Source organism: Anthonomus grandis, chromosome 12 (assembly GCF_022605725.1).
Source record: "Anthonomus grandis grandis chromosome 12, icAntGran1.3, whole genome shotgun sequence".
Lineage (NCBI taxonomy): Eukaryota > Metazoa > Arthropoda > Insecta > Coleoptera > Curculionidae > Anthonomus > Anthonomus grandis.
Window position 1 is genome coordinate 21,007,580 of NC_065557.1, and position 128,771 is coordinate 21,136,350.

At 30.6% G+C, this 128,771-nt stretch overlaps 3 protein-coding genes and 1 long non-coding RNA gene across 8 annotated transcripts; 2 read left to right on the forward strand and 2 right to left on the reverse strand.

Annotated features, from left to right (window-relative positions):
• The first annotated feature begins 2,525 nt into the window (after positions 1-2,525).
• On the forward strand, positions 2,526-87,034 carry LOC126742875 (protein phosphatase 1 regulatory subunit 3B). Of its 5 annotated transcripts, XM_050449722.1 has the most exons (5): positions 2,527-2,878; positions 28,670-28,755; positions 43,691-43,743; positions 80,985-82,041; positions 84,762-87,034. In XM_050449722.1, the coding sequence occupies exon 4, from the start codon at positions 80,996-80,998 to the stop codon at positions 81,995-81,997; it is 1,002 nt and encodes a 333-aa protein (XP_050305679.1). In that variant the 5' UTR covers positions 2,527-2,878; positions 28,670-28,755; positions 43,691-43,743; positions 80,985-80,995; the 3' UTR covers positions 81,998-82,041; positions 84,762-87,034. The 5 variants fall into 5 exon arrangements, with proteins under 5 accessions (XP_050305682.1, XP_050305679.1, XP_050305678.1 ...); XM_050449721.1 differs by lacking the exon at positions 28,670-28,755 and having other exon boundaries at positions 2,528-2,878; XM_050449725.1 differs by lacking the exons at positions 28,670-28,755; positions 43,691-43,743 and having other exon boundaries at positions 2,526-2,878.
• On the reverse strand, positions 56,271-80,050 carry LOC126742825 (jerky protein homolog-like). The gene is made up of 5 exons (XM_050449629.1): positions 79,704-80,050; positions 79,435-79,652; positions 79,202-79,371; positions 78,464-79,120; positions 56,271-56,768 (listed from the first exon to the last, which is right to left on the reverse strand). Exons 1-5 carry the CDS (start codon positions 80,048-80,050, stop codon positions 56,271-56,273), a joined length of 1,890 nt encoding a protein of 629 aa, XP_050305586.1.
• A 10,486-nt stretch (positions 87,035-97,520) lies between the features above and the next one.
• LOC126742881 (GTP-binding protein SAR1b) lies at positions 97,521-116,111 on the reverse strand. The gene is made up of 6 exons (XM_050449733.1): positions 115,946-116,111; positions 115,690-115,738; positions 109,705-109,824; positions 108,439-108,504; positions 105,460-105,695; positions 97,521-97,910 (listed from the first exon to the last, which is right to left on the reverse strand). The coding sequence occupies exons 2-6, from the start codon at positions 115,730-115,732 to the stop codon at positions 97,794-97,796; spliced, it is 582 nt and encodes a 193-aa protein (XP_050305690.1). The 5' UTR covers positions 115,733-115,738; positions 115,946-116,111; the 3' UTR covers positions 97,521-97,793.
• Positions 116,112-123,993: 7,882 nt separating this feature from the next.
• On the forward strand, positions 123,994-125,042 carry LOC126742884 (uncharacterized). The gene is made up of 3 exons (XR_007662731.1): positions 123,994-124,103; positions 124,576-124,722; positions 124,993-125,042. It is a non-coding gene; the product is annotated as an uncharacterized LOC126742884 (long non-coding RNA).
• The last annotated feature ends 3,729 nt before the right edge of the window (positions 125,043-128,771 follow it).

Genomic DNA, 128,771 nt, shown 5'->3' on the forward strand with positions numbered 1-128,771 from the left:
TTATTTTGTTTTTTTGCTTTTTGTTCTTTCTCTAAACTGGAGGTAGAAGTGGAGATATATATACACCATCCAACGCCATTAAATACACACCTGGGGATTAAAAGAGGCATTCATTCAAAACTTCTATAATTACATTCAATTTGTATCATACAGGAAATAAAATAAAAACAACAGTTGAAGTTGGTTTATGTCATACAAATATTTAAATGTAGACTTAACCTTATATTGAAAGAAGTTGTCCATAGTCTCAAAGAGACCTTGATATAAATAATTTAAAAGAGATCAACACAAAGTCTTGGTCTCAAAAAAATTCTTTTATTTGTTAAAGTGGTGACACATGTTTTGCTCCTAAGAGCATCATCAGACCTTAAGAAGGTTAAAAACCCTCCTGACTGGGTCAGATATACAAACACAGTCAGGAGACCAAGACTAACATAAACATTTCTGCAATCATCCCTGTAACCTAAATCAGATATCACTCTTACTGCCCTTCTCTGCAAGCCAAAAATCCTGCTTACCTCTGCTGCATGGCCTCAGGCAAGAATTGCATATGATGGATGGAAATGAAAAATGGCAAACTATGCTGTTCTTAACATATCAGCCGAGATACAATTGCAGAGGTTTCTGAGCACATACAGGCCCCTGTTGAGTTTCCCCACAAGACCATCAATATGCTTACCCCATTGCAGCTTTGGGTCCAAAATGACATCCAGAAAACTCACCTCTGATGCATTCTCTATATTTGACAGATTTTTCATAGAGAATATAACTCGATGTGTCTTATCACTATTTAAAAGCAGTCTGTTTGTGCAAAACCAATTTCCAACCCTTGCTTGTGCCGCCATAGATCCAAGTAGTAATTCCTCATATGAATCTGCAGCAAAAGAAGCAGTTGTATCATCAGCAAAGAGAGTGAATTTTGCCTGCAGTGTGTTTTTGATTTGACCGAGTTGGGCATCTTATTAATCTTCTTAAGGTCTGATGATGCTCTTAGGAGCGGAACACATGTCACCACTTTAACAAATAAAAGAATTTTTTTCAGACTGAGACTTTGTGTTGTTCCGTTTTGATTTATTTAACCTTATATATTAAAATATGTTTACACTCAAAAATAATTTATTTTTTTAAAACACACTTCTTCAGGTACCAATTCATTTTGGATGTTAGCAGTCATGTTGGCAATTATAATTTGTTTTGTAACAGCTCAAAATAGTTCTACTGAGATTTTCCCAAACCAAGTCTGTAGGTTCCACAACCATGATGTACTTCTGGGCCACCTTTTGCCCATGTTTCTATGCTTCTATGTTTGAAATGTGAGCTATCCATGGTATTTTAAGCATTCTTCTATAAGGCAACATCTTAAATGCTTCCAGATTTTTAATGGTGGCTTTGGTGAGTGTCCAGGATTCTATGCCATACAATAAAACAGAAAACACATAGCATCTTAGGTCCCTTAATTTCATTTTAAGAGATATTTTGTGACTCTTAAAGATGGCACTTATTTTGTGAAATACTGTACTTGCTTGTCCTATTTTTTTTTGTTCTTCCTATCATTGATTTATGATAGTTCTAAGATAGCAATTTGGTGAACACATTCAATTCAAGTTCTGTTGACATTTATTCAATTAAGTTGTAGAAAAGGTGTGCTTATATAGTTTTGGTTTTCTAGATGAATTGTTATTAATTTTTACATGTGATTAGATATTTATAGAAAATATTTTTATAGCAACATCAGTTCAGGCACTTCCTATAAATCATCGTATCTCTCAGAAACTAAGAGGATTTTGGTGATAATGAAAATATAATTTTAACAGGTATCAAGCTAATTAGAAGGCTATGATAATAAATTGACACTTTTTGGTTTCTAAATATTTGCTCAATTTAAAATATTATTAATGCAAAAGCAAAAGTTATTTAAATTTTTTTATATGCATCAAACAATTTTAAAAGGGATCACACCATTCATTAGGGTGAATGGAGCCATTCAAGTCTAAATCTGCATAGGCTTTTCGGACTACACTATTTTTATACTAAATATGCTGCGGTAAAGTTGCATGAAAAGTTAATGTAGACACTGCTTTTTATTAGGTATCTGAATAAAATTCTTTTCTGGCAATGCCAAAATTTGGTTCACATATTACTAGTAATTTTCAATACTTTTTTTTAGGTGCTTTCGAACTTTGTGAAGAAGCACGTGAAGTTTTCAAAGTGAGAAGGAAAGTCCTTTTATTAAACAAATGGGTGTTATTTCAGAGGTCTTCCTGGCATGAAGTTTTCAATTCTAATAATTTTATATTTAAATTGTGAAAGTTTTTTGATCGCATCACGTTATACAATCGTGACGATTTTAAACAATGCTTCCAGCACTACAATGATGTTCTGTTATCATGACACCACCTTAGGCAGTGATCAATGCTATTTCTATCAGACGGCGACAAAATGATTATTTTGACTCAAGGAAGATAAGCCGACTTGTGTGAAAGTGGGAGAGCCGGCTACGAGTCTGTCGACTGCATGCCGGTGCCAACTTTACGGTCAGTTTTAAGTTTCTTATTGACGTTTACGCACGTTTCAATAGGACATTACTTTGGAATGTTAATTTAATAACATGAATTTAATAAAATCGAAGTAAAATATTTATTAGTACAGAATAGGTACTTAATTGGTCAGGAATAAACGGCTATTAAAGGCAAGTGCGGGTGTGATCAATATGTCATCTTTTTTAAATATTCTATTTGTTCAATTATTTACGGCTAAAGAAATATACTAAACCAATTCGTGATCTTAATCAAGCCAACAAAACCTCAGAATTTTATCAACTGAACCTCCACGGACTTTCTTTTGGAATTTTTAAATTACTTAAAAATAAAACAAATTGGTAAGTATTGTTATAACATATTAACTAATTAGAGATTACCATATTGGTTAATAATATCAAAATTAATAATAAGTGATAATAACATTTGGTCAAAATTACAAGAGGCAGTCAAATATATTCTCAGAATATCTGATATCCTACTTTTCATAGCTAGATATTTTGTTAAATTGGTAAAATTATATGTTTATAGGCTTCTTACAACGGTAAAAAATAAACACAAATAAGTTAGGGTATACAACAGTTACGTTCTCGAAATTCATAGAAAAGGAATTTTTTCTTAGAAACCACTGTGTATCCAAGGTCCGAAACGTGAATGGATATTTAAATGCTAAGTAAAAAAATGACCATAATGCGGAATTTAATATTTTATTGATAATTTTGTTTGCCTTAATATTTCTAGAATACCACTATTCATCTAGTTTTATTTTGAACTGTATATGCAGTTTTATATGCAGGGTTTCCCACAATCAACGGCCCAGGCAAACCTTATATTTTTAAGAAAATGTATTTTTTTAAAGTACTACCCAAAATTACTTAAAAAAAACTATCCCCGACAAATTCATCCCTTAAAAACCACCCAACTTTTTTTTCAAATGACACCATTATTTCTTTTAATGTTTGGAATGCTTGTATAAGACTATTAATGTGCTAACATCAACGTAAGGCTAAGGCACATACCTAATATCTTTTATTGATTTTCTTATTAGTTTACTCATGCCTTTGTTAAAAACCTTATCAAATCTTCAAGTTATTAGTATCTTATTTAAGTAATTCAGACAAGTTAAAAAGAACAAGAGTATTTGCCAATAACGCTCCAAACACTATTGATACTAGTTGAAATTTATTAGGGGCATAGCGTATTTTTGTCTGTAAACAAATAATATAACTTGGTCTTTAGTATAAAATATTTAGGTATGAGGTATTTTTAAATGCTTTTAAAAAAATGATGGTCCAATACATGCATTCTTTAAATTGGCAATCTCCGTTTTGATATTCTGTTATTTTTAAGAATCAGTTTTGTTGCCTTTTTGTATAGCTCATACACATTTTAGTTGCATAGTTTCCGCTATTTGGTTTTGCTATTGTTATGCATGACAATGCCACAACTGTTTACTCCAAATGAATATGTCGATATGCTTCTTATTTACGGAGAGTGTAGGAAAAAATGTGGTGAAGCAGAAATGGTTTATCGAAAAAGTTTTCCTAATCGTCCTACACCCTCATATAAGACGTTTTCAAGAACGAAGGAGAAAATGTGCACCCGATTATTTCTAAATTTAAAATATTCCCATCATCAAATGGCAGCAAGAAATGAGGAAAATATTAAATCTATGTTGGCTTATCTTGCCGTAAATCCACATGTTTTCCTTCGCACAATCGCAAGAAAGTGTAATATTGCAAGATGTACCATTTAGCGAATTCTTCGATAATACTAACTAGTAAAAAGAACTCCGCCCTACTGATTACCAACGAAGGTAAGAGTTTATTGCATCTCTTCCGGTTTAGATTCATGACAATCTCAAAGTTTTGTCACAAATCTGTTGGACTGATGAAAGTAGATTCCATAATAATGGATAGATTACAGAATATTTAGACAATAGATTTCCTCAAAGTTGGATTGGAATAGAGGTCCTATTAGGTGGACAGCCCGCTCTACAGATATGCCCATAATGGATTTTTTTCTGGGGTTATTTAAAGGATATTGTTTATCAACGACCATCTAATAATCTTGAGCTTAAAAACCGAATTTGTGAAACCTGTCAAACAATTACTGCTTCCATGATTAATGAAGAATCTACAAGAGAAATCTTTCTGCGATATGAAGCCTGCGTGGAAGCTGATGGAGCTCAATTTGGGCATTTAATTAAATAATAGTTTTAAATTTGTTAAAACAGATTAATATGATTTTAAAATGTTGTATAATAAATAAATTGAATTTAAAGAGAAACTTGCTATTTTAATTTTTGCAACAGAAAAATTTTAATCCTAAAATTTAAAAATTTCTTACATTGATGTTAACACATGATTTTTTTTAATGGAATTAAATTAGTAATTTTACAAGCATTCTAAACATTAGAAGAAATGATGGTGGTGCCATTTGAAAAAAAAAGTTGGGGTGGTTTTTAGGGGATGATGTGTTTTTTTAAGTAATTTTGGGTAGTGGTCCTATGACTATTAAAAATACATTTTCTTAAAAAAATTTATATTTAAAAAATAAAGAATTTATAGCTTGTGGCATTGATTGTGGGGCACCCTGTATAGTATATTCCTGTTATGAATGGATACTTGTTAAGTATTGTTGTTTAACGGTAGCCATAATATAAATATGTTATGGAGATAAATTAAAAGATCATATATCATGTTTTTCAGCGATTAATATCATAAATAAACAAGAGTTGAGTAAGAGTTGAACATTTTAAATTTATCGCTCGTTTTTCCTTTTTGCTAACCACGTGAAACTAATAAGCATTTACATAGCATTTAAATAAATTTTAATTAAGATAACAATTTATAGGCATGTTTTTAAAAAAATAGTAGTTTTTTGACAAATATTCTAAATAAAAATAAAAAATGCTATTTGTAATTGAACCAACATTATGAATAAAAAATTAAGAATATAAATAAAATAAAAAAGAATATTACAAATATTTAAATAGACATTACAGAAAGCATATAATGGATTCATGATTAACTTTTGATAAGTACACTTTCTTAAACTAGACTTATTAATAGAAAAACTTGTCGAAACTCTATGAACAGTTAGATTATATTTCTCCATCTGTCTTAAATAAGATAGCAATAGCTTTACTAAACTAGCTGTCTGCTTAACTTGAAGCTAAAAAACATTGTAACCTCCTTGGTGGTGGCTCAGTGTATCTTTAGGACCTTCATCACTGATTTATGACAAAGTTTATTTATGATGCGAATGATAATGGTTCACTGCAAGAGATTTGAAATTCTTGCATTCGCCTTATATTTGACCTATCCACTTTCAAAAGATTTGTAAACTTGGATGGACATAAATAACATAATCAGAAAACTTTGAATATTTATATATACATCGCAGGCATGGAACACAATTTTTAAATTCTTTTATAAAATATTGAACTGTAAACTCTAAAACTATTTGGTATTATTTTTTCCTAGTAATAGTTTTCGTAAAAAGATTATGTAATTTTTTCTGAGCTCTAGGGTGTATAAGTATTCCAATATTTGTAAAAATCAATTAACACATCGGTTAACGGATAATATAATTACAGGTTATCTATTTATAACCTTAATAGGAAGCTCTAGTATATGGTAACCTCTCAACTAGTATGTTAGTAATTTTAATCTAAATATACATTCTATTATTGTTTCTATACTCAGCAGTTTTTATTATTCACTCTTATATGTTTGTCATTTTCTCAACTTCTTATTTTGAGACGAGTAATACGGCCCAACGATCACCTTAGAGGGTATGTAAAGGAGTTGACAAAGGAGTCATGTCTGATAGCAATTCTTTACTCGAAAACGGTAAAGAATCAGCACTCATGCTATATGAACTTTTTTAGGTATTACTTCATTTATAATTCACACATTTTGTAACCGTCAATGGAAGAACTATGTTATTTTCTTAACTACATTTTAAGCTCCAATCTATTAGGTACAATAAAGTAAGGTAGTGGCTAAACAGAGTTAAGTGGCAATTCTTGAAAAAAATAATAATATTTACTCAGTTTTTTATTATGTTCATTAAAGCTAATTGAATTCAGCCCACTAAAAACTCTCACCTGCAACTGTTCGCTTAACATCTATATTCTATTATATTTTAATTCCCCTAGAATAAACATAGGCTTCATCTTAGTTAGATTTAATTTGAGATCATAAATTTTAAATTACTCGACAGTTCTTCCTAAAAAAGATTTTAAAAAATATATAAATTTATTAACGTGGTTAATGTTGATTATAAATATATTATCCTTATCTTATGGTACTAGACAATTATTAACAAGCGTTGTAGAATTAGTTCTCTTTAAGGAAAGAAACTGCAGACTATTTTTAATGCACTAAGGAGCATTTCCTGAAATACCATCTGGAATATTTTGGTCGGTCGAGTTTAAAATGATCTATTAAGGCACAAAAAAGTGCTAACAAATATTCCGCCGCCGAAGTTGATTACTTTTCCCTTCTTATTGGTGTTAATTGGTGGTTGTTTTGTTTTGCATACAGGCTAAGACCAAAATAATTTTTTCTCACCTTAGGTTATTTGTTATTAAAAAAAATAACTTTAGGCCTTAATACTTCCTAATAAAGTCAACTTAATAACCAATTTTAATCGTGAAATACCAAGGCCTACGAATATGAGCTTTATGTATACATTTATTTAACACAAATAGCAGGCCAATAAATCTTGCATCTTGTAAAATAAAACTAGTCCGTGATTTATTAATTAGAATTTCACATGATTCGAAATGTATATATAAATTGTTGCTCTGTAATTTATCAATTTTTGTTGGAAATTATTCTAGTTCTACATAAGGTTGACGCAAAATATAAAATGTCACATAGTTTAGATAAAGATGATGCAACAAGGTTTACAGCTTTAATACTTTTTATTTTTAGGAGACATATTTACACATGAATTTCCTCACTATAATCCATCCATTAATTTTTCAAATAAGAAGAAATATGTTCTTCATCTTTCAAATGGCGCTTCGTTTTTTAGGTTCTATCCCGCCCTTGCCAAAATGTTAAAATTATAGTGATAGAGATTAAGCGTGTTCTGTTAAATTCTAGTACCTTACTATATATGTAAAACTTACTGTATATATTTCCTGGTAAAATATTGAGTATACCTGAAACTTCGATATATAACAACTTTTCTAAGTAAGAAACCTTGTACTGTTTTAACTTATATCTAACTGATAAGTCGGTAGCCGTTACTATCATTGAAACCAGAAAAACTTACTGGGTTATTTCTTATCTAGTTATATTATTAAGTACAAGGCTTTATTCTCCTATATAATAAATCCTTTACTTTGATATTCAGATTCATATTTTCCTTTAAAAAGTTTAATTCAAATAAATCTAGTTCTATGAATTTACATAAGCTCTAAAAAAAGTATTATCATTCACATAGAATCTAATTAGACATGTTCTTCTTATCTCTATATCAATTATTATAATATAACTGCACTTATTCGTCAATTTCATTATTGTTTGAATAAAATGAAGTTAGAGAAAACGACCCGAAAACGTTTAACCATACATTAATGAAATCCGATTAGTCTTGCGGTTGTTAACACCACTATTTGCATAATTAATTTATTGTTCGTTTAACCTGACAAGAAATGACAAGATAATCATGTGTACCAATGAAACCTTATGCTAAGATATTTATTTATAATCAGTCGTTAAATGTTCCCTGAGTTGACTTCTGCTTTTTATATGCGTATTAAGATAATTGTGCCAGTTAAATAAACATAATGCATTTATTAATCCGATAACTGCATGGTAATATTTTTTTTCAAATAATTAAATAGTGTTTCTTGATTTAGTTCATTTTATAAATCATTGTATGTATTTTTAGATATAAGAAATGAATTTAAATCAATTTTTGACAGAACCTTATGAACATTTGACAAATACACAAAAAAATTAAAATTAGGGATTTTGTTTTGGATCTATTGAAGTTTAGTAACTTATTTAATAGTTCTCAAAAGAACGTCAAATATATTAACGCAGATATTTAGGTGACAAATGTAACTTGTCGGCACACCACCTTGAGGAACTATTGTGGTTCCAAAACTGTTTATTTTGTATCTAATGGAATATGTATTTCGGAGAGCCGTCAAAAAAACGATGATAGCCTTGATGATTACCAACATCCAGATAGAAAAAGAAGGAGAAGATTTGATCGACATTTAACTCGGTGGAAATAGATTTTTTCAATATCTTTCAATGATTTAATATTAATCTTTTAATGGTTCATTTTAATAAAACTTTTTGATGTCTTATGGATATTATTCTGACTATCTTCCAAGTCCACCAGTCCGAATAAAGTCCAAAGAAAAAAAAGTTTTAGTAATAAATACTTACTTTGCTTATTGATATAGTTCTGATTTAAAGTGCAATAAACGTATTAATTAAGTACCTATATGGTTAATGAGCTAAAAAGTTTAATGCATACTTTTAAAGGACTGACGAGGTACTTGAACCAACTCTGCTCTATATGGCGCCTGTAGAATTTTACTAACCTAGTAAATAGTGGTGTAGTGGTGGAGCATTGGATATACACTTAAAGCTCTTAGAAAGATTTTAAAACTAGATACTTAAATTAATATACCTAAAATATATTCAACATATCAAACATTTTGTGATTAAGCAAAACTTACAGGCTCAAATATCCAACTGTATAACCAGAAACACAAATGAAAAAAAACATGGAAATGCCACTGACAAGAGTTCATTCTTTGGTGTGTAATTCAATTGTACTCGTATTCTTTAATTCGAAAATTACGACCACTGATAATTTATTAAAAAATGTGGGTCCCATATACTCAGTGCTACTGTGGTATTTCTGCGTTCAACAAAAGGAAGTAATAAAATCATTCATCTTCTTTACTCTGTACTAGTGAATGGTGCATGGTAAATTAACGTTTGTTTGTTTTATATTAACAATATATTTTTAAAATCATACACATAATAGAAAGTTATAATATTAAGATAGGCAAAAGTTTGTCTATACATTATTTTCCATACCCCCGTGCCTGCAAAATTTGTCTATTGAAAAAAGTTAAGGTTTCTTTAATCGAAAATGATAAAGTTGACAATCTACTTATTAACAAGGGATAGAGAGGATAAGGGGATAGCAAAGATAAGATGAGAGATATTTCGAAAATTAAAAAACTTATAACATATATAAGTTTTTATTTGAATCGCCGGTATAGGAATTCATCTGCTTTGATATTTATTTAACGTTTTGATGTCTTTGAGACATTTAGGAGGAAACGGTAATGTTTAATCGACGTAGCAGAGTTTGAACGTATTTTTGATCTTTTAAGTCATAGGAACACTGCTTGGGAGTAATTTAATTTTTAATCATTTATAATTTAAAGTTTTTTCCAAATATTTGACGTTATTGTTATAACTTCCAGAAATCGGAAGTAATTTTTCATATCTTTGAGGCATTTGAAGTTCAATTTAAACTCTTAAAGATATTTCTTTGGAAGTTATTGATCAAATGATGTAATGGAGAAGCCGCCACTGATAATTATAATTATTAATTAATATAGTCATAGCTATGTATATATTTGAATACAAACACACTTATACAGTGTTTTCAAACAAAACAAAAAAAACAAAAAAAAAAAAAAGGAGGGGACGTTTAATTATACATTTACTGAAGTTCTGTCAATCACTTCCTCACCTCCAGCTACCTCACTTTAATATGTCAAATGGGAACCCCCATCATGTTGAAATTCTCTATTCAACGGTACCAAAAAAAATGAAATCGGTATATGTGTAAGCAAATAGAGCGAAAATATCTAGAAATAATGAATATTTTATTTACGCCAAACTTTGGCATGTCAAATGGCTACCCCATGGTGTGATACATTATTTTAAAGGGCATTCATTATGCTATCAATGGTTGTAAAAAAAATAAAATTGATTGACCAAGAAGCAATTAAAGTGTAAATCGGTAGGGTAGAAACACAAATTTAATTAGTTTAACAAATTTATTTTATTAAATATTTAAAATGCGCGCCGTTATTAGCAAGACAATAAAAAAACCTATTTTCAAACTCCTTACGAACATTGGCAAATGTCTGCCCGCTAATTTCTCTGCATTCTTGAAATATTCTATTTTTTAAATTCTCAATACTCTCAGGTGGGGTTTGTCCTAGTACTCCTAAATTGTCCTAGTACTTCAACTTGGCATGCTTCATTGACAACTCTATTTTCATATTTTTTCTTATTGCAAATCGATCCCGTCTCTTCAAATTTTCGTATCAATTCTAATACGTATTTATGGCTCACGTTTTTATCTTGATACCTTTCATTAAATGCTCTCGCGGTTCTGCGAGCACACCGATCTTGAGCTCCATAAAGAAAAATTATTTCTATTCTTTCGGCTAGCGTATACACCATTTTATTAACTCACTGTTTTAACTAAAATTGAAAAATTGCACGCGTCAAACTGACAGTTTTAACAATAATAAATCGCCTGCTTTTTAAACGCCTTAAAAATGTAAGGTATTGCAGTGTTTTTTTCTACCTATTAGGTAGGTTTTGCAAAAAATATAAGTGAAATAAATGCACATACAAAGTTATAAGACTGCAAAGATTTTTGCAAAAAATTTGAAGACACTTCAAAAAAAAGTTGAACTAAATGTACTATTTAGTACCACACATTTTAATTTCTAAATTGCTTGTATTTTTTTTATGATCTATTATAAAAAATGTAAGAATTTTAAAATGATGTAGATACCACACTAAAAGTATTCATTTAAAATATCAAAGTTTGACGTAAATAAAATATTCATTATTTCTAGACATTTTTTTTAAGAAAGTTATTAAGGGTGGATCGTTTTGAAATGAAAGCACTGTATAATATTTGTTTATAAGACCTTTGACGCGAAAAAATGTTAAAAAATATTAATTTAAACCACATTACAACACAAAACATTATGTGCACTGAAAAGTATAAGTTCTACCAATATATATAAGGTATACTCATCAGTACACATAAATTGCAGGTAAACATTGATATCCAATTTTTATTATTTATTTTTAACGGTTTTGATTTTATAATTTTTTGTTTCAAAAAAAGCTCTCTTAAAAAAAATAATGTGTTTTCTATTTCATTGGAAATTCTGTGAATGAGATTTAACTTTAATATTTAACTTTAATGAATATAAAGGAAAGAATATCTGATATAAATCTATCTGATATAAATATGTCATCATTTCAAATTCCTTGAGTTTCATAGCTCATATACGATTTAAAAAAAAGGCACATCGTATTTTCTTTGTCAAATAAATCCTAATAAATTATTTCTAAAATATACTTATTTCTTATCATTCTATTTTAACTATAAAAAGTATTTGGTTATAAAGGTGAGTTGTAAGCAGCAAAACTATTTACAACTACGATTCATTTCAACCACCCCATCAAAAGGTTAAATAATATTAATACTGTCTTAAGATATATTTAACTTAATGATTGAGGAACTTAATTATCTTTCTATGCAGGTTTTAAAATATAAGATCTTTAAGATAGTGTTAATGGAATTTTAATGGCTGATTGGTTACATTTCCCATATATTAAACCCATTTACCTTTTGAATTTAAATTCTATATATTCTTCAGTTTTACTGTATGATACCTTACTTTTATTTATTAGGATGAATTAATCTGTTAAAAGAATAAATAACATTATAAAGTTATTATATATTATAGTAAAATTAAATTAATAATTAATATTTAATTTAAGAAAGGATTTTACACTTGCTACTCATTCAAATTCTAAATCTACCTATTTCATTTTGGATATTGTTATTTTCACATACATTACGTGACTCACAAAAGAGATCTTGATTTATGGTTGTTAAGGGATGCCTCAGGTATATAAAATCCAAGAGGATTTCTAGTTGGATAACATGGGATATTTTTTATTAAAAAAGTATATTTGGCTGAAGAATGATGTCGTCGAAAATCTATTGAAAATATTATATAAAAAAGATCAATCAAAAACCTGTTTGAAGTTTTTACTACAAACCATACTTACCTTAAATTGTGAGCGATCTGAGAATGTAAACACATTATATTTTATTTACATAACCACAGGCTCAGTTAAAATGATTGCCAAACGGAAATAAGGCCGACATTCCAAAATGTAGAATGGTGATTCTATTTGGCAAGTAGGCCAAATTATGCTTACATAGTTTAGTATATAGCTAACGCACAAAATGTTGTTGATTAATACAAAAAAGGCTTTTAAAATCTTTAGTCTTTCTTCTTATAAACTCATACATTATCTTACCTTAAAAATTAATTATAAATCTTTAATCTATACTACTTAAGATAATATTGTGGTTTGACTTTGTTTTCTGCTTGAGATTAGGATAGAACATTTGCTTACTTTGCACTAAAATCCTTTTAAGACCATTTGATAATGTTGCCACACCAGTTTGAAAATGTATACAGTAATTTATAAAACCAGGCTCATAAATTTATATGCTATAATATAAAGACGTGTAAATATATTTGCAGATTATTTCTTGAAAGGCATTGACTAATAATGACAAAACTGCTATTGGATGATATTAATCAACATCATAACTTTATTAGTTTTAATTTTATTGTTAGGCTTCTGAATTATAATAGCATTAATTATTCACATATTTATCTTCGGAAAAATATATTTTCTCACACCACCAAACAAAAATATTGCCTAAATAATGTAATGGACCTTATTGAGTTATCTTAGTAATGATTAGATGTGCTATAATAAGTTTATTTTATGAAGAAGTTTTGATGCTCTAAAATTCTCCTATATACTCCGCTCTATACACACTTTTTTAATTAATGTCTCTCATTGGAGTATTTTATACAGAGGTGATAATCATCGCAATATAACCCAGAATTTTAAAACGATCTGCTTCAATTCAAATAGTTTCCTCAAGCTCCAAAGCTTTAAATACGATGTCTTTTAAAAAAATTACAGCACAAGCATTTTAACATATTAAAGTAAGTCAGTATAGTATGTATAGTAGTAAAATTAAGAAATAATACAGAATCGACTATATTATAGGTAAACATGTTTTTTTTCTGAGAAAAATGCCCAAACTCCTATAGGGTTTACCCGAACCCAAGTTTTTGTTATTCAATTCAACCTATTCCAGAGAATTTTAAGAGTAGGCAGGTCATAACAGATGGTGCGGATTACTGAGGCCGAGGGCGTAAAGTGTGCGTTTTTAATTTTTATCAGTGCCTTATAAGTAATATAATAAGATCTATCATATCCCGAATATTGTATTTAGTCAATATATTATTAAATACTTAATATTCTGAAAGGCACTATAGAAATACGTACTATTTTTATTCTATAAGGCATTCAATACACTATTAGCTCTTGTTTTTAATTAATTTAGTCATTTTGACACCAATTTTTTTTTAATCTTAAGAATAATGTTTTTTATCACAATGTGTCAAACGTTTTACTTAAATCCATCAATATCGCGAAATTTATAAATTAAACAATTAATAACTTTCATTTTATAAAAAAAAATTTCAAACTTAAATAAAAACTGTCAATGTTTATCATAGAATAAACTTTTTGTATCTAAAAATTGATAAGTTTTTTAAATATTTTCATTTGTTGTTTTTTGTATTAATATGTAATTTATCATAAAGAATTATTTATTAAAGAAATTTTTTAGTCCTTTTAGCTTATGTGATACATTTATGTACATGCATATTGTCCATTACTATACAGCTTTTACTTTGGTAAAATATTTTTTCGTATTAATAAAAAAGCTATCATGAGAATTATATGTAATGTAACTACGAGTATATAACCAGTTAATGTTTGATAAACCAATTTATTTAGAATAATAAATTTGACATTGGAATTACAAATCTGAATGCAAAAGGTGCAATTGCAATAACCTTAATGGCATCGTTTTTATCGATTTTGGCCAAGGTAATAAAAATAATAATATATAAGTACTTACATTACCCAAACATATACGTAACTTTGTTTAAAGTTTATTTATGACCAATGTGCATTAATATATTGGAAAATGTTTATGTTGTATGTATATAAGATTTTTTTCTTAATTTTATTTAGTAAAACAAGTTTATAAATAATAGTTATATAATTTTAATAATCAATTCTAATATTGCAAGTATATTAAAGCGCCTAATTAAACAAATAACAAAAAATTAAAAACATCTTTTAAATTATACAGTAAAATACATATTTTTTAGGCATAACTTGTAGTATATAATCTGATGTGCACAAATGAATTACAAAAGATAAAATTAGTAAGAAATAAAAATAAAAATGTAAAACTGCTAATTGAGTGAATACAAGATTAAACTTTTTCGGCAATTAAACTCACATTTTTAAAATTAAAATTATTATTACTAATTCTAAATCTTAGGTACTAATAAAAACTTTAAAAAAATTATTACTAAATAAAAAGATTAATTAGGATTTAATTGTCATGTCGCATTCTTGTGTTGAGGCCACACTGATTTTTAAATAGTTGGTTTTGAGAATATAAATATAAAAATGATGTAAACTAGTGTCTTATAAAGTTTAGTAAGAGTTTTCTTACCCAGAAACAGGTAAACTTGCAATTTAAGATATTGAATGATCAGAGTTCACAAGTATTTTGTATGCCATGTTTTTCATTTTCAATAACAATAAAGTTATATACACTACCGGCCAAAAGTGAAGAAACATTTACAAATTTAACAATAACATCTTATCATACAAGATATTATTTTACATTTTTAGTAGAAAATATTTAGCTCTATTATTGCAGCATAAAAACACATCCTTCTTGTTTGTATTTACCTTATCAGTTGATCAAAAAATTATTTATGCTATTTTATGCGGACAAAAGTGAATTAACATTCCAAACAAATCTTATTTGGTATTTAAAGCGATTATTTATCATTAGTTTGATCTTAACGTTGAGAACTGTTATACAGGGTGCCTCCGTTTAAGTCGTCACTATTGGTATCTTTGTTAATATTTAAGATACAGGGTCGGTTAAATAAGCAAACTAGTAGAATTTTTTCTGTTGATTAAAATGGTGAAAACAGAAAAAAAATTGAACATCGCGTTTTCGAGAAAATGTGAAAAATGTACTTTTGTTAAATGGAATCCCCTGTATATTTTTACATAAATCAAAAGATAGTAATTTTTTTAATAAAAAAGTTTATTTACACTATAAGCCTAAGCCTAAAAATAACAAAGTTATAGCGATATTAATAATTTTGTCAAATTTAGGCAAGTTAGCCTTGAACTTTTTGAGAGCAAAACAAATAAATCATTGTTTGAATAATAAAATGACAGTAGCCGTAGAGATTTTATTAAATAAAGAATACTGACAGTTACACGTTAGCAAAGTTTGTGATTTTTGTAAAATCTAAATTAGTAAAATGCCCTTACGCATATTGAAAAATGTGATATATTAGAATGTTGTATGTCGAAAAAATAGTGACAGAGCGCTAGAAGAGTACCGCCAGAGATTCCAGACTCGTAACTTGCCAAACCGTAGATACTTTTTAATTCTCTACAGAAAATTTAGAAGTAACGAAAACGTGTTTAAAGGAACTAGAAGAAGGAACCAATTTATAGTAAGCGAGGATGTTGAAATTTCTATTTTGGCATATTTTGAAGCTCATATGGAAAACTCAACTAGAGATTTAGCAAGAGCTTACGGTGTGAGCTTAGTAACAGTTTGGCGGGTCTTAAAGAAACACAAATTTGTGCCATATAAGTATCATATTTCAAACCATATTTCAAACAAAGGTATGTTTAACCGTAAAAATGTACACTATTGGCCCTAAGAAAATCTTTTCCTTACTGATCCCAGAAATCCTCAAAATCAATTTAGTATAAACGTTTGGTGCGGCTTAATAGAAAAGCCAAGTAATAGGACCTGTGTTTTTTGATGGCACTTTGACTGGAAGGAGATATGTTGATCTCATATTATCTGGAGCGCTGGAAGTTTATTTGGATAATGTAAACCTGGAGAGACGGCAACAAATTTATTTTCAACAGGATGGAGCACCTCCCCATCAACTAAATGATGTAAGAATATTACTTAATAGACTGTTTGACGATAAATGGATTGCGACACGTGGGCCGATTCGTTGGCCACCTAGGTCACCAGACCTAACCCCTCTAGATTTTTATTTTTGGGGTTACATAAAAAATGAAGTGTATAAAAAAATACAGAACCGTTGATGAACTTCAAACACATATTAGGCAAATAATTGGATCAATAGATAGAAGATCAATTTTAAAAGCTACAAGACGTGTGCTTAAGTGTGCTCAAAAATGTATTAAACAAGATGGCGATGTGTTTGCTCATTTATTGTAAATTAGAAGTTTTACTTAATGTTATTTATTTCAAAGCCAACTTGCCTAAATTTGACAAAATTATTAATATCGCTATAACTTTGTTATTTATAGGTTTAGCATGTTAGTGTAAATAAAATTTTTTATTAAGAAAATTATTATCTTTTGATTTATGTAAAAATATACAGGGGATTCCATTTAACAAAAGTACATTTTTCACATTTTCTCGAAAACGCGATGTTCAATTTTTTTTCTTTTTCACCATTTTAATCAACAGAAAAAATCCTACTAATTTGCTAATTTAACCGACCCTGTATCTTAAGTATTAACAAATATACCAATAGTGCCGACTTAATCGGAGGCACCCTGTATACGATTTGTGCAAAATGCCTCGCGGAATAGATCTGAGTATTGATCTCCGAAAATTAATTGTTTCAAAATTTCAAGCTGGTGTAAAACAAAGTGAAATTGCTAGGAAAATTAATCGTAATAGATCCGTAGTTTCAAAAACTATTGCTGCTTTTAAAAAATATAATAGTGTGACTACCCGTCCAAGGTATGGACGGCCAAGGAAAACGAATAAAGTTATTGAGAGAAAAATAAAAATGTTGGCAACAGAACATCCCTTTATGCCCGCCACAGAAATTTATAATGAAATACCTGGGGTTTCGGTATCTGTGCGTACTATTCGTCGTCGTTTGACTGAATTTGGACTTTATAGCCGTCGTCCAGCCAAAAAACCATTCATTTCTAAAAAGAATAGATTGGCTAGACTCCAATTTGCACAGGAACCTCTTGATTGGACAACCCAAAAGTGAAAAATGGTTCTATTTTCTGATGAAAGTAAGTTCTGCCTATTCGGATCTGATGGAATGATGGGTTCGTCGTCCTGCCAATACTAGACCTAATCCAAAGTACACCAGGACAACTGTGAAACATGGAGGAGGCAATATCATGGTTTGGGGTTGCTTTTCCGGATCAGGAGTAGGACCATTAAGAAAAGTTGAAGGAAAAAAATGGACAGATTTCAATTTTTAAGAATTTCAGGATCATATGCTTCCATACGCAGAAGAAAATATGCCGCTTAGATGGTCGTTTCAGCAGGATAACGATCCGAAGCATACCGCAAAAGTAGTAAAGAAATGGTTTGAAGACAACAATGTGATGTGGATCTAAACCCGATAGAAAACCTAAGGGACCATTTAGATAGGAAAATTAGACAAAAAAATAAAGATAAATTTAGAAACCAGGATGATTTGTTCACAGCTCTTCAAGAGGAGTGGAATTCCATTTCAGCAGATTATATTGACAGCCTAATGAACTCTATGCGAAGTCGGTGTGCTGAAGTTATAAAAAATAGGGGTTTTGCTACACATTATTAGTCTTTGTATGTACAACTAACTAATACATTGTGTATAAAAAATAAATAAAAATAGTGTATTGACCCCTGTAAAAACAAGAATAAAATATATTAGTTGTCACTTGTTTCTTTTTAATTTTTTATTGAGGTACTGAAGACTAGAAACAAAATTGTATTTAAAAAAAATAAATGATCAAATACACTAATATAAAAATAAATACAAAAGACACTTTGTTTCTCCACTTTTGTCCGGTAGTGTATATTTCTTTTTGTTTCCAGACATGGTTTTAAAGATAATTTATGTCTAAAGCGTGTTTTATGTAATTTTGAATTCTCATATATTATATCTTATATATTGATTTTTACAAAAAATTTGTAATTTTGTTTTTAAAAATTTACCAATGTAGCCGTTATATATGTCTCCAAGATCATATAAATATTAAAACTAAATTTAAACTTACTTTGTTTATGTTAAATTCCGCTTATCTCATCGGCATCAAAACATTTTTTGAGACTTGCAGTAATGTTTTTTTTCGAATGTACTTATATGTAACCAGATCAAGACCGTTTTTAGAAGGCCAAACAAAATTAATTCCGAACCGGTGCTGTCTGCTGTCTCTCTCAATTGTACTACCTGACCTTGCCAAGTATTCCCGATGTTTTAAATATAGTAAGCGTAAAAATAGAATAAGTTACGGTAGGTTCTGGTCGGTACAAGGATATAACATTATATTATGAGATTACGGGACAGATTGAGGTGTAGTAAATAAATATACCGATATATTTAATTATTAGTATATCAAAGGTTTCACTTGCGGTTTTATGATGATGTATGTAGTAGAGTGGCCCATTATGTTTAATTATATTATTATCGCGTTTATTTAAAGAAATGGCGTTTTAGAGAAGATGGATGAGATAATATTCTAAGTATCGTTTTATACATAATATTTTACTTTCGTTTGGTAATAGATCATGTAGCTCAGCACCTAAATAATATGAAAAGCGATCAAGTAAAACTAGATAAATTCATTATATAAAATTTCGAGATGTTTACAAAAAAATGTACTAATATGGCAACCGTCAATGTATCCAAATAAATTATATATAGTGTAGTAAAAGTTTTGATAATATAGAACTGAAAGACAATATTAGTAATATTGTATTTACTTACTTATAAACAAATAAAATAGAAATATATGCTCACAGGTTTGTTTTTTACTACAAAAAAATAGGGTTTTTTTAATTGTTACATGTTTATTCCTTATTTTCTTTACACTACAAACATAAAAACATAAATCGCTTTCTTTATTTTATGGATTTATCTGGTTTCGCTTGATCTACTTACCTTCGAGGTCAATTTTAAAAGAGACTTAGGGGGCTTTTGCTTCAATTTGAGTTCAACATTGGATTTATATGGTAAAATGAAATAGAAATAAATGAAAAACTAATTTTTGTTAAAAAGTGGATTTATATGGATTTGCTTGATCGCTCCTCATATATGGAATATATTTTTGCTTTTGCGATTAAATTTTCTACTGCAGGCAACTAATTTTATATTTATATTTACGTGTTATAATATTAAGTATGTATACATACAGTACAGTAACTATTTAAAGTATTCTCGAACGTTGTTAAAGATGTCGTTAAGTCCTAGATTCAGGCTGGATGGCTTACAAAGTAAAATCAAGGGAAAATAAATCGAGTAATCTCAACGGCAATACGATAGCAATTCAGTTCAGCAATCAGGAAACGTTTCATGTACCCTTACAAATACTTCTTGCCTTTAAAACTGCTGAAGATGGATACATAACCCAAGCAGCACATGAAGTCTACTACTAAAGAAAATTTTTGTATATTAGTTAAAATAATAGTTTATATGTATTAAATATATAAGTTTATATACACACATCGGAAAAGTCTAGGGATATTTTTATAAATTGACCTTATTTTTTTTAATTGTTCTGAATAAATAATAGCCGAATTATAGTAATTAAGACTCTTTTACTATACTAAAAAAATAACTAAAATTACAAAAATAAAGAACTGTCTATAACTAAAATTAAAAAAAAAATCTACAATTTCTTTAAAAATTTATTGTTTTTTATAATGAAAAAAAATGTTTTTTAAATTAGATACAAAAAAAATCTTTATAAAAAACGCAAATTAGTACAAAGTATGACCTCCACGCTGGTTTATGACGGCTATCTATTGTTCATAGACAAAATAACGTTGTCGATGTTTTGTTGGGGTAAGTTTGCCTATTCCGCTATCAGTCGCTCCCGGAAACGAAAGGCAGTGTAAATGTCACCCATCTGTGGAGTCATTCTTCGTTGGAGCATATCCCATACATGCTCAATTGGATTAAGGTCAGGAGATGGCATGGCAATACATCAATCCTCTCGTTCTCCAACCAGTCTCTCACTACGCGTGCGACATGTGGACGCGCATTATCATGCATTAGGTGGAAGTTTCGGCCAACAGCGCCAGCAAACGGATGAACAACAGGTTGAAGAATGGTATCGATGTACTGTTGAGCTGTAAGGAAGCGATCTGGAAAAACGAGGTCGGTTCTACCGCCCATCATTATTCCAGCTCATACCATAATTGTACCCCCTCTGTATGTATACACTTGCTGGACATGTCTTAACCGTTCTGCATTTCCAGATCGTCTCCATACCCTCACTTGACGTGAATCTGGATGAAATCCAAATCTGGATTCGTCGGTGAATAAAACTGTAGCCCAATCATGTTCATTCCAGTTTTGATATTCTTGGCACCATTCTAATCTCGCAGCGCGATTGCCTCTGGGAAGAGGTGGACATCTAAGTGGCCTTCGATTGTGAAGGTTGGCTTCATGGAGACGATTTCTTATAGTATCACGGCCTACGGTAATATTGTGTACTCTCTGCAAGTTGATAACCAATTCAGGAGCTGTAATGTTAGGTTGCCTTCTAGCAGTTAAAACTAAAAATCTATCTTGAGCAGCTGTCGTAGCGCGGTCACGTCCTGGATGTTGTTCAGCTGGATTTCCAGTTTCACGAAAACGCCGCCATAATCGACTTATAACGCTCTGAGAGACTTCTAGACGCTCAGCTACATCAATTTGCCGCATGCCTCCTTGAAGAAGTCCTACAGCTCTATTCATCTCGTCCAAAGTTAAATGACGTCGTTCCATAATAAAACACAATTTTTTTATTCACTCTGCAAAGCAGTAACTCTGTACCATGAACGAAAATGGTTTTTTCTGTTTTGTGAAAAAATTCCTAAAATATTTGTTATCAGTGTTAAGATTCTGTTTGTCTTACAGAAATCTACAGGATGAGCCAATCTTCAAATTTGATTTAAATTGATCACCAAAAAAATTTTTTTTATAATTTTATTATTTTATAAAAATATCCTTAGACTTTTCCAATGTGTGTATTTATACATATGTTCAATACGTACTGAAAAATAAAAATAAAATTATTAAATATATAGTTTATTTAAAATAATTCTATCATATAAAAAACCATATTTTATAAAAAATTTTATGATAAAATAAGTGCTTTGAGATACAGGTTTTATAAAACAATCTTATCTATCTATATATTTCTGCTGCTTGGAAGGGAGCTGAAATATTATATTTTCTTTTACATTAATATTAATAGTTTTTCATATTATGGAATATTATTTAAAGAAATCTCTTAATCACTCAATGAAATCGTTATAGCTTTCGCGATTTATTTAAAAGTAAGTAATCTTCCTTAGTTATCTAAAAAAAACTAGAGATTTAATTTAATTAAAAAACATCTTTTCCTCGGCCTCGGGAATCACCTCTACCCTGCCATATCTCTTTACAGAAATTGTTTGAAAACTATTTATATATATAAACTATATATATATAAACTATAACTAAACTATGCCTTTTGTGAGCTGCGTGCTGTGAGATGGATCCTAGAAATGACCTTAATAAATCGAATAGTTTCTTACAAATTATTATGCTGCGAGATCGTACTTAAAACTACATAGAACTATCAATTAAAATGTGATCAAATAAAAAAACTGAAAATAGTATTAGTAGGTAATATGAGTTAGGAGGCACACATATTTTATTAATAATGTACGCAGCATCATTTAAGGTATTTTTTTATCTTGAATATTTTACGAGGTTTTCCCTACACAATTTTAGGCTAAACAAATTCCAAATACCTTTAAACTCTTGTAATCGAAATATAAATATACCCAAACCGTATACATAAGAATATCCAACCGTTATAATACCTAGTATACCCAAACCGTTATCAAGCATCGACTCGTCTGACATCTCTGAGGATCTTTTTAATTTTTAAGTGTTTTTCTTCAAATACTCCCATTCAAGTGTCTTTTTTTCATCGTCATCTCATTAGATTAACAATGTAAATCTTTTACTAATGTTTATAAAAACTGCTAATTAAATAATTATGGAAAAAATATATCAAATAAATATATTTTTTTGCGAATCGGTCATCTGAGAAAACTTAAATAAAAAAAGTATAGTCGGTAGCTAGTAAGTACAGTGTGCTTACAAATGGGATCAAAGCTTAGTTATCCGTTTACGCTCAGACGTCGCGGGAATTCTGCCGGAGTAGGGCATCAAACTCTACGGCGAGTAAAGGAATTTTACTTGCAAAGGAATCGTTTACCAGGGAGCAATACGCTTTGTACCTTTGAAGCATATTATCGAAACATTAATATCGGTAACCGCCTATAGAGTTAATATCAGGCGGCAAATTTGATATGGTACCGTATTAAAATTAATACATTTTTTATTAATTGAGTATTACAAGTTTTACAAGAAATAGATGACACATTTTTATGACAGATGCTTTAAAAATAGAGTATGGCAGATAATAAACTACATCTAAGTTTACCGTTTACATGAAGTGAAAGTAGATCAACATAACTTGTAGTTAATTCTTCTTTTTAACTTAAGCTATATGGGCTATGATACCATTATCTTTTAACTTATTCTTCGGTTAAAGATAATAATTATGTGGGAACATTCAATCTAAAGAATGTATAGAACTCTTTTGACGCCCTTTTAACTACTACAGTCCACGCACCCAGTCACAATAGAAATACGCATTAACAATCATTCAAAGCAAAGACAATACCTCTTCTTTTAAATTAATTATCAGTTTTACCAAGCAATCTTCACGATTGGCACGAAGAAATACCAATAATATTCAAATAGGGAACGTCGTTTAAAAATTCGAGAGAAATTTTAAACTTTTATGAATAGAAAGCAAGATAATGGACACATATCTTGATGTTGGACTTTCATAATATCACCAGTTCTGCCAAGAAATGTTCACTGCCTTGCTTTAGTACAAAGTGTATGATTAGAGAGGGAAGTGTGTAATAAATTCTTAAAAATCTCAACGAATAGACCAGCCATTAAAGCACCCTTAAGCTCTCCTCATCAATATGTTTAACGCAGGACCTGATTAAGCTTCATTGAGTACAGGAAGAATATTTAAAATTAAATAATTATGTATCACTCGGAATGAAACCTAAGCCCTTGTGTATTCAAGACGTTACGCGCACAGTAAGAAAAGTAAAATCTTTTGACAGGTAGGTCAATCACAGCAAATATATGTTGGGCAACTGAGAAGGCTCTACTGGTTTTTGAAGCAACTTTTTTAAACTTTGAAACTGTAAAAGAAGATACATTAAAACTAAAATTTTAATTTAAATAGGATCAATCTGGTCTCTAGTTTTAATAAGACTCAATTTAGTTTGCATGTATTGTCGAAAACAATAACCTTTAATTATTATATCTATTTTTGATAGATAACCTTGATAAGAATGTGTGAATGAGTGGTGAATCAGTCATCTTCACTACTAATTTTAATTAATTCACTACTAATTTCTACTAAGTGTATACGTTACAGTGTCTCCATTACATAGATAATATTACTTTTATGATTAACTTTCTGTATCCTTTTTATTCTATTATCTTTTAATTTTATTTTTCCTAAATATACAGGTTAAGTTAAATTTGCCTGCTACGAAACTTAAAACTTTGGCCGCAAATTTAGCATTTAATATTCGTTTTTAAGAAGGTGTTAAAATTAATCTTTTTTAAATCTATGTCTTAGAGAGCGCCACCAGCACATTTGGATTTTTTTTTTAAACTCCGTAACTTTCTTAAGCTTGGCATAGTTTTTTTTTTAAATATGCATTGTGCATAATATTTGTTAGGGAGATAAAAAAAGTGTTGCTGGTCGCGCTCCCTATGACATAATTTTAGAAAGGGTTAATTTTAACATTTGCCATATAAAAAAACCAAATCTTGTCATAATTTTGTTAAAAACGAATCATTAGTTTATTTAATCTGAGTACCTTTGGTTGTTTTATTAATTGATTCACCAAAAAATTCATAAAGAAGCCATTGGGTGAATCAACTAATAGATATTTTTTCAGATAATCCTAAGCTATATCTTAAATTATTAAGTGTGAAACCTAACACTACATTATAAAATATGCATATATTTATTGTGTATGAACAACTTACCTATATTATCAGATTCCAAGTAAAAAATATATAATTGATAAAACTGCTGTGAACAGAGATAGCAAGGCAATGAGGTGGAGGTATATACATAATACGGAATCAATAAAATATCAATAAATATTATATTGTCTTCTTTGTCCCGTAAATTATCGCCAAATAAATAATAGTGGTTTGGTATAATCTCGGAATGCGATATGAATGCGCATACGTATACAAATACACTGGTTTAACACTTTCTTAATCAACGGTTATAAAAATCAAAAGACGTATAATTCAGAAAAAAACCTCTGGTTCCCAAAATGGAGAGTGGAATTTGTGACTTAAGGGAAATTGGAACCCTTAAATTATTAAGACATGATTTAAATCTTTAGAATTTAAATCAAGTACGTCTTTCTCATCTGATTTTTAGTTTTACATTTTAGAGAATAATAAAAAGAAAATGTTGGATATTGTTGAAAATAATTCTTTCAGGTGTTAAAACTTGATAGTTTTTCCAATATACACTATTGGACAAAAGTAGAGAAACTTTTTAAAATTCCTTATATTCAAAAACCTTCTGGATTTACATTATTATTTCCTAAAAATATTGTCGCTCTTAACAACGGAGTTTTTTTCCATCACATTCCATATTCCTTTTATTAGTTGTTTATTAATAGCATGAAATATTTTATAACGAAACGAACGGAATTTAGTATTTATTTCGCTTTACGTGATATCTGTTAATAGTTTTTTCAGTGAATATGCCTCGCGGAAAATATATGTCGGAAGATCTTCGTACAAAAAATAGTTGATGCACACAAGAGTGGTGCAACAATTTCTAATTTTAAAACATGAAATTCGTTCAAGAGGATTAAAAAAATGGCCCCCGAGAAAAACAACCAAAAAACATTGAAATTTAATTAGTTCTAAGACCATACAAAAACTAAGTCTAAGGGAAGCAGGATTATTTATAAGAAGAGCCGCTAAAAAACCGCTAATCAGCAGGAAGACCAAGAAGCCCCGACTCTAAAAGAGTTAAAGTAAAAATATTTGCATTGGACAAGGACAGGAAAAAAGTTCTTTTTACTGATAAAAGTAGATTTAATTTATTTGGGTCTGATGAAATATCGTGGATACATCGCCCAGAAAGCAAAAGATTTGATCCAAAGTATACGAAGTGTACTGTAAAGCATGGTGTTGGATCCTGTATGATATGGGGTTGCTTTTCTAGGTATGATAGGGGACCATCACATATTGTTGAGGGTATTATGGATCGATTTGGGTATTTAGATGTTCTAAAGAATGTAATGCTACCATTTTCTGAGGATAATTTACCAATGACTTGGATATATCAGCAGAATAACGACCCTAAACGTCAATCAAAGGTAATTCAAGAATGGTTTTTCTCGGAAAGGCTATGGACTTTCCTGGATAAAGTCCCGATCTTAACCCTATTCAAAACCTCTCGGAGCAACTAGACCGGCATATAAGACAACACCAGATTAGCAGAATTTTTGGTATATTAGAAGTTTTGCAAGAATTCTGGAATTCTATTGGAGAAGGAACCATTATGAAACTTTTGAAATCCATGCCAAACCGATGTCCGAATAAGAGAGACTACTATTAATTTAAATACTTTAGAAATAAGTACTATGTTGAAATATTTAGTAAAAAAAATTTGTTTCTCTGGTTTTGTCCTTAGGGTATTTTGTTTATTTAAATCAAATCTTTGGTTTTCGTTATATATAGTTTATTATTGTACCGAAATAAAATCTTCAAAAATATTATTGACTGCATTACGCTCGGCGTATTCAAATAATACCTAATTTTTAAAAGTTTCTTTATTTTTGCCCGATAGTGTATAATCAGTAATGGTTAAATAATTTTAAATAACCCTGAAATAATATTTTCTTAATTAAGAATATTTATGGAATTTAAAACAGAAATCTGCAATTTCTCATGCCTTAGTTTTAATTTTGATTGAGATATTAATAGATATTCCGAGAAAACTTTAATAATTTGCTTTCTTTTTTAATCGTATTTAAGATAAATTGTAAAACATCAACTTACCGTTTCTCATGGGCGCCATATCGAATATTTTTAATTTTAAGTAGTTAATGGAATTACTCTTTCAATAGTGTATTACACATGCATTTTGGGTTTTGCTCACTACCGACGGTAGGCACTAATTAAATGTTTGATGTACATCATTGCAAAATGTGAATTAATAGAATATTTAATATATGGTGCATATAAACTATTAAAATGTTGGCACGGAAACAGTATAATAGTATCTACCTCTACTTTCCATTATTAATCTAAGCCTACAAACTTTACCCTATATGTCAGATTGGCTTTAAAGTAATGTAATTAATTTTTTTAAAGAAGTATATGAAATAATCAACCTGTTTGCTGTCTTTTCTGTACTGGATATCTTTAGATAACCTTATTTAATAGTTGGCACTATTATATGTTTATATTAGCTCTATTATTTTAAATTATCATTAATAGCAATTATTATAAAGCCGATAATTCTGAAAATGGACATTTTGCTCATGATTTCAATATATACATGGATATTAAATGTTATTGGAAAACTTTGAGAGTAACATTGTATAGTAGGGCTATTTGAATAAGGAAAATTTCAATAGCCAAAAGATATTAGGCTGGACCTCCGCTCATGAATAAAATTATAGTAAAATGTGCTTCTATTATTAACTCGCAGTTTGAAAACTCCCGCATTGATAAGAACGTGGGTGTTATGTAATTTATTGGATTCGTCTGACAGAGATCTATATCTAGCTTTAAGAATTTAGGAGTGTAAAAAATACTATTAATAATAAGCTTTATGCTTCTCAAACTCAAGCTTAATTATTTTATCGTTAAGTTTCTTATATTTTTAATCTCATTTAACAATTTTTTTTAATTATAATTATAAATCATATTATTAATATATTGTATAGTACCGTAATTTAATTTTTTTACTGTCAATAAATGAATGTTAAAATACCATCATGGGATGTATAGCAAATCAACAATTATAACTAAAAAACCATTGCGTATCTATTGTTAGTAATAAGAAAAGTAACTCAAATGTGCCATTTATTTTAAAATTGGGTTACACAAAAAAATCTAGAAAAACCATTTCCTAGATTTTAATTTCGTTCAATTATCTTAGAAACGCACAAAATGTTAAAATAAATATAAAAAAGCATTTGAAGTGTTTAAAAAGCGTAATTTTAACTTGGGTGAATAGAGAAGCTGGATAAAAATAAAAAGAAAAATCTAATTCCGTTATTTGTTTTAGATATATTTTAATATGATCTAATATGATAAATAATAAACTTAACCGATTATAAAATTAGTACTGTTAAAAGCTTCTCGAGAGAAATCAGAGGCATCTTTAAAAGTCACCAATTTCTTTTATATTTATTTTAAAAGAATAAGCGGTGGAAATCTATGTATATGTAGATATAACATTACTGAGGTTAATAAGGAGGTTAAACTGAGGAAATAACACCTGACAGTGATACATTTAGTCATTTAATTTGAAAATTAATAAAATATTTTGAAATTGCAGTTTTTAAGATAATAAAAAATATTTTTGAAGTTTTAGCTTCTTAACAATTTTCTTTCTATATACGAATTTGCAGATAGTTTAAATCTGGTTCAAATATGCCTTATTTGCAAAGGATGAAATAATTACATACAACCCAAACCAAACGCAGTACAGTTAATTTATTTTACTTGAGGTAATAATTTTCACTATATATTACCATATACCTGTCTAAATTATTTTTGAATAAAAGCCTTATTTCTACTCTACATTTAGCCACCCACCACTTGACAAATGGTACGTTTGTTGACCCGAGAATAAATCTGCTGTCACCCCATGTCGGAAACAGATATTAGATTCTGGTAGGCATAAATGCATGTCTGTTTATTATAATATTTTAGCTAGACGTATTATAAGTGTTCTACCTACTATTGGGTTTGACTGGGTGGGTGCAGTGACCAGATTAAGTTACTTTTTATCACGTACTAGTCCGTCTGGGATACGTGGGAGACCCTATTGAAACCGTAAACATTCCAAGCATTTAGCCTATGGTTATCGTTCGGCTTCAAAAGGAAATTTACAAAACGTGATGACTTCTGCTTTAATGACCTACCAAGAGTTTTGATGCAGAAGAAAGTTTTTAAGCAACAATAAGATTGATGTTTTTAATTGAGTTAATGATATATATCTTATTAGAATGACCTTTTCGCCGGTTGACTGTATAAAATTATATCTACAAATATGGTACTTTAACATTAAACAAACTTATTCCGAAATAATCAATTTGTAGAGGACTATGAAATGAAAACAAATATATACAGAAAAAAAATTATGAATGTGTCCTTGACATAAAACAATTGGACAACTAAAATTATAACATTAATAAAATTTTTAAAAAATCGTTTATTTATCAGAAGATATGCTTGACAATTCTTACACAAAAAAAAGATAAATATTCCAAATAAATATATATAAATATATATATATAACTTTGTTAAAAGTTTCGTCCTAAATTTCCTCACAGGTTGACATTTGAATGGCGGATTGTTTACTTTAGCATCAACATAAGCAAAACTACTTTGGATAAATGCAGAGGATAGTATTATTAAACTGACTACCTTTCCTTCTAGCTTATATTCTAAACAACATATTTCTGTGAAAAATAAGTATGATAATGTTCATAATGATTCTTGAATAAAAACCTCTTAGGAATCGTGTTAGTGCATTGCAAATATATACCGTAAACATTTTATTGTCTTTTTCTCAAGGGTAAAGAATCTCTTCCATTGGAGGGATTAAGCAGCCAAAGACACTTGATCAATTTGACATTTAAAGTAAGTCTTTATAAGGTGTAATTTATATTGATATATATTGATATTGATCTTTCAGATAACTCTACAATAAAACATATTGTATAAAATTTCACAATAGCATTTTGTTAAGCATCAAATTATACCTTGCTGGAATTTTATACATGAGGATGGTAAAACCCCTAGGACAAATCCAAATATCATTTGCGTGCTTGTATTACATATTACTGTACAAGTAATTGCATGTACGCACGTATGTACAGGGCGGGCATTTTATAAAGGAATTTTTTTCATTTTTTATAGGGTCTATAATTTTTCTCAGCAACTACCAGCTATTTTAATAAATTTAAGTTCAAAGTCTTTTAGCCTTTAACAAAGTTTGATTTTATTAAGTTTTTTGTATATTTTGGTTTTTTGTTTGTTGAAGGTAGATATCAAATCTGTTATTTTAAATGGGATACCCTAAATATTATATCAGCTTTTCATTCTTTTATTCAATAAAAGTTTTTTTTAATAATAGAGAGGTATATACAAGTTTTTACCCTTTTTTTCAATTTTTATTAAAACCGGTTTTGTATTGAACAATATGTGGTACTAAAGCAAAGTAGCTTTCATAACTAATAATAATGCTGATTCAATTTTCACAAGATTTAACTAAACTTTGTTTTATTTTTTAATGGGACACCTTATACCTACCTATTTATCTTTCTAGGCCTTATTTCTAGGCGTTTTTAGGGAATTAGATAGAAAACTTGTTATATTCAATAGTATAACAAATTTTCTATCTAATTCCCAACAAAAAAATAACTGTATATACAAAATATTATAAAATAAAACTTCGCTTTCACGTAAAATGCTTTACACTAAGCCATTTAATGGTGTGTCATGGCATATATTGGCAATCAACAAATGCTATTTTGTAATTTGTTAATAAAAGCCTCTTTTTAAGGGAATTCTCTTTTTAAATTCATCTTTTTAAGGGAAGAGATTCGCGAATTCTCTTATTACTATAAATATACCTAATGCCAAATTTATGTAAATCACTCCATAAGATATCTTTTATTTCTATAATATAACTAAATATTTATTCAAACATGTGGTAATGCATTTAAAGTGCGAATACCTTCGTATAAGTCTTTTGCAATGCGGTTAGTATGTAGGTATGTACTTTGCAGAAGTTAGAATATTGATTAGATCTAACATTTAACTGTGAAAGTTTAACATTCGCTCTAAGTAACATTCTAAATATGCTGGTTGCAAATTATGTTCAATTTCAAATTTAAAAACTATAGATTTGCCTTCTACTACCAGTATATTTCATATGTTCTTATTCTATTAAATTACAAGCTGATATCTTTAATGGCAATAACGTAAGAGATTTAAGGAAATGTTTGAGCTTTCCTTTTTATTTTGTCGAAAAAAATAATTCATCTTGGATAAAAGCCAAAAAAAACTTTTTATGAAAAAATAATTTAAAAATTTATGTTTTTAACCAAAAAACAATCTAAGTCGCCATTAATATCATTTTAAGTCCAAAATAATTTGAGTGCATACTTCTCGTAAGGCTACAATTTTTGCGTTATTTCAAGACAATCAATTCAAGGCGGATTACCTATAAACTAAATGCATACCTAGACGAATTACTTTTTAATTTGTAAAAAAAAAACATTATTTTGTCCAAGGAAAAAATGAATATTTAGAAATGTAATATTTTTTAAAATTGAAATGTATATTATTGATTTATTTGGGACACAAATAGATAAATTCACTACAGTATCCACTCTTTGACAATCCAACTTCCCGTATTTTACATGACGAAAATAAAGACATTATTCTATTAAGTACAAATACACCTGCAATTAACCAAAAAGAAACTAGACTTATAAAAGACATCTCTTCAATATACCCTTCAAGGGTTTCAAATCATTTTGAGAATAAAAAAATAAATAACTCTATTGAATAAACAGCTCTCGCTATGTATTTATTCAATATATATTTTTTATGATTATATACTTTGTTAACCAGACTGCAACAACTCTTAACTTTTTGTTTAGAAGGTAAAATTTGCTTTTTAATGCATGTTCCTATTTCCCTTACAGTTATGTTGATATTTTTTTTGGCTTAATAAACGTTTTTATTATTTTATTCTGTATTGTAACATTTTGCAAATTGGTGAAAATTGTGAACTGTTTATTTCCCAGTATGGTATATAAAAAAAGGAAAAGATATTTGTGCCTAAGCTGTCTAGGTAAAAATTAAAGTATACATGTTGGACAAACTCATGAGAGTCAACCCTATTATTTATTATTTTATGCAAAATATATAATATCGGCTAGTTTCCTTCTGTTTTCAAGAATCCATATTTTAAAATAAACTATAATTTAAAAAAAATATTTTACTTCATATAATTAAAGCAAAATTCAATCTATAATAGACAAATGCGTAATAGAGGGAAAGATATGATAAAGCATTTTTCATATACCTGTTATCTATTAATAAATCCGTGTATTTGTAATCATCCCGGAACCAAGTAATTAGCACGTTTATCAGATTATTATTTATTGTCAAAGATATCTCTTATTTTCAGACCACTTACTCTCTGTATCCTCTTTACAACTGAGTTAATCATGAAGTAATTTTAATCAATTTTGTTTTTATTTCTTTTAAAAGAAATACAATAGCATTTACATTTATTTAAGTTTCTTAGATTTTTTTTTGTTAGTCAGAAATTATTGAATCCAACCAATGTAAATATTTTCAGATCACTTGCATAGAGAGCCATTTTACAATAATAAAAATATTGGGAAATATCATTGATACAGATTATAAGCCCCAATAACCTTGAGGTACTCCAGATATTATAGAAATTGTGTTAAACATAGTTCGATTTATGTAAACATTATCATTAGATAAATACGAGGCAATTTTTTTTAAATCAGATTTCTTTTGTTTACATATAATATGGGTAGTAGTAGTAGTAGTATAGTAAGGGTGAGGGAGCTAGAGCTCGGCAATTAGGCCTAAAAGACCCTTTTCGCAAACCCCAGAATCGCTCACCCCTACACCCCCATTCCCAATGCATGGTCTTCACTGAGTCAGCCCGTTCTCTTAATAGAGGCTTGCAGTCTGTATCAGTGCAGACATTTAAGATTTTTCCGTTGCAGTATCGCGTAGCTCTAAAAATGTTCCTTCTCAGGCGACCCCACCAATCACAAATTCCTAACATGTGGTATGAAGTTTCCTCTTCTAGACCGCAATTTGGACAGAGTTGACTTTCTTTCATACCAAAACGATGTACATGCCTGTTTAGGCAGTTATGCTCAGTTAGACTTCCCACCAAGTTTTTGAACCATTGTCGGCTCTTTGATAGGAGTCGCCTTACTGTAGAGACGCCATGATCTGGTATCATCTCCTTGGTCTGTCTATATCCTTTTGTTCTTCTCCAATTTTTCCTTGTTTTTCCAGTCCCAATTATTAAGTTCCTGGGAAAAGTTTTTAGTAAAAACAGTTAAAGACAAGGCTCGAGACTTACGAAGGGGCTAACGGAATCTTGTCTTGCTAGTTCGTCAGCCCTATTATTGCCCTCGACATCCTGGTTTCCTTGAACCCACCTCAATATTCTTTGTGTGCTGCCAGTCTTTCCAATAGTTCTCTGCACTCCTAGACTAGCGCGGAGTTGTCCCTGGGCTTTTAGATCGCCTTGACTATCAGAGTAGATATAAACACTCACTATCTTCCAATACTTTCCATTTGTTTGCAATTTCAAGTAAAGCAAACACCTCTTAAAAAACTTTATTGTTTCCCTAGCGGAAAGGATTCTCCTATGTTCGTTGCCATTCTGTCCACTCCTGCCCCGGCTTGGTGTACAATTCACTGACTTAGTGCCTTCCACCCATGATCAATCTGTTTACCAGGCTTGAAAGCCGTTTAGCTCTTTGACTTGGTTCGTTGTCCATTTTTCCCTTGTCAGGATTTCTACCCGAAACCCTTTCTTTAACCAAAGTTTGCCACTCGCTGCAGTACATCTGGATGTCAGAATTGTTATGTTCATACACATCCTGCGTGCGATCTACATATGCCTTATCCTAAGGGAACAATACGCCATTCTCCGTCATCCTTCATCTTCTTATGCGCCACCATAGCTTCCCTTTCAATCTAGCCTGGAAGTTCTGGTAGCACAAGGAGAATGTTTAGAAGTGCCGCAGTTGTTATTCTCATGGCTCCAGTAATTCCCAAATAAACCAGCCTTTGCAGGTTAGCCAGTTTTTGGGCGTTGGTGACCTTTAATGGCGCTGGCCGCCATACCACGAATGCGTATGAGACCCTTGGTCGTATTATTGTAGTATAAAGCCACTGGAGAACATAGGGTTTTAGGTCCAATTTTTACCTACTTTTCGCCGTAATTGCAATATTACGGCTAATGCCTTATTTACTACCTACCTGCTCTACGTGAGTTTGTTGTAACTCCCAAGTAATTAACAAGCTGCCTCAATACTAGGTGAGTCTGATACATAGTGGGCTTAAAGCCTGTCAAATTCCGCCCTTTAGTAAAGAGAATGAGCTTGGTCTTCTCTGGGTTGACCGACAGCCCTGTCTCCCGACACCACTGTTCCACCATCCTACACGTGGCTTGCATGCGCTTACGGACTGTGTTTAGGAATTTGCCGGTGATCATCACTAGTCCATCGTCTGCGTATGCTTGTACATAGAATCCTTCAAGTTCTAGCTTCCTGAGGACTGGTTGTCACCAGACACCAGAGGTGTGGCGAAAGACAACTGCCTTTTGCCCAGCCACCCCTTATTAGTCTTGACAGAACAATCTCCTAATGTAGCTTAACTGATCTTCCGATGTTTCAGTGCCGTTTTGACCCACTTGACCAGGTGAACTGAAGTACCCCTAGTCAGACACGCCCTTTTGACTAGGGATACAGATGGTATCTATTTTTGCCTTATTAAATGCTCCTTCCACGTCGAATACTGTCATTTCCTTGGTCTCTACAGCTTTTCAGCCTTGGTCACTACCATTTCCGTGGAATTCCTTTTCATGTAGGCATACGGATTTCTCTGTTATATACTTATATACCATATTATATAGTCTATAAGCCCATAGTCTTCATTAGAAATGAAGTCAGGCTTCTTGCCCTAAAGGACTTTGGTTGGCGTTGGTCTTTCTTGCCCCGTTTTTGGATAAAGAGCACATCACCCGCCGTCCATGCTAATGGAATATACTGCATGGTAATGCTGGTCTCTAGAACTCTCCTTCAGAAGGGGAAAATAGTATCGAGACCTACCTGCAGCGTCATGGGTATGAGTCTATCAGACTTATGTGGACTAAACTTACCCGCTGCCCAAGCTATGAGTTGGTTTGTAACTATTTTTTTGGCGAGGTTCCAGTCCGGCTCCGGTTCTGGTTCCTCGCCACAAGAAGCAACATTTCCATCTCCAGGAAACTAAGTTTTGAGAAGAAGCTCGATGGTCATTTTCTTTGTTTGAGGTCGTTAGTTCACCTTTCTTAGTTTTCCTGTAAGAGCCTAATAGTTTGGCGAGCTTTGTCTGAAAGAGATTCCATCTCTCCACAGAACTTGGCCCAGCAGTCTTTTGCAGCATCGGATTTCTCTTTTGAATTTCCTTCGAGCTGTCAAGTATACATCCCAATTCTTTTGAGTTCCTCCTTGAGAGCGTGATGGGGCGATCTTGCATTTTTTTTTAACGGTTCAGAGTGTCATTCTACCAGGGCAATCTCTTGCCGCTAACTCTCCTGAGAGAATATGCTGTGTCGTAAGAATTGATAAATTTACTGTTTAGTCTCACGACCTCTGTATCTAGTTTCTCTTTGAATTTTTTTCTCGTAAATTGTCTTATTAGGCAAATAGATTAGAGGTTTTATTAATTTCATTTTCTTTAAAGGTCTCTTCGTTTTCGGAATTTTTTTTTTAATATTTAAAACTATATTTGCAAAAAATACAAATAAATAATATTGACTAATTGAATATTAATAAATTATTAATATACTTAACATAAATGAAGAAGACTGAATAAACAATAATAATTAAATTATCAATTAATCAAAAAATATGAAAAAAGTAATATGGAAAAAAAATTTTTAACGAGTTTTTAATTAAAAAGTAAATACAATTTAATATTATATAGTAATTATACGAAGAGGGGAAAAATTTCATCGTATATTTTATTAGTAAGAATATTGCCTGTTTTAAAGCAATTTAATTTTTTTTAAGGAATGCGGATTTCTTATTAAACTAATACCAAGTTTTAACAATAAATTGACCGATTTTTTTTGATAGGTTTTATAAGCTTTTTAAGAGAAATCACATTTTATTTTATGGAGAGCTAAAGAAGAAATTGTTGACTTGTGATAAATTAAATATGTTTCAATAGCTTAAATATCTTGTTTTAAATCTATCAATTTTAAGCCTCCATTATTTTCTAGTTAATTTTTTCCGAATAGCTCATACATACTGAATATTGCAATACTGATAAATGCTTATTCACAAAAAAGCTTGTGTATAAATTCTTATTATTATACAAAAATTATTATTTCCAAGGAATTTGTAATCGTTTTCAAAACGACTTGAGACGATAATGAGCACCCAAGCTTAAATCAATCATTCACAATCAATGAAAAACAATCATCATTCACAAATTATATTTGTATATTTTTTAAACACTTACTGCAACTTGTCATATTATTATGACATAGATATCTTGATATCTTTACCACACCATATTACCGTGTACGAACTGTATCGTATTACTTATATTTGCGACTCAAGCAAAGTGAATGAGTGACCGCTGCACCCATAGACCTGCCGTGCAACTATAATATTCCGTTTAAATGGAAAACACATACTTGTCAAGTAAAAAAGTATTGATGCTGACACCTTGCTGTTTAAACTAAATAACATTGCTGGGGTATGTTTTAAATATATTATATTGCCTTAGGTCTAAGATTCTTAAACGAACCATTCGAAAATCTAGAAGAACGGGCAAATAGATAATTGATACAATGCACGATACTTCCTGTAATAAAAATTGAGAAATTTAGGTTATTACTACTTTAAAAACATATACAGGATGTTTTCTTATATTGCAACCAAATTCAGGAACATGATCCTTGAAAGAAATCAACTAAAAATATATAAGACCTTTTCATAGTATTATCGTATTAATATTACTACAAACCTGAAAAGCCTTAAACTGTAAGGCTCGTAAACAACCAACCCATCGAAAAAGGTTCCTTTTGCCAAATTATACTTTACTAAAAGTACAGTTTACACTTTCACCTACCTGTAATTTTGAAACTCAGATGATTAACTAGAATATTGGTGGTCATTTATCCCGAGTTAAAGCAAAGTGGTTCTATAGAAAAATATGCAGTGTATTTGCATTTAGTTGTGTATGCTTCTTGAACACCCACTTTGAATTTCTTTCCGCCTAGTAAGGACAATTTTGCCGGTTATTTACCTAAAAAGAAAAGCTATGTGATAGAGATTTGCAAAGACCACATAGTAAAATTTTGCCTTAAACTTTAAAACAGTATCAGCATCTACTAACATACCTTCTAGTTAAAAGTAAATATTGCTTTGTCTGAAAATCACATCCAGTCTAAAAGTATTATTAACCAAATTCAGCATAGTTTCGCAAAATTCTAATCTATGATCAGGACCGTCCTCTAGCAGCTCCTGGACTGATTTAATTTAAAAGGCTCTTTCCTCTACTGACTTTGAAATTTTTAAAACAAAACATCCAGTTTCGTATCTTCGCTTATGGTTGTTTTGGTCTAGGGATACTTCATACAGGTCCACGAGTTTTGAATTGCTTCTTAATTTTACTCACAATACTTTGACTGTGGAAATGAGTTTCTCGAAATAGCGCCACAGCTTCATTTTAATTTTTCATACGAGTTCCAAACCCAATCATTATTAGGATTTCGATTTTTAAACCTTCTGTTAAATACAGCATTTTGATGTAAATAAATACTTATAATTAAATAGTGGGTACTTACTTTACTAAGGAACACTTTTCTAACAATACCTACCCTTCTTTAATTAGATTCATTTCACAAAAACCTCTTTCCCTGTGCGTTTCTTATTATAGCAAAATTTGAATTATCTTATGCACTTAAAGATAATCATGCACGGTGGCATGTACATAATTTTCGGGCAATTAGGTCATTTTATAGGTCATTAATCACTTTTTTAAGATAAGCAAAAGATGTATTTATCGTCCGGATATTTATTGTTTTTAATACCTCTTAAACAATTTTTTTAAGAGTTTGTAGACTTTTTTTTTGCATGAGGCAATAGATATAGTAAATTTACTATTTTCTATTTATACTTATTTTATATGTCTAAATATATTCCTGCATTTAAAATAATGATAGGGCTTATGTTTTAGAATGATACTTTTTTTAAATATTTATTTTTTTGCTTCAATCTATAAGGTGTATGTCTCTTTTATAACTTAAATATAACGTGCATTAAATTTATATTAATTTTTGTTTTGTTTTCTATACTAAACATAGCATAGGACAGGGTCACTCTTTTCACGCCACTGCGGTCTATTAGGGCGACCTTCAAATTAATAAAAATACGTTGGTTGATACTAGGTTCCATTTTGGTCAAGTAGAAAGTCAATTAGAGCCGTATATACTCTGATATTTTCGAGCAGTAGTAAGTGCATAAGATTAAGGGGACATTCAACTTTACATTATGTTCTAGTTTTAATAGTAATGCCTAAATATATTTTTTACACTCTAGAAATATGTGGTTTAAGTGACCTATAGCGTTGCAGACAATACTATTATCAGATGGTAAGACTTGAATTTATTGAGGTGGGCTGGGAACCTAGCATGTCCAAATGTCATTCTGATAATTGTTGTTACAATTATCAGGTTGTTACATGCCTGGACTCTTTTAAGACTTGTAGACTTGTATTTCTGAAACATTTTTTTTTAAGTAGCGCTAGCGAATATACATATACCTATTATATCCTCTTCAACTATCCGTTGAGTTTGGGTTAAATTGTAGAATCCAGTGTCTAGCAAAGATTGTCGCAATATAAAAAAAATTAGAATATTTTGTAAAAGTTTTCGCACATACTGCTTTTGAATAATGCGAAATTACTAAAATTTATTATGATCTGAGTTGACTGTTATAAGGGTATTAATAAGAGAATGAAAATAAACTGATTTTACTGGAAATACCTTCGTGCTTAAATTACTCAGCCTATAATTAAAATGCAATGTTTTTTGATAATTTAATCTTGACTTGTAGTATATTCCATTTGATGAATTTTTTAGACTTCCCACAAAATAATTATTTTTCTCCAAAATTTCAATAGAAAATTCGTCTTGTATTTTCTACTTATGATATATTATTATTTATGATTTTCTCTGGATTGATGATTACCGTTAATAAATGAAAAAATAAAGTAGTGTTGGGAGGTTTGGGTCTATATTCGTTCTATTTCTCTATTGCTTTCTAACAAAACTTAATTTTAAGCTATATTTGAATTGCGTAGCAGACATGAGCTCTTGCATACATATAGCTTGATAGACCGTCTTTATCCATTGAGGGCTACCAGAGACTAATTGCATTGGAAAAGCCAATGAGCTTTGTTTAAGAAGACTAATATTACTGAATAAACTGTCAGGCTTGCTTAGATATTAGATATTTGAACCTAGCGCGCATGAGTCACGATCACTCTCCCATGATGTGGCTACGGTTTCTTTCTCCTCCCAATACTATCGACAGTTTCGCGGATCAACAACCTACTTTTAACAGGATGTTTATACACTCTAGTGACTCTAGTGGAACTCACCTTATTAGCCGCGACTGTCAGATAATTCAGCTTGGAAAACCTTCCACAGAAACCTCTACTAACTTCCTTCATTTTAGACATATGTCTCTTAAATGTGGGTTTCAAAACCCTACCTCACAAAACAGCATTAAAAATGAAACAAATTTTCTACATTAGGGACACCCTAACACTTTATTACATTTTATAAGTCTGAAATTTAGAGTTGCAAATATTTCGAGTTTTAAAACTTTCAAAATACCTATGGAACTACGCAAGAAGAAAATTTATTCCCATATGAGTAAATGTGTAATCCTTATAATAATAATTGTTTAATCTGTTTAAAAGCAAAAATCAATAATAATGACAAGAGCATATCCCTGGTTATTAAAAAGAAGACTATCATAATTACAAGAAATGTTAATAAATATGTTTTTCCATTCAATTAACTTTCGTTATTTTTTATGCGTTTTTGTTCGAAAAATCTAGTTATTTGCATTACATTTTTATGCTAAATGAATACTTCATCTCTCTAAGAGGCTATGGGCTATATCTTAAACTCCTTAAGTAAAATTATTACGAGAATTAATTTTTAGGCTTTTTTTTCTAACAATTAATAATAACTAATACCATTGTCGCTTTTGTTAATCAAAATTAACCGTATTTTGTAATATTTTTGGGTTAATAAAGGCCAATTAAAAATCACATGACTTTTCTCATAAGTATATATTTTAGAAAGATATGTTATAAAGTTAATATTGCGAGTATATTGCATATCTAAATATTCTCTGTAATTGCTGTTTTAAAAGAGTTTAGTTTAATTCTTAGTTTTATGTTTTATAATATTTTTTCAACAAGTACAATAAAGCAAGTATTTTTGTTTTATATATAAAACTGTATCTTTAAATTGAATAAAATGAATGATTTTTTGACAAACGAGTCAAGGAATTTAGGTACTTTATATGAAAATATTTTTTAACAATTTTTAGTTTTTTACTTAGTTGAAATTTATTTTTTTATTATATTATCTAAATACTACAACTACAACTTATTGGCATTTACACTTTTAAACGTAATTTTTAGCTAATATACAATATATAAATATAGTCATGTTATAAATACCTCTAAAGACTGAGTTTTAAAGCTTTCATACTAGATAAACAACAGAAATAAACTAAGAACCTTTCCAAGAGCACTAAAGATAGAAAGTTTGTTCACCTTTACTACGCTACGGAAGAAGAAAAGATTTACAGACAAGACAATACATATGCGTATGTAAATACTAAATATTTCAAAAAACGAATTTAGTTATTTTTATTAGAAAAGCCCATTGTGAACCTATGAATTTAATTATAAGATCTTAATGTTTTAGAAATTTCAGTCCAATTATTTTTAGAACTTTGAAACTTTATTTTTAAAGATTAACATGCTATTTATACATTTATGTTTAAAACTAGTAGTGGGCAATGAGATATTTACGTAATATTAGGAATCTGCTGGCTTCTTGTCAAAAAAATATGTGAAAAGATCAAAATAGCAATCCGAATAAAGTCTTAGATTTGTCAGTTTTTAATGAATCATATTTACTTGATATATCTCTAATATAGTTTAATTTTCTGTATAGTAGTTTGTGAAGGCAATATTATTAGTGTCTTTTAGAATTTGAACTAAAATACTGCTCTAATATGAAATAAAATAATTCCGATATAAATAAAAAAATATCAAATTGTTTATATAATTGTCTATTAAGTAAGATTTTTGTTCGCTTCGTGATAAGAAAGAGAAAACTAACATCTCTACCAGCACCTAAACTATATCGTACCTCATTAAGTTTTGCTTCGGCAAGTACCTTGGTATCACCCTCTACAGCAAAGTAAATTAGAACTCTTATATCACAAAGAAAATACAGAAAGCATACATCTCATATTAACAGTATAGGCGCCTAAAGCTTCTTTACCAGGGCGGTTATGTGGATCTGCAGCTATCATAAGATCTATATTTGCAACGTCTTATGATATTAGTCTTATGTGCGTACAGCACCGTACGGGCCGTAAAGTAGATAACAATTTGTAGCAAACTTGAACATATTTAAAGAATGGCAAGCCTCGACAGGAGCGATGAGACATAACTGGAGCTATGAAAACTATACCAACTAGATCTTTGGAGTCTTGGTGAATTATGTCAATGAAGTCTTCTTGCTCACAATGAATCGTTTCTGTTCTACTGAAATCAATATGAATATGAAAATTTGCCTGAAAAGAGATCGCTTCTGGCGTGAAGCAACAAACAAGTTTCCGCTACTAGAGGCTAGAATTTACTACGCTGGGCCAATATCTATATTGGTACCAATTGAATAGCAGGTTATACTACATCTACTCAGATGGTTTTAAAATTAAGGCAGGCTCGGACTTTGGAAAACATTCCAGAGACTTCCAATTTATTCTAATGCAAGTATTAAGGACTATGTCTGGTTTTCTTTAAAAATAAAGATATTGCATGACCCTGTCGGCAGAATAAATAACCAGGAGCAACGTAACCAATAAAAAATGTAAATTCAAACAGACTGTAGATAGGCAGTTCTTATTCACTGTCAATACCACGCTTCACATCAGAACTAGTGTAGGAATCCGGCAGCATCCTTATGTAACCTTCCATCAGAAAATGGTATTAGTTTGCTGCATTAGTGCACGCAACTACAGCAAGAGTAATAGAGCTGGAAATTCTGGAGGACCTCTGCTCTTAAACCACTAGGACGGAAGCCTTTCGTGGGCCTGACTATGACGAACCAAGACCTAATCAAAACACAAAGCGGTGAAATGATATCAATGGAATTAATCTACGGAACTTCTTAGATACCTGGAAAAATCAGTGGGTATTAACAAAAAAAGAAGGTATCCTCACAATTAAATGGATATTTTTTCTACGCACCAGGCTTTATAGCAAAATGGTTATTCGATAGTATGTTAATTTAATAGCTTTTAATAAATTATGCGTATATCTCGTGATCAAAAGGTTGCTAAGCAAAACTCTATAAAAATATTACTGGAACATGGATTTGTGCAGCTTTTTAGTCTAATTGTTACTTCAGTTTTCACTGTCAGTTTATTCATTTTAAAATACAAATATATATATGTTATTATAAATGTTTTTCATAGAATTTTCTTGTAGATCTTTACAGATCTCAGAAAGATAAAATCACTTCATATACATTTAATTAAATACACAAAAAATATATTAACTCTATAGCAAAATGAAATAAATTGAATGTCAGGGTTAATTCCAGATATTCCTCGAAAAGTGTAAAAAGTCCTCGACTTACCAGAATGATCAGTCACAACTTTATGATTGAAAGTTCCTTTCCAATCAACTTTCTTTCTAAATAATTTTGAGGCCAAGAGCCGTGTTTCTAAGAATTTGCTAAAAAAGTATATAACCATCTGAGGTCATCTCCAAATCCGGTTTGAACTAAACCATTATTTTACCAGCAGCAGTAAGTTCCAATGCATTAGTTAACAAGATATTTATCAGAGCTTAACTTTCCGATACGAGAACCTGATTGAGAGCCAAACTGCTTATGCCTCACCTCTCATCAGATTATTGACTGAGTGCTGGATGTCAGAATAATATTTGAGACACAATAATGTCAATATCAATTGGAATAATATCAGGTCGCAGAACATAAAAAGTAGCTACCTTTCTCAAAAACAGTCTAGATAATAAGAGTTTCACAAACATTTTGGAAAAATAGATAGCAATGGAAAACTTACTTAAATATCATATGCTATATTTACTTATCACATGTCTCTCCTAGTTGCTTCTTTGCGCGCTGTTTGTCAGTTTGCTTTACATAAACTCCTTAGAGATATTTAACTTTTTAAATTTTAGTTAATGTAGCCTTTGCATAATATTAAATGTATAAAATATCATGCTATGCATGAATCTTTAATAATATACTCTGTGGATCCATACTAAGAATTATTAGCGGGCCTTTAATATTACATAAGACTCGATGACGAGACTGCGCATGTTGATAATTATGATCTGTTGAAATTCTATACCCCTCTGTGTTTTGCTTAAATGCTGAACTCAGAGGCATTTAAGCAAATTTTGTATATTTAAATTAGAATATAGATGTAAATATACAAATATGAAATTATTATAATAATTGCAGGTTGTTGCTTAACCCGTCCCAACAATCAAGGACCATTTGGATCAATATCTCATGTAAGTATTCTTTTTTCGAAAACTTTAAAAACTAGTAAAGTGTTTAATCCAAACTTGCAAATATTTTCTGCTATTAATAATTTAAAATTTAAGACATTTTTTAACATAATTCTTTGTGAGACCTTAACGAAAAATTTACTCAGAAGTATTGTGGAGACGTTTATCAGTAAGTAGAATTTCATCAAAAATTAAGATTTTTTTATAGCGATTTTATTTTACATAATTTTTTATTAAATACTTATTTCTAAATGTTCGTTATTATAGTTTAAATTTAAATATAGTAACCTTATGATGGATGTTAGTCCTATTGATTTCTTTCGCCTGTTGCTAATTCTTTCCTTATCTTTGATAGGTCGGTTTATAAAATTTTATAGATTTATGATTCATTTATTTCAATTTATAGGTATTGTAAAATAAAAATTCCTATTGATTGAATTTATGACGCAAAAATCATCATACTCAGAACGGTGCACATGACACCACCTCCAGGTAACGGATTATTACTGAATTTTATTTTTTTATTATGATTTTGCACTTATATTTTTTTGTTTTGGTAAAAAGAAACTACTTAAGACGATCGATTTATATATTTTGGTGGACGTTTTGATCTCTATGAGATCATTGTTAAGACTTTATATCATATATCGTCTGCGATAATAATACTAATAATTACTGTAAAACCATAGTAAATTCAAAAACTTGTTTTTTTTTAATTTTTTTATCTACCTTGGGAAATGGACCAAATTACAATTATTACAATATATAAAAAGTCGTATTATATAAAAAGACAATTAGTTAAAATAAATAATTAATTAAATAGTAAATTTAATTTGAGGCGCTCAATTCAGTTTTTTCTTATTCTACAATATTTTCTTCATTTTATGTTTTTAGAAAAAACATATTTAACAACAATTTTAGTATATTTTTTTAAATTGAAAATTTACTGTCATGCAAAAATCACTGCGGATTCAGTTTAATATTTAGTAACAAAGCAATGAACTAAATAATATTAAATTGAATTCTTAATACTCTTCAGTTTATTTCGTAGTCTAATTTCATTAAAATAAACATCAATTGGTAAGATATTAGTTGCTATATAAAATCTAATTATTATAATTTGATCCTTGGTCTATTACATCTTTTGTGAGATAATATTAATATGTTAAATTTAATACAGTTTAACATATATTTAGCAGACCGCTCAATAAAATTATAAAAAATTATTTATATTTTAAGAAAAATCAAATAGATAATTTAAAAAAACCTTACAAGGAGTATAAGATTTTAGTTTGAAAAAAATTATTACATTGTCAAAATTAACCTTAAACCTTATTTTAAGGAATTAAAATTTAAATGATTTGTTATAGATAATAAGGTTAAGCTCTTGCTTAAAGTAATAAGATTAAAAACTGCATAAGAATAATACATCCTCTCGAGATAACCCAATCTTTACAACTTACGATAGCGATAATTATAGCCATATTTATAGACAGTATGCTACATTTTTGTGATAAACTTGGGTTATCCTTATTTTTGCAGTAATATATTGACATTTTGCATTCAATACATAAAAATAATGAGTGTCAATTTGATAACTTTAACAAATGTTATTGAATAATAAGGCAGTCGTTTATTTTGTTACATTTACGAAACCAGTTTAAGTGCATCTCATATTCACTTACCTTTTAAGTAAAGTCAAAAATAAAATATTATCATTAAAAATAATAATATTGATATGTTTATTTGTAAAAAGAAATGCATTTAATATTTTAACATAGATAGAAATGTTTTAGTAGATCAATAAGCAGAATTAGGTTTGTTAAGGGCATTTCACTTATACTCTCACATTTATAATAGGGTAGGAGTTTATTCTAAATTTGTCTGATTTTTAGTTAAAGGTTTAAAGGTTAATTTTAGACCTACTCAACTAAGACATTATCGAGGTGCTTGATTTACGTGGGTATCTTTACTTCTCATATATGAAATTATTTGTTTAAGTGTCTAAATTATTAACACGATTTACTTGTACTACTATTTTGTTTTTAAAATATCCTTTAAACTCAACAGAAGCAAAGGTAGTTTTACAATACTTCAAGTTGGCTTTTATGGAATTAAAAAAAGGTTATCCCAAATACTTTACTATTTTGGATTACTCCAAAAGTTATGTTGTAATAAAAGTGCTGTAGTTATATTGATTTATTGGTAATTGAGGTTTAAGGAATAAGAGGGGTGAAAATAATAGTATATAAGGAGGTACTGGTAGATACTTAAAGGTCTTACTTAAAAGCAGAGTTGTTTCTGACCTTAAACGTAATGATGAGGATTACCGGGGATGAAGAACAGGGACTTTTAGGCCTACTCGTCGGACTCTGGTCCCATCATTGCTAGTGCAAGGTGCTCTATACCTTGTCAAAGATTTTCGTACCAGTGATGGTTCTAGACTTTAAAATATCTAATATATTAAATGCATATCTTTGGTGATTAATTAATATAACATCGAGTAAAAATTGAATTATTATCAGATTATTTTACTAAACTAGTTGATCCTGTTAGTCTCTATAGACTAGTAGATTCTGTAAAAGATTGATCATCATTTTTGATCTTTAAAGACTTGTTATAAAATATATTAAATTCCATCTCTTTTAAAATTATCTATGTTGTCACTTTTTTCAAATGTGCTCAAACATTTCCGACAAGACTACTGTTGTTAATGGGATCATTTTCATTAAGTTCATTAAAGTTTTTTGAGTGCTTATGTAGCACGTGTAAATTATTTTAATTTTAAAAACACCTCTGTCTCGAGCCAGCTACAAATGAAAATATCTTTTATGCCAAATCCGGAAAAAGATCTTTGTATAGTGGAAGAATTTATCATGATCAACTACTATACAAACTGTTGATAAGACCAGTTTGTTGACCAAAAACTAATAAGGAAACTATTGGAAAAAAATATTAACGAAAAAAATATAAAAGTCTTTAATTAGAATCAATTCGGGAAGAGATACAATAAGCTTCAGTGCTAAGGTCAGAGAAGCTCTTGCTTCATTATTGTTTTATTAAAATGTTTAGGGTTAGAAATGGAATAAGAAATTTTCAAGTTTGTGTTTATTAGTTAAATAACTTAACTTTATAATTTAAATTATAAACCATATCTAGCTTAAGCGATAATATTCGCCTCTATAGATTAGTAAAGAGTAAAAACAATAAACCTATTAGTGATAAAGCAGTCGTTATTATTTTAATGTTTTGAAAATATATATTTATCTAGTATGTGAAACTTTCCATTGCATATTAGCTATTATTAATTGACTTAATTAGATTTAAGTCAAATAAGTATTATTTATGCAATTCAGTCGAGACAATATTTTTTCATACAAATAACTTAATTTTAAGGAGGTCATTTGAAGTTTATTCAATTTTGAAGCATTGTTTTTAATAATTTAACTTGAACACACACGTAATGGCAATTGTTGTAAGGCTTTCTGAATATTAAGTAAATATGAATATTACAATAAACAATTTTTATATTAGGAAGAATGAAGTAAAATAATGTATAAGCTAACGTTTTAACTGTTGAATGGCAATCCCCTACTAATTATACCTGATCTGAAACCTCTTAAAAAATCATTTTCAATAGTATTAAACTATGAAGCTTATTAAATAAAATATGACTTAATTACATTAAAATTGTATTTTTATTATTAATTTAAGGAATATTCAAAATGATTTCCATTGTTTTCAAGACAATAATAGAGTCTATTTTTAAAAAATAATTTAAAAATATTCGCAAATGCAAATCGAAATATCGAATTGTCAATCTCATCAATCTCAATCAATATCGAAAATGCAGGACCTTGCATTTGCGAATATTTTTCTGCAAATAGGACGGTACTCTTAAAATTATTCTTTCCGATAGTTGTGATAGTAGTGAGGTTGTGTTTTACCAGCAATATTTCAGAGGGCTGCTGAGTAAGAAATCAGGTACAGTAATGGCCAAAAGTAGATAGACAAATGGTTTTTTAAAAAAATCAAAGGAAATAAAAATTCTATAACAAAGATATTTAAGTATATTATGAGCAATGTGTATAAAAATAATAAAACATTCTTTAGAAACAATTACCTAATTTGGTAAATAATAAGAAATAACTAAATATATGCTGGACAAAAGTAGATACAAACATTTTACAAAGACAAAGAGAGACAAATTTAAAAAATAACCAATACTTTTTTTTTTCGAAGTATTTTTTTTTAATTACAAACTAAACCATCTATAATATTAGTATACGTAGTATACGTGGCATTGATTCAATAAGATTGTCTATGAGTTTAAAATCAATATTTTTCCATTTCTGTTGCAACTATTCGAATAGTTCACGTTTATTTGAATAGTTTGTATCCCTAATATCACGATCTACAATTTCCCATAAATTTTCGATGGGATTAAGATCGGGTGACTGGGATGGCGATTTTAAAACTGGTATTTTTTCTTCTTTGAAAAATTGCTTCATAATTTTTTCAGAGGAATGCTACGGGTCATTATCTTGCTGGAATTGGAATCTAATCTGAATGGTAAATTGTCTTCGACATAGGGCAACATAATATCTCTAAGAATATCCCTGTACATAAACCTGTCCATTATGCCCTCTATGCGATGTAACGGGCCCATTCCATAACCTGAGAAGCAACCCCAAACCATCACTGATCCACCTCCATGCTTAACTGTGGGTTTTGTGTACTTGGGGTTCAAACGCTGGCCAGAAGGACGTCTAACATATTGAATTCCATCGGAATTAAACAAATTAAACTTCGATTCGTCGCTCCAGCAAACACGTTTTCATTCATGCTTTATCCAGTGTATATGCTGACGGGCAAATTCCAATCGGGCTAAGCGATTCTTTTTTGAAGGCAATGGTTTTTTTGCTGGCCCACGTGCAAATAGATTCTCTTCTACCAACTTTCGTCTTACAGTCCTTGAGGACACATTACAAATCCCTAGAGCCTGTAATTCTATCTGAATTTGACGAGAAGTCATGAAAGGGTTATTCTGGCTAATTTGTTTTAATTTGCGTACAGCTCTGTCTTTTTTTTTGGTCGACCAGATTTATTTTTTGGCTCTAATGATCCTCTCCTTTTATATCTTTTGATAATTGCCCAAACAGCTTTTCTTTTAACATCAAATCTACGAGCAATATCAATTTGACGAGCACCCGCGCGATATGCATTAATAATGCTTTATCTTAAATCAAGAGAGAATCTAATTCCGCGTGGCATGTTGCACCTTGAATTAAAGAGAAGCAATACGATATTTATTTTATTTTATAAATATCTAGACAAAAAAATTATTCCAAAATTGTTTTTGTCTATCTTCTTTTGACCAGCTATATTTATATTATTGCTTTATCTGATAGCAAGCAAAATATTTAACTGAAATTTATTGGTATCTTTTTATAGACCGCCTTACAAATAACAATAATTTAATCTTTAAACAATTATATGAAAATAATACTTTGTCTATCTACTTTTGGCCACTACTGTAGATATAGACTCACGAATTTAGGAGGCCATTCAACAGGACCTCTTCTTCAAATACATTAATTAAGCTAATTATATTCTAACAAATGCTTAACTGAAACTTTATATTAAGAAGGTGTCCCATCCTTTTGAAAATGTAATCCATTTTAGTCGAAAGATAAATTGCCATGTACGTTGTTCTGATTTTATAATTTATCAACTATCGGGTTCAATAGATTTTTAATTATATATTCGTCATCAGAAACATGATTTAAATAATACTCCATTTAAATTTTTTTAACATAAATAATGGGTCAATAATTGCATTTCCCAATATACCAGCCCCAACATTTTTACTTTGTGAGGGAATTACGTATGCCTTCTCTAAAAACTCATTAGTACTCGTCGTTCCAGTAACGACAGTTTTGTTTATTTACGGGCCCTTTTAAATAGAAAATACTCCAATCACTAAAACAAATATGTCTGATGAGCCGAGACTTTGTAGTATTTCTAGCTATCGCAATTTCACAAAATTGAACGCTTCTGTCAGAGTCAACGTCACCAAGTTCTTAAAGGATTTACATTTAGGGATGAAATTTATTAAAGTACTTGAAATTAATTAAAGTATGTCCTTTTCTTATAGATTCACGGGATAATCCGGTTGCTGTAACCTGTAACTGTAAGCCAGCTTTGTCCAGTAGTCTTGGTTTATACTTTTTTATGTTTGAGACAGTACCAGTTTCTTGAAGTTTCGCCACTAGCTGGCAAATAAGTACATTTCTCTCCGGATGCCTTTGGTTAAATACCTGAACTGTTCTTAACAAACATTGATCTTCTTTATAATGAATAAAAAGTAAATAAAGAGTAATCGGACATGCAAGTGCGATACCTCATTTAAAAGGCAATTAAAAATACTTTTTAAAAATTAGAAAATCCAATATGGACTATTTTTTTTAAATTCATTTTGTAGAGCATAAAAAGTGGCAATAAAAACTGTTTTTAATTTTCCGATATCTCTTTAAATAAAGTCGGTAGAAGGTAAAAATGATTTTAACAAATTTCGTTTTTTTTTTTGATATTTCCGGAAATATCCGGAATTTTAAAAATTTTTAAACGTCATTTCATTAAGCTCTAAATTGCGCAACTTTGCCTCCATTTAACCGACCCTGTAACCAATCAAAATGCTTTATTGTCAGAAAATTTACATTTTATCGACAAAGCTAAAGAAAAAAAATACAAATATAAACATAAAAAAAATACTCAGACAAAATACACACAAAGTAAATAGGTACATAACAAAACAAAAATATTTTACAAATTATCAAATTGTACAATTTGGTCGAAATACATAAATAAAATAATTTTTATATACAAATATACACACAATTATATGTATGTACAATAAAAAGCAGGCAAACATTTTGCAAATAATTGGTAGCTAATAACGCCAGTGTGTGTGCTTTAAAAGGAAATATTTAAAAAGTCTTCTACTGCATATAGGGCTTTTTGCAGTAGTAAAGATTTTAGGGCATTGCGAAAACAACTAAAAGTAGTCATCGATTTTATTACGGAAGGCAGATGGTTGTGCATTTTTATTGCTGCATAAAGTATAGAGTTCTTTACTAATTCCGACCGTGGAATTGGCAGATGAAGATTATGATCAACGTTCCTTAGTGAATAGCCGTGGGATGGTCTTTCTGGAATCTGCGACACATGTTTGCGGATAAGGCAATATAAATAACGAGGGAAGAGTAAGGATCTTATATTTTATAAAATTTACTTGGCAGTGAGCTCTACTATCAAGTCCTAATAAGTAGCGAAGCGCTCTCTTTTAAAGTTTAAATATACGCACAAATTGGGTCTTGCAGCATGTACCCCAGAATGGAAGGACGTAACGAAGATGTGACTCAAAAAGAGCATAATAAACTGTTTTGGCCGTGAAAAAGCCTAATTCTCTTGAGATTAATCTTATGGCAAAACATGCCGAGCTTAGTTTTTTAGATAACGTATCTATGTGCAAATCCCATTTCAAAGAGCCGTCCACAACAAGACCCAAGAACTTGACAGACTCAACAACTTCCAAACTGGTATTGTTTAGAACAAATGGAGGAATGGTCGTTTTATATGATAAGACTTTAGTTTTCGACAGATTTAGGCATATTATATGGCAATTGGAATCGCACCACGATTTAATGAAGACCAAGTCGTTGGAAATTGTTGTATGTAGTGCCATTGCATTCGGATTGCTCCAAGTGAAGCGAGTATCATCAGCAAAAAGACAGATTTTTCCGCTTATGTTCAGGCTGGCCAGGTTATTTATAAACAGCAGAAAGAGCATAGGACCCAAAACGGAACCTTGAGGTACCCCACATTCAATTGGTTTACAAGAAGATCTTGACGTATCGACCTTTACAAGTTGACTCCTGTTGGATAAATATGACTTAAACCATTGAAGGGATATACCTCTGAATCTGAGTTGGAAGAAGTGCAATTGGACGATAGTTTGAGGTTGATTATTGCAGTTTTAAGGCAGTTTGGAAAGACCCCATTTTGAAATGACATGTTGATTAGGTCTACTAACTGGATTAGAGTACAATTAGGCATATTTGAAAACATTTTAAGAGTAAGCCCATCTGTACCAGCTGAGGATTTGTTTTTTATTTCGTTAATTGTACTTTGAAGGTCTGTAAATGATACTGGCGTAAAAAAGAAATTGTGCAAATTTTCATTAGAGAGATATGACAGAGGATCATCAGAAGGTGTTATGGTGGCCAATAGACTTTTTGCCACGTTTACAAAGTAATTGTTTAAGTCCTCGGGTGATGTAGAGATAGTGCTAGTTGAGGTAGACTTATTTCTTAGTTCGTTAACAATAGACCATGTTTCTTTAGCTACATTGCCAGATTTTGCCAGCCTCCCACTGTAATAGATTTCTTTTGCAGCTTTAATTGTTTTAAGATAAGTTTTCCTATATTGCTTGACGTAATTATGAAAAGCAATAGATTCTGATAACTTTTTTAGGTAGGAAAGTGAGCGCATGTTTTTTGCCGATACACGAAGACCTTTGGAGGACCAGGGCTTTTGTTTTTTAGTTTTAATTGGCCTTAGAGAAAAAGATATATTTGCAATATTTGATAGCGAATTTAAGAATCTGGAGAACTCATTATCGACATCATTTGAAAGAAAGTTCCAGTTTTCCGTTAGACAATGATTCTTAAAATTTCATTTTTTTTTTGTTATAAACACGGCCTAATTTACGCAAAGTGCTATTGTTAATTGAATCCAAAGAGAAGCTGGTTAATATATCTTCATGATCGGAAAAGCCCGAACTGAAAACAGTACAATTTAAGAGTTCTGGAGCAAAGGATGATACTACGTAATCGATGGTGGTGGAGCTATTTTTAGTTATTCTGGTGGGTGAATCTATGTGCATTATCAAGCCCATTGACTCGAATATAGACTGGAGTGATTCTTGGGCAGCACACACACTGGAATAGTCAATATTAAGGTCGCCACATTAAATTCGTTTGCTTTTTAAGGGCATGGATTCTAGCAAGCTTAGTAGTTTCTGGCTAAAACTTTGTATATTAGAGTCAGGTGTTCTATATAGACAAACAATGTAGAGATCATGTGAATTATTAATAAACAATGGAAAATTCAAACAATTTTTCAGATAATAAGTTATCAAACTTTGTCACTACTGAGAAGTCGCTATTAGTGGACATTATCAATGTGCCTCCATGCGTTATGTTTGTTCTATTGTATCTAGCTATGATGCTGTAATTTTCAACATATATGGGCTCATCAGTATTTAACCAATGTTCAGCAATAGCAACTATTTCAGGGAAATTTAGTTCTTCTAGCAATAAAAACAGATCGTTAGTTTTGTATCTTAAGGACTGAATATTTAAAAGAAAATTACTAAGCTTACTATCAACCAATTTTAAAGAGGGTGCTTGATCCTCTGGTCACGTCAGGTATTCTAAAAATTTTTTCTAGATGGCGAACCACTAGAAAAATAATTATTTTGGCTTTCCCTAATTTTTTGGAGCCGCAAAAGCTTCTCCGACGAAAAATAGGTCCTAAAGGCAGAAAGGTCCTCTTCAACTTCCGTGGATCCAATACCATAGGCCTCGTGGAACCGGATGTACAGGGTGGCCAAATAAGAATGCGAGGTACTGTATCTGGGAAACTACTGATCGTAGAAGCTTGCGATAAAAAAATTTATTACTAAAATGGCCAAGAGAATGACCTGGAAAATATTTTCAAGTTTCTAAAATGGCCGCTAGGGGGCGCAACTGCAATCTTGAATCTAGAAAACTGATGTTTCTGTAAATTTTGCTGAATTAACCTAACAAAAAAATAGCTGATTATTAAAGCAGAGACTAATCCGAACCTTTTTATTTGAATAGTTTTGCTGTATCTTTAAAAATAAAGTGGTGGGGGGTGTTCAAAAGTTGGCTTAAAACACACCCTGTATACTAAAAACGCCTTAGCCCATTTTATCAAACTTGGGCTAGTTGAAAAGAGCTATTATTAAGCTACGAATATTATTATATTTCATGTTTTTTTAGTTTTACATCTCGCCGCTAGAGGGCTTTTTTCGGCTTTCTGACACAAATGACTAATTTTATCAAAAAACTTAAATGCAATGGTATAAATTTTTTTATACAAAAAAATAGCTTAATGACGCCTAAATATGCTTGCGAAAACCGCATTTTAATATCTTCATCCTAACCTAAAATTTAGGCCAAAGAAAATTTTATATGGAAATCCCTTAATATTTATAAAAACTACAAAATAATTTATTTCGAATTTCTTTTATAATGTAAGTTGTGGCCCTATAAAGGACCGATTTTAAAAAGAAAGGGTTTTAATGCCCCCGTAAATGCTCGAAATGCTGACCATCACGCTCTATGCATTGCTGAAGCCTCTCATGGGTAGATAGAACTGCAGCTTCAATTTCGGCTCTCGGTATGGTATGTATTGCATTACGAATGCGGTTTTTCATATCTTCTCTAGTCGTAGGCTGAGTCTGAAATACAATGTCCTTTAACCGCCCCCATAAATAGAAATCAAGACAGGTTAAGTCTGGGGATCGCGGAGGCCATGGAAACAGGCTTCCTCTTCCACCGCTGTTGAAAGATGTTATTAATATGCTCTCGCACATTCCTAGCAAAATGTGCTGGACAACCATCCAACTGCAAAAACAAATTTTGCCGGACTTCCAGTGGCACATCTTCCAGCAACAACGGTAATTGATTTACCAAAAAGTCGGAAAAAACGAGCTATGAAAATCATCATCAAAAAATATGGTCCAATAATGTTGCCTCCAAGTATACCACACCACACATTTAAACTCCAGCGCCCTTGGTGCTGAACTTCACGCAACCAATGCGGATTTTCTGCAGACCAATAATGCCTGTTATGCAGGTTGACTCTACCGTCACTATTAAATGTGGCTTCATCGGTCCAAAGAATTTTAAATAAAAAATCTCTGTCCTCGCGTATCATGCCTAATATCCAATGGCAATAGTCCAACCTACGGTCAAAGTCTGCTTCTTCCAATGCCTGATGTAAATTAACATGATATGGGTGCATTCTATAAATATATTAAAAAAAAAGCTGAACTTAAATAAATCCATATATGGCGATGGCTATTAGAATTTACCTATTGTCCTTCAAAATATTTTGAATCGTTGTTCTTGATATGCCTAATTCAAGGGATAATGCTCTTGTGCTAACATGACGATTTCCTTCAATATATCCCAGTACGCTGTTAATATTGTCCACATTTCTTCTAATTCTTGGCCGTTGAAACCTAGGCCGAAAACTACCATTGGCTCGTAAGTTCGCCACTAATCGGGGAAAAAATCTAACATCGCAAGGACTTCGATTTGGATATCGAGCAGCATAAACTCTTTTTGCTACTGCAGCATTTTGAAGACATTCAAAATAAACCGCAAGCATATCAACGGCTTCATCGTTCGTAAAACGCATTTTGCAAAAACAAAAAATGCTCAAGTAACGTAAAACTTTTGACAACTTACTATTGACAATTTGAGGAATGTTTATAATTTGAGTAGACATTTGTTTTGTTGCATTCCATAACCTGCTTTCTAATAATTATTTTTTTCGTATTATATCCATAGTGAATATATAACATAAAATAGGTCTGATTTTTTATATAAGCATTATTAATACTTACCTTTTAGTGATATTAGATAATATTTTCAAAAATGGTAAATTTTGTTTTCAAAAGTAGTAAATTTTAAAGAATTCCAAAATAATTAGTATAAAAAAATTAAAATTTAAGGGTATAAAATATTCTTTGGCCTATATTTTAGGTTAGGAACAAGATATCGAGTTGCGGTTTTCGCAAGATTATTAAGACATCATTTAGCTATTTTTGTATGGAAAAAAATCATATCAACGCATTTCAGTTTTTTAAGAAAATTAGTCATTTGTGTCAGAAAGCCGAAAAAAGCCCTCTAGCGGCGAGATGTAAAACTAAAAAAATATGAAATATAATAATATTCGTAGCTTAATAATAGCTCTTTTCAACTAGCCCAAGTTTGATAAAATCGGCTAAGGCGTTTTTAGTATACAGGGTGTGTTTTAAGCCAACTTTTGAACACCCCTCACCACTTTATTTTTAGAGATACAGCAAAACTATTCAAATAAAAAAGGTTCGGAATAGTCTCTGCTTTAATAATCAGCTATTTTTTTGTTAGGTTAATTCAGCAAAATTTACAGAAACATCAGTTTTCTAGATTCAAGATTGCAGTTGCGCCTCCTAGCGGCTATTTTAGAAACTTGAAAATATTTTCCAGGTTATTCTCTTGGCCATTTTAGTAATAAATTTTTTTATCGCAAGCTTCTACGATGAATAGTTTCCTAGATACAGTACCTCGCATTCTTATTTGGCCACCCTGTACAGCTTTCGTAGCGAGACCAGATCGGTCGGTAGTCCCTCAGCAACAAGCATTAGTTTAATGCTGGTGTTGGTTTGTCCATCAAAACATGTACTCGTCGGTATCATGTAGATGTGCCAGGTAAAGTCTGAGAGATTTAAGGAGTAAAGGATCTCTCAGTCTAGCCAACAGGTAACGATCATTTTCCATGCCAGATTTACGAGAGAGCCGTACTATTGGTGGGATCATTGGGTCGAGATGGAGCCCACCACTATCGTTATTGGCTTTCTCCACAATCTTGATGTTGACGGCTTCACCGTTTAAGGACTTACCAGCAGCTATGGCTTCCCTATCTGAGTTGATCTTAATCAGCTTTTCTTGCTTTGAAATGTTATCGGAGGCTGCTCGGGCAGCAATGGACATTGGAGTTGGCGGTAAGGCTATTTGCTGGGAGGGATGTGCTTTATGGCCATCTATTACAGTACCAGCAGGCCACAGATCAACGCACGTAACAACGTAACTCTTACGGTTTTCGAGATTTGGGACCGAAATTGGGACACCCTGTACAGTTTTCAGTAAAATAAATTCAATTATAGCCACCTTGGAAAATAAAGAATTAAACGCTTAAATGCTAAAGGCATGGTATGCTAGAAATATATTTTTAAATATTTTAATTTTATTTTTTTTATTTTAATTTAATTAAGTGACAAAAAATAACTGAGTATATTTGTTGGTCTACTAGTGTATACTAATTTACTAGGTTCGCCTCTGGTAGCTTTTTATCATTTATTTACCTCATGCCTGTTGAAAATAAACCGGCTTTCGAGCTTAAAATAACTTTATTTAAATCTTATCATGCGGTCAGCACATGGGAAATATATGAATATATGAATAATGTCGTACACATTAATCTTATGACGTTTTATTACCTGTATGCACGATCTTGCATTTGATCTATGAATGTAGTATAGTGATTTAATCATATCATTTAGTTCAGAGCACCAATTTAATGAGATTATTAGTTAATAAAATTAATATTATTAGATAATTAATAACTTATATAAATATGTATATACTAAAGAAACTTGTCATACGAAACAAAAATTTTATTAAGTAAGATTGAGTATTTAAGCTTTGACAGCTATTTCAATTTATATCTTAGACATATAGTTGCGTAAAAACTGAGATATGCTTTATGTCATTTAAGAGGACATATTAACCATTAGAAATGTGATTAATTCTCACACAATACCATCTAAGCATAATTAACACTTTTAATTAGTCGAACAACATTTTTTGTTCATTTTGTTTTATTACTTTTGTTTTTTAAATCTTTTATTATCATATTATATAAGATCTTGTATTTCATCTTGTCTTCTATTTTCCATTTCATATGATTTCTTTATCTAAATGCAAATTTGTAAAGCAGAAAAAAAATGTGTATAGATTTAGACATTACAATGCTGCAATTTACAATTCTGCTGCATTATGCTTAATTTCTACGTTAACTTCTTAAAATGTTTTATCTATTCACGCGTCACACGTACTTACTATCTGCGCGAATCTTTATACCTCTTGGCTGTATGGTTCATTCATCTTCCACTTTCGTTTCATGAATCGGTTGAAACCTCAATGGCCTAAACGCAAAATTGATAAAGGGGATGAAGAACTGACTAAGCTAAATCATTCAAAATTTACAAAAACTCACGTAAATGCGTCATTCCATATAATAATTAATGTTATAACGCTAAAGCTGTAGACTGCTGCCTTTTTTAAATGGTGTTAAATAATAGTTCTTAAAAAATGTAATTAAGGTCAGTTAATTAAGTTCTACTTGCTATAGACAGATACAAATATTTTACTTCATAAGTCGATGTACGTAGTAACGTTTTATCTTCAAGAATGTTGAATGTGCAAATACTTTGATAATATGTTAAAGAAACACACAAAACAATGAAAAGAAAGTGAATACCGTTCGGTCATTATTGTCAGGTGCTTATTATATTTTATTTACATGGCATGCAAGGTGTAATATGTCACACTTTTTCTTAAAGAAATCGTAATTTTTATATTATGATCAGTAATAACAAGATCCCTATATAAGAAAAAAGTATGATTAATTTAAATATCTTGCTTTATTTTATATCGTTTACGAGACAAACTTTTATTACATAAAGAAATAATTATAAAATTAAAATGACCACCGTCAAAAACATATGAATTTTAATAAAAAATATGTATAAAAATATACACACATATATGGTAGAGGTCTTTGCAGTTCTACTTCTACAAAACAAGTTTCAACATACGTCCAAGAATGATGAGTATTTTATACAATATCCATTATTAAATAACCGTTTTATATAATATATATTATATTTATATAGTATATCTCAAAAAAACAGTAGAAGATTTCTATAAAAAAGAGTATTTTGGGATGATAGGTACCTGAAAGGTCGTAGAAGAGTAGCACCTTACAGATTGTGCTAATAGTGCGACTTTTGTTTTATGTTATATGTAATAACATGTAACGTAATAATGAAATTTTGTGAATTACTTTAGTTGTGGAAAAGCATGATTGATCCCTAATTATATTTTTTAAGTTTTGGTAAGGTTCGTGTTTGTTCTTTCTTAGCATATCTGAGGAGATTTCCATAGTGAGTAGTGCAGCTGTACATTTTATCCATCAGCTCTGTGCGTTCTATTCTAATGTCATTTGTAGCCATATACAGCCTATTTGTCGTACTCAAAGCCTCTCTGTAAATAAGAATACAAGGGGTTAAACCAAATAGTGACACCTGTTGGTGACATTCTAAAGATAGACAAGCTAGTTTTGAAGGGCTATTCAGCTTTCTGAAGAAGTCTTGCCCCACCACACGATAGAGCTATAAGATGTTATAGGTCTTGTAACCTGTGTACCGAGCAGACCGAGCTAGAGCATCTGTTTTGGGACAATTCTAAGATGATTCCAGAATACCAATTATAATTTGTCGTTTCAAAGCAAATCTATAGAGTTTTAGCTGTGAATAAAGTCTATCTGAGTTCTATCCTTCTTAATATGTTAATTGAATAGATTTGATTGTTCATCAGTTAACATTCTTCAAAAGCTTAGATCTTGCAATTTTCTTGCCTGCATACATTTTCTTTATTTTTTTTTGTAATTAATCAGGTATTATCTCTAATCAAGAAAAAAAATACATTTTGAAATTTTCTTTTAAATAGCGTCATATGCAGTAAATACCTGCATACTTTGACGGTTTTGTTATTTTTATTCTGGTGTCGGTGTTTTGTTGAAGTGTGCAATAAAAACACGAAGTCGTAATATAATCCTGGTGATATTGATCGTATTGATAACAATGGTTTATACGCTGCAAGAAAGAGTTGTTGGGTCTGTATTATCCACAAAATAAGTCTACTAGAGCAGCAGCACGTGCTTTTAATGGTAATCATCCGGATAAAAGGGTAAATTAATTAATAATTAAAGATTTTACCGCATCTGGCGTGTCTCAAAGTATGGTTCGTCCTACAATGTCAAACTAGTATATGAGCTATATGAAGATGATTTTGATCGTCGTGTAACAAGTTTTGTGTCTAACTGGTGTGACACTAATCCTCATTTCTTTCGAGAAAAATATAAGCAGCGACCTCAAAAACTTAATATATGGCGTGGTAGCCTGAGAGATCAGCTTGTTCGTCATTTCTTGAACGACGTACTTCCTGGACGATATATTTGCCGGAGAAGTGATGAAAATCTTCGAAATAAACTTGTTAACGAATGTCAATTAATAATTCCTGAAATGTTCGCTAATGTGCGCAGATGTTTTGAACAACAATTGTATTTTTCTAAAGAGGTCGACGCAGATCATTTTCAATATTTAATAAAATAGATGTTAGATACTTTTTTCTTCATTTAAAATAAGGCGAATTGATAAAATAAAAAAGGGCTATGTCGAAAACAAAATTGCTGAGTCACACGACTCCTATTCCAATTTAAAAAAAAAAAATTACATAGGGGCTCTGTGGAGATGACGTCAAAGAAACGCAATTTCTGTCAATAAATATCCCCCTTAATATCAAATTTAACGTGTTCGGCCGTTTTTGGCTAAACAATTCATTTTTCAGGGTGGACTGTTTTGTCGCGGACACCTTGTATAATAATAAATTAAGCAATGATAATGCATAACTTAATTGAATTTCCTTCTAAGGTTCTTTAAAAAATACATTTCAACTGCTTGAACAAGGTTTTAAATTAAATCAACCTGTAATATTAATTAGAAATATATGAATATAATAACAACTACAGCATAAAGTTAATATTAAATTAATTTTAAAAATACGAGTTATTTTTATAAGCATAAAATCATAAAATATTTATTTTTGCTTAGCGGATAAAATATTGTAGCTTTCCAAATTATTAGACACGGGCGCCGCCGCCGTATGAGATCTAAAACGGAGTGACCTCTTTTAACCTTATTTTTATGTTTTTGGCAAATTCGAAAATACCTGTCTCTATAAATAACTGGGTTTTTTTAATCCATTGAAAAATAGATGGATTAAAAAAAGTCCCTTTAGATTAAAATTATGGCTACGTGCATCAGCAAGTTAAGATAACTTAAACACCTATTGTATTATTAATTAAATTAACTTTTACATCATGTTATTTTACGCATATTTTATCTTAATACTACTTTATGACAACAGTTCAGATAATTGAAAATAAAATATATTAGTCTCGATTATAACAAATTGAAAAGATGCGGCATAGCTTATTAGACGAAATTATATTGGACAAGTTATCAAAAAGATACTAAATCCATATTGCATGCTTCAGTATCGTGTTAAGTCTTTATCTTTGTCACTTTTTAGGTCGATATTATAATATATTTTTACTTTTTACTAAGAACATTTTAATAATGCTATTTATAAACTGCTACATTGCTTTATTTAGCAGATATTATAGAACACTTATAGCATATTATATCAACATATACTTATGATTATATAGTTGGTAAAAGAATAGTTGTTTATAGAAAACTAGATCACCGAGTTTTATTTTTGATGATTTAATATTCAAAACAAAGTATTAGTTCTTTATTTTTTTCCATTATTTAAGAGACTTGCCTCTAAAAGATTATAAAAATATAATTCATTAACTTATCTAATTAATAATACTATCATTTGATATTTCAGTCCTCGTGCGTGCTGTTCATTTAATACTGATAAGATAATGCGTGGTAAATTTTTGTCGACAAAACCGTCTAGAACCTGTCTAGTACATTTTTAAATAATCTCATTACCGATAACATAAGGTTTTTTAGTCTATAAAAAATACTCTATACTACAATAATATTATTAGATATTAAGATTACAAGTAGCAAATATTTTTAAATTTTATACTTGGTAGTTGATTAAAATAATTTGTTTAAGAATTGGCCAAGAATTATTGGTGTTAGATAAGACTCCTTCATGAATTTATTAAAAATCAAATACAATTAGTAGCGAATCTTAGCTGTTAATACGTAAATCTTCGAAATTATTTTTACATAATCACATGTTTTGATTATTTTACTATTGTATTTACTTAATAAATACAAAAACTGTTCAGTTAATGTTTGGATTTGTTGCTGAGTTCATTCAGTGTTTTATATAATTATTGAATCTGTACATTTAGACTATATTTCGTAACATAAGTGTAATAGCGAGAAAATTCAAAGTTTACACCAATTTCTTAATTTTTCTTTTATAAAAAATACAGTTCAGATTTTACAAATACACCACAGATCCCACAAAGTTTCTAAAATATGTCGTATAGCTTTAATTGGGCAAGTTACATTGACTATGTAAATTGGAATTAGATTGTTAGAATAAGAAGTATTTCTATAAGGACCGTGAACTTCTCTTAGGAATAGCACTGGAGAGTGTCAGTTTATTTTGGTATTTTTTATAGAGGGTGTTAATTTGAAAACTTCCCACCACGGATTTATCGAAAACCACTGTTTAAAAAAAAACTCCGAAATACGTCAAAAGGTTTGTCAAGGGGGACAACTTTCTAACCTAAAATTACTTCACCCCCTTTCACCCTCTGCCCCCAGGGTCATCCCCTTAAAAATTTTAAATGGCAAGGGGTATCGAGTAATAGCTTGTTTAAAAGGTCTTTCGACGTCTTTTATTTTGATGTTTAATTTTTTTAAATCGGAAGATTCGTTTTCGAGAAAACTAGAAAAAACTTTGTTTATCTTAATTTGTTCAGATAGAAAACAAAAACATGAAAATATCAGTTTTTATTTCAATAAGTGTTCAAAATGTTGCCCGTTTTTGGCCAAACAATGATATAGGCGATGTTCAAATTTCTGACGGACATTTTCAAAAACATGTTGTGGGATATCATGGCAGCTGTCGATGATGCGTTGACGAAGTTCATCCAAACTTTCAGGTTGGGGAGTAAACACAATAGATTTCAAATGACCCCATAGAAAAAAGTCTAACGGCGTTATATCAGGAGATCTAGCAGGCCATTTTATAGGCTCCCTTCGCCCTATCCATTTCTCTGGAAACTCGTCATCTAGCCATTGCCGAACGGGAAGAACACAGTGAGGAGGAGCGCCGTCTTGCTTCAACAAATCTGAAATATATTTCAGATTTGTTGATTGTTAGCAAAGTTAAGAAATTTTAAAAAATCAATATTTTTTTCTGCATCATTGATAAATATGATAGAAAGTAAAGACTCACAATGTGACATCTGACAGACTTTCAGGTCTTTCAAGACTTTAAGGACCTCTGTAGGCATACAAGTATACACACCAATGCTCTAGGTATTATTATACTTACAAGAAAACCATCCAGTACCAGTTATGGGAATGGCCAATGTTTAATTAACTTATGAAAAACCGAAGATTAACTTTATCGAATGCCTTCCAGAAAACTGTATAAATGTCGACCACCTGATTTTCAAGGGCAGCCGATATATCATCTTGATAGACCATTAGGGCTGAAACCGTACTCCTTACCCGTTAAAAACTATGTTGCTAGTGTATAATTATTTTATTAAGTAATTTAGATAAGTTAATAGTGACAAGGTTGTCAAGAAGTTTAGGTATTGCCCACTGTATTAAAATCCCACGATGTGGGTTGATGCACCTTTAAAATAACCGATAAGTAAACGAAACGACCTTTAACTATAATAGCTGTATTATAGCAACAGATCAATGAACCTCTGGAAAAAAAATCTTAGCAACCAACCCAGCAATATTGAATTGTACACCGATTTATCATAGAAATTTTGTATTTATACTATTTCTTTAGTATGATTTAATCAGTTTAATTATATCCGCCAACTAAAAAAAAATCACGCTAAAAAACTTCTTGTCTAAGATTAGTTGAATCTAAATTAAATCATATGGTACGTAACAATAGGTAGATTATGCGGGTATGGTTTACAGCTCTCTATGAGAAAATTTTGAAAAATTGTACTTGGTAGACCTTTGTGTCCTGTGGGATATGTGGCAATAATTTTTATTGTTGCAAATTTAAAAAATGCAAAAGAAATTTTACATTCAAAGATAAACATAAAATATTAATCAGTGTAGTAGACCTTATTTGCAAATAGTATGAGTAAAAAACGGTTGTAAATATCGTAAACGTAGTTAATGAGGGCAGGATAACAAATTTAAATTATTTAAAAATTGAATAGAAATATCTTCTTAATTTTATTTACAATTTGTTTAATTTTGTCGTCTTAATGCTTGTGGGAGGATGCAAAAAATACTAATCTTTAATTAACTTGCAACTATTATCACATCAATTATTAATGATGATTTTTCTTGTCAATAAATTTAAATAAAAGATACATATCGATCAGAAACTCTTCGCATTTTTTCCAAATTTGAAATGAGTTTCGAAATTTAGACAATTTATCAATTTGGTGTTGTTGTATTTAAAAATTGAATAGAAATATCTTCTTAATTTTATTTACAATTTGTTTAATTTTGTCGTCTTAATGCTTGTGGGAGGATGCAAAAAATACTAATCTTTAATTAACTTGCAACTATTATCACATCAATTATTAATGATGATTTTTCTTGTCAATAAATTTAAATAAAAGATACATATCGATCAGAAACTCTTCGCATTTTTTCCAAATTTGAAATGAGTTTCGAAATTTAGACAATTTATCAATTTGGTGTTGTCAACAGACTAACTGGTACGTACTTTACTGACAATATTGAATTATAAATTAAAATTCCTTCAATTTTTAATAAACATTATCAAATTAAAAAGGAAAGAAACAATAGATTAGGACTTGGATTCTTGTTGATGTACATTTAATAAGGAGTCCATTATATCGTGCATGCAGGCGTTATTGAAATTTATTTGCTTTACAGGATTAGATATTGATAGAACTATTATCAAACTTAATGAAGACTTAAGTTATATGTCTCAATAGATTGTACATAACACCTTGTTAACTAGCGAGCAAAAAAGCACAAGCAATTTTATTTTCTAAAAATGCCTTTAAAATGATCTTAACACTTTATTGTGGTGGACTGGCAGGATAGAGTAGTTAAAACAAGTCTACTTTAAATTAGAATTAAGAGTGTCTTAACTTAAACATATGAATAAAAAAAAATAAAAAAAAACAAAACTATCCAGTCCTAACTATATGTACACTGTGTCCCATTTTGGATGAGATTGCAGGATATCTCTGTAACTTTTTAAAATATATCTTTGCGGTTTTCGCGACCCTGTATCACTTTTGTCTAAAACTTTTAAAGCCACAAACAGAAGTATAAAGTAGTCCAACTACTTTTGTTCCTGAAATACAGAGTCAAAATGAAAATGTTCACTTTCTGAGATGTTATTAATTTCCAGGCCCTGTAGAAGATAGAAAAATGAAAACTGATTATAATAGATATTTTTACATAAAAGTCAGAGGCGTATATAATTTTTTTAGAGTACTGTATTTAAGATTGGGACAAAATTGGTATTTTTTAAAAGGGCCACTCCATATATTCTTCATGGCCTACTATTAAAAAACAAACATGAATATGGATTTTTCTGATTTTTGAAGCTAAAATTAATTAAAGATTAGGTTTTGATACATTAATGTATTCCGAAAAAAAATTGCAAAAATTTAACATTAAAATATACAGGATATCCTATTTAAAAAATACTAAGTTTATGCTCAATCTGAAAGACAGTGCCCTAAAAGAAAATTTTAAATACGCCTTTGACCTATATATAAAAATATCTATTATAAGCAGTTTTAATTTTCTTTTATCTTATACAGGGCCTGAGAAATAAAAATATCTCCAAAAGTGAACATTTTTATTCTCGCCCTGTATTTCAGGAACAAAACTAATAGGAATATTTCTGTTTGTGGCTTTCAGTTTTAGAAAAAAGTGATACAGGGTCGCAAAAACCGCAAAGCTATATCTTAAAAAATAAAAAAGATACCCTGCAATCTGATCCAAAATGGGACACAGTGTACGAGGTTTTATATACCACCTCGTAATAAACTATATAGATTTGTTAGCTGACTTTAATAAATTTCGAAAAATAAATAATATAAATATTTCCATATAACTTTCATTAACTTCCATATATCACTTAAAGAAATTATGTTTTTTTTATACCAGACAGAGAAACCTACACAACAGAGTACCTAAAAATTTAAAAACAATTAGCTTGTGTGAGTACTTTTTTATTTTAAAAAGAAACGTACAAATCTAATTCGATACTAGTCCCTATAACTAGCTACTGGTTGGTATAATTAAGTAAAATCGTAATATTTTTTCTTTATTTACATCAAAGTGCATTAAACATATAAATAAACTCCATTTTTAAAAAAATTATAATAGGATATTTTTAAATATTTAGAAACGTTTATATTTACGTACTAAAAAAAAGCATTACTCAGAGGAATTTAGTACTTAATATGACCTGATATTTGATGTAAAAATATAATATAACTAAAAACATTCCATCCAACTACAGAAAGCAAATTATGCTCAATGGGGAAAATGCCGGCAACGACAATTTGCATGTTACTTTGATAAGCTTGCTGAGCAATGCGCAGATAATTTGTAGTTGTAGATTTTTTACTAATTGATAAATTATTTAATGAACCATCATTTAATTTATAACATATTTTTACTGTTCTTTTGGACTCAACTTTTAAGTGGTGACCAATTATAGCTAACCAAAATATTAAAATCTAAAAAAAAATAAAACTTGAGTTCTGAATAAATACCATATGTATGTACTATACTATACCGTAAAACTAGATATGTCGAAAATACTTATTCTAGAGATAGAGATTTCTTGAAAAATGGTGTTTGTATTAGTAAGTATTGTTAATAGTTCTGTAGATACTATATGCCAATACAACAATAAAATCCAGAAATAGATAGCTCCAAAAATGTGGTTAATATATTCTGTGCATTTTATTATATCTAAATGCATGTATCTCATATCAGATATATTTTGTTTTTTTAAGAGTTTTTCATTAAAACATTGTAAAATGGTTTTTAGATGGTAAATACATATTGCGCTAGTTAATATTACTACCTCAATTCTATTTATTAACCACGCATAAATTATTCTTTCAATACTTAATTTCCTTTGTATATGATGAAAAAAATGGAGTAGAGATATTTTTAATAAACTGACAAGTATCCAAAAAGCCATAATAAATCTGGTTCTTGCCTGTAAATCTTTTAAATAAACCAACTTATTTGAATAAATAAATTTTAAAACGTTAAGCACATATTGGGTTTTCTTTAAAATCTGTATAGTAATGAACACATTTATTCCTACAATGCCAACTATGTTCAAGATCAAGTTAAAATCAGGCAATTTATTTGAATTATTCGGAGATATTAAGCCTGCAATCATTTTAGTCGTAAAATAAAGTTGGAATAGAGTAAAACACGAAGAGGCTCCTATATAAATTTTCTGCAACCTGCTGGAAATTATTAATTTTGGTGGATAAAGTAGAAAACTTACAGCAACGATTAGTTTAAAAATGAATCTTTTTGAAAACTTAATCATTTTTTTTACACTCACAATATTTAATGCCAACCAACTAAATTACTGACTGCTACTAAAATATTAAGACTTAGTAAGTGGATTAAAGTGAAAAGTCAATTATAGCATATTTTATTAGCTATAATGGAAGCATAAATGCTTTTAGAACTAATGATATTCTTTACTTTAAAATAAAATGAGTGTTTCGCGTATTATGTTATTTTTAATTCTGTTGACTAAAGTATTTAATTTTGTTGACTAAATAAATAAAAACTTTTTTTAACTTAATTTTAGCTGCTTTTTATTCATCAGTCCAGCGAAAAACAAAGAAAATGACGTAGTAGTCAAAATTTAATTTCATTGATTTAAATTCGATAAGTTATCACTTAAATATTTCTCTTTTTCTTTTATCTAAAATCTTAACTGAGATTATAGATTCTCATTATAGAATCTTTATTCACATTCACCTGGCTTTGTCCAGATTTTTGTCTTTTTCCTCTTTCAGTTATGTAGTCCTTACAAAATCTACTTATTGTGAAGATTAGCTCATGTCTTTCAACGCCATTGCACCATTAAAAAACATTTTAGATAAGATGCCAGGGTTTATCGTTTAGTAGGCAATGGTTCAAATCCCAATACATACCTTTTTCTACTGAATACTACACCTGATTTTTCCTGGGAGCAATGGGAACATAGTCTCTTCACAAAATTTGTTTTATATTTCTAAGACTAGATTATCATCAGCACATATTTGTGCATAGAATCGGTTTCATGGAAATTGTTTTCCAGTGAAGCACCGATACTTTGATCTTTTATTACCCACCTCATCAAGTGATCTGAAGTTCTCTGAGATGGTACACATTAAAATTGTCTAGGGGACAAGGAAAAAAAAAGTTTAATTTTTACATGAAAAAAATTTGGTTCCAAGATAAAATTTGCTAGACATTCCTTTAAATAAATTTAAGTTGTATGTGGTAAACTGAAGAATGGATTAAGTACAATTTTTAGACGAGCACTATAGGAAGGTTGTGGCAGAGATTTGAAGAGACTGGTAATGTGAGGTAAAAACATGCTGATTCAATAAAATCAACAAAATTTAGACGAGACAGGTTTATTCGCCTTTAGGCATTGCGAAACACCACTAATACTGCCAGCCAGCTAAGAAGTGAGCTTCAAAATGTATATGGCATTTGTATCACTGCTCAAACAATAAGGCATAAGCTAGATAAACATAGGGCGCAAGAAGATTCTGATAAGCCGAGGAACATCAGGATAGGCAAGAGTGTGAATGGACATGCATTCGTTTTACTGATGAATCAAGATTTAATTTACATCCTGATTCAAGAAGGTGATCAAGCTGAGGGTGTGGCGAACACCGGCAATGCGTCTCGCTTGCAAACTATTCAAGAAATTGACAGATACCAAGGCGGAACTTTAATAGTTTGAGCTAGATATTTCGATAAGTTTCAGGACTAATATAATTCTCATTAAAGGGTTTTAACAGCAAACGATCGAACTCTGGAACACATTATTCATTCACGTGCTACAGAATTTGGTAAAAATATTTAAATTATGTACGTCCGCATGTAGCAGGAATCGCTAGAAACTTTTTGGAGCAGCACAATATTATTCAGATATTGCCATGCCTGCACAATTCCTTGACTTAAATCCAATCGAGCACGTTTGGGATATGATGAAAAGGCGTGTTTTAAATCAATTAATGTTCCAGAGAAGGGAAGAGGTGCCGAACTCTATGCACAAAGGTTACAAATTGAGCAAAACGACATTGACAATTTCATTAGCAGCATATCGAATAGATGTCGAGCTGTTATAAAAAACAGGTACATACATTTTATTAGCAAGAGCTTTTCTATTAACTGTTTTTTAAAATTTCTTATTTCGAGTTTTCGATATTTTACTACTTTAAACTCTTAAACATTATTAATCCGTCGGTATACTATGATGAATTTTCAAGTTTTTTATAAATTAATGTTCAGAAGTGATTAATTTCAATATTTTTCAAATCTACGTTTAATTGCCTTTTAATATATTCGTCCTCTTAGACCATTTTATTTTAAAAGTTCTCCAGATGAAAGAATGTGAAGTGGAAAAAAAGAGGTAAAGAATATCAAGTACTACTTGCAACATTAGGGTTATTGTTAAAAGATTTTTTTCTTGAAATGCACTAAAGCTTTGAGGCTGTACTTTTACCTTAACAATGTAAATTGTGTCAGCCGACTGTTTAGAGGCTAGGCTGCTTCTTAGTATTTCTTATTTCTTTCTCGTGATAATTTAAGTTGGTGATTGGAGTTTACTTTTAGCTTTGTAAATAAGGATCTAAGACCTTTGCATGTTACCTTTAATAATTTGGTACCATAGTCTCTTAAACCTGTAAAATGTTTCTGCTAAAATGAAGCGTGTGTCTCAATGATGTTTAATCTACAATATTAATTTTCATGAGATTAAAGATAAATTGGACACTATTATTGAACTAATTATAGATAGAAACGTAACCGTACCACTAAGATGACTTCCGTGCGGCTGTTAAGATAATCTAGGATTTTTCAAATATTTTTAATAGTCTGTAAAATCGCTGGAAGAATTAAAAAAAAGTTCATATGCCATTTTTTATATGTTCATTGCATATTACATAATATTTAAGTACAAATCAAATATTTACCAAAATTCACGTTCTGAAGCGGTGGTAATTTAATAAAATATATTTGCATCATAACTTTAATTGCTTTGTTTACAGACTTTTGACCATTTCGGTCCATAAGTATGTTTACGTTGCAAACAAGATTTCGAAAAATCTGCAGATCCAATGTTTTGACTTTGACTGGTTTATTTGCATATATTAAAATACTATTAAATTTTATTGGTATGTTATTAACGTGCAAGCATTATTTTCATATCAGTGCTGTTTCATGATATATATATTTAGTATTCTTTATCGTTTGCATTAGAATATTTACTTAAGTATTTAAGTCATTAAAATGCAGCCTTTGGAAAAAACCAATCTTTAGGTCTCTTGATAATACAGGGTATTCCGTTGATCATGTTACAAACTTCTAGGGCAGATAGAAAACGTCAAAAGAAAAACAAAAGTTCATATAAACATGGGTCCGGAAAAGCTTCTTCAGGGAGCTAGAACTCTTTGAAAATAACCTTTAAAATCTAGTTTTTTTTAATAGCTATGGAACTACTTTAGCTACCGCAACCAATTTTGGGAGGTAAATTATTGTTAGTACGTTTATTCTTTTGAACCTACTAAATAAAAAAAATATTTACCAGAGGCTTCAGAATCAGGGGGGTATTTGGTAAATTTAGGTGCATTTCTTTAAGGCTATAATTTCTGCCCGTTTGGGCATTAGATTATGATGTTCCTATGCTTTTTACATAAAAAAGGTGCTCTTAGTAAAAGTCGGTAAATATCACCGTTTTTGTGGAAATTGACGAAAAGCAAGTTATGAGATACAAAAATGAATTACCTATTATTATTAATAAACAATTAAAAAAAATCTGGCGTAAATAAAAAATAAATGTTTAAAAAAAGTTAAGGTAGCCACTTTATTAAATTGGTACTCAAATTAATTAACTGTCACTTTAATTACCTTGAGACATAAAATGTTTAAATGATTTTAAGTGTAATAAAAAATCAACAAATTAACAATATGTAATAATCACCATAATATTAACCAAAATATTAGAATACAATTAGTGGATTAATTGCCCTAAGTACAATTGTATAGGTAAATTTATTATAGGTACCTATTTTATGTTATTGAAGCCAAAGATATAAGAACTCGCAATTAGTTTTTTCAGTTATTTCAAAACAGTTATTGCTCACCAACGGATGTAAGAGCGTTTGTTAAACTAAATTAAAAAACATTTAGTATAGACATTCATCACTAATATATATTTTGTGAAACGATGTGGTGGTTAGTGTAGGTGAATATTAGATATAAAATAAAAGTCCTCTTCTATTATAAAATGAAGTTGAGTACCTAAAAGCTTTTTTAATGACTCTAAACCCTTTTTTGTAATAAAAATACTTCCATATAAAAATAGGCAATATGTGTTTCAATAAATGTTAAATGGTATTTATTAATTGTCAATTAAATATTAATGTATTATATAAATAAATATACAGGAAGTAGAAGAAAATAGCTTAGATCAATTTATTTTGCTTATACATAGAATTTTTTTCTCTTTCATGTCAAATTATAGATAGCTGTTTAACTTTACTTTGTCTAAGTCTTCCAAGGGGGTTTTGATGTGTTGGAATTTTCAATGCTGCGGCATTACTTCTCTTATATGCTAACTTGTTTTTCTAAAAAAGGTTCCAAAGTGTATGACTCAAAATAGATCTTAAAATTCTCATTTCCGTTATTCTGAGGAGCTTCTTAGTTTTACTTGTTTTTCCTCTGGTGCCGATAGCTGTACGTTAAAGACATATATTTTTTTATCACCACATAATCTTTGCCAGCAATTGAGGTTCAGCTTTTTTCTCTTTTCCTGTCTATTCATCCTGGACTTTCGATTCTTTAGTTTGTGTAGTGTTCTTATTGTATTGGTTATTATTTCAATGAATAGTGAATTCATAATTGTTTTTTTACATTTCTAAATATGCTTCATGCACTTTTCCATCCTCCGTAAACATCGCGTTCTATGATACGTGTTAAACCTCAAATTTTAACGTAAAAAACAAAATGATCGATATCATTAATCGAACGCCACTGATCGATGTTTTATCATATTCTTTTTCATTGTAAAAGCTAATGAGTGGAAGTTTTCCGGGATTCCTACAGTACTAGTCTAATTTACGTAATTAGTTTATTCCTATTTACGAAAATCAATATAATTTTGATGAGTTTTTTTTTGTAGCTGGCGCCGACCTTTCTGCACGTTGTAGACGAGTGATACAAAAGTATATCCATATAACGGTGTTGTGTAATGAACTTTAAAATTTCATGTTCACCAAAATAATTACTGATACTGGAATCGATTGCACGTTGAGCGGTCTATTTAAAATAATCAGTCTTCAGATAGCCGCTCGCAAAGGAGAAAGTGTTTTAGGTAGAGTTATTTTAGTGCAGTGTAGATGAATTTTAGATCTAGAGGAGGATATGTTTGTTACTAACAGCATGAGTTTATAGTAACAATTTGAAATAAAATAAAAAGTGACAGGACTTAAGGTTTCCAGTGTTTTGACCTTTCCATTTTTATTAAAAGTCAATAAATGTAAGTTAGTAAATATTTATTTATATTTGCTTATATTAGAGGAGCAATTACTATTACAAAAAACTTCTAAATTTTCTTTATAGTTGTTTTAAATTTGTGTTTTTTTAAAGCTTTTCTTGAATGGCTTGTTTTTCTTTTTCATATATAATATTGGATGCTTGAATTTTTGATGAAATGAATGAATGAATGATTTTGACATTTTTGTGTCGACTTAGTTCTTTAAAAATATATATTTTGCCTTTTCCCAAGGCGCTAGCTTTAGTAAAAAATTATTCCCTGTAAAATTATAGCAAAAATTAAATATGTAGGAATGAAGTAAATACAAATAGTTAATAATACTATTATGCCAAACAAAAGCATTTCTTCTGAAAAAAGCAAAAAATAAAGAAAGAAAAAACATGTTAAGCAAAAAATAAAAAACATGCAATCTAGGCATTATTTATTTTCTTGGGTGGTTTGTACAGTATATCTCGGAATGGCGAAATGATGGCGAAATTTCTATCCTGGTCTAACATTGTGTATTTTTTTTTTATGGGAAATAATTTTTTATTATGTATTTTATATTACAGTATCAACAGCCAGAAGCCAATTACAAATCAAAATTTAGTAGTGGGAATGATTTTTACAATCGAAATAATTATTCGAATACAAAAAATATAAAAAATAAGTGAAACCATAACAAAAACAAAATAAATTTACTACTAGATAAGTATAGTCTTATCTTTAAATATTTTTATAAAAATATTTAAATCTAAGTCTAAAGTACGAGCTTAAATCTCATTAAAAATAATTTCACATTTTGTAAACTACTGGCCACGTGGAAAAACTTTGTTTTGTATTTGTTAGAAGCTTTGTAAGAAATTCTGAAAAATTAACTTTATTTGTTGTATAAACATATGTATGTATAAACATAAATAAGATACATTTTAATTAAAATTAATTTAAATAAAACATATTTTCCTTCTGAAAATACTGTACATTTTTTAGAAGCAAATAATATTTATCCTCTTGCTATGAATAATAACCTAAAGTTTTTATAAAACATGTATTTTAATAAGCAATGTCAATGTACATACGCAGTTCTATAGTTTTTACCTATATCTCATAATGTAGTTCTAATCTTGACAACAACAAACTACTAAAAGACTTCATACAACAAAGATTAATACCTTCGGTAGATCCTTAAGAGACACTAGAAACTGCTATAAACATCAGATTAGGTCCTCTAATCTCAACATACTGTTGCCTATTTAACAAATAGATTTATTTAGTTCAATCGGAATATTGCAGACAATCTTCTGATAAAGTGTTTTTATTATAATATTATATTTTACATTTAAATTATCAAATTCCTTTTTTTATCCCGGATATTGAAACATTTTAATTTAATTTTTATCCTTTTTAGGCCTCATATAAGATAAGCCTATTTTAAAATAATATAAAATAGTTTAAACTAATCGTAAGTAAAATAAGAAGTTAAGACTTGTCAAAATTGAGCTTTGACGTTATAAATTATTAAAAAAAAATCATGACAGGACATAAAGTGGATAACACTAATACCAATTTAAAGATATTTATAATATGTAGAAAAACAATGCAAAACAAATAATGAAAAAAATTATTTATGATAACATTAGCTGATGATTTTCTATTAGCTTCAAATCCTTCTCAAGAACGTTCTGATATGTATTTATTGCTTTTTTATAATTTAATAAGTTTTTACAGCACGAGTCAGAAATCAAGTGCATTAGAATCTGGTCTTCTATCCGGCCTATTTACTATGACTAATCTGGCAATGTGCTAATTAGATAATCATTAATAGATTTTAAAAAATTTAAGTTAATTCTCCATCCTACATAACAAGAATTTCTGCAGTTTTAGTACCAGTCTTGTTATACTACGCCAAAATCCCTTAGACTTAATTTAACAACTAAAATAAGGTGTTTTTTTTTGCTTTCATGCCCTAGCGTAAGGGTGTCTTGGTGAATGTATTTTCATGCGAAAGAACACTATTTTCGCTAATCTCTGATAAGGATTTTTTCAAAATCTTAACTTGACTTCACGACTACTGGAATATTTTTGTGCATACGATGTTCTCTTCTGTGAGTTTTTTAATTTCTTTCTATCTTTCGGACGTTACGCTGTTAGCAATAATAATTGGATATAGAGAATATTTTTATTTAAATTAATAGATAAATATGAAAATACCGACTTACGTGAGTGTACAAACTTAACTAATTAGAATAAAATACTATTCTATGTTTATATTAGTAATATCTAACATTTTTTTTTTTGTTGATAAAAGAATGATGAAATTGAGATTTATATATATATATATATATATATATATATATATATATATATATATATATATATATATATATATATATATATATATATATATATATATATATATGTGATTTTGTTTTTTTGACAAATATGAGGGTAAATAGCGATAACTTTAATGCCGTTTTCAAAAAACAATAATAATAATAATGTTTCTTTATTCATTAATAGATTGATAACATAAGATATAATTCGAACAATGGCGACGTTCATGTACATTACATGCTCTTCCACGCAACCATCTTAAGTATTTAGATATTCAACTAACCACTTTATATTACATTTACCTGTTGTTATGCTAAATTGATGCAAATATTAAAATAAACAAGGAAATAAAGGTAGCTATAAATGTAGGCTATAGATAATCTTCTACAAGAACACATGTATATAAGATCAAGGGTAGTGACAATAGTTCGAAAACAATTTAAGTTCTTATCAATTCCTAAGTGGCAACACATGGTTTCGACATTTCCCCTTAATTATCTGAAAACTTGAAGACAACTTAATTTCAATCGGCAAATCATTATATATTATTATACTATTGTAAGAAAAGGACCGCTGGAATAAATCGGTGTGATGGGAGTAAATATAGTGAATTATATCTGATGCAAATACTACTAATACTTGCACAGTTGATCAATTTACTATTAAGATTAAATATTAGACAGGCTATATGTACTTTTAAACGCTCATCTTAGTTCAACCAGTGAGATTCACGCGTACAGCTCATGATCAAACTTGGGCTCAAACTTTTCAAGCCCAAATGCAAAACGTATGCACCAATTTTGAAGTCTTTGCAGTGATACCTACCCTATCTTCTAGTCGTAAGCATGGCCAATATACTACACCACAATATGAAAAGGAGAATATCACAGAGCTTTAGGTTAATATCTTTTGTTAAGTATTCTTTATGTTTATAAAGAGTTTTAATTTTAAGGGTTGCTGTGTTTATTAATTTAGAGACATGCTGAGTAAATCTTAAGTCATTATCAAGAATTAGTTCCATGTTACGGCAACAATTGGTAAATTTTAAGTGCACCTCATTTAAAGTTAGATTGAAAGATCATTTAGGGACACACTTGCATTTTTACCAAATAACAACACTTCTGTTATATCTTCGCTTAGCAATAAGGAGTGTGCCTTCGAAATGTTTGAAATATTTTTTAAATTTTAATTTTTTCTTTGACAAGCAATATTGGCGTCCTTTAGATTAAAAGAATAATAAATTCCAAATCATCAGCATAAAAGTGATGTCTACAGTGCTTTAAAAACCTATAAAAGAGCGCAGTGTAAGTTATAAATAAAAGGGAACCCATCACACTACCTTGAGGAACGCCGTTTAAGCTTGGTCGGAAAGATGATTAGCTTCCGCGATAAATAACTCTTTGCTGACGATTAGTTAAGCTTACAAAGAAAAGAACTGTATTTTCAGAAGAGCCCAAGTAAGAGAGTATTTCGCACATTAGATCAGGATCAACGGTATCAAAGGCTCTGCTGAAACCTAACAGCACTAAGCATCACGTTTGCTGCTTTCCAAATTTCGGGACACAAATTTCGTACTAGTAGTGAGACACAAATTAGTAATCAAAGTAAAATATCCAAATCTATATCCAAAAATACAATTACAATTTTGATAAATTATTTTTTGTTGCATACGTCGATATTTCTGCACGTTGCAGATGAATGATACCGAACTATAATCACATAACAGTGTTATGCAATGAAGTTTTAAAGTTTTATGTTCACAAAAATTATTACTGATATCGTATCAGTTGTACGGTGTTGACTTTAAATTAGTATGGTGATAGCCACTCGTGATGAAAAAGTGTTTTGAGCAGAGCTGATAGTGAAGTGTATAGAGTTCCAATTGTAATCGTTATGATTAGTGGTAGAAGAATATTGATTGCGTAGACATTTGAAATAACTAAATAAAAAGCGCTATAATTTTTTACACCATTAACGTCAGAACTGTTTAGTGTTTCCATTTTTATTAAAAATAATTAAAAGTAAGTTGATATAATAATATAAGATTGCATGACGCAATTTGGCACGAGGTTGGGGAGGGTCGAGGGAGTGATTAAAATGCAATCTAGATATTTTAGAAAAAAATATGGTTTTGCTGGATTTTTGGTAAAGATATTTTTTTTTATTAATATTTTATTTTACAAAATAAAAAATTTATAATAATGAAACTCATTAAAAGGTGGAAAATTTAGAAGAACCTAAGATTGGCTACTCCAAATTAAATTGTATTTTTGAAAAGTATGAATTTATAGTATTTATTTTATGTGTTTAGTTTGCGTAAATTCATGTTTCTTCAGCTGACTTTCGTACTTGATACTTTTTCTTATTGTATTATACTGAGACGACGATATAAATTTAGATTTATGAATATGTAAAATATTTTACAATATATACCCACATATTTTTATTCAACAGCAAAGGCTTTTAAAATGAAAAATTTTATATACAAACATGTTATAGCCTTGCATATTTTTGCCTATTTAACATATTCAATAAAAATTTTCAAGGAAAAAAACACATATAAACACATACACATACAAACACATCAATATCTAAAAACCAGTAGTTATCATTTCATAATCGTCTAGAATAAAAAGTAACGGGATCTTTCAGCTTTCTCGTAAAACCACTTTAAAAAGCTGTCTGATCGATAAGTACCCAAAATGTGACGCCATATCCCTATTTGCTTAAATGTTTAACTATTTTGTTTTTTTTTCTTTAACAAATCACTCAGGAATTCTTGGTAAGAAATCACCTTTTAGAGTAAGGAACTTGCTTGCTTGCTTGCTGTCTGCTTACAAAAATTTTATACGACTAAATAATGTATTCCTTTTATACCGAAATTCCGCACCCAAGATTTGACTTAGCCAGGTCAGAATCAATAACATTTAAGGCTCTAACTAGGAAACAAATCTTCAGAAAAACAAGAAACCAGGCTTATTTTGTAGTTACTTTTCTTCAATCGAATTAAATTTTGGGATATCGCAGAATAGATCTTTTTTATAATAGTTATTTGAGTTTAAAACTAATTCAATTTTACAAAATTATAGTAAAATTAATGTTTTTAACTCAGAGAAATTTACCAAAAAATTATTATTCTATACGAAATCCAAAGCGGACCGCTTAGCAACGAAATTAAAGCTAATTTTCTTCAAGAGCTTCCCCAAATGTCATTTTCTCATGTTCCAATTAAAGATAAAAAGAATCGAGTAAGGTAGACAATATACATATTTCATGATGGACTTTCAATAAGCATACTAAAAATTCTTGTACACTTGTCTAAACACATTTAATCTATAATGTAAATGGATAAGGAGTGATATTGATATACAGTAGAACCTCGATTATCCGGGCCAGCCGGGACCAAGCCTTCGCCGGATAATCGAAAACACGGATAATCCAAAGACTAATTTTTATTTTTTTAATACATAATTTATTTAAACAAATACATGTGCCAGACGAAAAGAAACAACGTGATAAAACATAATGCAACAAAAAAAAATGTTTTATTACCTATTTAGACATAATGTATTTGCTATGTATAAACGTATACATATATAAAAAAATCACTAAAAAAAGTCACTAATTTTTGTTTGTTTTTGGGCCTCGTAACTTCTACACCCTATAATTTCCTTCATTTTTCTAAGCTGAAGTACATGAATGTCATTAGTTACAGGCTGTTCTTCAAAATATTGAATAAGTATGTTTACTGCATCCCTTGCTTCTCGATGACTCGTCATAATGACGCAATCATTTTTATCAGAACTCTCATTCTCATCACTACTTTTGTCAGAACTTTCTGCAGAGCTCTTGTTATGTAGATAATCGTCATTTATGATCTGATACCCTGTTTCTTGGTGATCACATTCTATCCATTCTTGTATTTCTTTATTGTCTATTTCTTCTAAACCTTTGATTTGTGAGGCAATAGTTGCTATATTTCCGACGGACAGCTCACCTTCATTTAAGTGATTTTCATCTTCAGAACCGTCTTCATGTTCTAAAGTCATTATTTTATAAAATGATTTTTTAATGTGATCCACTTTCACATCACTCCAAGCACGAGCTACAGCATAAATTGCTTCTTTCAAATTTAGACGTTTCCAAAACCCCACAATGTCATCTTCTCCCAACAGTTGCAGCATGAGGTCTTTTCTGTAAAGTCTCTTCATGGTCTCTATAACACCTTGGTCCATTGGCTGGGCAATAGATGTTACATTCGGAGGAAAATATGCTACGAGTATGTTCCCATCTGTTGAATTTAGTTGCTCTACATCAGGATGCGATGGCGCATTATCCAGTAACAGTACAGCCTTTGGTGGAAGATTATTTTATTTGAGATAAGCTCTTACTTGAGGTATAAATTTTTCGAAAAACCACTTTTTAAAAATTACTCGATCCATCCAAGCTGCCTTTTGATTATAATAATCCACAGGCAATCTTTTTATATTTTTAAAAGCTCTAGGATTTTTGGATTTTCCAATGACGGCTAACCTAAGCTTATGGGTTCCTGAGGCATTAGCACAGCATAAAACTGTTAAACGGTCTTTGCTTACTTTGAAACCTAAAAAAAAATACAACTTTGAGAAATATTTTATACGTAAAAAAATATGTATGTAACGCTAACCTGGTGCACTAGTTTCTGAGGCTACAACAAGTGTCCTTCTCGGCATTGCTTTCCAATAGAGTCCAGTTTCATCTCCGTTGTACACCTGCTCAGGTTTTAGGTCATGCTCTATTATGAGATTTTCCAAATCATAGCAAAATTCTACCATAGCTACCTCATTAGCACTTAATTTCTCCCCTTGAACAGCTAATTCTCGTATTCCACGACGTTTTTTAAATCTGTAAAGCCAACCAGAAGATGCCGAGAAGTTGCCTTTAATTTTCAACTACTTGTGAAACTTTTCAGCTTGCCTAGTACACATAGGTCCTGATATCGGAACCCCCACTGATCTTTTCTGCAAGAACCACTTGGTCATAGCATCATCAAGTTCTCGAAACGTAGACCCTTTTAGAGGTTTCCTGTCAGAAATAGCTTTTGCACTATCCGCTTTTGCTACAAAGCTCTGTAACTGGGATTTTTTCTTCACAATGTCACGAACCGTTTGTTTTCCAATATTATATGTTTTAGCCAAAATAGCAACACTTATGTTATTTTCAGACTGTTTCAAAATTTCCATTTTTTGCTCAATAGTTAAAACATTGCGTTTACGCTTTTCATTAGCACCCGTACGCTGCATTTTGTGCGCCTGTTTACGTTTAACTAATAAGCGATGAGCCGGTCGCCGGTCGCCAATACTCGCCAGTTGCCAATACTCGCTAGTTAATAACACGCGAAAATAACAGGTAAAAACATAAACGAAGCATTCCCCGAAAGAAACTTGGGGATTCCCCGAGACGAGCGTTTGCACGGTTTCAGCATTCAGGCGGCGCCGGCGCTGTCAATCTCGAGCCGTCAGCCACGGATAATCCGCGCACGGATGATCAATTTAAAATGCCGCACGGAGAATCCGCCGCCCGGATAACGCGCGCACGGATAATCGGGGTTCTACTGTGAATGGATGGTTTTATTGTCAGTAGGGAGGTTAACCTTCTAACATTTAAAAATTAATAATAAATGTGATTTACAACAAAATATAAGATAATTCACTGAAAAAGTATTTAAAGAATCGGGACATTTTATTCAAAAGGCAGTTTAATACTGTGAATAAGTTACCATAGAATTTTTAACGAAAATAGGTCTAAAAAACATTTGCATCCCATCACTGCAGAACTAGGATTGTATATACTAAACAATTTTATTTACATAGGTGTAACAATGTAATCTCAACATAAGTCATACCGTCTTTTTCTTCTTTGACATAAACAATATATAATATTATTGCAAAACACATAAAAACAGCTGAAAAGATGCAAAAATTTAAAAAAAAAATTGTTTATAATTGAAATAAAGAACTTCACTTATTTAATTAGCTACATGTCATATGGGTAGTAATTCGAGGGATATGTTATTAATGTGAGTCTTTTTCTGAAATAGTGGTTAATGACTTTAATAGATATAAACATAAAAAATTGTGTTATTATTCAAATATGTATTCTAAAAGCGCAACATTTCTATACTGTATTAAAAAAATGACGCAATATTTTTTACATTTTCATTTCTTTTATTTTCAGAATAGTTTTCCATGTGCTCAATGATTGACTTCGAGATGTTTTTACCTCACAGCCCACCAGTCTTCAGCCACAGTCCTCCTACTAGCTTCCTGAGCGACTTTGCCGCACTACACTTGAGTCCTCAGCTACAGCGAGCGGCTAGTTGCCGACAAATGCAGCAAAACTATAACACTAATTATGCAGCTATACAACGACCGTTTAAATCTCCTAAACGTCCATGTCTTGTTATTCGTCCGAATGATGAATGTTGCAGTTCGGGAGATGAAGATCCTACCAGTCCCACTAAATTAAAGAAAAAGGTTGTATTTGCAGATGATAGGGGTATGTCACTTACTCATGTGAGGGTTATGACTGAGCCTTCAGGAGTTCCTCCGCTGTGGAGCACGAAATTTCTTGCAGAAGTTACGCAAGGCATTACCGCTGAAGCTGAAGTGCAGCAGGAACCGTGGGAAATAACTTTTCCCCAACCTGCATCAGATTATGTCAACTTTAGGCAAAAATTAAGCGACCAAAAAGTGTGCCTGGAAAACGTCATTATAAAGGAATCGGAGGATCAAGTTATTGGGACCGTTAAAGTTCAAAACCTATCGTTTCATAAAGAAGTCGTTGTACGCAGTAGCTTTGACAACTGGAAAACTCATGAAGATACTTACTGCACCTATGTGCCAAGCAACATTACTGCAGGCTCAACTTACATAGTGTTCGATACTTTTTCTTTTAAAATTAACCTAACACCCAAAGCGAAGAGGCTGGAGTTTTGCGTATGCTTTCGTTGCGATGGTCAAGAATACTGGGACAGCAATGGTGGAAAGAATTACGTAATTGTAAAGAAGGCAATAGCTCCATTACATAGAGCTTTTTCCGATAACTCTTTATATTGTAAGAAAAATAATGATAAAGTAAAAAATGCAGAAATGGGCAATAAATATCAGGACGCATCGCGGGCCAAATTGGACACTTGGTCACAGTTTGCAAGTTGGAACCACTTAGAAAACTCTGCTCCTTATTGGTGAAGATTCCGCAAAAGGATACTTATTGAGAGCCTGTACTGAAGAAAGTAAGTAGTTCCATACATTTTGCTAAATATTGGATAATTAGGTTTTTAAATAATACAAAAAATAAGCATATAGTTTCTTATGTTTTGATATCTCATGGTATCCACATTTAGAGGTGTTAAAGTTTGCTCTCTTGTCTTTTAGACTATTTGTCCTTTAGTAGCTAGTTGTTTTCCTTTTTTCCATATCAACCTAATACTGTATAATTATACCTATTATACCTACGAAAAATGTATAAAACTATTTATTTGGGCTATTATTATCTGAATTACTGTAATGTCTCGAACTTCTTAACTCACATTTTTTGTTTACTAGTTAATTTAAAAACTTATTACTTAACTAAATATCTTCCTATCATATATATCTTTATAATCATATTTCTTTATGCATAGTAGAAAGTCGTTTAAAGGTTTTGCATGATTTATCACATATTAATTATAGCTTTGCAAATTTCCTAAGATTTTAACCTTAAACCAAAAATAAAATGGTAAATATTAATGCCATTGTTAACCTACAACTGCTTTCTTGAGAAAGAAATGTTAAAATATACCATGTTGCAAGTAACACACACACACACACACATATATTATAATTTTATTATACACGGACAAGTTTTAATGTAGCTAGTATTTACACTTCTCAATATGCATAAAACCTGTTAGATATAAGTATTTCAATTTACATTTTGTATTTTTCCCAGTATAAGAATAGACATTCTAAAAGCTGTATTTAAATAATTCATTGCAAGGAAAGAAAAGGTTGCTATAAATAGAATTTTATTATGTATGAGGAAAAGGTGATTGGTAGTTAGTTACCTACAAAAAATTCTCTAGTCATTTAAATAATTAAAACAATAGGGAATTAGGTTATCTAATATTTCTTTTTTTGTAGAAAATTTGTAATATATCAATATAACATTTTTATAATAAATTCTTTCTGATTTACTTAGATTATTTGGTTTGCAGCTATTATCAGCTATTATCCTTACAACTTTTCGATAGGGTCATAATAGGGTCTTAAATAGATTTGAGGTTATATGTTTTTAGAATCTTTTAATGTATGTTTAGGCTAGCATATGCAGTTATAATATTGCGTGTTGCTATGCAGCAACATTTAAGTCTTGCGCTTGGTTCTGTTGGAATATTTACTCTAAAAACTATTACTTTGTTTTAGATTGTAGAGTAAACAGAGTAATAGTTGGAAGTTAATTAAAGCCTTAAATTTAAATATACAATAATACATACATAAGTAAAATCTGTATTATTGTGACGAATTCATAATGAGTTACTTATTTTGTTGGGTATTACGTTACTTATAGTAAAAATCAATTTAGAAAACACTATTTCAGACGCTCAAAAATTAAAGAATAAGAAAATAGACTTATTGATATATTTAAAAAATATATGAACTTAAATCTTTAAAGATACCTTTCGTTATATTTAATTTAAGTTCAATAAGTCTTAAATACAAATATTTACTTGGGGTTAGTATAGTTTTTTTTATATATCTAGAATCTAAGGTTTAACCTATTAATCTCTTGAGCTCGTTTCTTCTTTTCAATATCCTACTTAACTTTGTTATGAAGATTAAAATTGAAGACTATAAGAAAACGAGAAGACCTACATATTTAATAAAAATTCTAATTCAGTAGTCCACCAAAGAGATAAAATTATGTTGTTGATAAATTAGGACTGTAAGATATAGAAGAGGAAACTGGCTCTATTTTATGCATCACTAACATCAGTCCGTTTTACTTTATCATTGCATTGCGATTCACATTTAAGGAAAAAACCTGTTTGCCTTTTCAAAGCGATTTAATGTTAGGAGTAGTTATCACGCAAACGGTTTATATGCGAAATCATATTATTTCTTCTTATTTGAAATCAAAATTGCAATGTGTTTTTAATAAACTATAATACATTCATAGGAATCTGTTAAGGTCAGATATTTTGTCTAGAAAGCAGAAAAAAGCACATGCCGTGCTATAAAATCAAAAAAAAAGTTTACAACCTGAAGAAATTTACGTTAATAACGCGTAAGATTTCGTAACACAAAATTATTGTTATTTATCACCAACCCCCATACACTAGGCATATTCGCTTACTTGTTTTAATTACTCTTTACAGTCACATTCGAGAAGACACGTATTTTTCGGCAAAAAATTAATGACAATATTGAGTCATATCGATATCGTTCTTAATTCAAACTTGATTTTATTTTCTTTTGGAATCTCTTAGTACGGATCACAAACATTTTGTTCTTAAAAGTTTCAGGTCTATAGAAATCTGTACTAAGGGTTCAATTTTTGTCTCTCCTTTTCATTAAGATGTAGTTAGATAGAGTGAGCAGGTGCTGATAATGCTGTTCATGTTAAATAATCAACCTCAATTAAAGATTGTCTTAACCTGCAAACTGAATTATCTGCTCTTACCAATTCGTGTATTCAAAGAAAATTAAAACACTAAATAATAAAACAATTTTGGCGTAAAAACTAAACCAATCCGATTTAACTACACTATAAATAGAAGTATTCTTAATAGCCGTCAAATTTTACGAATCTTTCGTACAAGTTGTCAGATTTTAAGGAGATAATAAAATTAAACTACAGTAAAATTACGTACATAAAAAAACTTGTTTCTAATAACAAACATAGTATTAGAATTTTTTATATAAAATCCAAAAAAATTGACATTATTTATAATTTTTATTCTTTTTTTTTCAGATATATCTCAATCATCTCAAATTATGACGAAATTTATTTGAAATGCAGTGACAACAAGCATATTACAGAAGATACAAGACATCCATATTACAATTTATAGGCCAAATCTAAGTGAAGTAAGAAACTTAAAAACAAATCCCTTATTGATATGGCTTGCCATCAGTTCATATGAAACGAATAGAAGATTCCGATATTCTGGAATTTACACCTGCATAGTGGGAATTCAAACGGAATAAAATCGATTACTCGATCTGTGATAAATTATACTACGAGGTGAAGTGAAAAAGCTGAATATTTGAAAGTTGAAAGAATTTTTGATATTTATAATTTGTATGTGCCAAACATGAATTATTAAGTGTGTTCGATAATTGCGACATGTATCTATAGCCTTTTCTGTAAAGAGTACCTATTTTATAAGACTGATATCATAGTTGTGAATAGTTTTTAGGAAGTGATTACCTGTATAAATATTCTGTAAGTTATATCGAGCAGCTCTAAGTCAAGTCATATTTTTGGATTCATAAACTTGATTTTGTATATTATATATCAAATGCTCATTAGAAGTGCTTAATTGCTTGTAACGTTATGAGCTGTTAACAATAATTGTTTCTTAAGCAAATAATATTAAAGCCATGTTATTATATTATAACAGACTGATATTTTTTAAATATAGCTATTTTTTAAACTTTTAAGTCAAATATTCATTAAAGGTGTACATAATTATAAATAGATTTAGTATGTTATTAGATCAGATATGGCATATTAATAGGTTTCCGTAGTAGATAGATTTTGAAATTTATTAAAAAGCTTAAAATTAAGTAAAAGTCAATGCCGGGAGCTAAAATATTAACTTCATGGTTGGTTGATAAATAATAATTCAAATATACATGATCCAAATTCTATACACATATAGCTTCGTAATTTTAAGATATCGATAAAAAAGAGTGGCATTTATTAGTCTTCATTTTAAAATCACGGTATAAAATAATTAAAATATCTGTCATGAAATATATTTAGCCTAAGGAGCTGTTTCTGGAATGCTTATATAAAAAAAATATTGAATGCTCTATATAGGATCCTGCAATTAAGTTTTCTCCATTGTTAACTTTTAGATCCTTGGTGATAGAAACATCAATTTATCAGTAAGATCAATTTATTTTATTAAGAAATTATCAATTTTTCTACTGATTAACGTATTGAAAACAGGTAAACTTGAATTTCGCACTTTTAAAGTTATTACAAAAATATACCTTTTTTAAATGAGAATCCTAAATATTATCAATAGCAAATCCTTCTCTAAATGAAAAAAAATTTCTCTAAAAAAAAAAAAAAAAAAAAAAGCACTTTTTTCTTTAAATCGGAAATAACAATGATTGACAAATTGACTATATATGTACATCTAAAAATATATAATACTCACAATTTGTACGTGGCCAAAGGTAAGGCAGTCTACATAATTTTTCCATTATCATATTTAGTAAGCGATAGCTTAGAACATTCTTGGTGATGCGTAGCCTCTGCCTATGTATACGTTTTTTCACCCTAAAATTTAGGGTAGAGAAGTGGAATTTAAAAAATATGCTCTAAAAACCCTTTGGCACATTTTTTACCATGCCTGATATGCCTAATCAATTATTCGACTTTTCCTCTGACTAGGCATAAGTCTTTTTTGTAGTTAAAGAGAGCTTAGAAGGTTCTTGGGATGCGTAATTTCTGGCGATGCATAATTTAAGTTACCCTTGGTGAGTACAGGGTCAAGGGTGTTAATAGAATTTTGTACCATTTAAATATGCACGTAAGGCCATTCTGCGTGGTCAGAGAAAAATCTTATATAATTTTTCTATTACCTTTCGACGTCTTTTATTATAGTAATGATAACTTTCACAAAAAAATATTCTAATTAAACGTTTTTTAACTAAATTTTTAATAAATCTGTCAATTATCCTATTTTTTTAATGATCCAAAGCTTCATCTATAGTTAAACTTTTCATCAACTCCCTTGTACACATAATTTTATTGCTTAAAAAACGATTTGCTATCGATTTGTATTATAATAAAGAGTGTCACATTAAAAAAAAACAGAAGAAAACTCAACTCAAGAAGTACACCATTTTTCGAAATATTTGCAAGAGTGATGTTCAGCTTTGTTTTCTGTTTTCACTACGATAATTAGGAGAAAAAGTGTTTCACCGGTGGTAACTTAATCATCTTTGTACCTTCAGGGATAACGCAGGATTGCATTATTGAGAAACATATTTTTCTAACTTTTAAAATGGGCCAAATATAAAATTTTAGATGGGTCTATGACCCATATTTTTAAATTATTCCGCTTGTAAGTTCCACATTTATTTAAAGACCTCAAGAAGCGCATAAAAAAATATTTTTCCTTGAAACTATATGAAAGCAAATAGATGCGCTTAAGATAGAAGGTTTTGTCATCTTCTAAAATCTGCGAAAAACACTTTAGTATCTAAAGTTGTAATTATTTTTACATAAACTAGATTTTTTATCGATCTAAAAATTAAGCTATTGAAGAATTTGGAGTCGAATTTTAAAAAGTTTTCTATCAGATATATAGTAACGATACTTATTTGCAGCTTATCTTTAATTAAAAAAACTGAATGACACCATTTCATTATCCTACAAATTGCTAAATTGTCAATATTTTTAATGTAAATTGCATTTTTCCATAAAAATATATACATAATATAAATTACAAGATCATGGATAGCATACTTATAATAAGTGTGACCGAGATATTATTTGCTATAGATCTTATAGATCATTTATATCTTGATTCCAATGATATTTAACATGGCCCTTAACCATAATGTACTATTTTTTCAAATGAAAAAATAAAGTACCCCAGTTTCTATATAAACTGCAAAAAAGTAGCGTTAATAAATGATAATTCTTGTTTTAAGTTTTTAAATTGAAGCAATAAATTGTTAGTTAATACAATATACCTACGTAGCCTATTTTATATAATTATCATATATTTGTTACTTTACATCTAGAGCATGTTTAAAGTTTTTGTTGCCATGTATAGCCTTAGAGCCCTCATTAAATGTACATGTTGTTGGGTTGCTTTGCTTTTTTGCTTTGATAAAGTACTTACTTGTATGGTTTACTCAATAACAGAAAAAAATTAGAGATTTAATGAAAATGTGATTATTTCAATAAAAATCTGATTAAGTTATGTCACTTTAGAATCAAAAAATATATATTCTTATACAGGAAAATTTTATATTATTTCGAGATTAAAAATTAATTATAAATCATTGCGTTGGATATAAACCAATATTGTTATAAATATATCTTATAGACGTAATCGGGACTTAAAAGCAAAAATATATTCAAGATATTAAATTATATTACAAATGTTTTATGTTTTAATTGTTTTATTTGAATGGAATTTTAATCATATAGATTTTTTAGTGTATGAGTAGAGTACTATTATTGTATGTTTTTTATATTGTTTTCCTATTCTGTTTATTTATATTGCATTGATATTTCTAGTTATTGTTTTCCTACAAATAGTTTTACCTATATTAATATTTGCATTTGTAGGACGTTGAATGTATGTACATATCTTATATTAAAAGCATTTTGTTAATAAAATATTTAAAAATATGACCGTTTTTATTTCACACAGGCATAAGGTTTGAAAAATTATATGAAATCTAATATGAAAAAGTATATATATATTTTTTGAGTTAATTTCTGATTGCCTTTACCGCTTAATGATTTTACTGCGAACGAAATTTACTAACTGTAGGCGCCAACATGTTTTTGTTCTCTTATTTTGAAAAACATGTTGTTGTCCTAAAGAAAAGTTTCCTATCGAGATTAAGTGCCGCCGAGCAATCTAAATGTCACGCGCCCAGCTTCCATAAAAAATTGTTCTTAAAAACGGACTGACGATTCTGTGATCGAAGGTTTTATTTATATGCTTTTGAATACTAAAAACTGACAAAACTCAATCTAAACTGTAGAAGACAGTCAACAATCTCATCAAACTAATGACATGAAGTGCATAGACTTACACATTGGCCAGACCAATCCTAAGTAGGATTACCAACATCAACAAGAATCATTACCGGTAAAAGTACAAAAGAAAGTCTTGGATTTAACAAAAGGAATTTGATATGGTATCGCATAATCTGCATTTGGACGTACATTAAAACAGTGGAATAAAATACTATAATATGTAAAAATAACAAACACGCTTAGCGATCCATTTAATATAAAAATAGGTATGACCAAGAGGACAGTTTTAGGTAAATGTTCTTAACATACAATGATAATCTGCACAAACTTAATGAAAAAACTATCATTTCTTATGCAAATGATACAGTTATAGTATTTTCTGTAAATTATGGAAAGAAGTTAAACAAAATTTTATTATGGTACAAAAATGGATATCGTACAAAATTGGATCCTTTGGAAAGTTTGATTGATGATTGAGATATTTGAACAATGCCAATTACATTACCTTTTTCTTTAACTCTAGGCAATCGTCCCTTATAGTACACGAAAAAAATTCAAATAATATCATTAACGAAGTTGCACTTACTAAATATTTGGGTATCTTTAGAGACACTTAAAATGGGAAAAACGCTTTATATCCATTAGGTGTAGTACAAAATTTTATGTTTCAAATAATTTAAAAAAGTAAAGTATAACCAAAAAGCGTTCTTTTCAGATCTTTGATGTGAAAACTTAATATAATATATTTTAGAAGTAAGTGTATTTGTTTATTAAAATGAGGAACTTAAAAGTCAGTCACAGTTACCAAACTAAAAATAAGATCAAAAATTATTATAATAAAGTGTCTAAAGGTAATACAACCGTCCAGTAATATACATTTTCTTAAACTTTTATGCTCCAAAAATATTTACCTTATCCTAGCCGAAATTAAAATACTACGAAAATTCTATTTATTTCCGCCAAGAAAGTATCGCATCATTATGATTTTTTAACTGACTCTAGAAAAAACAAATATTTATTGATTTTCATGTTTTGCGGTGGTTTACATTTGTATGGGTTTATTAGTAAAAAATACAACATTAACAGTTGTTTTATTTGATAAACTTTACAAATTGGGTTATAAATCGAACATAATATGAATTAAAACTACTTTTGAATATAAAAAATCTAGTAAGTATGTTTTTTATTTCTCCCTCCCCCATCTAGCACGTATCACATCTCGACAATGGCGTAGCATACTTCTAATCAATGATCCTAAGTAATGTTCCAGAATTTATCATTATGCAGTTAATAACTGTAGGAGGTCTTCAAGTATAGCAGGTCCCAAATATGCTCTATCGGAATTAAATCCTAACTGCATGTTGGACAAACTCTGATATCGACCTCTTGCTACGTGGCGGCGTGTATCATTAAACATTATCGTTGTAAATTGTTACTAATAAATGAAGCCTAAGGCATAACATGTTGTTCAAAAATATCTCAAATATATCAGTCAGCAAATAAACCCCATCAAGCAGTATCAATTCCGTGTGGCCCCTTAAAAATATGACTTCCCAGAGCATAGAAGACCCTGCCCCGAAATTGATTGAAGGATCTGATAGCGCTTACCATTTGGTCTGTAAATAGGTATTCGTCGATTTGACCGTCAATCTTCAATTTGAGTGCTCTTGCAAATGTTAACTGGGCTAGACGGTGCTCTCTATTGAGACGAGGAGCAGTGACAGCTACTCTGGCCCTTATTGCAAATTGATCAGCATATGTCTTACGGTTTCTGATGATACCCATACATTTTGAGTGGCAGCTAACTCATGTTGGAGCTGAGTTGCAGTTACATGTTTGTAAATCGATTATGAATCTGGTACTAAAATATTTTTTACGGAATTTATAACATGTGATAACAGCGTGAGGAATTTGTAACATATAAAGTGTTTTCTTCAAAGAACATAAAATTGTTGAAAGTCCTTATATAAAAGTCAGTTAAGAATTTATCTAAAGCTGAAATATACCTATATCTATAGAAGCTTTATTATGTCTGAAAGACTGAAGCTTTTGATTAAAAATACAGAGATGTAAAGCACCCATCAAGTTGTAAGATCTATCTTACAACAGACGACTAAACGAAATATACATAATCGCACTCAGAGAGAGACCTATATAAAATATGCTCAATTGTCACTTTGCGAGTAGGTTATACAGGGTGTCTGCAAAAGGTTGGGAAATCTCGAAACTGGAGATACAATAGACCAAAATATGTGCATTGATCCAAACATACCTTAGTCCAAAAGTTGACAGTTTACGAGACACAGGGTGTCAAAGTTACAATTTGATTTTCTATTTTTCCTTATTACTTAAGAAGCGTTTCAGATTTTGGCATAAAACTTGGTATAGGAAGGTTTTCTAGTATGAGATACAAGTCTCTGTTACTTTTTATAGCCAAATTTCTAGAGGGCGCCACTTACTGCACTATTTCAGGAACTTCTTATCACAACCTTAATAAATTACCTTTTTTGTGCTACGCTGTGTATAACTGACCAAAAAAATCGTATTTTGTCGTATTTCCACAATAAAAAAGATCTACTTGTTAGAAGTGTCTAAAGTTAATAATTTTCTAGATATTATTTGTTTTTCAAAGTTGGAAGGTCTTATGCATACCATAAATACCATGATGTTAAAACAAGTGGATTGTTAAAACAAGGATGCTTAATTGCAATCATTTCTTGAGAAAATATACCGAGTAAGAATAGGTCAACTCATAAGATTTCCTGGGAAACAAGAGGGAACACCTCTTATTTTTGAGTAAGGTGAGCATTGTTAGACTTATATTCACTTCAAACAAACCCCCACTTAATCATTGTGGGATATTTCTTATAATTACTGCAAAAGAGGGAAAAGAAACTGTAATCTTGGTTTTATTTTTAATACCACCATATCTCAAGACTGAAATTCAAGACCCTTCTTATCTTTGCCAGATTCTAAGTTTTATTTCACATATCGGTGAATAATAATGTATAATATTATTATTTTGTAAACTGATGCTTTTATGAAAATTAATAATTAACCTTAGCCTTAAAATTTATTATATATAACATAATAATCAACTTGCTTTGGATAATATATGAGTAGTATTGCTATGGCTTCTAAAAATAATAGGTAAGGATGGCATCAAAACTAATAAAAGAAAATACTAACTAGAAAAATTGCATATAGTAAACAATATCTTGCCTGTTACCAGCTCGACGAACTAATCCTTGCTGCACTCTCCAAAGCATTTGGATCATATTTTTCGTTTCCTAGCTATCGTGGAAAATGTTTGGTCGAAGATCTCCTTCAGTTTCCACTGGTATATCGTAAAAAAACCCAAGAAGAAAAAATCCATAGGATTTAAATCTTAAATCTTGGCATCCACTAATGACGCTTTAGCGATAGTTCTTTGATAGATTGATAGAAAAGATCTAAAAGGCACCAAACTATATGGTGTAAAGATTGGTTAATGCAAAGAGAACATTATTCAAACATCAATTTATTGAATGAATTGAAATTTGCACCCAAAGACTGGCATAACTACCTGCGTATGAATGAAGAAACTTATTTGAAGCTTCTATCGATGGTTACGCCATTTATTAAAAAGCAAGAAGATACTGTAATGAGAAAAGCCATATCGGCACAAGAAAGATTAACAGCAACTCTGAGATTTCTTGCAACTGGAAGGAGTTACGAAGACCTGAAGTTTACAACAATAATATCATCTCAGGCGTTAGGTGTTATTACTCCAGAAACTTGCGAAGCAATATACAAAGTACTGAGGAAAGATAATTTCAAGGTGAGTAAAAATGTTTTAATTTCTAAACATTTATTCGCATTGATTAAAGTTAGATATAAATGCTCCGGCTGATTTTTCTGGAATAGATAATTGCCTTAGAGTATGTTCAGTTGAATGTTGTGAATCCGAATTATCCGAGTAGATCTGAACTGCATCGAACTCTTTTTGTGGTAGTGTCAAGTTGCCCCTTTCTGCTTGAAATAATGAGTCGTTTATGTTTTTTTCGGCAATCAGTCTTTGCTGTATCGGTAGATCGCGTAGTTTCCATGCGACATTTTTGCCAAAAATGTCAAATCGGTCTTCGTTTAACAAAGGACGTTTGAAATGATTCTTAACGAATTGCAATACCTCGTTAGATAAATCATATAAATTTGATGAAGAAGTATTACTATTACTTTTTCCTTTGGGTGGTCTAGGGCGACTTGATATCTGTGTAGCGTTAGAAGCTGTTTCCGGAGAATTATCATCTCGATCTTGTGACGGCAAAACATCGTTATTCATTGAATCCGGTACATTTTCCTGAAACAAAAAAAAAATTACTTTTTTGCTTTCAGTTTCCACAAACAGAAGACGAATGGAAAAATAGAGCAAAACAATTTGAAAACAGATGGAAATTTCCACATTGCCTCGGTGCCATAGACGGGAAACACATAGACATTATTCCTCCAAGTGGAAGTGGCTCCTATTTCTATAATTATAAAGGTCGACACAGTATGGTACTTCTTGCAATAGTGAATACTAGGTACCAATTTATAATGTGCAACTTTGGTGTTAACAGCAGGATATCTGACGGAGGTGTGCTTCAGACTACTATAAACTACCAATTAAGTATCCCAACACATGAACCTATAAAACGGAGTTCTAAAATACTTCCCTATGCATTTGTAGCCGACGATGCTTTTGCTTTAAGAACGGATATGATAAAGCCATACCGACAAGCAGATTTAAATTGTCACGAAAGAAATATTTACAACTACCGAGAATCTCGAGCGAGGTGCAATGTCGAGAATGCATTCGGAATTTCGGCTTCTAGATTTAGAATATTTAAAACTCAAATTAATATAGAACCAAAGAATATTGATAAGGTAATGGCAAGCTGCGTTTCCATAACTTTTTAATATCATTGTCATCGAATTCATATACTTCTGCATATTGTTTCGATCAAGAAAACATAGAAGATGGAACTATTACATCAGGTTTAACATCACATGATTCGAACATGGAATCATTACATCGAGGAAACTCTAGAAATAATGCAACTGCTGCCAAAAATATTAGAGTACAGTACCTACATTCCTTTAATAACGAGGGAAGTGCACCTTGGCAAGAGAATTTTTTCTCTTAAGTACTACTTATCCACATACAAATGTTACCTTTCAAGCAAATATTTACAATAAATAAAATTTAAAAAAATATTTTGTGTACTTACTTGAGAATTATCAACTTCGTCGATATTGGAAAGAGAAGATCTTGGCATTCCTTGGTCGTCATGGAGAAATTTCAGTAAACCATAGTACCATAATGTGGGCACATAAACATCATTGGTGCCAGATTCAGAGCGTGTAGACTCTTCTATCTTCTACTTTTCTTTCCGGTAGTTGGTGCGTAGGCCATTAATCTTTTTAAACTATCATATCTCGGTTGGCACTTGGTTTTATTTTTTTATACAGTTCTACTTATTTATAATAAGCGACTGTTTTTTTATCTCTATTGTAGTAGTGTATGTTCTTGATTTACCAGAGCCATGGTTCATTTCTTTAGATATTTATAGTCTTCCAAATTTTCTCGAACTCCACGTGTCTCACTCATTTTGGCACCACAAATCGCAAGACGTGTGTACAAGCACGCGGCAAGAACTACTACTACCAACGTTCAGTGTTGCCAGTTTGATTTTGCAAGGGGTAATAGAATGTCCAATGAAAAGGTAACAGATTTGAAAAAAAGGTAATAAATTTTCAAAAAAGTTGTGATTGTTGGGTTAGGGATATTTTGGGCTCGAGTCTATATTTGGCTTAAAAAATAAATAAATTTTGACTGTTTAACGGATGCCGATATGAAACGGAAACATTAAACCATCATGCGCGAAGAAAAAGACGCCTATTACCATTCAGTTTTTGCCTCGCGTGCGAATTTCAAATAATCAGGAGTCGAAATATGAACTCAATTCATTATGTAGGTAGAGCGCTTTTATTTTCTTTTTAAAATGTAATAGGTAATAGATTTTAGCAAATGGTAACAAGGTAATAAAAGTTTTGAAAAAGTAATAGATCTATTACAATTGTAATAGACTGGCAACCCTGCTAACGTTCCACACCGAACGACTATGCCACACACGTTTAAGTAAACTTGCACAAGTCTCAGAATCGAAAATTGAAACTTTCTTGAGTCTTGTACTTCTCGGGTAATCAGAAAAGGGTATTTACTGTATATTTGGAACTTCAAATTCTTGAACTAAATTCGTAACCCTAGCTGTGGGATTTTCAACGACAGCATCTAAAACATTTTCTTCACCTTCAGCTGTACGTTAATTTATGAGAGCTCCACCATGTCAGCCCATATTTGGAGCAAAACTACCTAGAATCCAAATTGTTTTTACTACGCAAAACTCGACTCAAAATAAGGGTATAATCATTTTTTACCAGTTTATCGTAACTGCTGACAGATACGCTGGAGTCTTTAAATTAGGGAGGTGTCTATTAGGGAATCTGTTAGCCAACAATCTTCGTGCGTTTAAAGCATTACATCTTGCCAATCCGTACATTAAATGCATATCAGCATCATTAACGAACGTATATTCATGATGTTAATATTAAGACCTATGATATTAATATTATTCTAAATTATGACAAACATTAGAAATTATGCATGCAACACTACTCTATATTATCCAAAGCAAGTTGATTATTGGGAAAATATTTTATCATCATGGTACACGTAATGAATTGAAAATTTTAAAAACAAATGTCTCTTAAAGTATTAACTTTAGAGACTTCTAACCAGTGGTTTTTTTTTTGTTGCGGAAATAGGAGAAAATAAGATTTTCCGGTCACTTGTACAAAAGTTATGATGAGTTAATTACCCAAACAATGCTATAACTGGCGCCCTCTAAAAGTTTGGCCAAAAAAAAATAAAAGAATGTTCCTTCTATGCCAAAAAACCTTTCCATATTGAGTTTTATGCCAAAATCTGAAATGTTTGTCAAGCAATAACGAAAAATATAAAATACAATTATTGTAACTTTGACACCCTTTCGCAAAACAATCAACTTTTGGACTAAGGTATGTTTTGGGTCAATTCACATATTTTGATCTGTAGTATCTCCAGTTAGAGATTTGCCTCAATAACGCCAATTATAATAAAAATTCAAACAAAATACAATTTTAACGTAGAGTTGAATGATAGTTAATCAATAGGTGGGATTGATATTTTTTTAAATCGTAAATTTTACCAATGCTGACATGCGTTTTACATACGGACTTGCTAATGAAAATGCTTATACGTTTGTCTCAGAAGCGTTATCCGAATAACATAGCTCCAACTTCAAAAACTTTTTCAACAGTTCATGTTCGGTTAAGAGAAACAGGTACATTTGAGAAAGCTTGTCACCTGTCAGGTGCAGCTCGAACGGTAATGCCAGATATCGAAAAAGTAGTCCTTAATCATGTAGAACATCCGGAAATAAGCGATAGGAAAGTAGCGTTAAATATTTCTCCATAGAGCACCATTTTTGTACTAAAAAATCAAAAAGTAGCGATTAACAGCAAAAGTTTTAAGTCAGCATTCAGTAGGTGGCGTTTTTCTCTGTAATAAACCGCTTTAAAACCTGGTCATAGAACTCTATATACCTGTCAAGGTATGCCATTTCTTTTTATTTGGAGTTTCGCCAGCCATGTGAACTTTATAAATCCGTCGATATACTCACTAACCTCTACTTTTCTTTGGCTTCTTTAATGTAGAACCTCTGGTAGATAGAAATTTTAAATATCTCCTTTATGCTGGAGGGACTCCTCTACCATAACTTGCAACAGAATAATCGTTTCTCTTGTAAAAATTATGACCATCCACTTTTAAAAATCACTTCGAAGGTTCTTAACCAGTAGACCAAAAGGTGGATATTAATACTAGCTTTTAAAATTAACAGAACATGCGGAATACAAATGGCCCCTGGAAAATCGTGCGTTATTGTGGAAAAAAAATGTTTATTACAAAGGTTGACAAAAACGAGTCATTTGTATTTTGACATAATGGCTCATCATTAAACAATACCATGTGTTTCACAGTGCTAGTATATATTTTTGCTTGTATGTGGTAGCTTTCAGATCGTGAATCGCCTACATTGCTCATAACAAGTATCATTTTTTTTGCGATGCAGCTCTTTTCCTAGCATAAAACTTTTTTGCTCCTCAAATACAAAAAAAAATAAACTGAAGGAACAAATAGAGCTACCCGTAAGTCAATTTTGACTTACGGGTTTTTAGAATAATCGATTCCAGTATTCTCTGTTTTTAAGAGATTTTGATCACGAGGTTATTGCGCCATAGATGTCAACTTTTAAGAATAAAATACGTATTAATTTGTGAGAGATTCTGCTAATGTTGACTTAGTATTCGAACCTTGCCTTAAAATTAAAGAAAATTAGAAACATGAAGGATAGCGGATTTTATAGAAAGCAACTTTTATTAACAAAAAATACAGATGTGTGTCGAAAGAAAACAATACGGCTCCAATTATTAGACAATTAAAGCCACAAATATATTATCATAACTACAAACGGCTTATAATTGTAAAAACTGGACTTGAATACGATTTAAACATAAGTTTCAAATATTTGCTACCTGTACAAAAGTGGTTTAAATAATAACATAATGAAGTATAATAATTATTTTATCCCTATTTTAGCCTTTGACCAGAATTTTTCTGATAGAAAGGCGAATAAAATAATATTTGGAAATTTTTGAATTTCATCTTTTTTATGAAAATTACATACATTGTGAAACTTTATAGATTACCACGATTAACAAACTTTCGCAAATAAATATTTTCATAAAACCCTAAACGACATATCGGAATATAAGACGTAACAAATTAAAACTCTCCCATGTATTTATAAAAATTATTAACATTCCCTCAACCATGGGTGATGACGTAACATGACCGTTGTTCCTTAACCACAGTAGTATTATTATAAAAAAACTTTACAATATAAATAAATAGAGACAAACTCAGTCGATATACTGCGCGAGCCAACGGAATCCCTCGCCGTATCCTTGCCTTTTAAGAATGGAACACATAAATAATTCTAAGGGGCGACCGGGTAGATCTGTTCTTGGAACTTTACCCTGCAAAAAAAATATATCATATAAAAGGTATCAATAAAAAAAGTACATTATTTCTTTTACATTATTCTAAATAGTTTTTTTTATGTTGTATAATGCAATATTTAAGTAATATATTTATTACTCTCCAGTTAGCCGGCTCCTACAATACTATATCATACCTACGCGATGAGTTTATATGTTCAACTAGTCCAAATTGAAAAACCAAAAAATTAAATAAAAAAGCCATTAAATCGAATGCCACTTTACCGAGACTAACTAATAAAAACACCAAAACAGTGCGAATAGCAGAAATTTTCCTAATTTCCGTGGTCATTGTGACCGCGTAGGCTATTAAAGAGGCACGCATATGGCGGCATCTTTCGGGAGTATCAGTGGCCGCAGTATTAAAGTATCAGTTGCTCTTCAGACGCCCTTGTGATTAGATAATTTTTGTGATGGTTTTGCTTAGATATCTGATTCAAGCTTTATAATTCGTTTTACTCCTTTTGCGTTTTTATTTTAGTTAATTTTGGTCTCGTTATTATTGCATTGTTGTTGTTTTCGTTGTTACTATACTGTTGTTAAGTTTAAATTGTTTTTATTTAAATGGCATTTTGGCGACCAGATGTCAAAGACTTGTTCTAAATATGTTTGATTGTCTTGACGCGAAAATATAGATCACACAGCAGCAACATGAATTGAGCAATTGATGTTAATATCTTGGCCTGTCTGCCATAAACGAGAGTTTACTGTATTGACTTCTTTATAGTGTCTTTTCATATTTTATTCAAGAAAATACTTCACATTTTATTAAAGAGGAACAGTAGTATTGTTTTGTGCCTGTCAAATTAAGTGACTAATTTTTATAATATTACGAATTGTTTTTTTACCATTTCTACATAAGCATTTGACATGATTGCATCAGAGATGTTGCAAGCAAACAAATTGCTCATAGTTCCACGGCAATGCTAATTCTAGCCTTTCAATGTTCTAAGGTTACATAGTTTTATTCCACTGGCAGTATTAAACTGACTTACTCTTTTCTATCTTTATGAGTTGAAATTTTGAATAGTGGAGTAACTTATTATAATTTTTCCGGTCATTTGGTTTACTGTATTGCACAAATGTCACGAGATAGCACGACTTTGCTTGCGTGGAAGTAAAACGAATTATGAACTTTATGTAAATAGTACCGAGTCCGTAGTAGACCCGCAAACAAAAGGTTCTTCGCTAGAATAATCATATAATTGTATTGTTCAATATTCGCGTAATATTGCAAAATCGACGACGAATCTGCGATTAAAACCACGCCTATAACCTTCCAAAAACACATAAGTTTATCATAAGCACATTTTCTTATTATTCTGTAGCGCAGATTAGGTATATATTAAGAGCGCTCGTACATTTGAGCTCTTAGTAACTTCGACTGCAAGACGAAGTGCCGACATTCTGTTAAATACATCAGATAAAGAAATTGGGACCGAACATTCCATATATTCTTCTAATAGTAACCCTAATTTTCACTATAGGAGAACAGATCTAATATAATCATATAATTTTTTTTCCCAAGCTCAAGCCGAAATATATTTCATACGTTACTAGTAAAAAATACGTTATAACTTCATAGCTAGAGTCAAGTTATAAAAAAACTAAAGCTTTTTGAACTAAAATGTCTAATGAAATAGTTAAACGTAACATAACTGGAAAATGTATAGAAATATGACTAATATGACTCATACTAAAATAGTTTTTAGTATTTCAAATCTTTTTTTTTTCTCGTTCATCATTGATCAATAATTATTACCTCATAATCTGAGAAACTGTTCTTTTTCTTTCTAATATTAAGTATTTGAACTAAAATAATTTTGATTTATAGATACCTATTATGTTGGTTTTATTCCTGAAAATAAGCAGAACATTCACGGTTTCTGTGAAAAAATTTTTGTTTTTATTGAAGATTTTCAGAAATGTTTTTTTTTGCTAAATAGATTACATTTTCTTTTATTTTTTATATAGAAATTTGTATTTAAAGTTTTGTCTCTAAACTAACATTAGTAAAGTTGTCAGAGTATTAAGGCTATCTATTTTTTCTTCAGAAGGGTGCTGGGCATGGTAGAGGAGGTGGTGGGAATTTATATAAAGAAACATTAATCATTTCAGTTATTTGAGTTTAATGCTACCCCATTAATTGTGAATTAATTAGAATAGAATTTAAATTAAATTAAAAAAAAATTATTTACATCAATATATAGACCTCCGGCATTCAATGTTAAAAATTTTATTGACTTTTTAAAAGATGTCATGGCATTTACCGTATCATTTTTTTTCCAAGATTTTCTAAAAGACTCTGCTCAAAAAAATAAAATAATTAAACTGTTTGAAATGTTTAATCTTATTAGCCAACATATTTCTATTCCAACTCGCATTGATATGGCTTCAAATTGTTTAAGTTTAATTGATGTTATTATAACAAACAAAAATATAGATTGCTGTTGCAGCAACGTGTTACCAATTTCCTATCATGCTATAATTTATTCAATTCTCAACCTAGAAATAAAAACAGAAGATTTTAAAATTATAGAATCTCGTTATAGAAATGTTAATTATCATAATCTTGAACAGGATCATAATCTTGCCAGGGATAACCACAACCATTAAACTATTAATAAATCTCAGAGACAAAGCACATCGAAGATATTTAAGATCTAAAGCTCAAGCTCACTGGAATTATTACAAAGATTTGCGAAATTTTACAAAACATGCCATTATTTGAGAAAAAGTTGCATAGTTTAACTTACTTAATAATTAATTTGCAAGCTGTAACAGTGTTCCTGATTCGACTTCTGATGACTGTTATAATTCTAATAAATTTCCCGGCAAAAATACAGAGTTAAATTTTTAATTAATAGATACAGAGATAGTTGATAAAATAATAAGCACAATAAGTACACACGCAATCGGGGAAGATTGTTTATCAGTTAGAGAGCTAAAATTATGTTTATCTTATTGTAAAAAACATCTAATTAACATTTTAAATACATGTGTTTTCGAATTGTTTATCCTGACCTTTGGAAAAAAGAAATAATAAAACCTTTGCCTAAAGTTTGTAATCCTAATGAACCCAAAGACCTGAGACCTATTAGTATATTGCCAGTAATGTCAAAAATAATCGAGAAATACACCTACAAACAAATAATTTCTTCTACAAATACATATAATTCCGGATTCTCAATCGGGCTTTCGTAAAGATTTTAGCACAAAAACTTGCTTAATTAATATAACGAATGATATAAGTGCAAATGAGGATAAAGGGAAAGTTACCTGTTTGTGTTTATTAGATTTTAGCAAAGCGTTTGATACCTTTAATCATAAATCATTACTGTCTAAACTTAGATACTTTGGGCTATCAAATAATTCAATTAAATTTATGGAGAATTTTTTAATCAATAGGTCACATTGCTTTTCGATAAAAAACTATTTGACTCAAGACAAATCAGAGTATTTGCCAATGAAAGCAGGTGTGCCCCAAGGGTCAATTTTAGGGCCACTCTTGTTTTCTCTATATGTAGCAGATATGCAAAATGTGGTTACTTTTGCCAGTCTTCAACAATATGCTGATGACTCCCAGTTGCATGTATCATTGTCTAAAAATAATTTACAAGAATCTCAATTAAACTTCAACTCAGATTTAAATAAAATTAACCAATATCTCAACATAATTTAAAATTAAATGCTTCAAAATGTTGTTGTTAAAATAAATTATATTGTTATACCAATGGTTACCGAAGCTAGAAATGTAGGCATCTATTTTGATAGAAGCCTCTCATTTCAAACCCATATTAAGAAAAAATTAGCATAGCATACATGCACTTAAAAAAAATTATACCACCTAAAAAATATTTTGCCATCTAAAACCAAATATTATTTATGTAATACTAAACTATGTAATTTTGTCTCTATTCGATTATGGCGACACTGAACAATAGTGCAATTACAGTAAAAGTTGCTAAATCTATACAAAATCCAAAATACATGTATACGCTTTGCCTACAATATGCAATTTCGTAATCACATAATTACCATACTATACCTAAGTAAATATTCAATTTTATCAATGGCAAGCAGACGTCAATACCCTACACTTTACCTAATTCGCAGAATTATTAAAACAAATGAACCACTCATTTTAGAATCCATACTAGATTTCAAAATAATTACAAAATAGCTCATCATAAAACAGCTAACTTTCAAAAATCTTTTAATTTTGTTGCAGTTCAGTTATAGCTTCCACATAGCGTAAAACACTTATCTATGTATAAATTTGCTAAGTATATAAAAAAACAATTGCTATTTAAGAGACTGCTTATTATTGACCGACTTATTAAGAGATTGCTATTTAAAAGGCTGGACAATAATAATTATTGGTTATTAATTCCATGCCTTGGTATTTCCCCCTCAACCGACGTTGTTGTTAATTTGTTTAGATTTAGCTTTAAAGGTCTGCACCACACAGTTATGCTTTATGATGCATACCTAGGGTTACCAGACGTCCGGATAAATCCGGACAGGTTCGGGTTTTTGCTACGTCCTGGTGAGTCTGGGCGGGTCTTTCTTAAACGTCCGGGTTTTTCTTTAAGACAAGAAAGAACATAAAACATGCAAAATAGTCAATTATTTTGAAAACATTTAGATATTTCAAATCGCCTATAAATTTAGTAGTGTAAATTCACCTTTAGTCTTTAGCGGAATAAATAAAGTGGCGTCGCGTCGGTATGTCAATCGCTCGTCTATAACGACATGCGCGGCAAGAGGTTTTTTCTTTCGGGGAATCCCCAATGCATTTATTTACATTATTTTCACACTTTATGGTAACGTTAAGCAGTTCACGACTTTTTAGGTTTTATTAGTGAAGATTTTTAATTATATCTTGTTAAAAGTCTGAAATTGGTTTTTGGTGATGCCAAAACGCAAAAGTACTTATTCAGATGAAATTTTTCAGTTATACCCTTCTTTAAGAAAGGAAAAACCACCAGTGAGGTAATTTGCAATGTGTGCAATTCTTCAATATCAATTGCTCATAAAGGCAAGCTTGATATTGAGACCCATATAAATAAAGAAAAGCACAAACAAAGAGCTCAAGCGGGAACTTCTGGCCTTCAAAATTTTGTGGTAACTTCTGGATAAACCAAATCAATAAAAGCTGCTGAAGCAACATTAGCTTTCCATACAGTTTGCCATCACCAATCTTATAAGTCCATGGATTGTACAACCAAGGTACATTTTTGATTATTATTTTATGTGTGTAGTTTATAATAATTGTATGTTTTTGTTGTTAGTTAAATAAAGCAATTTACCATGATTCGGCAATAGCCAAGAAGGTTACCTGTGGACGAACTAAGGTCGAGGCTATGATAAATAGTGTAATTGGACCATATACTCTTGAAATGACTCTCCACGAAATAAACAAAAACAAGATTTCATATATTGGTGTAGCTACAGATGCAAGCAATCATAACGCACTAAAAATGTTTCCAATGCTGATACAGTATTTTGTTTTTAAAAATGGAGGAAATCAAACTAAATTATTAGACATTAGCAGTGCTACAAACGAAACAGCAGAAACAATTTGTGATTTAATTTTAGATATGCTTAAAAAAAATAATTTAGAAAAAAAATGTGTCGCATTCTCCGGGGATAATTGCAATACAAATTTTGGTGGCATAGGCGGAAAAGGTCAAGTGTAGGTTATCCCTCTCATGTAATCAATAATGCAGTGCACCATAGGTGTGACAAATTTAAAGTTGATATAGAAACCATCATACTTAAAATGTTCAACTATTTTAGTATTTACACTGTACGAGTTAAATCACTAAAAGAATTTTGTGAATTTGTGGGCACAGAACATGAGACTCTTTTATATCACTCTAAAACTAGATGGCTATCTTTGTTTCCCGCTATTGAAAGGGTTTTAAAAATGTTTCACGCTCTCAAGGCATATTTCTTGTCTTAAGATGATGTTCCTCATATACTTAAATCATTTCTTGAAAACGATTTTTCAGAGGCCTATCTTTTTCTTGTCCATTCTTTGATGTCTGTTTTCCATACAAATATAGAAAAGATTGAACGTCAGAACAATTCTGTAGTGGAAACAATGGCAATTTTAGAAAATGTTATTTTTACTTTAGAAGAAAGAGCAGCTAACAAATTCATGCCTTTAAAAGTTCGAGAAATTTTTAATAAGTGCATTGAAAATGGTTTAGAACGCGAATGTGACCAAATAAAATTAGAGTTATTTGATTTGTATAATAATTCAATTCAATTTTTAAAAAACTGGCTCAAACCATTTGAAGAATTCCAATGTTTCAAATGGATGAGCTTAAATGATATTACTAATTATGATTGGGACAGGGACGTTATGCCCTCATTATTATATTTAACATCAAAAGGGAGTCGAAATCGATGACACTAAATTTTTGATGAATTTTGTAACTTAAAGAAATATATAATGGAAAAGTTTGACTCTAATGACCACAATTTGCCTACTAACAAAAAATGGGCAAAATACTTTAATGAGAGTATTTCTGAAGAAATATTTTCACAATTACTAAAAGCAGCCGAATTTCTTTTTGCAATCTCACAATGTCAATGTGGAAAGAATATTTTCACTTATCACCGCTCAGTGGACCAAAGAAAGAAATAGACTGCTTTTATCTTCTGTGAAAGGAATAGTTATGACTACCTATAATTTCAAACATATGAGTTGTTTAGAGTTTTATGATTTTATGCTTTTGCCAGAAAATTTAACTGTGAAAATTTAATAGTGAAAAGTATCTTTAAAGTGATTGAATTATTTTTGTTTTGTTATTGAATTATATGTGTACTTTGTAACTCAGTTTCTAATCAAGTTTATTAAGTTTAAATAAATAAAACTTTTAAAAAATATGATTTTGGTTTTGTCTTATTAGTAAAAATCAAAGTTCATCTCTGCAAAATGTTTTTCGTCGAGAAAACGCCAAAAAAAAATTTTTTAGTAAAAAAAAAAAATTTTTCCGGATTTTCTCCGCATTTTTGTTAGGGCTTGTCCTGGATAGGCAAGTTTTGATCTGGTAACCCTATGCATACCTTGTGGATCGGTTTTAAAAATCGCGGTGTAAGTCCTTATTTATTTATATTATGATTTTTTTAATACTAATGTTGTTTCTTAATATTTAACATATAAAAACATTTTGATTGATTTGACTGATTCATTGATATGCCGGAAATCAAATTTAAAAAATAAATGCCATGAAATGATCTACCAGCTTTTAAAAATACAAAATACCAACGATATTCCTGTCTTGTATTATTATTTCAAGTTCACATGCTCTTAAAAAAAAACCTATTACAAGAGAACGTGTTCATTTTACACTACTCTTATTAATAAAAAAAACTAATAGGATTGAATTCAATTCAAATTCCTGTGACTGGTCAATCAATCAATCCTATTTTATTGTTGGAGAAAGAATAATAAATAAAATATATAAGGCCCATGAGAAGAAAAATCTCAATAGATTTGTTGCTGTATACTTACTTTTCCTGTGGTCTGACCAAACAAAGCAAAATAAGTTCTAAGTTCCTCTTCAGAAGCCGCACCTGGAAGATCTATTTTATTTCCTAAAATGAGTACTGGACAGTTGGCCAAACTTTCATCTGTAAGTAATGAATCTAACTCGTTTTTGCTTTCTAAGAATCTCGTTCGGTCATTGGCGTCTACCAAGAATACTATCGCATCTACAGCGGGAAAGTAATCTTTCCATACTCTCCTGGCTGTAAAGAAATGGCAGAATAAAAATAAAATGGATTTAAAAAAGAATTTGAGAAAAACATACTGTTAACAAAATACCAAGTTATTTAAAGTGCAAAAAAAACGCCAATAGGAAAATCTTTAACCCTACGTAACATTGAGAGGGTATATAAAATATTTGTTGTTGAAAATCTCTTATTAAATTAATTATATTATCTTTTTGTGTTGAATGTATGTAAAATATAAGGGTGGTTTAAGTAACCCTACTACTTACATGACCAGACAAAGAATCAAATCGCCATTGCTGGTGCCCAGAACCTAAAAAGTGCTTAACTCCTTTGTCTATAATGGACGTCGGCTATTTAATAATTTACCTCTTAGCATTAGAGAGATTTATGAGGAGGTTTTAAGATAAAGATTAAAATTGCTGGTTGCAAGCGTTTTTTTATGATATTCAGAAGTATAATGACGACCATTTTTAGAGTTCCATGTATATATATTTATTTATTTTATTTTATGATATTTTTTATTTTAAATTTCACTCAAATTTCAACTGCTCATATGTGATGTTATCATTAAGTGTTAATTAGATATTAGTGCTCATATTGTCTCTTGTACATTACAAGAGAGTGAGATATTGACAAGACTGCCCTTGACATTAGCAATTGCCGAAACGCGTCAAGCAAATTAAAGTTTTTAACATACAGTGGAGATATGGATTTCTTTGATTTTACCCTTAATTTATAACTGATTTGACTAATATAATGTACTTTATTATACAGTAAGGACGCACAAGTTGGAACAAATTTAAAATTCAGGGGTTTGTTCGAAAAAAAAAAAACGCTCGGACACGGCGATTTTTATGATGATGAATTCATACAGGGTGAACCAAAAATAAGCGATAACGACCATCAACTTCAATTTTTTAAATAGAAACACCTATTTTTTATTTAAATTTTTGAATACTATAGAATTGCATTAGAATTTTACCAACAATAATAAATTTACAACTGTTTGGGTCATTTGAGCATATTCAAACATCTTTTTTCATAATTTTTTAACAGGCATATTTGATACCTTGTCGCCATTTATTCACGTGGAAATGGTATGTATTACTTTACGTAAATGTCAGTAAGTGTCAAGTGCAGTTGCAAAGTTTAAAAGTATGGCGCGTTTAACTGAAAAACAAACTTGAAATTTTGATGATGGTAGGATATGGCGACAAGACTCGAACACAGGCCCAAGTTTACGATCTGTTTAACAATAAGTACCCTAAGAGGCCTATTACACGTTCAGTAGTAAGTAAAATAAAAAAAAAAAAGTTTAGCGATTTTGGTCATGTTAAAGACAAATATAACCTGAACTGTCCTACGCTTCCAGAAAACAGACAATTAGATATTTTGCTTGATTTACAAGAAAATCCACATAAATCAAGTCGACAAGTTGCTGCAGATCAGGTGGTTAGTAAATTATGTGGTCTAAAATATGCATAGGAATAAATGGCATAGGAATAATTGCATAGGAATAAATGGCATCCATATAAAATTCATTTAATTCAGGAGCTTATTGAAAATGATCACATCCGCAGAATAGAGTTTTGCGAAATAATGATGAATAAATGTAATGCAAACCCACAATTTAAGTAAGACTGTTTTTTCCGACGAAGTAAGTTTTTTTTTAATGGTTCTGTAAATAGGCAAAATTTTCGTTATTGAGCACCAGAAATTCACACTGGAGTATAGAAAGTCACACACAATTTCCCAAGAAGTTAAACGTGTGGGCAGGAATTGTGGGCACGTCAATTGTGGGTCCCTATTTTATTGAAGGCGCATTTACCTCTGAAAAATATTTAGTTGCTTCAGATTCAGATAGGTAGTACCTAGTTTAATTGCACTTTATCCAAATAATGAAAACCCATTTATACCGGCAGATTTGATATGGTTCCAACAGGATGGCACCCCCCACACTATTCGCGAACAGTATGAGATTACCTTACCAACATTTTCTCAAATATATAAATTAGAAGGGAGGGTTTTATTGAATGGCCAGCAAGGCTGCCAGATTTAACCCCATTGGATTTTTATCTATGGGGTTATCTAAAATCTAAAGTTTATTTTGATAAACCTGAAAGTTTAGAAGAATTAAAAAATGGAATTAGAGCCGAAATCGAACGGTTCCAAAAATTCATGGTTATTTATGAAAAATGTTATCGCAAATTTCTTAGTAAATATTGAGGTTAGGTATAGGACATGGTGTACGAAATATACTTAAAATTTTATACATAATTAAAAAATAAAATAAAAAATGGATTTAACTATTTAAAAAACTTAAGTTTTAAAAGCCGTAGATCATTTTTGGTCCAGCCTGTATACATGAATTGATCATCAAAAAAATCTCTACCAAAAATAAAAATTAACGTGTACGAGTGTTTTTTTTTTCTGAACACTCCCTTAAATTTTAAATGAATTTGTTCCAACTTTCGCGTCCTCACTGTATATGTTTTAACTATTTGAATTTTTGCCTGGGTTTATCTTCATTTTATTTATTGTTATGTGACATCATTGACAAGTGACTGCAAATTTTAACCATTTATCTGTGTTTTGACTATGGATATGTACTTGTATGACTTTTTTAGCAAATTTTATTTCTTCGTTTGTATTTACATACTTAACTGTATATCCATAATTTATTTGCTTTGTTAAACTCTCATTTTAAAAACAATAAAGCTTATTTTTATTTGAAGTTTATTATGCTAAAACAACTCACCTTGTGTGTGGCCTCCTAAATCAAAAGTGGTAAATCTCATGTTGCCTATTGACAGTTCTTCAGAAGCTGAAAACAAAATTATATTAATTTGTAATTTGCTTAAATAAAAAAAAAACTTTAATTTTATTACAATAAGAAAAAGCAATACCAAAATTCCCAAACTTCTTTGTTCCTTTAGATGATTTAGAAAATATTGGATTAGAAAAGTGGATGATTTAGAAAATAAGGCAATAAAAGATTTATTCATTCATTGATAAAAATAACTGCAAATGTCATATTATATGTCATTCAAATAATTGTTAAAACTTTAACTTCAAAAGTAAAATAAGTAAATAATAACTAGATAGGCATGAAAAAATGGATTTGTCCAATATATTTTATCTTCTTAGGGCCAATACAAAATTGTTTAAAAAATATTAGCTTTGAAGCAAGAATTGTTAAAAGATAAAAAGCAAACCAACTGACAAAAACTTATTTTATGCAATATTGGCATCTGTTTTAAGTTTCTAATTTGGAAAGATCAAATTAAGCAAAACCTATACAGAAACACCTTACAATTATAAACATTATAACAGCTTTACCTATTCTGAATAGAATATGAAAAAATAGATCATTATCTCTCACTTAAATGTAAAACACCCTGTTTATCATTTTTGCACTGTTAAGTATTTCTCTTCTTAATAGATGAACAAATGAAAGAGAAAAGACAATGAAACTTTCCTTGTTTATCATTATTTTGTTGGTAGTCAGTGCACAAACTTATATTTATGTTTTAATACCTTTATTATGATAAATTTGGAAACAATTTAAAGCATATTAAAAAAAAATTAAAATGAAAATAGTTTTAAAGAAAAAGCATGTTGCACTAATGAGTTTTTGGAGCCTAATATGCTCATTGACTTGCTTTTTCTGTTGTTTTGTTTGTTTAAAAATAGAATTTTCCTCCTCCTGTCTTATTTTGATTATGGCATTTTTCAGTTGTTTTCAAGAAATGTCAACCAAAGAATAACAATGAAACATAAAATGTATAAATAATATGTTACAAATATTACATGGTACATCTTTCCCTGCATAATCATGTTTAAGAAATTCCAAAAAATTTAATTTATTTGTTTTTTCTTCTAATTTAGCATGTAATAAGTAAAGATGATAAAGAAACAGTAAGAAATTACTTATTCAGACAAATATAAAAATATAAGAAATGTCTGTATGGGAAAAAATACATTACAAGGATTACAAACAATGAACAAATAATATTAGTCTTACTGGGATGTAGTGTGGGCAGATGCTGGGCCAATCTGTCATCCTTAAGCATGTGCAATAGTGTTGTCTTCCCTGCATTGTCAAGGCCCAAGAAGAGTAGCTTCCCAGATTTCTTCCACAAACCTAAGCATGCATAAAGAAAAAAGGGTTAGTCTTGTCACAATGTCTTACCAGATGTGTGTGAACCCTCAGCTATATCCGTTGGCAGCATGGTATGAGGAATAAAGTCTATTTGTTTATCTTCTAAAAGTTGTCTAATAAGAGTTTCTTTGCCAGAATTTGATAGTCCAAGAAATACATATTTTCTTCTTATATTTAGCAAACCTAGGAAAATAATGTATTTCTTAAAAAAAAGTAGTGTGGGGCTAATAATTTGGCACTAAACAAAATAATTCACTGCAAACTTTTTTTTTTAAATGTGAATAAGCCATTGCAGGTAAAAACTTAAATAAGTCCTTTCTAATAATTAAAAATAAAAATGTTTACTCATTTAATTTATCAACCTTTGGGATTCAAATTAAATATGCTTCGATTGGATTACCTGTTGATGCACCCATGATATTTCATATGATTCACATCAATTTCATATCATGGGTTCAACATACAACAACTTTGCATCATTTTGCATGGTGGGGGAAGTTTCTTTGGCTATAGTATTCAGGGTGACAATTTGAACACTTAAAATGCTATAATAATTAAAATATTTAGTTACCAAATAAATTTTTTTTTCTAAATAATAATAATAATATCCTTTATTTGCCAACAAAATCGTATACAGGACGACAAAGCAACGTCATACAAAGGAGGATCTAGCTCCCATAGGGTACATTAATTTTTCTTTTCCAACAAAAAACTGGTGGTCGCAAACTTTAGTTCTTGATAAACATGTTTTGAGAGCAAAATTATATATATTTCACTACCTATAAAACGATTTGGAACACTGGTATTTTGATTGTGACTACAATGCAAATGCTTCTGAATTTTTATTGTGTCAGTTAGCTAAACATTATTTATTACCAATCAATGTAGAATCCCTAATCTCTATGATAAGCCAAAATAGTCACATTTTTAGAATAGTTATCACTTTTGTTAAAATGTGTAAAAGAAAGTTTAATGTTTTTATATTCTCTTGTTATCCATATATGTTATATCCTAATTGACATCCTGGATTTAGATTGTCAAATTGAGTTTCCTAGATAGACCACTTGAAGTGTGAAACTTGAAGTGTGTGACCCTATCTTTTATGTTTTTGGGTATTTGAGGTGTTTATTTTTGAATGAATAGTTCTGTGATTTTAAGGATTCATTAGTTCATTGTTGTGGTTGTATGAATTATGTGAAAAGCCAATCAAACAAAAAAAAAACTACCTATAACATATTAATCTACCTTTAAAAATTTTACAATTTTCAACAATAAAATGGTCACCAGACTTTAATTCTTAAACTTGTGGTTCACAACTGGAAGCAGCAAAGTTGTAAATCACTCACCTAACTTAAAAAAAATGGCTTTTAGCAGAATTTATATTTAAAAACACTGATATTTATTTCAAAAATTCTAGACATTGCCATTTTCTTTTTCAACCACTTACAACTGTTAATCTAGTTAAATTTGAATTCTCTAAATGTATATGTATCTTAGAAGATTAAATACACTACAATAAACATTGGCTGCTTGGGATTGAGCGCAACATCTACACAGGGGGCAGAGGGGATATTTTGTTGATAAACATGCTTAGTATTCCATGTTGCCAGTGATTACTCAATTTCAGAGGAGATTTATTTATTTATTTATGGAATCCATTTACAAAAGTGTTACATAGCATACCCATACAAACATATATATTCAGATACAATGAAAGGTGTAGATGAGTTAATTAATTAAAGCCCCTATGAAATAATATTCTTTAACTGCCCCTTAAAAGATGTTATTCTAGAGTCAAAAAAAGTTTATCTGTCCTGACAGACCATTAGCACTTCGAGCCATTCATGTAATTGGCTCATTAGTGCCATAATTGGTATGGTGGAATGGGACTGAAAATATTTCTGATCGTCTATTCAATCTGGAAAGCACCCTAAGTTTAAAAAGAGACAATAACTCGGGACAATCTATAGTAGCATTTAAAACCTTATGCATAAAACATAAGTCGAGTAACGTTTTAACGAGAATTGTTCTTTGTGACTCTAATGTGGGTAAGTTCAGTTTATCCCTGACCCACTGATAGTAATACTCCTGTCTCCTGTAACCACATCTAAAAGCCGCCACCCTTAAAAATTTATTTTGAGTTTTTTCAATCTGCTCAATGTAGCAGTTATATGATGGGGACCACACAATTGAGCCATACTTCAAGATGGGCCTAACAAGAGAGCAATAAAGTAATCTAAAAGTAAACAAAGACAAATCAGTTATAGACCGTTGGATAAAACCCAGCATTTTCATTGCCCTACCAGTCACCTGATTGATGTGACTTTTAAAAGACAACCTGGAGTCAATAAATATTCCTAAGTCAGAAACCTCTGTTTTGACACCAATTGCTACATTATTTATTTTATAAAGAAATGCAATAGGGTTTCTTTGCTTAGAAAAAGTAATCTTATGGCACTTATTGATATTAAGGGACATTCTATTCAAGTGGCACCAATCAAAGAACAAATTGAGGTCTTTTTGCAGGAGCACAGCATCAGAAAGGGATGTGATAAGCCTAAATAGCTTCACATCATCAGCAAACATTAGCACACAACAATTTTCAAGTTTCCAAACTAAACCAATCAAAAAGAGGCAAAACAAAACAGGGCCCGAGTGAGAGCCCTGTGGCACCCCAGATGGCACCAAAATTTCAGAGGAACATGTACCTCCAAGATTAACAATCTGGGTTCTCCTCTGATGAATCCCGAGATCCACTGAAGAAGAGGCCCCACAATACCTAAAGCCCTAAGCTTCTGCAAGAGTACCCCCCAACCATAGGTTAACCCTATCAAAAGCTTTGGAAAAATCTGTATATATTGAGTCAACCTGAAGTGCCTTCTCCAAGCAGCGGTAGAGGTAGTTGACATACAGCACTAAATTAGCATCAGTAGATCTGCCTTTTATAAATCCAAATTGCTCAGGATTAAATAAAGATTTAAAACTCCAGGCAATCCTATGACTGACCAGGCAGTCAAGCAGCTTTGGCAACTCAGATTGGTTACACACAGTCTAATAATTGGAAATTTCATTTCTACTACCAGATTTAAAAATGGGTTTTAGAAAACTTCTCTTCCAGAGAGTGGGATAAGAACCAGTACCTAGAGATTTGTTAAAAATGAACAGTATTGGTTTCGTAAGAACACAAACACATTTCTTTAGGAAGAATGCCGGAATCCCATCTGGTCCAGTGCAGAGCTTATTCTTAGAGGAAGTAATAACCTCATAAACATCCTGCATTGACAGAGTTAAAGTGCTCAGACAAATCGATTTATCGAAATCAAAAGATGGTATGTCATTGACTTGCTCATCCAAATAGACAGATGAAAAGTATTCTGCAAACATATCCGCAGTATCTGAGATATTCATACTAATCTTGTTATTGTATGTCATTCTGGAGGGAAGACTAAAACCAGTTCTTTTATTTTGAATATATGACCAGAAGTACCTTGGATTGCCAGCAAGATTCATTTCCACCTTATTAATGCATTGTTGATAGCACAACTCTCTTAGTGTTTTTGAAGGTGGTAGACAATGGTACAGTGAAAACATCTTGTCGAACTTGCATTGTCTTATTTATTTAATGTAACACGACGTTTCGACTGGTAAGTATCTCCAACCGTTATCAAGTGTAAACTCAGTAAACAGTTTACACTTGATAACGGTTGGAGATACTTACCAGCCGAAACGTCGTGTTACATTAAATAAATAAGACAATGCAAGTTCAACAAGATGTTTACAACTCTCTTAAGTACTCACATTGTTGTCTCAACAATACAAATTCATCATAATCCTGCTGTTGACCACTAATTTTAAACATCTAAACTTTATAATTAGCAGAAACTGAATTGTATTCTTTATTATAAAGCAAAAGAAAAAGTGAAATCTGTTCAATAAGCAAAACTGTTTTGTACTATCTTTACACTAAACACTAATAATAATTAATATTTTTAATATGGATTCTTTAAATCACCAAATTTCCACACACAGCAGCAACGGTGATTTTGCCCAGAAATATTCTCGCAATAAAGGTTTTTGGCAACTGCCCTCATTGTTTACTTTTCAATGGTGCATCTTTCATACAGTATTAGTATTAAAAGGATGTTTTGAGTGGTTTCAGTGCATTTTTTTAATAAATGTTAAGACTAAAAACTCCCTTTTTACTTAAAAATTATAAAAAAGTTTAAAGTGGGCCCAATTGGAAAAAAAGAAATTCAAATTGTTCCTTTCACAGGTGAGTTAGAAGTCAATTGTGTCATTCTTCTAGGTTATATTATAAAAAGCGACAAATTTGTGAAGTATATATTATTAACTAAGTATTGCATACCAAAATATTAATAAAAATGTGTAATTAAGTATATTATTATACTCTAGCAAATTTATTGCTTATTCAGACTCGAAATACCACAAAATTATTGTTGCAAAATTGAAGGTAGTGTCTGGTCGATATCCAGCAACCAAAATCAAGAACACAGCATATGTTGTTTGCCAACAATATATTTATAGTCTGCACCCATTATTATTTAATCAATAGAATGCCCATATATCCTGGAATTCCAAAGGTATTTTAAAGATGTTTTGTCTAGATATTAACAATGGATAACTAAATCGCTGTAAAAGTTGCTTTTTTTTTCATTAACTTTTTTGTCAGGAATCTTTTTTTATTCTGAAAAATTTGTTGATTCAAAAATTTGAAATTTTTAAAGAGTTAACTTTTTACCTGTTACAAAATACAACACATTAAAAAAATATGTAGTGGATTAAGAAAAACATATATTGAATGAAAAATTGGAATGTTGATTTGACATCATTGTCTGAGAGATGGTGAACTCAAACAACCTCACCTAGGTTGCACTAGGCTAGGTTTGCACCTAGACTTATTCTAGGCCTCCAATGTTCTAAGATATGTATAAGAGTTTTATTTAATTAAGAGCTTTATTGAAACTATAGTATAAGTAAGACCTACAGTATTAACTGACAGTGGGCAGTCCATCTAACTTATTTTATGGGGCAATATAGTACCTTAGTTTTTGTAAAATTTGCATTAAAATCTCAAAGTCTTGACAACTAGTGCATCACCACAAATAAGCACAATAGCCTTATTTGCAATTATAAAACAAGGTGATCCTTCTATTCTTTGACTACTTAACTGATACTTGGATGTTAATCTTGATATTTTAACAGGTTGGTAGAGCACTTAATTAAACTAGTTAAAAGAAATTAAATAATATTTAAAGCCAGATAAGAATTAAATCAGTACATTTAAAAAGAAAGAAATAAAATACAGCATGCAAGCAAACATTTTAGAAATTTGCTAACACACAGTTGATAATGTTTAAAATAATCACAATTATTAATCTAACAATAGGTGATCTCAAGGTAATACAGATCTTACTTTGTCCCTGTTTTATCTATCAAATGTATTTACTCCATATAAATTTGTAGAAATGCTTATATTAGACATACATACTTATTATAGGAATGTATTCATACTATGAATACTGGTATCAATTTAATTTCTTTAGATTTCTGTGAGGCATTAATTACTTAACTATAGAAGTAATTATATGATTTAATTGTGCTTTTTTCAGATGACCTTGTATTAAGCTATTAAGATCATTATTTAAACATACTTTATAAATTAAACATATGTGACTAGAAAATGTATTTCTAGATTAGAATTAATGTGTTCAAAATGTGTAATGGGGATTTTATTATCAATTTAACCTACTAAAGACTAATTAAATTCTTATATAGGTATGTATTAGAGAGAATATTGCTTTTAAGCAAAAATTACTGATCACTTACCTAAAGATGCCAAAACTCCAGAGAACCAGTCCCAAATGAACATTTTGATCTGCAAATCAAAAAGTTTGATATTTAAAATTTAAAAATTAATGATCTAATTACAATCAATAAATGACTTGCACTTTTAATATAAGAGACAATTTAAAAATAACAGAATAAAAAAATATAAGAAATCACTACATCATGTTAGTATAAGTAGGTTCAATACTCTATTTGAGTGTATTACTTTAATAACTTTTCTACAAATTCTACTTACTGATTAGATTTAAGATATATCCTACGCAAAGAAACACCTAAATAAATAATAAAATTAATAAATATTTGAATTATGGGGGCCTTAATACAAAGACGTAAAAACGGCCAACACCATTGACACTTAAGAATGATGGAAGGAAATTCGTCGCGTCACTTGATGTATGTCAGAACTGACACTGACAGTTTGCTTTGTCTGTCACGTCGCCATAAATACTGATGGCTTTACATGGTGACTACTGACTACAGCGTTTGCGATAATTTTGCCTACGATGATCGATATTTTCATTACCTCTGCTTTATAACAATAACAGCACAACTTAAATAATAATATTTCTCAGCAATAACAATTCAAAATTTCACAAAATATTTCTTTTGTTTTTGTAGTCATTTTTAAAAAAAAAAAAATCACCTGAATGACATTTTCGTACTTCAAACACTTTCATAGCACTACGGAGGCCTTCTATTTCACCTTCTTTTTTCGCCATCTTTATAAATGAGTAACTTTGGCCAGTATTTCTTAGTTCCTTTATTAGGTTGCGTTTCCGTTTTATAGGATTGAGTGCTTTCTTATGCTTCTTTTTTATGATGAAGCATTTTCTTCTCTCGCGTTTTTTTTTACTTACATTTTCATGTAATTAGTACTGTGTCACTGTTCGGTAGAGAACTATTAAACAAATTTAATCCGTTTAGAAAGTAATCGGCAAAAATAAAGAACAATTATATTTTTGCTGTATATAGGGTAAACCACCTAGTTATTGGACATTTAAGGATTTGACAAAGTTTGAATTTACGCAAAAAAAATATTTTTTTACCTAGAGACTTGAGTGATTGCTAGTTTGGATCGAAAATATATTGGATTTATACACTAGTATTAACAAGATTAAGATAAAGGAGTAATTATTTTTTACAAAAAAAAATCTGGGACTATGTCAAAAATCTTAGTTATTGGCAAAAATGTTTAGTTTTTGGACACACTGAAAGCAGTTATTGGACAATTAAAAAACGATACGCAAGGTACGATCTTTTAATTTTTTATTTAGGTAAAAACGCGTTAAACTCAGTTTTTTAGTCTACAAACATGTAATATAGACAAATTCCATTATTACTTATTATTAAAAATGTTTATATTCATTTTTATATAAAGCAAAAAGTTCATCCACTTCTTGATCCTCGTCCTCATCATTTTGTTTGTCTGCGTTTAATTCACTTAGATCATCGCCGACTAGTTGCTCACTATAAAATTGATTATTTTCGTATATTCCCTCATTTTCTGTTTGATTTTAGTCAATTAAAATATTCTCCGACATGTTACTTCCTCCGAGTCAATAGCTTTTACCATTTCATCATCTTCTTCTTCTAGATAATTTATATTTGCCATGCTCGCCAGATCCTTAAATCTTCGTTCGCCAATGAAGACATTTTTTTCTGGTTCTAAATCCTCAAAATTCTCCTCACTATTAATATCTTCATCATTTTCTTCTTGGTAGCAGTTATTACATAAGAATAAATCGTTATCATCTACATCGGGGACATGCTCCTTATGTTTTTTTGGGATATATATGTTATGAAACTTTTTATGGCAAATATTACATGTCCAATGTTTTCTTTTGGCTATGCGTTTCTTACAGACCGAGCAGACGGCATCTTGTTTATTTTCGGTTGATTTACAAACATTTTTATTTCTTAGGTTAGGTTTAGTTGCAGCTTTTTCTTCCCTTTTACGTTTTTTTTTCAATCATTTTATTTTCTTCCTCCAACTTAAGAGCCTTTTTAGCCTCAAAATTTTCCTGGTAGGCTCGTGAAGTTATAGCAAAAGATACACGTTCAACTTGGCGCTTATTTTTGCGCTTAGGCTTATCAGGAATTTTAAGGAAGTCACTAATACATTTACCTATTGGTGAAAAGCTAGGTGTCTTGTTCTTCGAATCGGTACCTATTTGTTCGTTTGAAGGCGCAATTATCCCAATGTCAGGAGAAATGGTTTGTGTTGAATCATTATCTTTCGCAATAAGTACATTAGCAATAACATAAACTTTCTTACTGCTTGAAGCTTGACTTGAAATCGAATCAATTTCTCCATTGAAAGTTTGATTTTCCTGCCTAGATTCATCATTTTTTTCAGTGTCATTTTTAAAGTTATTTGGTTCATTCGTTGGATTGTGTTGATTAGAAGATTCCTCCAATTCTCTGGCATTAGGTTTCCTGAAGAAACTCCACATCCTATGGAGGGCTAAAAACTCAGAAGTAAATCCTTCTTTGATGAGAATGGCGTCATATGATTCGAATTTAGTAATAAGGTCAGCCCCAACAAAATTACTAAAAGTCTCTTCATCCATCATTACAGGAGCAGATATCGTTTCCTAAATATCAAATAAAATAATATGAGAAAAAAACGGAAGTAAAGTAAGAATAACTTATAAGCTTACCTCAAAAGTTTCATGGAGCTTTCCCAAGCATTTAGAATAGTCAATAGCATACGGATTAAATGGATAGAGTCCGCATGCTTTAAAACCATTGATAAGCGTCTCTGTTTTGGCTGCTTCTGTCACCACCTTTTCTAATAAGGGAGCAAAAGAGATTTTATTTAAAACCTATCCTGGATTTTGCTCATAATAATTTCTAACAGCTTTTTTCAAGCCTATCTTTATTGGTCTAAATACCGCAACATCACAAGGCTGCAATAGTCGAGTTGCATTAGGATAAAGGGCAAATACTTCTATTTGTAGGTCATTGCAGAGAATACTTTTTTTTTTTTTTTTGGGGTCGGTGGAGAAATTCTTTATGAACACTGGTTACGCGGCGCCGTCCCCAGTAGTGTGGGACTTAGTGTCGAGTCTGTTTCCTCCTATACCCACTAAAACTCCACCGCTGGGTGGTGCTCTGTGGCTCCCTACACTGCGGTCTGCTAAGAAGCAGTTCTATTGTGTCCCATATGTTTAGTCCCACAGGTTCAATTCTGTAGCTTCAAGGAAGTCCAGGATTGTGCCCAGTGGTAGTTTTCGTATACCCTCTGGTGAGGGTTTCTCTTCCCCCAGGAATGTTGCCCTGGTTTGATTAAATGCTTCACAGAAGCACAGTATGTGAAGAGTTGTTTCGTCCTCCTCATTGCATCCCCTACATAGCGAGGTAACTGATTTCCCTAGCGTATGCAGGTGTTTCCTGCTGGGTGCATGGCCTGTAAATAGCCCTGCGACCCTTCGCAGTTGTCGTCTGGAGAGGCCCAGTATGTTCTCACCCTTCTTGAAGGGTGGGCTGCCTATAAGTTGTTTGGATTGTTCCATCTTTGGCAGCTGCTCCCAGTAGAATTTGTTCTGGTTTGTTAGTCAGTTGCCGATTTCCCCCTTCCAGGTCTTATCGCTGACACAACATGTTGGTTCAGGGCCTACCAGGCTGTTGCTGGCTCCCTGGGTTGCAAATTGGATAGCCCTTCTTGCAGCCTTATTGTTGCCCATATTCTCTGCTAGGATTATCTCTAGCCTATTTTGCGCTTCGGCGAGGTTCCTGAGATCCTCCCAGCAGCTTTGCACAGTCCTTGACTTAGTCTCGAACTGTTGTAGTGCAAGTGTTGCAGCCTGGTCTCCTGTGAAATTGCGAAGGTTTTGCCTCTTGGCAGCCCTTCTCTCATCAGTTGGCCACAGGTTTGTATTCCTATTATGCTTGCCTGTAAATTTGTTGTTTTGAGGCCCAGGTTTAGCATAAGTTCTCTGCCCTCTTGTTCGTCCTTCACCATGCCCACAGCTACCCCGATCTTGGATCGTTTGGTTGCCGTGTGCCATACTGAGTAACCTCTTTGCCTGAGCCTGTCCGCTTCTGCGTCCAGTGGTCCCCTTTTCTCTTTGATGACAAAAGGTTTGTCTAGGTATGTGACCTTGGTTCTGTCTGTTCTTAGGGCCAGGCGCCCAAGGTCCTGTATCTTGTCAAATAAGGCATTGTGCCCATCTTTCGATAGGATTGTTGCGCCATTTGACAGCAGACTTTTCGCCCCCGTTATAGCTTCAGCCCGTACCACTAAGTGTAGCGGGCTTAGTCCTATCAGGTTCTCTAGGGCAGCAGTCGGCGTTGTTGATATCGCTCCTGTTATGCCCAGACATGCTATTCGTTGTTTTGTTGAGTATCTGCATTACAGTCCTCTTTTCTGCCGCATGCCACCATATAGGTGCTGCGTATGTAATGATGGGTCTAACCATTGTCGTGTACATCCAATGTACCATTTTTGGTGACAGTCCCCATGATCTACCGAACATTCTCTTACAGTACATAAGAGTTTTCGTGGCTTTATTTGTAGCCTGGATTACATGTCTCTTGAAGCTGAGTTTTTTATCCAGGGTTATACCTAGATATTTGACCTCGTCTTCAAGTCGCAGATTTTCTCCATAAAATGTTATGTTTCTAATGGGCTCTAGTTTCCTTCTTTTGGTAAAGGAAACCAGAGTAGTTTTTGTGGGATTTACCCTTAGTTGTTCTTCCTCACACCAGTGCTCGACAGTAGTCAGGGCTCTTTGCATTTTTTCGAATACATGAGCCTGACTACCCCCTCGTGTAAGAATGACTATATCGTCAGCATATCCTATAGCGAGGATAAGCTGCCTCTCCAGTCGTGTCAGCAAGCTGTCCGATACAAGGTTCCACAGCAGCGGTGACAGTACGCCCCCTTGCGGTGTTCCCCTGCACACTTTGGCCTTAACCGTTGTGCTGTTGAGATTTGCTGCTACTTTCCTATGATTTAGCATTTGGGTTATCCAGCCGCCAATCATGGGATGTATTCCTCGTGCTGCTATCGCACGGTTGATTGAGTCATATGATGTATTGTCGAATGCTCCCTTAATGTCTAAGAAAGCTCCTAGGGCGATCTCTTTGTTGTTCAGAGATTGTTCGACCCTCTGGGTTATCTCGTGAATCGCTGATTCGCAAGATTTACCTGTTTGGTAGGCATACTGGTGTCGATGTAGAGGGTTGACCCGTAATACATTGTCCCTGATATGCCTTTCTATGAGCTTTTCCTCTGTTTTTAGGAGGAATGATGTAAGGCAGATTGGTCGGAAGGATTTAGGTTTCGCATAGGAGTCGCGTCCCGTCTTTGGTAGAAATACTACCTTTGCTTCCCTCCAACTCTCTGGTATATGCGCCGTGGCTAGACTTGCCCGCATTATTTTACATAGTGCAGGCAGCAGCAGTTCACTACCCCGCTGTAACATGACTGGCATTATGCCATCCATTCCGGGAGATTTAAATGGTTTGAAGGAATTTATCGCCTTTAATTAGAATTTATTTAACCTTCTCGTAGGTTACTACCTTTTTTGCTAGTTCCCAGTGTTCCCTTTTGCCCCTGTTCGGAATGATAGGAGTTGGGTCCTGGGTATGTTCTGGTTGGTGGAGAATTTTCGATCCCGGAAAGTGCGTGTTCAGCATTAAGCCAAGCGTTTCTTCCTCGGTTGTCGTATATTCTCCATCGGGTTTTAGACAAGAGCCTAGGGTTTGTCGTGGCCCTTTGGATATTGCCTTGTGGAGTCTAGCATATGCTGGTGTCTCTGTTAGGTCCCGGCATAGCTTCCTCCACCCTTCTTTCTTTGCTCTTTTTATAGCATCATTGTACCTGGTTAAGTGTTGTCTGTATAGATTCCACTCGCCAGTTCTTTTGGCTCTGTTAAAAAGCTTTCTTACTGTCGAGGGGAAAGATCCTCTGTTATTATATATTGTGAACAAGGCCGAATATGATTCTCTTTCATCAGGACAAAATGTTTCTTTATCGATTGGCGGTCTCCTTAACCACATCGCAGTCTAAACAATGGCGAGAATGCTGAACAAAGAAAAAAACATGAATAGCTCTGGTCTTAGTTTAGTTTTCAGTCTTTACGTGACGTTTAAATTATTAAGTTCTATAATTCGTAATACACTTATTTGTCTTACTTATTTAAAATTCATTAAAAATAAAACATTTAATTATCTCTAACAATATTTATTAATTAAAATGTATACAGAGCAGTAATTTTTTTTCATGTTACTACAAAAAAAACTATTGAATGAAAGTTTGAATGGTTTGGGCTGCATATACATGACCAGCAGAGATGACAAATAAGCTAAAGAAGTGCGAGTCTACATACTATATAACAGATTAATACATTTAGCCTCTTTGCATTTAATTTTGAGCTTGTTGATATTAAAAATACCATAAATTATTATATTTAAATAACAAATAAATTTATAGATTTTTATTATTTGAAATAAACAAAGTTAAAATATAATTTCTACGTTTTTTTTTGTTTTCTGTTTTTATACTTTGACTTTTTAGTCATATTTACCCTTTATCCAGCTTTTCCAACCATATATATACTTTATATCAACCACTAAAGTATAATGCATAGAATATGTATAGTGGTAGTGGACAATTTAAAAGAATTAAAATAATATTGTACTTTCAAATAACTATTGACAATTATTATATTACTAAGGTCCATATTAGAATTATGACATAGAGGTATGTAAAAATGCGTTAAAAAAAAACTTTAAAATGTACACCGTATATTGTTAATAAATTTAATTGCCATTTATTTTTATTTTCTAACTTTTTTATTTATCCACTCATCCACCTATTAACCAATTAATTTATCAGCTCTACACACCAATTCAATTTCGTATCACCCCATTTTTAATATTTAACTAACAATAATAATTAAATAATTCATACATTGCGCTTACACGTACCGCTATACCAAATGATTAACAAATTTCGTCAATAAAAGAGATAATTTACTATAAAAACCAAATTTGGCAAGTATTTATAAAATATTTTTAAAATAATAATTGATCACACGCTGTTTTAATATTTAAAAAATAAATCAATAATCCATTTACTAATAATAGCTAAAATATCTTCTTATTAAATGTTTTTAATGCATATTGCATTTTTCTTCATCTAAAATATATACGCATCATAAAAACCTAATTAAATATAAATATGAATAGCAAAACTCTACATACATTGGAAATTTCCTATTTTGAATTTGGCGGTTCGCATACCACGCCCTCGCGGATGCCGAAGCGCTCTCATTGGCTAGGCATATTTGTATTTTAACGTATGCTCACGTCGCCGCGGCAGCCACTGCCTGACACTGACCGCGATTGGGAAGAGAAAATCTAACAATATATTTAATGATAAGAAACATTAAATGCATTATCGACTTCTGTATGCAATCCGGCTACTAATGCTAATATCATCATTATGTATGAAGTTAAAAAAATTATATAAATCTTAAATAGAATTGTTATTATCTATGACTCCCAGTCTTTTACTGCTTCAGTTCTTAATTTATCTCATTTTTCATCCTGCATGATCATCTATGGCTTTTTTGAACGGTATATTAATAAATACATTATTCGTAGTAATTTTGGATAAAGGGTGGTTTTAAACAAATTTATATTTTTTACTAGAATCAAATTACAAATATAAAACTAAATTTAAATGAAATCATCATTGAATTAAATTATACAATAATATAATTTATATTTTATTTAATTTGGTATATACAACAATAAGGACAAGAATAATAGTTTTACAAGCGACAATACTTATATGCTTACCTATTCAACGAGTACACACTAGGTAAAGTCGTTACATTACTTCTTACTAATAAAAATATCAGGTAAATATTGAATTTCACTTGATTGAAAAGGAAAAACCACAGAAAAATTAACTTCAATTTTTTAACAGTCACTATCGGCTAGAATAACACTAAAGAAAATGATATGTGAAGTTAACACACAGACCTTTAAGACACTTGTTGGAAGCAGTATTGGAACCCTAATCTGGCTGTTTCAGACAGCTACACTTAAATGACCCGTCACCACATGGCGCTATATTAGGGCATTGGCTTGAATTGGAGTATGGCCGAGCTAAGGTCAAATGCCGCCATAAGAAAAAGCTGCTGCGACTATAAAAATAAGTGTGAGAGATTCTTCGGTCGCGTTCATATAAAATTTACGTCATCTGTAAAGTAGTCGGCTTAATAAATTGGATTTTTGGGAATAGTGACTTTTATTTGGGGTGTAAATACCAAATAAACTTTCTAGTGTTTACAGCTATAAGAAAAAAAAACAATAATAAAGGACTCGAAAAATTCATTCATTATGCCAAAGATGCTGGTCATACACTTTTATAAAAGGTAAAAACACGAAATCTACAGCATCACAAATACATTTAATAAAATTACAAAGGTTACATGTTTCGCTCGACTAGAGCATCATCAGACCATAACATACACAAAACACCTGACATATAAATAACAAAGCTTACAACTTTGTATTATAATGTATGAAGATTACAATTAATACTTATAACAAATTATAGAGTTTTGGGTCTTTTATTAATGTAAATAATGAAAGTGCTTATGTATATGGGGGTTGATCCATCAATGAAAGAGATATCTGATTTTCTGACCAATTTCATCATTTTATTTTAGTTTCTCAGAATTGCAAAATTACTACATAACTTGATTGCATGAAAAATGATTTACAAAGTGATGTGAGGAGAGTTTTTAAAGTGATTTTTTTTGCAATAAATATAGCAACTACTCAAACTAATTAGCTTGTAACAACTTCGATTGAACTCCTTGTTCATTAAGATTTAATTTTTAGGGGATTCTTATCTGGGACTAAATGATAACAATTTTGCTACATGAATTGAATTATGGAGAAGAGATTAAAAGAATTTAAAAGGATTATTTGTATAGATGGAACAAATATGAATTGTTGTTATGGCATGGCTATATTTTATCTCTGTAGGTATGTATGTAAAATATGATGGTGTATTATTTAGTATTTTGTGTTCTATTTAACGGTTTTGGTGCAGGGTCAGTATAGATGACAATTTTAAAGCAATATTGTAAATATCAATTTTAAGAGGTTTCAGATAAGGTGTTTGGTTTCTACCTATATAGGTTTACGTATCTTTTATCTTGAGACTATTTTAGCTAATTGGTATTTTACTTATTTTCTATTTAAATTTTCAAATGTACCTAAATTTGGATTGCTATATAAGTATAATATTTTTAGAATGCCGAAAACCTAACTGAATTGCTTCAAAACGGAGATGGAATAAGGGACAGGCCCTCTGTGAATATATTTATTTATGAAAACAGTATTTTTTTTTCTTTCATGGTACTACAAAAAAACTGTTGAATGGAAGGTAAATAAAAATTTATATGTTTTTTTTTGGAAATATACTTTTAGTTATTCATCACCTAGCAATCTTTATCATCTACCCACTTAATATTCTCTGATCCACATATTTTAGTTTCCTAAGTAATGTATAATTGGCTGTTTAAATAAACTTCAAACGTTCATTGACAATTATTATATTATGAAAGTTATTAATTATAGGTACCTATCATAGGAATATGACATGTAATAGGTTTTTTCACACTAAATTTAATATACTATCATAAAAAACATTTTTAAAACAAGCTAAAATACCAAAAAATACAAACTTTGAAGTGTTATCATTAATAAGAATGCCATAATTTTTAGATTGTTTAATGTGTTTTATATATACCGTACTCACTCATGCACTTGTACTTATTTACTAATTAATGCAGCAGCCCCATCGTACTCGGTTCCCTATTACCCACATTTAAACTTCAACTAAAGAAAAAGAACCCTAGAAGTACTTAGTGTCCTGAGGATGACTAGTTTTTTGTTTTTTTTTTTTAATATCTGACCCCATCCAACAACTATCTCCAGTAATATTGGAAATTGCTTTCATACCTCTATCGCTATCATAATAAAATGATTTCAATATGATAGCGATAAAGGTATGAAATGAAATAAGGTACTACAAAGATATCTATAAAAATAAAATTTAGCAACTATTTATAAATTACTTATTTTCATATTCTTAAAAATCTTGATCACGCTGTAAATATATATAAAAAAATCATTAATTTACTAATCTATAACAGCTACAAATATTTCTTTATTGAGCGTCTTTTATATGCATATGGCATTTTTTTTCCATCTAAAATATAAATGCCACCAAAACAAATTGCTATATTAGCAAATATACGGGTGTTCATTTGAAAACTTCCCACCATGAATTTATCGAAAATCATTGTTTAAAAAAAAAACACCGAAATACGTCAAAAGGTTTGTCAAGGGGGACAACTTTTTAACCTAAAATTACTTCACCCCCTTTCACCCATTGCCCCCCAGGGTCATCCCTTTGAGAATGTTAAATAACAAGGGGTATTGAGTAATAGCTTGTTTAAAAGGTCTTTCAAAGTCTTTTATTTTGACGTTTGTTTTTTTTAAATCGGTCGATTCGTTATCGAGAAAATTAGAAAAATCTTTGTTTATCTTAATTTGTTCAGATAGAAAACAAAAACATGAAAATATCAGTTTTAATTTCAATAAGTGTGCAAAATGTTGCCCGTTTTTGGCCAACCAATGATATAGGCGATGTTCAAATTCCTGACGGACATTTTCAAAAACATGTTGTGGGATATCATGGCAGCCGTCGATGATGCGTTGACGAAGTTCATCCAAACTTTCAGGTTGGGGAGTAAACACAATAGATTTCAAATGACCCCATAGAAAAAAGCCTAACGGCGTTATATCAGGAGATCTAGCAGGCCATTCTATAGGCCCCCTTCGTCCTATCCATTTATCTGAAAACTCGTCGTCTAGCCACAAAATAAACGATCTCATAAACGATCTCAAACGATATGAGATCGTTTATTCTGTGGTCTACCCATTGCCGAACGGGAAGAACATAGTGAGGAGGAGCGCCGTCTTGCTGGAAATATATTTCAGTCTCATCAAGTATAGGGTTTCCATCATCGATTTGGTTTTCAATGGATTCAGTGATAAGCGGATTGATGGTATTTTCCAACATATCCAAATGAATGTCTCCATTTAAATTTCCGTTAATAAATAATGGCCAATCATTATTTTTTTCTACAAATGTATAAGGATTTTCATTGCTCCAATATCTACAGTTATGCTTATTAATAAATCCATTTAGATAAAATGTGCATTCATCGCTGAAGCAGATATTCTTTACATGAATAGTATTATCATTAATCGCTTCAGTCATTTTTTCACAAAACTCAACTCGCCTATCGAAATCGTCTTCGGTTAACTCTTGCAATATTTTCATTTTGAATGGATAAAATTTATGAAGTTTGGTAACTGTGTGAACAGAGCCTAATGAAATACCAGTGGCAGCAACAACTTTGCGTAATGAAGTATTAGGATTTATTCCAAAATGACCCAAAACTTCAACTTGAGCGGCTTCATCCAAAATTCGCCGACGATCACGTTTTTTATTTGAAACAGATCCAGTTTCAGTAAACTTAGTAACAAGGTCCAAAACATGTCCACCTATGCGAAGTTATCTTCTCCGGATGTCTGGCGTTAAACGTGACGGCAGTTTGCCGAGCACATTGATTTTGGGCACCATAAATTAGAATAATTTCCACTCTTTCGGCTAGTGTGTAAACCATTTTGGAAGTAAAATCTTCAATTAAACAAATAAATTTTCACTATTCCAAGGCTGTCACAAATATAACTGACGGCAAAATAAATTCTTTATTTTCCTTAGCAACTATAAATAACTAAGCAGGTATAACAATAAATACAGTTCGCCCAGGATATCTTTTAGTTTTTTAGTTTTTTCCACGTCTAATCTTCGGAATTGCTGTTTATGTTGGTAGTTTCCGTTTTAAATTATAAACGAATTAAAGATTTGGCAAACCCTAACGGGCAACATTTTGAACACTTATTGAGATAAAAACTGACATTTTCATGTTTTTCTTTTCTATCTAAATAATTTAAGATAAACAAAGATTTTTCTAATTTTCTCGAAAACGAATCGACCGATTTAAAAAAAATCAAACGTTAAAATAAAAGACTTTGAAAGACCTTTTAAACAAGCTATTAGTCGATACCCCTTGCCATTTAAAATTTTTAAGGAGATGACCCTGGGGGGTAGAGGGTAAAGTAATTTTAGGTTAGAAAGTTGTCCCCCGTAACAAACCTTTTGACGTATTTCGGCGTATTTTTTTTAAACATTGGTTTTCGATAAATCCGTGGTGGGAAGTTTTCAAATGAACACCCTGTATAAGTAAGAGATGCCAAATCTCGCTGTTCAACCATAGAGTAATTAAAAGTATGAGAGGGTTCAATCCTATAGTGACAAGTATATACTGTTATATAAATGAACCATATATTAAAAGTTTTATTTTATAAATGCTGCAAAGACAAGTATATGACCGAGTTGAAAATTATTTTATGCTAAAATATTAATTTACAATTTGCAGTTTCGAATAATACTCATAAAAAGAAACTGTAAGAAACGTATGAGATTTTCTTCAAATATTTGCCTAAAACTTACATAAAAAATTAAAATATACATATACATATATACTTAAAACTATAAAAATATACCTACTATTATATAAAAAAAATACTGATAAATAGAAAAAAATATACAATTTATTATTTTTATTTACTGCTCCTTCTTCTTTGATGGAAAATAAACTTGTTTGTCCATTTTTCGTTTACCTGTATTTGTCTTATTTACCTGTTCTATCATTGATGTCAGTTGTCTCATGCACCTAGTCATTTACAGGTATATGTTAATACATCTTATATAATTTTATAAAAAGATAACTTACTTATCATAAGTTTCATCATTAAAAGATCTTAAAAAGTTTGATACATTCTCAATTTCAATTTCTCTTGTTGATTGCTTGTTCAATTGTTGTACTGCTACTTGTTGATTTTCAGTCGTCTTCTCATTAACAAACGTTTCAATTTCTACACTATGGCTAGCT

Excerpts from the sequence above, each read along its gene's own strand:
- LOC126742881 (XM_050449733.1), bottom strand. The coding sequence starts at position 115,732 with ATGTTCATTTGGGACTGGTTCTCTGGAGTTTTGGCATCTTTAG. Across the intron at positions 109,825-115,689 it reads TGGAGTTTTGGCATCTTTAG|GTTTGTGGAAGAAATCTGGG; the intron begins GTAAGTGATCAG and ends ATGCATGCTTAG. Across the intron at positions 108,505-109,704 it reads TCTGCCCACACTACATCCCA|CTTCTGAAGAACTGTCAATA; the intron begins GTAAGACTAATA and ends TTTTGTTTTCAG.
- LOC126742825 (XM_050449629.1), bottom strand. The coding sequence starts at position 80,050 with ATGCAGCGTACGGGTGCTAATGAAAAGCGTAAACGCAATGTTTTAACT. Across the intron at positions 79,372-79,434 it reads CTCAGAAACTAGTGCACCAG|GTTTCAAAGTAAGCAAAGAC; the intron begins GTTAGCGTTACA and ends ATTTTTTTTTAG. Across the intron at positions 56,769-78,463 it reads CTGTAACTAATGACATTCAT|GTGGCTATAATTGAATTTAT; the intron begins GTACTTCAGCTT and ends TTATTTTCCAAG.
- LOC126742875 (XM_050449725.1), top strand. The coding sequence starts at position 80,996 with ATGTGCTCAATGATTGACTTCGAGATGTTTTTACCTCACAGCCCACCA.